Below are 111,046 nucleotides of genomic sequence, written 5' to 3' on the forward strand. Positions count from 1 at the left end.
AGAAATGGGCTTTTGTACACGCCCGATGTGGCCCACACTGAGTTTCAGGACTAGGTCCAGATTATTGTGGGCCCTTTGGGTGGCTCTGCTTCTTGCCAGACATGAGGCCACCAGAGGAACCCTAGCCTGCCCTGGCTTCTCATGGAGAAGACAGCCATGCTTCTCGCAGCTTCTGGACGCAGGAGTAAGCCGGTGGCCGAACGTGAGGGCAACTCTCCAGCGCCGCCGTGCCCTATGCCCAGCTGTCCCCTCTCCTGGGCCCTGTAGCCAAAACCCAGCTGCTCTCTCCACTCCACGAGCTCCTGGACAATGGTGAAGTTCTCTGTGAGCTTGATGGAGACCTTGAATGTGCTTGGTATCCTCCAGAGTCAAGAGTGAGGGCTCAGAGGTCAATGAGTAGACCACCTCCACCTCTATGTGTTGGGCAGATTCTTTAACATCTCTGTCCTTGGGTAGAATTGGAGTGGGGGTGTCGTGATACCCACTATAGGGAATTATCTGTGGCAACTGCATATAAACCATGGCAGTTGGTGTGTGGTGAAGGCCTGGTATGTGCGTGGATTTTGTAGTCCTAGTTTACTTGCAGTTGCCCTGACAGGTGTTATTTCTGACACTTTATAGATGAGAAATGGGCTCAGGGAGTTGGTTCAACAGACACTTGTTGGGGAATGCCAGCCACATGCTAGATCCTGGGACATGGGCATAACCTCTGCCCTCTAGAATTTATTTATTTATTTAAAGATTTATTTATTCATGAGAGAGGCAGAGACCTAGGCAGAGGGAGAAGCAGGCTCCCCACAAGGAGCCTGATGTGGGACTCGATCCTGGGTCCCCGTATGAGCTGAAGGCAGACAACCGCTGAGCCACTCTGGTGGCCCTGCCCTCTAGAATTCAAGTAGTCCCTCTTTATGTCTTGCGGAGAGCGCCAGCATGGGGTGAACAGTGCTGGTAGGTAGCAAGGGGGCTGTACTCTCTAAGGTGATATGATGTAAAGGGTCAGACTCTAAGCTGAAGGAAGTGGAATGAATAGGGAGGAAAAAGACTGAGGGAACAAGTTATGTGGGAGCCCCTGAGGCTGGAAAGAAGAGGCCGGTGTTTTCTATAAGCCAGACGTTGTGGCAGCAGGAGGATGGACGCTGAGCAAGGTAGTGACCACTCAGAGATCCAGGCAGGGGAGCGATGGGATCGGATTTATCTTAAAAAGATGACAGTGGCTGTTGCAGGGGGAACAGCATGAAGAGAAGCCGAGGGGATCGATGATGCAGGGGGCACAGCAACGCCGGGATGTCAGGACCTGGAGAGACAAGGGGACACAGGGGAGGGGTCGGGACCGGAGATGGAGAAAACTGGCTTAGAGAGAACCTTTGAGGTAGAAGCAGCAGCTTGGATACCTCAGGGGTGGGATGAGCCCAGGAGCCTGTGGCTGTGACGCCCCCACCCCCACCCTCACCCCTGTGTGAGTTCCAGGGGAGCAGACAAGGTCCAGGAGAGGTGAATGGAGCACTCCCACTGACCTGTATCTGCATCTCACATCTTTTGCCTCTTTTCTTTCCCTCCTCTATTGTCTCTACTTGTATTGTGGTTAAGACCATCTTTTCTTTTTTTTTAATCATTTCTTTATTTTATTTTAGAGTGTGGGGAGTGCTAGGGGAGGGACAGAGGGAGAGAGAATCTCAAGCAGATTCCCCACTGAGCACAGAGCCCAAGGTGCGTGGGGCTCGATCTTACCATCCTGAGATCATGACCTGAACCGAAATCAAGAGCTGGACGCTTAATCCACTAAGTCACCCAGGTGCCCCAAGACCATCTTTAATTAGCTCATATTTGCTTCCCTCTGAATCTTGATGTTGTTCCTTGATTTCACAAAAACACGCCTTTTCCCCTATCTTTTCATGGCTAAATGTGCCTCGCCGCAGCGCTAATCCTCTACAACTAGAACGCTGTCCGGAGCACCAGCTCAGTCCTCCGGCAACACACAGAGCCAGTGGAGCTCTGGAGAGTTCTCTGGCACAGGCCAGCCCAGGCCTGCACTCTCAGCTGTTGCAGAGACCAGCAGCAGGGGGAATCAGCTATTGGCCGCCACTGGATGCACTGTTACTAGGCAGGTCCTATATAGTGACAAAGCTCTGTCCTCAAGTCAGGAAATGTAGGCTCCAGTCAACCTCCTACATTCGATGCGAAGGATTCCCCTAGCTTCCCTGAGCCCCACTGTCCCCTCAACGTGAGACCAGGCCCCAGCAGGCCCAATACCACACAAACCACAGGGATTTATTATTAGGGACTGTGTCATGGCAGACAGCAGATGCTAAGGTCAGGAGGACCACTTGTCAGTCAACTCGAAATGCAGATAACATTAAACTTGAAGTCTTCCCAGGCTGCAATAATTGATCATGTGTTGCCTATCTTGTTTAAAGGCCACATGCTTATTTATATGTTGCTTATTTCTCTCTACATCTCTAGGGATGTCTCAACTAAGTAATGAACTTGAAGATGTCTCGACAAGTAATGAAAAGAGACTGTCTCTTCACTGCTAGAGGCCCTGTTCGAAAAAAAAAAAAAAGGCCAACAGATTCTTCCAGAGAATTTCATAGTTGGAGAAAAGAGGTCTACATCCCTCTGTCTGTTGCCTTGAGGATCAGAATATATATTAAGCTATTCTCTATGGTAGTTTTCAATTTCATCACCTAATTTGTAGCTTTTGAGGTACATGGAAACTTTTTCTTAAAAATGAACTCTTGGCATGATTATTTCATACATAGTTTATTGACTTTATTTTATAGTAATTATGGACTCACAAGAAGTTTCTTTTTCTTTTTTTAAAGATTTTATTTATTTATTCATGAGAGACACAGAGAGAGAGAGAGGCAGAGACACAGGCAGAGGGAGAAGCAGGCTCCCTGCAGGGAGCCCGATGTGAGACTCCATCCTGGGACCCTGGGATCATGATCTGAGCCAAAGGCAGACGCTCAACTGCTGAGCCACCCAGGCATCCCTCACAAGAAGTTTCAAACTAGTACAGAAAGATGCCCTGAGCCCATTACCCAGATTCCCCCAAAGATAGCATCTTACAAAATTATAGTCCAGTGTCAAAACCAGGAAATGGACATTGTCACAATACTCGTATTCAGTAGTTGGTTTAGAAAGAGTTCCTATCAGAAGGGACTTGGGTCCCACTTTTAAAAAGTAACTTAGAAATCAATTCTGGCATTCTGCTAGGCATTATGTGAAGAGCTAATAAAGCCTTAAAAATACATTGCCGTGTAAATATTTATCCATTATGCTCATGGTAATTGAGGAGCTAAAGCTGATGTGTGTTAACTTGGATCGGCCAAGATTTTCTGCAAGATTACTTTGCCTGAGCTCCAGTAAGCTACGATTTCCAACCTTGAGGATTCGCGAATGGTTTCCCAGAGCCTTGAGGTGCCACAACTTTGAAACGTTGTAAGCAAAGCAGGAGATGAACTGAATTTCCAAGGTGGTCCGAAAGCTTTGAGGTATCGTCTGGAGGAAGTAAGTCGGGCTCAGACTACGATGCAGAGACAAGTTTTCTCTGCAGACTAGACCATCTGACAAATGTTCCGGTCCTCTTCCCCCCACATGCGAATCCTACCCCTGTTAAGAGACGTTTTGGGGTCTTGTTTAGGGAAAAGGGGAGAGGGGAGGAGAACAGGGAAGAAGGCCCGAATGTGCCCGAACCTGATTAGCCTTGCCTTTTACTCCTCGTGGCGGAGTGAAGTGACCACATCTCGGCATGTCTAAGGCAACTGGAGGGTGTGAATTTTCGTGCTTGCTTTTCACTCGAATGTATCAAACTTCAAGAACATTCTGCCTAAGCCCCCGAGAATCTGTCCCTGGAGCGAGTCGAAGCAAGCTGGCCCCTGCTTTCATGTCACCTGCGCAGAAGTCAGAGTGGCAAACCTACGTGGCGTGTCTGACTCTAGTGTCCGGGGAAAGCCTTCCCAACAGAGCTGCCCTGTAAGCTGTCCCTCGGGGTCACCTGCCACCCGGATGGGGAGCGAGCAAAAGCTGGTCAGAAAGGACTCTTCGGGGCTCTACCTTCACCTGCTAGATCTAGGAGCGTGGCTATCAGGCTGCGGCGCTTACAGGTGCCTCTCCATGCTTCCAGAAAACTGCCCGGAACCCCCAGCTGGTAAACCTGCTTCAAGTTCACTAACACAGCGTCCGTGACCGTGCATAAATCTGTTTCTCCCCACTCCCCCTGGCCACGAAGTAAAAAGCACCCCCACCCCGCCCCCCAAGAGGAGGCAATTTGTCCTAACCAGGGGACCAGCCTTGGGGAGTGTTTGTGTGTCCCTTGACTTGACTTTGTGGCCTCCTGGAGAAAGGCAGCAACTTCATTCCTTGGAAATAACTCTGGATCCATGTCAAATAAACATCTTAATCACATGCTTCCTGCATATTTCTTCATTTTACAGTCATGAGGGCTTAGCCCGGTGCCTCCCCCCGGGACTGCCTGACTTTTGCACCCTCCCCTCTTGTGTAAGGCAGGAGGAGTCTGGCGTCCGGGCCTGGGCCGGGAGCCAGCGCTCCCGGGAAGCTGTGTTTGGGGCGTGTGTCTGGTCCGCAGGCGCCCCGGTGTCCTTGCCCAAGCTGGCGGCCTCGTACCCCACTTCCACGGAGGGATGGGTCAAAGTTCGGGGCTGAGCAGACGCTTGGACAGTTCCCGAGGCTCAGAGAGGCCCAGGCGCCGGCTCAGCAGCTCCGAGCTGCAGAGAGAACTCCCGCACCCACAGCGGCCCAGACACATGATAAGACTTGTCTGCGCATCATCCCGGCCCGGGAGCCTCTAATTACACGTCTGGGGCTTGCAGGAGCCCAGGTGGCCGGGCTCACATGATCCCAGAACTGTGAAGATAGCGCGGGCCGGGTTCTCACTGCCTGCGCAGCCAGGTGGGGGAGGCACCTCGGAGTCCCGTGCGTCATTTCAATACAAATTAGAATAACTGCATTCCAAAGACAACAAGAGTCCTTTTAACCGGGGCTGTTCCTTCTTCCCAAAGCATTGCCACAGTGTTTCCCCTCGACCTTTGCGGCTGTTCCGTCTGCCCCCTTCCTCCTGCTCCCTGACCCCGGGACAGCAGACAGCTGCCGGGCACTGCAGCAGAGCTGGGGTGCAGAAGGGCACAGTGTCGTGTCCCCGTGTCGCGTGCTTCCTCCACGCCACGGAGCTCTGGCCCCAGACTGCCTCGTGTGACAGCATTCGAGCCAGCGGAACATGCTCGCAGCTGTCCTTCACCGTATCAACAGCCCCTGGTTCTCAGACACCTGTCACCGCCCGGCGCTGCGCTGGGTGCACCGAGTGTGCAAGTTGCTCACATCGGAATCGGCCTTAGAACCAGGAGGCCTGGCTGGCAAGGAAACACACCTGTCCGGAGCCAAATGAGAAAGTCCCTGGGGTCGGGGCCAGTGAGTGGCCCACTGAGGAAAGCCTCGCTGTGGGAGCGTGTAACCCAACAGTTGTCGATCCTGTCGGTAATCAGCTGTGTAGGAGGATTCCGAGGACCGCAGCCAGAGATCTGTTTTTGTTTTTTGTTTTGGAAGACTCGTTTTGTTTTTTTTCCTTCCAGGCTCTGTGGATGCTGAATCAGTCCGATTGTTCCTTTTGCAAGAATCCACAAATTTTTAACAGTGATAGATAAACCGCCATGTGTCATCTGGTCATTGATAAGGATCCCATAAAGAAACGGATGTACTGAACTGAAATGCTTATTTAAAATGTTTTTCTCCAAAATCTTCCCTACCAGTCTGTAGGCAACTTCTCTCCATTTTTTTTTCTTAAATCATACTCCTCAGGATTCTGTGTATGCATGCATTAATTACAAAAAGTTTTCTGGATACTGAGTTTTCTCTGAACAGCCTTGGTATAGGAAAAAAAAAAAAAAAAGGAGGTGTTACCACCCACCAGCATGCATTATAATTCTGTCCTTGCTTGATCCCCACCCAAATGCCCATTTCCATGTATACAAACTCATATTATTCTTTCTGAATCATACCTAAGTGCCACACCCTGAGTTGCACATAAAACTTGGCCATATTATTTATACACCAGTGTGTACTCACACAGCTGTGGCTGACTTAGAAGTCCACTTATATTTCTCTCTGGGATTATTTATCACTTTACTTCTCCATTACTGATTCTACGTGGGAAATTCCCTGAAAGGTTTTCTTCTAAAATTTGGTAGCTTCATTTTAAGGACATATGTTCAACTCCTTTTCTGCTTACCAATCCTGACGTTGGCGGGTCTCTTTAAGTTTGAATCTCAACCAACACAAGCTGAACTAATTATTCAGAGTGGTGCAGCATCCTATTTTATAACTCACAGCCAGGAATGCACAGTAATAGAGTTATGGAGAGTCTGTCAATAGCCTAATATGTGGGGGCCTCTCCTGTTGCCCTCCTAAGCATCTCCTGAAACCTCCTGAAATAAAGGATCAATCTGTCTATTGGCATACCAGACCGTTTGTCTATTGGTATAAGTAAAACCCAAAATTGTCTATTGGCATATCAAACCATTTCAGGAATTCATGAAAGATACAGAGCAAGCAATTGTGATATGATGAAGAAATAGGATCAAAGGAAAAGAAAGGCTAAAATAGTCATAGGACATGACTTCTGTGACAGCCCCTCTGAAAATTCTGAGAAAACTCTGCCTTTACAGACATGGAACAGAAAGGAACACTGGGGCAGGCGTCAGGGTGATTATCTGGGGGAACCCCTTCCAGAGTACCGCCCAACTTCTTCCCCTCTCCCCTTGTGTGAAGCTGTGTCAGTGAGTGTGTGCCTACAAGCTGGATCATTGGTGACAGAGACATAGCAAGGCCCCAGGTAGCAAGAGATATCTAGGCAGGATGGGAAGCCCTCCCACTGGAGAGTGCCCATCCCAACACTGTCTAGAAGCATGGCCTTCCCACTTCCAAGCCCATGCAATCAGAAGGTGGACCTACAGACAGGAGAGTGGGGATTTTCAAACACAAATATGAGGATAAAATGAAAAATCACCAAGCACTTGGGGAAAATTAATGTCAAGAGAAGCACAATTCAATAAACAGAGACCAGCACACATGCAAACATTTCACAAAGCAAACAGATGTTAAAATAATCCTCAGCAATTAGAATATTATATCCACAAAAACAGGCTATGGTGAAAAAGAGCCCAAGGACAGAAAATAGGAGGAAAATTTAAGAGGCATTTAGTATCTGAAAAGACAAGAATAGAGAGTAGCAGAAAAGAAATACTTAAAACATGTATTTGTAATGTATATAATTGTCAGATCACTAAATGATTTTAGGTTTCATACTGAAACCCGAAACTGATATAACATTACATGAAATATAATATGTATATGTAATATATATTTTATAAATATAACATATTATGTCAACTATCCATCAATTAAAAATTTTAAAAATAATAATAAGAAAAAATTTCCCAGATCTGAAGACCCGGGTCTTCTTACAGAAAGGACTCTCAGATAACAAGTAATTTACTTGAAAATAAGACACACGCAGAAGCACCTGGGTGGCTCAGTAGGTTAAGCAGCTGCCTTTGGCTCAGTTCATGATCCCAGGGTCCTGGAATCAATCCCCATGTCAGGTTTCCTGCCCAGTGGGGAGCCTGCCTTCCCCTCTGCCTCACTCCCCCAAGCTTGTGCTCTCTCTTTCTCTCTCAAATAAATAAATAAAATATTTTTAAAAAAGGAAGGAAGGAAGGAAGGAAGGAAGGAAGGAAGGAAGGAAGGAAGGAAGGAAGGAAGGGAGGGAAGAAAGGAAGGAAGAGAAAAAAGAAAATAAGACACACCCAGATACATTTCCCAAACTGCAGAATATCAAGCTTGGGGCGCTGGGGGGGACTACCTTCCAAAGGGAAAAAACAAGCAGGAAGTTACCCACAAGGAACAAGAATTCTATGAGCCCCAGCAGCACAGGATGCTGGAAGAAAATGGAGCTGCATTATCAAGATTCTAAGAAACAGGGATTCTGAACCCACAGTCTTGTACTTAGCCAAGTTAGCATTCAAATGAAAGGTCAGAATGAAATATTCTGGGCATACAAACCTCAGAAAGTCTGTCATTCTCAGATGGGCTTTCTGAAAGCATTTCTCAAGGATTGCAACACAGAAAGATGAAAAGAATCTAAAGAGGAGGAAGATGTAACCAATGGGCAATGCCAAGTAGAAAAGCCATTATAACTTATAGTTGCCAAGTTTACATGATTTTTTATGCATGACTAAAGAATTAATACTAATGGAGAACTAAGATCCCAGGTTAATCCCAGGAGGAAGAGAATGAGGAGGAAAATGAAAACAGACTAAAGTTTTAGTCTTTGGAAGGAGAGGATACAATTGACTAATTCTGGTTATTGTTGTTATTATTATTAAATGTACATTTACAAATTAGAGAATAAATTCCACTTTAGGTAATAGCAGAAAAATTTGCATCATATTAACCATCTTGCCTGTGACAATTATAAAGTCAAGGTAAAATATTTTAAAAAACAACTATGTGAAGGTAGTAGAGAGCAAGAGTGCCCTGGGATAAAAGGAAACAAACTAGTGCAGATCCATGTATAACCAGCTTTCTCCCAAGACAGTTTCTTAATTCTCTCAGCATACAAGAAATAGAGTTCAAAGTGAAAGTGGCAGTTTTACTGGGCTGAAAAAACAGAAGTTAGAGTTCAGGGTTTCCTGCCAGAGTAGATGGAATTGAGGGAGGGTAGATCCTGGAAAGGAGGAAGCCCCAAAATCTGTGTACAAACATCCCCCCAAATCCTTGGTTGAATCCTGAACTATGCATGTGCAGGTCACATCTCCAAGGGATCAAGTGGAAAGCAGCAACCAGAAGGCCAAAGGAACTGAGCAGGAATTTCAACAGCTGTCCACCTATGGAGATAGAGTTTAGATATCATGTCCAGTCAAGTTCAAGGTGCTTGATAAACCCATTGGGCTTTCTACTAAAACCCCAGAAAGAACACATCCCAGACTGAGGGCAAAACTGAAATAAACACCCTAAGAAAGCCTATAAGCAAACAACCACAGGATCAAAGTTATCTGATGGTAATTTGTTTGCCACCTAAAACAAAATGTATCACTTTTTCAAAGGAAAATAACAGAAACCATTGTATATCATCCACAATGTTCAGTATATGATAAAAATACACAAGGCATGAAAAGAAGCAGGAGAATGCATCTTATAATTAAGAGGAAAAAGCAGTCAATAGAAGCAGACCCACAGATAACCTTATGCTTAATTAATAAAGATGCTAAAATAATTACCATAAATATAAAGATTTCAAGGAAAAGTGGATAGAATGGGTGAAGATATAGGGAATTTTTAGAAGTAACACAGAAAATATAACAAAGAACCAAATGGAAATCTTAGATCTGAAAAATGCTATATCAAAAAAAATTTTTATTGTTTTAGAGGATTAACAGCAGATTGGATAAAAAGAAAGAATCATAACATGAACATAAAGACATATGAATAGAAAGTATTCAACCTACAACACACAAAAAGAAAAAATGATCAGAAAATTGTCTCTGTTAGGATACTAGAAATTGGATGTACAACTTCTAAATCATTCAATGAAAAAGAAATTAAAACTTTAAAAAATGATGAATCCAACAAATGGAAAGAAAAAGGGGGAAATGTAACATTAAAAAATCATAGTAGGGGCATTTGCCTGTCTCAGTCAGTAGAGCATGTGACTCTTGATCTCAAGGTTGTGAGTTCAAGCCCCATATTGGGTATAGAGCTTACTTAAATATAAAATCTTTAAAAAAAAAAATCATGCCAAAAAGTATGCAAAGTAAGTTTACAGGAATAAATCAGAACAATTGGCAATCACAAAAGAAGAATGAATTAAATCCCCATTTTAAAATACAAAGACTTTTAGATTTATTTAACAACAACAACAACAAAATCTATACATTATTTACAGAAGACACATAAAGAGAAAGTTATGTATTGGTTAGAACACACTACCCAGGGAAGGATTCATATGGTGTTGTTTTGCATTTCCATCGTAACTTAAAGGGAAATGTTAACAATGTCCAGAGTCCTTGATGTTCTCCAAATGAAGGAGGAGGATGTCCTCAAATTCCGTGCAGCAGAAACCCACTTAGGTGGCACCAACGTTGACTTCCAAATGGAACATATACAAAAGGAAAAAATGATGGTATCTACATCATAAATCTGAAGAGAACCTGGGAGAAGCATCTACCAGCAGCTTGTGCCATTGTTGTCACTGAAAACCAAGCTGATGTTAGTGTCTTATCATCCAGAAATACTGGCCAGCAAGCTGTGCTGAAATTTGCTGCTGCTATTGGAGCCATTCCTATTGCCAGTCGCTTCACTTCTGGAACTTCCACTAACTAGATTCAAGGCAGCCTTCCAAAAGCCAAGGCTTCTGGTGGTTTCTGATGTCAGGGCTGACCACCAGCCTCTCATCTTATGTTAACCTGCCTACTATTGCTCTGTGTAACACACTCTCCTCTGTACGATGTGGACATTGTCATCCCTCCCAACAACAAGGGAGTTCACTGAGTGGGTCTGATGTGGTGGATGCTGGCCCGGGAAGTCCTGCTTAGCCTGAAGTTGCAGACTGGTCTGAAGGCATGCAGGTGCCCTCTGTGCCTATTCAGCTGTTCCCTACTGAAAACTGGATCACTCAGCAGACCACTGAAGACTGGTCTGCAGTTCCCACTGCTCAGGCCACTGAATGGATAGGAACAATCACTGAGTGGTCTTAAGCTGCTCTTCCACAAAGGCAAACAAAATGGAAATAAGGTTGATTGAAAATAAACAGTTTCTAAAAGTTGAAAATAAAAACTACTTTTGAGTATAAATAAAAGAAACACCACCTAACAATAGCTGACAAAGCAGGTTTATTTTTCTTGTAAATGAAAATGGAAATGAAGTCTGGGAGTATGTGGCTGCTGGTCTTTGTTCAGTAGTGTAGGGATGGTGTCTCAGCATTTCTCTTGACCTTCTCTTCATGGTCACAGAAGTGAAGGCTAGAAAAGAGCAATACTAGTCACATTGTTTCCTTTTTCAGGAAAAGCAAAAACCTTACCAGAATTCTCAACAGATTTCTGCTTGTGTTTCATTAATCAAACCACTTGCCACCTGACAAGAGAAGATAGTCATCCCTACACTTTATAGTGAAAGCATACAAGAGAGAACAGAATTAGAAAATAGTGCTCAGTGGCCAGTGAATAGTGTCCCCCATAGGTTCAAAATAGGGGGATGGAAAAGATACACTAGACACATGTTGACCCAAGGCTAACAAAACTGAGCTGTTACAGAAGCAATGAGAAGCTAAATGGTGGTTCTATACTGAATATGATCAGCAGGACTCAGTACACACTACTGTTCCTACATTGTAGAGGCTAGAAAGTAAAAATTTCATTTCTGAGGGGCTCTTGCCACTAGGCTGTCTGGCCAATTGCACAGACCTGTGTGAGATTTGGTAGATGGAACTGAGGCAGAGGCGGTCTTTCTGCTCACAGCTAAGGTCACGGAGGCAAGTGTGAAAGACAGTTGTGGCAGTGGCCAGCATTTTAGGGTTTTATCAGCAGCTTTCTGGGTAGATATGGTTGTTATGGTAACAGCTTCAGTAGCCTTAGTGGCTTCATAATCCTGGTTTCCTTATGCCTGAATCAAAACTATGGTGATATGGTCTTCAACTGAACAGTTCCAGGGAGGCCTCCTGATTATGACTCCTCTATTTTCCCAGGGATTGTATAAACATCTAATTTCTTGTTTGAAACTCCTTTCTGCATAAAATATACTGAGTGGTTTCTATGTTTTGCACTGAACTCCAAAACTAATACCAAGTGTGTACACATGCAACACACACACACACACACACACCCCACACACCACCCATGTTGGGATAATAGGGCCCTCAGATGAGTTGCAGAAGCAAATGCAAACCCTCTCTGGAAGAAGTTAACCTCAATCTAAACCTCAAAGAATTCCTATAGAATGAAAAATGAAATAGAGGAAAATGAACACTTCCCAAGCAAAAATCACAAGACACATAAGGAAACAAAGTGCCATAAAATAAGAACTGCAGAAACCACAGACAGCAGACACAATTACAACTTCCAATTTTAGAATTATCAGATACAGAACATAGAATACATGTATTTGGGATGTTTAAACAAATAAATATGTGCATAGAATAGATTTTAAAAAGAACAAAATAAAACATTTAAAAATAAACTTTATATGTAATGATTACAATTCATAATTCAGTGGATGCTCCAGTCACCAGATTGGACACAGATGAAGAATGAACTGGCTGATAGATTTGAAAAAAAAAAAAATCACAGAGAATGCAGCACCAAAAGACAGAGGGAAAGAAGACATGAAAGAGAAGTTGAAACAAAATATAGGATGAAAGGAAGTAAGTTATATTGTCTGGAAAGAGAGACCAGAGAGAATTAGAAAAAAAAAAAGCAATATTTGAAGAGACAATGGATAAGAATTTGCCAGAATTGTTCAAATATACCAAGGCTCAAATTCAAATATCTAATAAATCCCAACACATTAAAAGAAAGAAAAGAGAAAAAGAGAAAAGGAAGGAAGAAAGTAGATCCACAAATCATAGATTTGCACTGAGACTGAAAGATACCAAAGAAAAGAAAACATTTTGGAGGCAGCCAGAGCAGGGAGAAGAAACAAATCATCTACAAAGGAATAACAAGTAGATGACTAACTCCTCGACTACAACAAAGTCAAAAGGAAGATGCTAGTTAAGAGAAAACATTGTTGAGCCAGATTTAAAAAAATAATTCCTCTACATATTGTTTGCAAGACATCCTTCCAAAACATAAAGACACTAAAAAAATTTGAAAATACAGATAAAGATAAACTGGAAAAGAGTAGCCAAGAAAAGACTGCAATAGCTATCAAACGCCAGACAAAATAGATAAGAAAGCAAAAATTGTCACCTATGATAAAGAGGACTACATAATGACAAAAAATTCCAATTCACCAGGAAGAGATAATGATTCTAAACTTGTAAGCATCTAATAACACAGCCTCAAGACATATAAAGCAAACATTTGCAGATCTATGAAAAGAGACTGACGAATCTACTGTTATGGTGGGAAAGTTTAGCACAACTTTTCTTAGTTTGACAGATCAAGTGTGTAAAAAATAAGTAAGGATAGAGATTTGACCAGAACAATTAACAAGCTTGATTTAAAGAGATTGATTTTATTTTATTTTTAAATAATCTTTACACCCAATGTGGGGCTCGAACCCACAACCCAGAGATCAAGCATCACAGGCTCCACCAACTGAGCCAGCCAGGAACGTCTAACAAACTTGATTCAATGAATATATAAATATTGTACCTAGTAATTAAACACCACACATTCTTTTTTTTAACTGAAAATTTTAAAAGATTTATTTATTTGAAAGAGAGAGGGAGAGAGAGAATCCTCAAGCAAACTCCCCACTGAGCATGGAGCCTGATACAGGGTTCCATCCCAGGACCCCAAGATCATGACCTGAGCTGAAAACAAGAGTCCAACATTTAACAACTGAGCCATCGGGTCACCCTTAACTGAACTTTTTTATTGAACAATAACATATATACAGAAAAGTATGCAAATCAAAAATATATGACCTAATGAATTCCCATGAAGTTGACACACTAGAGACTCAAGACTTGGATTAGATCAGGAAATAGAACTTCATGGTACCCTCAAACCCTTTATCCTGCCACTGCTCCACCCCCAGTCATAGTACATGTTACAAGAAACCATCACCCTAACTTCAAATGTATAGATTAAATTTGCCTATATTTACTTAATATAAATGAAACCATAGAGTAGTATTCTTTTGTGTACCTTTTGCTCAATACTATGTTTGTGAGATTTATGTGTGTGGAAATATCTTTTTCATTCTCATTCCATTGTATGAATGAACTACATTTATCCGTTCTGTTGATGGACATTGAGATTGTTGCCTCTTTGCAGGTAGCATAAATGGTGCTGGGATGAACATTCTTTTGTTTTTTTTTTACCTTTATTATTATTTTTCTTTTAGTAATCTCTACACTCAATAAGGCATTTGAACTCGTGACCTTAAGGTCAAGAGTCATGTGCTGTACCAACTGAGCCAGCTGGTGGGTGTCCCGGGATGAACATTCTGGTAGATGTCTTCTGATCATGTGTGTATGTATTTCTGTTAGGTACGTTTAGCCTTTGCAGACATTACCCAAAAGGTTTCCAAATGGTTGTAGCAATTTATATTCCCACCAGCAGTATGTGAGCCTTCTAGTAGCTCATACCTCATCAATGCTTGGTAGTATTCCACTCTTCATTTAAGCCATTCTGGTGAATGTGAGAAGACCCATTCTTTTCAGTCACACTTGAAATATTTACAAAAGTTGACCAACTGTTAGGTTCCACATATTTCACAGGATTGGTACCACACAGACCAGGCTCTCTGACCACACTACAATTAAGTTAGAAATTAGTGGCAAAATACAGCTAAATTAAATTGGGATAAAATGCATACACTTGGGAGGAATCAGAACTGAACACTGACACAAACTGAAATCAATGTATAGAAACAGGGAGTCCCTGGGTGGCTCAGTGGTTTAGTGCCTACCCTGGCCCAGGTCGTTTTCCTGGAGCCCCTGGATCAAGTCCCGCATCAGGCTTCCTGCATGGAGCCTGCTTCTCCCTCTGACTGTGTCTCTGCCTCTCTCTCTGTGTCTCTCATGAATAAATAAATAAAATCTTTAAAAAAATGTATAGAAACAATGTTTAGTCCTGGATATGTAAGTTAGGAAAGAAGAAAATCTCAAAATAAATGAACTAAACATTCAATTTTAGAATTTAAAAATTCTGGAAAAGAAAGAACAAGAGTAGAAGTTTCTGAAAAGCAGGAAAAACATAAAATAGAAAGTATTATTGAGGTGCCTGGGTGGCTCAGTCAGTTAGGTATCCAACTCTTGACTTCGGCTCAGGTCATGATCTCAAGGTCCTAAGATTGAAACCCCGAGTTGGGCTCTATCGGTGCTGGGCATGGAGCCTGTTTAAGATTCTTTCTCTCTCTCTCTCTCTCTCTCTCTCTCTCTCTCTCTCTCTCGGGCAGCCCCGGTGGCGCAGTGGTTTAGCGCCGCCTGCAACCCCGGGGCGTGATCCTGGAGACCCTGGATCCAGTCCCACGTGGGGCTCTCAGCATGGAGCCTGCTTCTCCCTCTGCCTGTGTCTCTGCCTCTCTCTCTCTCTCTCTCTGTGTCTCTATGAATAAATAAATAAGATATTTTAAAAAATTCTCTCTATCCTTCTGCCCCTCCCTATCGCTCTATCCTATCTCTAAAAAACAAACCAAAAAAAAGTATTATCAAAGTTAATATCAACATTTTCGCCAATACATTTGAAAACTTAGATAAAGTAGTAGGTACTTTCCTAGAAAAAACACAACTTACTGAAACCATCTCAGGAAGAAATAAAAAACTTGAATAATTCTATTACCCAAAAGAATTTTTTTAAAAATATGGAACATTTCACGAATTTGTGTGTCACTTTGTGCAGGGGCCATGCTCATCTCTGTATCATTCCAATTTTAGTATGTGTGCTGCCAAAGCTATTTGAAAAGAATTTGAATGGTGGTTTCTTAAAAAGTTAAACATAGAATTACCATATGACCCAGCAATTCAACTCCTAGGTATGCGCACAAAAGAAATGGAAATAGGTACTCAAAACAAATGATTGTACATGAATATTCATAGCAGTACTATTCACAACTGCCAGAACGTGGAAACAACCCAAATGACTATCCATGGATGAAGAGATGAACGAAATATGTCAGGTCCATACAATAGAATATCATTCAGGCTTAAAAATGAAATTCTGACACATGCAACATTAACAAACTTGAAACATTCTGCTAAGTGAAAGAAGCCAGACTCAAAAGGTCACACACAACATAATCCCATTTATATGAAACATCCAAAATAGGTAAATCCATAGAGACAGAATGTGGAGGAGAGATTACTAGGGCCTGGGGGGCAGGGTTGGAATGACTGCTAATGGGGACACAGTCTCCTTTGGGAGCACTGAAATGTTTTGAAATTGGATAGAGGTGACGGTTGCACAACATTGTGAATGTTCTAAATGCCACTGAATTGTACGCTTTAAAGTGGGTAATTTTGTCAGGCTCCCTGCTCAGCAGGAAGTCTTCTTCTCCCTCTGCCCCTCCCCACCCTCATGTTCTCTTTCTCTCTCAAATAAATAAATAAAATCTCTTAATAAAAAAAGTAAATAAAGTGGATAATTTTATATTATATGAATTTTAGCTCAATTAAAACAAAAAGACCAGACCCAGATGGATTTAAAGGCAAATTGCACTGAATATTCAAATAAATGAACGTATATATATATGAATGATTAAAATTACATCCTTATGTACATGTATATATATGTACATGTATATATGCACATAATTTTAATCATTCACAAATGTTTATCTAGAAAAAAAAAAAAGAGGGCCCCTTCCTACTCAAGGTATGACCTTAGCATAACCTTGACACAAAAATCATACCAGAAAGAATACCAGATCAACCTTCCACATGAGATGCAAAAGATCCTAGATTAAATACTTACCAAACAGAAGTTAGTAATGTATAAAAAAGATAAAACATGATAACCAAGTTGGCTATCTCAAGCATGAAAGAGTAGTTCACTAGAAAATGTACTAATATAATTCATCACATTAACAGATTACAGAAGAAAAACCATATGATCTTAACTGAGAAACTTAGGACAGTCATTTAATAAATTTCAACATCTATTTATGACAAAAACTTAGCAATCAAAGAATGGAAGTGTATTTCCTTAACCTAATAAATGATATTATGGTAGATGTGAGACAGGGAAACTAAAGGAATCTCATGAAAAACTGCTTTTTTTTTTGTGTGTGCTCCTTTTCCTGCATCTGTTCTTGCTAGGACCTGCCCCCACCTTATACACGCCTTAGAGCATAGATAATGTATGTCCTCCGAGTAGAGGTCAAGGATTTAACAATTTCTTTGCAGGCTTCCAGCACAATAGATAACATCCAAGGAGTGACCAGGCAGGGTCGTCATGGGCGTTTCCTAGACCACAGGCTCACCCAGTCCCCAAGTGCCCTGGCTCCAGGGCATAAGTGACTTGTAGAGTACACCTAAACACTCACCTTTGTTTTAACGAGTTCCTGGGCACCTGAGAAAACACATTGCCAGATTACAATTCTCAATAAAAACCCCCAAACCCGAGCAATGATGAGACTCATTCTCCTTTTCTTTCCAAGTCTCCCGATTGCTCTGTCCATTATCTGCACTTTCTCTGTCTTCAATAAACTCTGCTGTGATTTCCTCTCGGGTCCCATTTGATTTCCATTCTGCGTGAGGCCAGGAACCCTCTTGACTGGTGTTTGTGGGACTCTCTCTTGGTCCTCGGACCCAGCCAGCCTACACTGGTTGGAATAATGCTGCCTGCAACCTGCCTCCCAAATATGTCCCATTCTTATCTCCAAAACCTATACATTACCATTCAGGACCTTGAAATGGGAGATTATTTTGGATTATCCAGGTGGTCCAATCTGATCATACCAATCCTTTAATGGGGAATACCTTTTCTGGCTGCAGTGGGTCAGACCAGAGGGACATGTGACCATGGAAGGATCAGAGATGCAGCATTCCTGATTTTGAAGTTGGAGGGTCGGGTCACAGCCAAGGAATGTAGGTGCCTCCAGAAAAAGTCAAAGAAATGGCTACTTCTCTAGTGTCTCCAGAAGGAAGCATAACCCTGTCCACACCTTGATTTTTGCCCAGTGAGACCCCTGTCAGATACCTACCCTCCAGAACTGTAAGATAATATATTGGTGTTGTTAAACCACTAAAATTGTAGTATTTTGTAACAATAACAATAAAGGTGGAATACAAGTATATGCCAAAAATGACAACTCTACAATAAATGTTATATTTAACTCCCTTTAAAATCCAATGTGACATATGTTGCCCATTTTGATCACTTGAATTTAGCATTGCACTGAAGATCCTAACCAGGATAGAACAGCAAGAAAGAGAAAACATTTAAGGATCGGAAAGAGAGAAATAAATTGTCATTCTTTGCTGATGATATGAATAGATATGTGAAAACTTTAAAATAATTTATGGCTACATTATCTTAAAATAGGAGAGTTTTTAAAGATTGGATACACAATCAATATATAAAAGTATATATCTGCATTTTTATATACCAGCAACAATGAGAAAACAATTTTTTAAAGGTCCTTACAATATCAGAAATAAAAAAGAAAGAAATGAAAGGTGAGAAGGAAGGAAGAACTAATAATAATTCTAACAAAAGATGTGTAAGCCTTTGCTAGAGAAATTAACAAAACTTCATTGAAAAGACATTACATGTTAAAGAAGATCTAGATGAATGAATGACTATATTCTTGGATAAGACTCAATAACAGAAGGATGTCAACTTTCCACAAATTGTACTACAAATTCAATGCAATCCCAGTAAGAATTCCATGAGTATTTTTTGTAAGATTTGGCAAGCTTATTCTAATATTTCTCTAGAAGAGCTGAAACTGTGAATAGCCAGGGTACGCCTGAAAGAAATGGAAGACTTGCCTCCATCAGGTAAAGAAATTTGGCTGTGGGGATGCCTGGGTGGCTTAGCGTTTGAGCTTCTGATTTGGGCTCAGGTCATGATCCTGGAGTCTAGGGATGGAGTCCCACATTGGGCTCCCCACAGGGAGCCTGCTTCTCCCTCTGCCTGTGTCTCTGCCTCTCTCTCTGTGTTTCTCATGAATAAATAAATAAAATCTTTAAAAAATAATAAAAAGAAAGAAATTTGGCTGTGTGGTATTGATGCCAGCAAGGAACAATAGATTGTTGAAACAGGGTAGAGCCCAGAAACAAAGATAAGCACTTAAGGAAGCTTGATTTTGGACAGAACTGGAACTGCAGATTAGTGGGGAATAAATAGATTCACCAACTGGTACGGGACAACTAATTAACCATGTGGGAAAATAATGAAATCAGATCCCTACCTCAACATACACAAAATTAATTCCAGGTGAATTGAAGACTTATATGTGAAATACAAACCTGTAAATAATTTAGAAAACAATAAAAGTGGAAGTCTGCATGATCTTAAGATAGAAAAGAATTTAGCACAAACTATAAAGACAAAACGTTGATAGATTCTACTATATTAAAATTAAGAATTTCTGTTTATCATGGATACCATAATAAGGACAAGCCATCATCCAGAAGAAGATACTTGCAATATATATAAATAACATGGGTTTTTTTTATTATTTATTTGAACAAAACTAAAAACACTTCATCCATTTCTCCCCATTTCTTCTCATATAAAGAATTCCTACAGGGGTGCCTGGGTGGCTCAGTGGGGTAAGTGTCTGGTTTTGGCTCAGGTCATGATCCTAGAGTCATGAGATTGAGCCCTGCATCTGGCTCCTTGCTCAGCAAGGAGCCTGCTTCTCCCTCTCCCTCTACCTGCTGCTCCCCCTGCTTGTGCTCTCTCTCTCTCTGTCAATAAATAAATAAAATCTTTTAAAAAATTGTTTTAGGACAGCCCCTGTGGCACAGCGGTTTAGTGCCACCTGCAGCCTGGGGTGTGATCCTGGAGACCCGGGATCGAGTCCCACGTCGGGCCCCCTGCATGGAGCCTGCTTCTCCCTCTGCCTGTGTCTCTGCCTCTCTCTCTCTCTCTCTCTCTCTCTGTGTCTCTATGAATAAATAAATAAAACCTTTAAAATAAAAATATTAAAAAAAAATTTTTAAAGAATTCTTACAAATCAGAAAGAAAAACCAAAAATCCAACAGAAAAATGAGCAAAAGACAGATATTACACAGAAGGAAAAAAACACATGGGGGATCCCTGGGTGGCGCAGAGGTTTGGCACCTGCCTTTGGCTCAGGGCGCGATCCTGGAGACCCAGGATCGAATCCCACATCAGGCTCCCGGTGCATGGAGCCTGTTTCTCCCTCTGCCTATGTCTCTGCCTCTCTCTCTCGATCTGTGACTATCATAAAAAAAAAAAAAAAAAAAAACACACATGGAAAGATGCTTCATGAATAATCAGGAAAATGCAAATCAAAGTCTCAAGAAGATACCATTTCACATACACCAAACTGGTACCATAGCTGGTGCTGTCACGAAATGAAACAGCAGTCAGTCAATTCACCATGCATGGAGTATAAAGCACCATAACCACTTGGGAGATGGGTTAGCATTTCTTAGTGAGAGGATTCTTAACCTGGGGTACGCAGATGGAACTTGGGGCTCTATGAACTTCAATGAGTAAAAAAAAGGAAAACTATGTATTTTTGCTAATTTGTAACTGAAATTTGTATTTTCTTCTATTAGGAACCAAACTAAAGTAGTATTAGTAGTAGCCTGTGACTTCCACCAAAAGAATATAGGTTATCACATTAAACTTGTTGCTGATATCTCAAAATATCATTTATGTTTATCATGATTTCAAAATTAGGGTAGGTATGGGGCACCTGGGTGGCTCAATTGGTTAAGTGTTTGACTCTTGATCTCAGCTCAGGTCTTGATCTCAGAGTTGTGAGTTCAAGCCCTGTGCTGGGTCCCATGCTGGATGTGGAACCTACTTAAAAAGAAAAAAGAAAAAAATTAGGGTAGGTGTGAGACTGATTACTAAATATTACCATTTAATTATAGGAGGACATGGATTTTATCACGAATTTGCTTTCTTAATATTTTGAAAACTATATTCCAATATAATTGGTTTTCTTTGTAATCGTATGTATTCTATTTTATATATTTTTAAATGTTTTTCTAGGAAAGTGTCCAATGGCTTTACTAGTGTGAGAAAAGGGCCCATGAAAAAAAAACCAGCTAAGAACCCATCACTCCTACAATAAAATATGAGTGGTTCACAGCAAAGTGTCTGCCCTGGAGAAGCTCCTGCACATGTACTTCAGGGGACATGTGCACAGCATTGGAAGTGACCCAAAAGTTCAGTGTACAATGGACAAATTGTGGGATATTCATGCAGTAAATTCATGAAAGTAGTTACCTTTGGGTATCAGGTTGGGGGCTATGACTGGGAAGAACCATCCAGTAAAACATTGGTAAAGTTCCTTTTCTTAATTTGGGTGGTGAGGAAACAACCATTCATTTAAAACTGCATTTTTCTTTTTTTATTACTTATTATTTATTTATTTTATTTTTTATTTATTTATGATAGTCACACAGAGAGAGAGAGAGGCAGAGACACAGGCAGAGGGAGAAGCAGGCTCCATGCACTGGGAGCCCGACGTGGGATTCGATCCAGGGTCTCCCGGATCGCGCCCTGGGCCAAAGGCAGGCGCCAAACTGTTGCGCGCCACCCAGGGATCCCTATTTTTTTTTTTTAATTAATTTTTTTTTTTAGAGAGAGAACATGCAAGTGGTGGTGGGGTTTGGAGGGGGAGGTGAGGGAAAGGGAGAGAGAGAGAGAGAGAGAGAGAGAGAGAGAACCCCAAGTAGGATTCATGCTCAATGCAGAGCCCAATGTGGGGCTTGATCCCAAGACCCTGAGATCATGACCTGAGATGAAATCAAGAGTGGGACAACCAACTGACAAGCCACCCACGCACCCCATGTACAGTTGCATCTTCATCCAATCTTAGTATGTAAGCTATTTCACAATGAATATTTGTAAATAAAAAGATGGATATGGAACCAACCCACATGTCCATCAATAGATGAATGGATAAAGAGGAAGTGGTATGCATATACAATGGAATATTACTCAGCCATAAAAAGAATGAAATATCGCCATTTGCAACAACATGGGTGGATCTATAATGCTAAGTGAAATAAGTCAGTCAGAGAAAGACAAATACCATATGATTTCACTGGTATGGAGAATTTAAGGAACAAAAATACAAGGTCACCCGGTTGGCTCAATCAATAGAGCCTATGACTCCTCATCTTGGGGTTGTGAGTTTAAGTCCTGTGTTAGGCATGGAACCTACTTAATTAAAAACAAACAAACAAAGAAATAAAGAGACAAACCAAGAAACAGACTCCTAACTATGGAGACCAAGCTGATGGTCACCAGAGAGGAGGTGGGTGAGGGGAATATATGAAGGGGATTCAAGACTACACTTGTCATGATGAGCACTAAGTGATATATAGAATGACTCACTATATTGTGCACCTGGAAGTAATGTAACACTGTATGTTAATATATGGATAATAATCAGAAAAGTGGATAGTAATCAGCATTGTTGAGGACAGAGGGAAGCAGGCAAATTGGAGAACAACTTGGCCATAGCTATCAAATTGATGTAAAAAACTTTCTAAAAATATTCATACTTGCACAAAGATATACACACAAATTTGTCCCCTAAAATATTTTCTTAAATATTGAGTAACTGTTTAAAAAACTTAAAAAGCAAAACAAAAAAAAAACAAAAAAACTTAAAAAGCATTTAATATCACCAACAAGAAAACTAAACAATCTGATTCAAAAATGGGCAAGACTACATAGACATTTCTCCAAAGCAGACATACAAACATCCAGTAAGCACATGAAAAGGTGCTCAACATCATTAATCATTAGGGAAATATAAATCAAAACCACAGTGAGCTATCACACCCATTAGGATGACTACTCTCCTTTTCTTTCTTTTTTTTTTCAAAGAAAAGCTTAAGCGTTGGGGAGGATGTAGAGAAACTGGAACCTTTGTGCACTGTTGGTGGAAATGTAAAACTGGTATAGCCACTGTGGAAAACAATTTAGTGGTTCCGCAAAAAATTAAAAATGGAATTACCATATGATCCAGCAATTCCACTTCTGGGTATATACCCAAAAGAATTGAAAGCAGCCTCTCAGAGAGGTATTTGTACACCCATGTTCACAGCAGCATTACTCACAGTTGATAAAATGTGAAAGCAGTCTGTCCATCAACAGACAGATGATGGATGAGTAAAATATAGTACATCCACACAATGGAATATTATTCAGCCTTGAAAAAGAAGGAAACTTTGACATGTGCTACAACCTGGGGAAACCTTGAGGACATTGAACTAAATGATATAAGGCAGTCACAGAAAGACAAATACTATATGATTCCACTCCTAACAAGTACCAAGGAAAGTCAAATTCATAGAAACAGAAAATGGAACCATGGTTGCCAGAGAGGGAGGAATGGGGAGTCAGTGTTTAATGGTGATGGAATTTCAGTTTGGCAAGAAGAAGAGTTCTGGAGATGGAAGTTTGCACAACAATGTGAATGTGCTAAATGTCATTCAATTGTCTATTTTTAAATGGCTTGTATGAGGGGCACATGGTTGGCTCAGTCAGTAGAACATGCAACTCTTAATCTCGGGGTTGTAAGTTCGAGCCCCATGTTGAGCATGGAGAGTACTTAAAAAAATAAAATCTTCAAAAAAAAAAAAAAAGAAAGAAAAGTTGCAGAACTTCCTTTGGCATTTGAAAGAATTATTTTTAAAATGTCTGAGATGACAAATTTCGTGTTATGTATATTTTATCACAATTCTGAAAATAGGAGGAAAAAAATCCATCCGTAGGGGAGTGGTTACAATACATCTGTGCTGTTCGATGGTCACATAGATAAGGTCAATCTGATACAGTCAGATCTCGAAGACATTCTAAGTTTTTAAAAATGAGAGACACACAGAGAGAGGCAGAGACACAGGCAGAGGGAGAAGCAGGCTCCATGCAGGGAGCCCGACGTGGGACTCGATCCTGGGTCTCCAGGATCACGCTCTGGGCTGCAGGCAGCACTAAACCGCTAAGCCACCCGGGCATCCAGAGTTTTAATTTTTAAAACTCTAACGTGCATATCTATGTGTGTGTGCAACCTAATACAATGTGTGTGGGTGTAAATGCATATTATCACACATTTGTAAGTTCATAGAAACCAGGCTGGAAGAGAGACCCGAGTGGGACTCTGGGGCAAGGCTGGGGTGAGGGAGGGCATGAGGGAGCACTTCCAGGTCCTGCTTCGTGCATTCATGTGTCATCTGAGTCTTTTCCAACGAGCAGGTATTGACGTATCCATGGTATAATTACATTTTTTAAAAAGCGTTTTAAGACTCAGGTGGCACTGAGCTAGATGGCTCATGGCATAATGACCTAGTATTATCCACGATCCAGAGGTAATTTGCTGGGCCCTAAGTGTGCTGAGTGGCTGTCATTCTTGGATAAGGGATGTGGAAGTATAACCAGGTATTAGAAAAGACGATGACCTCATTCCTACTCTCGAACCCGCACATTTTATTCTCTCACTGATTCGCAGCTTCAGTGCGAAGGAAGGGATGGTCTCAGGCCCCAAGGCTGGTGGACCATCTTCTACCTGCCTCCCACCTGGCGAGTCACCCTTCCCAAGGCTGCGTTCCCGGGGCGTTATTCGGCAACACGCAGGGGGACAATTCTGCTTTTTGTGAAATTGACCCGCAGGTGGTATTGGGGCCTGGGGCTCAGGACAGGCGGGGTCCAAGGCCTCCCCACAATAGCCGGCCTGGAAGGACAGACCCTCAGAACACAGGAAGTTAGAACAGACACCGGCTACATTCCATCTGGTTGTAAAAACAAAGCATGACTTTCTCTTGGGTAAACGTGGTGAAATGATTCTCCCTTTGAAAGAAGAAACCTCAGACAAGCATGCTTTTTATGGCATGCTCACCTTTATCTGGCTTAAAAAAAAAAAAAAAAAAAAAAAAAAACACTCACACAGAGATGTGGACCCAGTGAGGCCCAGCGCCCTGAGCCTGGTTGCTCTAGCTCCCCAGATCCTCTCATCCCCACCCAGGGGGCTGTGCCTGTGTGTGGCTCCTGCACTACCTACAACTTTGTTCTTGTCTTTGTTCTTTAAGACAATGAACTTTTCGTTTTGACTTTTTTTTTTAAGATTTTATTTATTTATTCATGAAAGACACACACAAACACAGAGAGAGAGAGAGAGAGAGAGAGAGAGAGGCAGAGACACAGGCAGAGGGAGAAGCAGGCCCCATGCAGGGAGCCCGATGCAGGACTCGATCTGGGGTCTCCAGGATCAGGCCCTGGGCTGAAGGCGGCGCTAAACCACTGGGCCACCCAGGCTGCCCACTATTTTTTTTTTTTTTTTAAGAATTTTATTTGTATTTTTTTAAAAAGTCATCTCTACCCCCAACATGGGGCTCAAACTCATGACCCTAAGATCAAGAGTACTGCGCTCCACTGACTTAGGCTGCCAGGTGCCCCTCTCATGTTCTTTTTAAGCCTAGTAAAAATTTCCAAGAGCAGACCAAAACTCAAAAACAGATTATGTTTTAAAAAGAGAAGACCCGAGGACGCAGAACTGAAAAAGCAAAATAAAGCAGCAGCCCATGAGGGCTGGCGGGGCAACCTCATCTGGCTCCTCGATCACTGCCGCCGGCAGTGGTTCGGGAACCTGGAGCAGCCCCTTCGGGCTGCAGGAAGCAGAGGGGGTGGTGATGATGAAGATGATAGCCATGGTGGAAATGGTGAGCACGTGAAGCCTTCCTCCAGGTCCCAGGGGAGCCCGGGGCCAGAACCGGGACAGTGCCAAGGGCCAGCTCCAGAAGGACCCCGCCCTAGGAGCAAACGCTAGGATTTCTTGCGCCTTCCTGCACCTCACAGCTGGCCTCATGAAGGAGGCTGAGGACTCGGCAGGCAGGCGGGACTTCGTAGAGTCCCCTAAGAGCAAAGATAGGAATTTCCTAAAAAAACCCAGATTATTCTGCAGGAAGAAAAATTTTTTAAGATTTTATTTATTCAGGGGGATCCCTGGGTGGCGCAGCGGTTTAGCGCCTGCCTTTGGCCCAGGGCGCAATCCTGGAGACCCGGGATCGAGTCCCACGTCGGGCTCCCCCGGTGCATGGAGCCTGCTTCTCCCTCTGCCTGTGTCTCTGCCTCTCTCTCTCTCTCTCTCTGTGACTATCATAAATAAAAAAAAATAAAAAATTAAAAAAAACTGCTTTAAAATATTTTACTTATTCATTTATGAGAGACACAGAGAGAGAGGCAGAGGGAGAAGCAGGCTGCATGCAGGGAGCCCGATGTGGGACTCGATCCCAGGACCCCGGGATACACCCTGAGCTGAAGGCAGACACTCAACCACTGAGCCACCCAGATGCCCTGCAGGAAAATTTAATGTTCACCTCATTCCTTGGGGAACAGACACTGTAGGATAGAAAAGATGTAACCAGATTCTAAAATGAGACAGTAAACATAACACTCTACATTTGAACGTTTCACAGTGTAAGAAATGTACTGCCCTTGTACTGTCGCCTTTGATCCTATAGAGCACAGGACAGACAGGGTCTTGACCTCTGAAGGGACGAGGTTTTTCTCCTTTCTTGGAGGGATGGCAACCTCGGTGGCGCGCTGTAGGGCTGCTGGCGCTGGAGATGCTGCTGAAGGGGGTAGCGTGCGAAACGTCTCCGTACTGCTAGACAACACTCTCTCTCCAACATAATCAGAGCCCAGGCAAGGGGCAGAATGAGGTGACACTCCTGCATAGTGTGAAAGAATTGAGTCACCCAGCTCAGTGACTGGTACACAGTAGACGCTCAGAAAGCTGTGGCTCCTTCCCTGTCCTGCTATTCAGCACCTGGGGACTCCATCAGAGCCTCTCACGTACCCTAAATCACACTGAGGGACAGTTACAGTCGTCCCCTTCAGAAGAGCCATGTGGCTGGTCACCTCCCATGGGCCCCAGGAACGTGTCCCGCCAGGATGTCTTCTCCTCTCTCAGGGGGACTGAGCTCCAGGCTGGAGCTGAAGTTCTGGAGCGGCTCTCCTCCATAACCATCAGGGTGACGCGGGGAGTCTGAGGGAGTGCTCAAAGCTGCGGCCAGTGTCCCTAAGGGAGAGCGCACCAAGTGGGGGCCAAAGTCCCATCACCTTTGACCTTCGGTGACCTCAAGCCTAGGCGGGGGTCATCCAGGCAGGCTGGACAGACCACACTCCTAAGCTCCAACACCAGGTATTTTCAAATGTCCCCAGGTTTTGTTGGTCCCCCTCTCCCCAGATTCCTAGGAGGAGGCAGGTGTGTTTAGCACAGAAAAGCAGTAGCTAGAGAGGGTGGAGGCTCTTATCAACGTGCCTAAAGCCAGTAATTCTCGACCCAGCCAGAAAGGGCCTAGGTTTAGATAAGGCAGCTGTGCTGCCCCTGCCCGAACATTGTCAGGGGAAAACCCTTCCCTACAACACCTGAGCCCTGATAAAGGATCCTCTTAGAAACGCTCCTTCACTGTCCCTTCTGCAACCACTTTTCCTGGCTGCCCTAAGGGCACAAAAATTCAAATCTTTACTTCGATGGTTCCCTTCCTGTAGATCCTTCCTGTAGATCTGGCTAAAATTCCAGGGAGCTTATTTGGAGCTCCAGGCAGCTGGTCAAACCCAAGTAATTCAGGAGTTTACAAAAGCTCACTGTTCTCAGGTTAGTAATTTGTGACTTTCTGGTTTCTCTTTCCTTAGTGAAAGTGTATTTTTTTTTTAAAGATTTTATTTATTCATGAGAGACACAGAGAGAGACAGAGAGAGGCAGAGACAGAGGCAGAGGGAGAAGCAGGCTCCATGCAGGGAGCCCGACATGGGACTCGATCCCAGGTCCCCAAGATCCCCAAGATCAGGCCCTGGGCTGAAGGTGGCGCTAAACCGCTGAGCCACCCTGGCTGCCCTCAAAGTATATTTTCTAGACACCTCAAGTTCGTTCAACACTGCTCTAAATTCACCCCGCCCACCACAAACCACCTCCTCCTGCTCCAGACACAGAGGCTCCACTTGACCGTGTTCAAGTAGGAGATGCAGCCACATGCCCCAGGTGCACGCCTCTTCCCCCGCGAGTGCACAGGCGCCCCACTGCTGCCTTCTGCACCATGCCTCAAGCCTCCCACCCAGGGACCCGCAGCAGCCCTTCTCAGCAGGGCCTTTGAGCCAAGTAGGACTGGGTTCCTCCTTGATGGCTCTGAGTCAGTTCCAAGCCTTGGCTCTGGCTGCCTCCCCAACTTCACCTCCTCGAGTTCCCCCCTCAACCAGCCCCCTTGCTGTCCCTCCACACCTCCTGTGCTCCTGCCTCAGGCCCTTTGCACTTCCGGCTTCTCCTTCCTGGAATGCTACCAAACCTGCCTCATTCACACCCAAGTCTCCAGAGCTTCCGAGGTCCCTTTCCAGAGAGGCCTCTTCTAACCAGCTGCAGAGAGTAACCCACCACTGCCTCCTTTACCCTACTTTCTTCTCAAAACGGTCTCTCCTGTTCTCTCTCCCTTAGCAGTCTCCATAGCTTCAATAGTTTATCATATGATAAACAGTTACAGGTCTGCATTAAAAAAAAATTATCTGCCTTGCCTCCCAGGCCAGGGGTCAGCAAAGCATGGCCTGAGGGCCAAATCCCCACAGCTGCCTGCTTTTGTAAATTTTGTTGGAACACAACCAGGATTATTGCCCAACGTGTCTTGTCTGCTGCTTTGGGGCTACAAGGCCCATCGAGTCGTTGTGAGAGACTGTATGGCCCACAGGTTTAAAATAGTCACCAGCTGGCCTTTCCAGAAAGCTTGCCGTCATTTGTTCTTTGCCAGAGGCGGGAAGGGGTAGAAGAAAGAGGAAGGAAGAGAAGGTATCTCCCGAAGAGGCTGTTCAGGTAAGAGTTGTACTTACCAGCTCCGTGGTCCGCAGCCTGAACCTCCCCCCTCCAGCCCTTTGGAGCTCGTCGTGAGACAGAAAAGCCAAGGGAATCTGATGGCTTCTGTGAACAACCCAAGAGCCGTTCTTGCTCGGCTTACAGCTGGCTCCCAGGTCAGGTACTGTTCTCAGCGTGTCTGGGCAGGCTCTCCTCAGTGACCCCAGGATGGCTGCCAGTGGGCCCAGGATGGAGTCCCACCAGCTGACGCGTCTCCCCAGGGTCCTGTGGACAGGGACAGAGGGGGCTCTGGCTGGTGGGCCCAGGCCACACACGTCAGCCCCTGGAGTCTGTTCCCTGAAAAAGGGAAAACAGACCTCGAAACGTTTTCACTTCCGAGGGCCCTTTCCACAACGGGAAAAGGAGGCGGTCGCAAAAATCCACTACGACTAACAACTTCACTGGTATTTTTAATAGCACATTAACAATATACAATTAACAAATGGGGGGAAAATCACAAGCTTCTTAAATCTTTGCTTTTATGCTTTTCCTCCTTGCCATGTCAAACATGTTCACTGCTCTTTTATCTCAGTCGCTGTATCAACACTTAACAGCTGCAAGTGACGCTGACAGTGAATTTGGTTTCACACACAAAAAGGAGGAATTGAGGGATAAATGGAGTAACAACCAGTAGTTTGCTAAATGCCATTTACTCTGCCATCAAGGCTCAGGACCATGAGGACCTGGGCGCAGGTGGGGAAGCTCGGTGAGGCTGCCACTTCGCAGCCAGACTGCGCGGGAACTGCCCATTTTGCTTAAAGTGAACACAGTGAGAAGGATGACAAACGGCACATTTCTCTACTTCATCATCGAAGATTTCTGCTTTAATCTTTAAGAACAAGCGGGGCCTTCACTTGGTCAGCCACATCCTTGCCGCTCAGCGCCTCGACAATTGCAAGCGCAAACTCAAAGCTGGTTCCAGGCCCACGGCTCGTGAGGATCAGGCCGTCCTTCTCCACACGGTTCTCAGAGTAGCTGTAATGACCTTCAAAGTAAGAACAAAAAAGGGTTACATCCTAACAGGCTCATATAAATTTCAAAAAACCAAAAGCCACCCTGTCGCCAGCCACAGGAGAAGCTTCGGGAGGCACTTGGAGCTCTGGCAAGGAGGTGCCGAGACTGAAGCAGCCGCCTGCCGCAGGGAGGCGAGGACAAACAGCTGTTGAAATGAAATAGATAAGGACACCCAGGTTAAAAGCAGTTGCGAAAGGCCTTGTACATGCGAGGGTGAGTAGGAGTGAAGGCCGATTATTCACGTTTCTATCATCAACAGATGCTCAGGGGTCCGCCCGAACACTGGCATGCCGGCAGGTAAGCAGCGCCTGCCACCTCAGAACGTGCTGTCTTGCCACCAAGCAGTAAATGTTTTGAGCTGAAGGCCCTTGCAAAACAGCACTCGTTGGGAGAGGCTTCCTCTGGAGCCCCCTCTACTGCCTGAAGACAGGTCCTCCTTGGCTGTCTCCCCTCAGGAGTCCATCAACTGGGGAGGAGGGACTCATGTCCTGGGAGAGGAGACCAGAAGTCCACGCCACACACAGGCTTTGTCACCAACAATCACACCTCCCATCTGTTCTCCCAAGGGCCCTTTCATCTTTCTTGAAAACCATTTATTCCCTCCTGAGAGGCCCACCTTCCTTTCCCCTTGTCAAGCAGGCTCCGTGTCACACATACTCCATGTAGGAGAGTGGACATGCCTGCCAAGCAGACTTCCTATTGTACAGACTCCGTGTCACACACTACCTATCATATAAACTGTTACACAGACTCCCTGTCACACCGATTCTCTATCATACTCTGTCATGCAGACTGTCACAGACCGCCTGTTACAGACTCCTGTCATACAGACTCTGTCACAGAAATGCCTGCCAAGCAGACTTCCTACCATACAGACCCTGTGTCACAAACTACCCATCACAGAGACTCCCTGTCACACAGACTGCCTGTCATACATACTACCTGTCACAGAATCCCTGGTACAGACTGCCTGTATCACACACACTCTGCTGTCTCAAAAACAACCAATGTTCTAAAAATTACATAGGACACGCAGGGAGGGGAGGAGGCGGATCACAGAGGGAGCAACCATTCATTTCTTGGGCACCCCCTTCCATGTTCCCCAACTGGCTTTTTGGAGACAAATATAATAAAACAAGAATGTGCTTCTCCTATATTTGAATTCGGTGAATGATGTGACATCTGGACAAATCACAGCCACAAAGCTGGGCTTCCTCAGCATCAGCTTCCCCAATGCCTTACCCTCTATAGAAGTCGTCAGCAAACCCACCCTGTGCATGGACTGACTAGGCCTGAACTCATGACCTGGCCCCCCTCCTTCCCCAACCTGTTCCCACTGGGCTCCCACCTGGCACTTCCTGGCCCCCCTGCTCCCACTGCCTGGAAAGCTCTCACCTCCTCCCACCACCCCTCAGAGGAAGCATATGTGATCACTCCCTCAATCGGGTCCCTCAGGTACCTCACAGCACTGACACGATATGAAAATAGTCCCCATTTGCTGTCTGCTCTTTAAAAGTCTGGGCCTTGGGACACCTGGGTGGCTCAGCTGTTGAGCATCTGCCTTTGGCTCAGGGTGTGACCCTGGGGTCCGGGGATCGAGTCTGCATCAAGCTCCTTGTGAGGAGCCTGCTTCTCCCTCTGCCTGTGTCTCTGTCTCTGTGTCTCTAATGAATAAATAAATAATCTTTAAAAAAAATAAAAGTAAAAAAAAAAGAAAAAGCTGGGCCTCCATCAGCCTCCTGTGGCCTAGAACACTAACAGTACCACGGAGATGCCCCTAAGTATCAGGCGAACCTATGAACATTCCTGTCTTCTCCTCTCTGCATCTGCTGCCTTCATGCAGGATCTCCGTGTTCCAGCCCTCTGATCCAGCTGCCCTTCTTTCCACTCCCTGCTCAGCCCATAAAAAATGTCACCTTTCCAAAGTTTACGTCAGAACATAGCCAGTTCTGTCCCCAGGAGAAGCCTCTGCCAACTTTCTCCAGCACCTAAAGGTGACTCTGTACTCCACATCCTGCTGGGCAGGCCCCCTCTGGGTCTGGCCTGCACAGAGACTGGACTGGAAGGAACCAAAGAAGACAGTAGGAGCTACTGGTGACCTGGGTATGGACAGTGGTGACAGGGAAGAAATGAAGGTTTGCGAAAACTCTGAGACAAAATGCCCACAGCTCAGCGCTGGACTGAACGTGGGAAGGTGGGGAGAATGACTCTAGCTGTCTGTCCTAGGTGATGGAGGGGGTGGCAGCGCCACACAGACACCACTCTTCTGCTGTTCACGCCCTTTCCCAGTGATCACAAACACCTAGAGTAGCTGCTATCTTACTAACCTCACCAGAGATCAAGTCACCCACTGAAAAACCCAAATACAGCACTTCACAAATGTACACTAGTTACACTACTGTAGAGAAGAGGACCTCTAGTTTGAAGGGAAAAGGCTTGCAAAATCTAATGTCATTTACTGATGGTTAAACCGGGCCAAGACCATTTTAGATGCTAAACCAGAAAACCGGCTGGGTCCAGTCTCCCAGAGCTATGAGATGGACTGCCCAGACTGCCGCGGTGTGAGGCAATTTTTAAATGGCTCACCGGACAATCTCTTCGTGGGCAAAATATTACAAACACAGCTTAGACTAGTTAAAGACATTTCAAGGTTCCACGGTTCAAAATTTCAACCAGGAAGAGCAAAAAGGTCTACACTTACCAACTACCTCCACCTAGTGGCAAGGACAGACAAAGACAACGCACACACACCAGGCCCACCAGCCCCGTGCATACACACAGCTGATTCAGACTGGGGAACTCTGCATACCTACACCCCACAGTCACTGGCATAAAGCATTAGTTATTAATTTCTTGTTAACTTTAAGCAAGCACCCCAAAGCCGGGAAGTCTCTTCAAAGAAACCCAACCGGGGACCCTAGACGTGAGGGGTCAGCACCAAACAGCTGCTTTTACCGGCACACAGGGCACCTACCAGGTCAGTGGCTCTGCAACAGCAGAGCACTTGCTATACAGACCTGAAGTCCCTGAGAGCCTGAAATATTTACCATCTAGCCCCTTAAGGAAGTCACTGACCTCTGAGCACAGCAGCTCTTGGTTCAACTCTGAGGGCTGATGTTTAGTAGGTGTCTGATCTCTTTGAGCCTCACTTTCCTCTTCTGTAAAATGAGGAGGATACCAACCTTCCAGGACTGCTATGGGAGTCCAGTCACATGGATACCAGGACCAAGTGGTAGTGTTATTACAACAGGGTACTCAGCCCAGAGCTGGGCATGGACCAGCTCCCCCTTTCCCTGTGCAGGCTCGTGCCAGGCAACATTCTGTGTGCATTACACACACAGTAACTCACAGGGCCTGTCAACAGTGCCATGTGGGGGGGGCCACTGGGATCCTTAGAGGACAGGTGAGAAACCGAGGCTGGGTGGGGGAAGGAGACAGCCCACAGCCAGGAGCCACACCCACAGGGCCTGGCCCAGGGGACGCAGCTCTTCACTGCTCAGCTACAGGATGGGGCCTTCAGATGCTTGCTAGAACAATGGACAGGTAGGAAATGAAAAGATTATCAAAGTCACTATTTCTTCATTTAAGAACTGAGAAACAGGAAGACCTTGTCCTTCAGATTGAATTGCTTATCTGAGCAAAAGTGTCACGCTGATCTAAGTACATGATGAGGACAAGGAGGAGGACCAGAGGAGACACCCAGGAGGTGACGACAGCTCCACTTCTCGGAGCGCTCTGAAGGGGCAGATGTTTCAAACATTTTTTTTTCCCCTCACAGTAGGATTTACTGGCTGAACTCAATACCTCGTAACTTAAACATGTGTGGGAGCCTCACTGGGACAGAGGCGGGGCCAGAGTTCCAGCCTGACTCTGGGCAAGTCGCCTGGCCTCTCAGAGCCGGTATCCTCATTTGTGAAGTCAATACCTGCCTTGCTAGGCACCAGTGGAGATAATGCTTGTGAATGTACTTTATAAACCTTGAGAGTTAACAATCTAATCTTCCTCTATTCCTAATCAACCTCAGTGTTCTTGAGGCATTACAGGGAAACAGACACAACAGATCCACCTTCAGATAAAGGAGGAACGTGGCCTACTATTCGACCCTTCCCCCCAAATGTTGTAACTACTAAAAAGGAAGCCTGATTCCAATCTGACTCTCCAGAACCTATTAGCTCCAAGTAAATTCTATTTCTACATTAAAAAATGCCCAGCAGCCAGGGCCTTTTAATTAAAAAAATAACTTTTCACACAGATGGTTTTATTGACAACTTAGTATCTCTCTAACAACTAAAATAAAGTTAGAGACTTTTAAGAAAATACTACTTTGGATCAAATTTAAGAATATTCACAATCTGGGGCACCTAGGTGGTTCAGTGGTTGTGTCTGCCTTTGGCTCAGGGTGTGCTCCTGGAGACCTGGGATTGAGTCCCACATCAGGCTTCCTGCATGGAGCCTGCTTCTCCCTCTGCCTATGACTCTGTGTCTATGTCTCTCATGAATAAATAAAATCCTTGGGAAAAAAAATATTCAGAACGTGCAACAGTTAGCACGAACACTTAGGTAAATGATGGACTCGGGGAGCTGACAACGCGTAAGGATAGGTTCATGTACTGTAACACAGGTACTGCTCTGGTATGGGAGAGGAAGGCAGGGAGACTGTGGGGGGGTGGGCAGGGCATGTGTGGGAACTCAGCATTTTCTGCTTAATTCTGCTGTGAACCTAACACTGCTCTAAAAAGCAAGGTCTGTTACTTAGAAGGAAAAAGCACTACAGTGAAAACGTACAACTTCACGTGGCTGTAGAGAGAGTGTAAGAGATGCTACGGCCCTCTTTGTTGTTTTAGTTCAGAACCAGCCTCCAGCAGGACTGAAAGAGGGGAGAAAATATATTTCTGGCACCGATGTTCCAAAGCAGTGCTGATGTTACTGTTTTGTCTTTTTGTTTATTCACTGAAATAAGGCTGGCTGATGTTTTACCTGGAGCCAGTCACAGTCTCCTTGCTGGCCAAATGCCAACTGAACCACTTTTGGCTTCTAACTGGAAATTTTAGATGTTCTTGCAATGACCCACACTAGTGTTAGTTTTCTTTCTCTGTGCAAGTTCCTGGGCCTCTGCCTCTGTTACAGACACTCAACGGACAGACGGCAGAGGAAAACACCACCTGTCTGACAAAAGACACTATTTGGTTGGTGTTCGGAATGTCACACTGAGAAGCGTTGGCTGTTATGAGGGAGGATCAGTCAGTACATAGTTGTACATTCAGATAGTTATACTGCTTTGCTGTGAATTATACATTGCTCTCTACTTAAAGAAATATTCAATAGATGACCCCCCCCACTGCCAAAAAGATACAATCTTAAGTTTAAAAAGCAAGCTGCAGAACAATACATTTAGCAGATCTCATTTGAGTAAAAATATTAAACTGCAGAGGATAAAGAGTATGTGCACAGAAAATCCTGGGGTTACACAGAGAACTTTCTAACAAAAGTTACCTCTGAAAAGCAAAAAAGGGGTGAGGAAGTAAGAAAAGGCATATGTATGTTTTTACTTCACCCCCTACCCATACCATCTGCACTCTACCTGGAATAAAAATTATACTTATAAAGATAAATTAATAAAAATTAGCTGTCTAGCTGGTATTTATGAAAGAAACAAGTTATCCAAGAGGGTGCCTGGCTGGTTCAGTCAGTTGAGCAACTGACTCTTGGCTTCAGCTCAGGTCACAATCTCAGGGTCCTGGGATCTAGCCCCCCATTGGGCTCCATGCTCAGCGGGGAAGTCTGCTTGTTCCCCTCCTTTTGCCCCTCCCCACCACTCACACTCTCTAAAAGTAAATAAATCTAAGGAAAAAAAAAAAAAACAATAAAAACAAAACCCTGTCACCCAAGGAAACAGACCTGCCACCCATGAAGAGAGTAATATTCACTTTACTTTGGACTGTGGGCAAAAGGGCATTTTCTGAAATTGCTGTCGAGGTTTAAAGTTTACCCTCAGGCTGCTGGCAGTGTTTAGTAAAAAAAATCCTAGTTAACCTGGCATTTCATAATCATTCCCATTGAGGACAATAGAGTCTCTGGCTGGCCTTTACTTAGTCCCTGAACCCCCATCAGGGCACAAACAGAGACAGGCACGCACCACCTCTGTCCCACTGCCTGTTCCCTCTCTAGGTGGAACACTTGAGAAGAAAGCAAGGAACACCCCACACCTGAACTCCTAGAGTCCCCCTACACAAGGTTATCCTGGGTGGGAAACAATACTAAATAGCAGCTGAGAAGGTCTTTCTGTATATTGAAAATAGAAGCATATACTTACTTCCATTCATCATTTTGTCTTTAGCAAGTGGGTGTGTTGTAACTTTGCTTCCAAAACCTATTTCATGAGCCAAAAGAGCTGTAGGACCTAAAAAGATTAATAAAAAAGACTTCAGTGTGGATACAAAAAAACCAATGGTTTAAAAATTGCAGCAGCAGAAGTATTCCTCAAAACCAGGAGGCTTTTTACCTAAAATATACTTATGATTTTGAAATTAAACACTTTTTCATATGAGGTAAAATATGTTTATAATAAACCATCTGCTCGGCACATCTGGCAAAAGCGTACAAACTCAAAACACAACAATACCTATTTAAATATAAATCCTACCAAGCAGCATCCAGATAAACAAGAGTGTGGCCCCCCTCAAGGAACTGCAGGCAAGGGTCCCAGGGGTCAGAGGGGAGGCCACCAAGGCCTTCCTCTTAGCAAATGATCTAGTCGCACATGAAAGGCAGCCAGTGCTCTCCGAACTTCTGGATTTGATTGCTATCTCAGACTACGGCTTTCTACTTGAAAATGAAAGATTAGCAGTCATCCCTCCACTTACCTACCCAAACATCCCAGGCGGTAGGATTATCACAACGAACAGGACATTGTCCAGCTCTGTGAACTGTCTAGAAGTCTGAGATGTAAGGGTACTAGCATTTCTTTATTAAAAACCACTTAAGACCATGCACAAATATCAGTAATGGTCCACAAATAAGGACTAGAACCAAAAATATTTTATAACATTGTTATGATGCCTTAAAACTTAAAAAAAGTAACTATTCTAACTTTTTTCTCTAAGCCTCATGTCACACCTAGAAAAATATGCTTCAGAACAGCAATGTGACCTTGAAAAATGGGTTAGGGTGCCATGGCTAAGACCCGAGGACAAAGCCTGTATGCTTTAGCTTCAGCCAACGCACACACCTGCTCTCACTGACCTTTCATTTATCAACACAGTTCCAAGGAAAAAGGAGTTGTAGACTATACCTACCGGCTAGATCACAGCTGCTGTTCACAGGAAGATCAACAAATAATACTTAATTACATGAGCCTTCCGCCTGACATCAGGCCAAGTCCCGATTTATATCTCCTAAATCAAAAGCCTCAAATAGATTTGATGTCTCTCTCTCCATCTTAATTTTATCCCACATACCAGACAGCCATGGTAGCAAATTTTAAGTCTGTAAAAACTGAATAATTATCACTCAATTTTTATTTGAATGGACTCATCAATTACCCTTCATTCTTCCTTTGTAAGATTTTAAAATATAAGAAATAATTCTCTACATGATTTTGGATTTAAAAGTGAATCTTGAGAAGCAACCATTCAGTGAAGAGAGAGCAATCGTAGTGAGTTAGGAATTTTTAGGCCGTTGCCTTCAGCAAATAAAACTGCTGCCTACAGTAACGTTAATAAATTTCTGTTTCGGTTGAATGTAGGACTTTAGTGACGCCTTACTCATCATGGTAAGCCCATAATTACTCCTTCTGGGGCTTAAAAATCCTATTTGGAGAATTCGAGAAGAGATATCTACCTGCCATTACTTGAGACCCTGGCGGATGAAAATGTTGCTGAGTCTGCAGCAGGGACCCAGCTGAGTGAGAGCAGAGGGCACCACAGACAGGAGCCTCTCGGCCGCCACTACACTGAAGCCAACAGCGCCACCACGCGGTGATTTATGGAGAGAACACAACGCAGTCAGCCCAGGCCCTCCAGGTCCCAGGGCTCAGCCAGCCAGGCACCTGACAACTCCTGGGCCCCTCACCTCCAGGCTCCTTTCCCTCCCTGACCCAGAGTGAGTATCATTTTATTTTCTGATCAAGACAGTCTCCCTTCCAGTCTCTGTTTCAGTCCCTCCACATCAGGGGCTAAGCAAACACTTTTTCAGCTCAGTACGCAGCTCCCAGCCCCTAACTGCAACACTTATGAATCGCCTCGTTTTTCATCACATCTCCTATTTTTGCTGTACCCAGAGGACAGTACAGGATATGCAACACAAACAGAAGGCTAGCGTGCTGTTTATGGCTAACATCGATTTAAACGATTATAAGGTCTAAGCTCCTTAGCATGGCCTTCCAGCTGCTTGAGCATGAAAACAGTGAGCCAGATGTAGCTAATAATTCTGCCCCCTTAGCGACATAGAAGGACCAACTGACATGTGGTTTTCACTTTCAGCAGAGCATGAGGGAACAAATCCAGCACAAACCCTTCCTTTCTTCCTTCCACTAGGGAAACTAAGGATGAGGCTGTGGCCAGGTGCTGGGGGCAATGAAACTAAGTCCTCACACACCTAACAGGACCTAAAACTTCCTACCCAGAGGGATGGAGCTGCATGGGCTGCAGTGACTGCAGTGTCCTTCAGCCAGAAAGCCCTGTGCCCTGAGGGTAGGTCAAGAGGCCAGTGCTGGCTGGAACCCAAGGACCGGGCCTGCCAGTACAGTCACTCTAAGGTCCTCAAACATCCAGGTCTTAGGACCCTTGAGCTCTTATGTGGGTTACAGCTATCAGCAACTGCCGTGTTAGAAATCAAAACGGAGATTTTTACAACAATACTTGAGCATACATGCCACACCCAAATGATGGCAGCATCCCACTGCCAGGTCACTCCTGTGAGAATGAGAGGGCAAAGAATGTCTTGTCTTAGTACCTGCTTTCACCTTATGATACCTTTGAAAGAACTCTGAGAATCTCTGCTGTAATTAATGCAAAGTCCCCAGGATCCCCGGCTTATACTTCTTTAACAAGTCCACTGTACTGAACAAAACATCATGTCATTTGATCGAACCATCCATTTATTCATTTTATTTGTTGTTTTGACAAACATTTCATAAAGACCTAGGCACTGGCTAAAATTACACTCTGGAAAAAATGCAAGATTGCAGAATATCACAATGCTGGAGCATTAAGACTTAATTTTACAACAGTATCAGAAATCAAATCATTACTAAGTTTAAAAGATGTGGGGACATCTCTGAAGCACCAACAACCTTCTTCTAAATTACGTGACAGATATCACGGTGCCTAAAATCTAACACTTAACACTAAGGATCAGATGGAAAGCACCCGAGGCCTCTGAATCTGTAGGGCAAGAACAGGACAGAGCTGTTATGTTTATGTCTGACCGATTCTTGCTGACTGGCTGCTGGCAGATACACTTTCTGGCACAGAGATTTGCTGGAACAAGCTGTTTACTGAATTCCAGAGGGCATTATTTTCCTCAGAGGTCAACCAAACATGGAAAACATTAAGTTTCACGGAACATAGACCAAAAGCACACAGAGGCAGAAAACAGAACTGTACTCGTTTCTGAAATGACACCAACTTCATGCTACCCAAATGAAACATGCCAAGACGGATACCCTTCATGCTTTGAAGGGAAAGAGGTATTTGGAACAAAACCTTCTAATTCGAGACTACCCCATCACATTTTTTTTTTTTTTTTTGAAGAAAACCAACAGCACATTTTATCCAGGACAGTTCTGCCCATTACCTGCACAGATGGCGGCTATGAGGCCCTTTCTGTTTTCTTGTTCCTTCAGTATCTCCTTCACGGCAGCAGACTATTCAAAGAAACCCCAAACACATCAAGTTATCATGAAGCCAATCTCCAGCTGGAAAGCTTAGGAGGATCTGCTTTTAATTTAAACTGCAAGACCTTCAGTCTGTTTTCTGACAATATTTCTAATTCATTAATAGAAAAATTAGCAAATTCATACTCTTTCTACATCATTAAACCTGATCAAGGCATTTATTGCAAGAGAAAGGCATAGTTTTTTTAAATTTTTTTTTTTTTTTAATATTTTTAAAGACGAGATGAGAAAAGCAACTTCCCTGGGGCAAACTGACCCTTGCCATCTTATGATCCTGGGAGAAAGGAGGAGAAGGGTGCGTGGTGTTTTCAGATGGCAGAGCAAGGAACAAGGTCCGGCAGAGTGCCAGGTATCTGACTAAACCTGCTTTGTAAACATCTATTGGCCGTGCCCCTTCTTCCTTTCCCGCTATTCCTGCAGGCAGACCCCTCACAGAAGACTTCAATGAAGAAGCAGTGGCCTCTTCTGATGCCATTTTTCACCTCTGCTGGCAGTTTCAGTCCCCTGCAGCTCCCTGCCCCCAGCCCCAGGGTCTTTTAGCTTTCTACTCTTAAACCTTCATGAAACACAAAATTAGATTCACAGAATATATTCATAAATAATAGTTCCACCAATTCCACTTACTTGTGTAGTAAATATCACTAGAGATGTTTTTAAGCTAGAACACCATTTTGTTTCACCTGCTCTTAGTTTATTCCCAGCCTCCTTCCCGAAATATTTTAGTAACAAAACCAACATAACACAGGCAGATACTGAAATACTTCCTTTATATGGTCTTTACCTCACATAAATTCTGTGCACCCAGATTACCTCCCGGCAGAATCACTACGTCATAAGGTCCCTGTAGTTAAGACCACAAAAAAAAAAAAAAAAAAAAAGAGTGAAAACATTTCATTTGAAAGGTGCACTATAGAGACAGTCCTAAATGTGGGTCAGAGCAAAGAACTGTTAACAGAAGAGCAGTTAAATAAATCAAAGTATATCCCTACAACACAATGTTGTAACTAGCAAAAAAATCAGAATATGGTAATGTGAAAGGATGTCCATGTTGCAGAATTACAGGTGTAGCATGATCTCACTCTTCTAAAAAGAAAAAAAGGGGCATGTGGCTGGCTCAGTCGGGGGAGCATGTGACTCAATGTCAGGGGCTGTGAGTTCAGGCCCCATGTTGAGTCTAGAGCTTACTTAAAAAAAAAAAAAAAGTATGCAGTTGGCAGTTGTGTGTATATGTCCCTGACATACATGTGTACAGTCTATAGATACTCACAGACAAAAGGCAGCCAGGTTCTAATAGGGTATGGTACAGGACAGGATGGTGGCGAGGGGACATAAGGAACATTTAACATTTGGACTTTCTGTAGGTCTACAGTGTATAGGAGTTATTTTTTCAACAAGAATGCACACAATCTTAGAAAGAATTAAAAGAAAAACAAATTTTAAGTGAAAGGCACAGACAAGTTTTTACCTCTGAGAAGTAGGACTTAGGGGAGAAGATGATGGCAGTATTTTATTGTCCTAAACACCCAACACCCCCAGAAACCTACTGAGGCCAAACTTGCTGAAATTATGAAATAGAAATTGGTTTAACAATATTTTAAGATGTGAAAAAAGATTTTTTAAAATTTAGTTATTTAGCAGATCACAAAGTGAAAATTTAGTACACACTTAGGGCAACACATACTGCTTAGAATTACTCTTAAAGACAATGAACATCCTCCTGTCGTTTTAAAACCAAGCAAAACTACAAACTACACAGAAAGTGTGAAGTGCAGAATTCTTTCACTCCTTTTAGAATCTGAATAAACAGACACAAAACGTAACCACTGTTCTAAAATACCCAGACACCACAAGATGAAAAAGAACAAAGAGGGAATATTTTCTTCTACTCAGCCACTTTTAACATGCTATTTAGAATGTTTCAATAATTTGTATGTAAATACCAATACTCCTATACTCCACAATCTGGCACTGAAATAACATGAATTTATTAGATAGGAATAAACTTTTCTCTGTGCATTTGAGGACAGCGAGCATAGGAATCATGCTCTGGGCTCCTTCACATGGCACAAATGGATCTGCATCCATGAGCTGGCTCTGCCTGTTTTCCTGTCATGTTGACACTCCCAGAGCATACAAGTCACACCCACTATCACAATGGCCATTAAGCAGTGAACTACATGAAAGGGTGTGCAAAAGTGCCTACGCACGTTTGGGTGGGCTCGCTCCTGAAGAAGGGACCTCAGCTCTTGATGGTGTCCCAAGTGTTAGTTGCCATCAAAGGTAATGGTCAAGATAAAGAAAAAGTAGCATAATTTAACTAGAATTCTTACTCCTCCTTTCATCCCACCACTAATCAACTACAAGCTGTTCCATGTAAAATAAATCACACAGCTATGTCTATATCACTGAAAATGGAAAGGTAAAAAGCAGCTTTCAAATAAAGAAACAGGAAATGTGGCAGTTGGTTCCTTGTATCAGGTAATGAAGTTATAACAGGAGGCAAAGGGGCCTTTGAGGCCAGATGAACACTGATGAAAGTGTCCCACCACCAAGCACAGGCAGCAGGAACTGCCAGCTTCCTTGAATACAGAGTCCTTGACTTCCCTGGGCTTATTATAGTGGGGAAGACATCCAAGGAAAGTAACTTCCTTAAAATAAGTCTGTGCTAATAGCCTGAAATATAATCAAAAGACATTTCAAGAACCTGATAGAGAAGCCATAGGAAGGAATAATTCCATGTATGGAGAACAAACCTCTTTTTTTGCATCTTCCAGACTGGCATCAGGACAAATGATGACGTCTCGGCTACACTGTACTGGGTCTTTCCCAGCCAGACCCGCAACGGTGACTTTAATCTAAGAGAAAGACGTCATCACATTTAACATTGAAACATAAATTTAGAGTAACATTTTCACAACTGCTGTTTTAAAATAACTTGGCAGGAAATACTGCAATGAAACCATGCTGACTTTATGCTACTAAGTTAGCTAAATATATTTAATAACTAGGTCTGTCCCAGTTTGTCTGGGACAGTCCTGATTTACAGATACTATCCTGGTCCCCTGCCTGGTTAGTGTCCTTTCTCCCACAAGCTTTCTGGTTTGGGCCAACATCCTGCTAATAATCCATCTTGCAAAGTTACTGTTGCTATTTAAATCTCATGGTATTTCCTTAAAATAGAAAGACAAGTTAGAACAATGAAATACTACTTTAGCTTGCAAAAAGTTAATAAAACCAAGAGCTAGTCCTGGAAAAATGGGGATTGTCCTACACTGCTGGTGGGCCCACACGCTGGTACTCTGGGGAGTCACTGGACAAAATCTGGTAATGCTAACTATGGGCTGTCCTTTGGCCAAGCAATTCCATTTTTGGGCATAAAAACCAGGAAAACCTCCCACACATTTGCATAAGGAAACCTGTACAAGAATATTAGAGTATTGCAATGTCCTGAAACACCCTAACAAAAGAATGGAGAGACAGCAGCATATTCATGCAACGTAACAATAAGCAGCAATTTTAAATTAAAAAACCAGATCTAGAGGTGTCTTCATTTATGAGAACCAGAGAGATGAAGGGCTAACAGACTCTGGGGCCAGACTGCTGGGGTCTAAGTACTGGCTCTTCTCCTCACTAAGACAACAACATGGACACTTCATGTAGTGTCCCTGTGCCTTAGTTTCTTCAACTGTACAACGAGGACGGTCAATAACTCATAAGGTTGTTATAGGACTTAAGCAAGTTCAGATGCTTAGATGAGCATCATCTAGCATCAGTCAATACTACTCGTGTTCACTAGGGATATATATGTACATATTAAATATATATATTATATATATATAGAGAAATAGATGTAACTGTAACTGTAAAATGTAATTGTAGTGTAACACTACTCTGAAGACATCCATGGGATGGATACACATTAATGAGAGAACAGAGTTATCCCTGCCGTTGAAGGGGAATAGTATCCAGGAAATTTACAGAGGGCTGTGCAATGCTTTATTTCTTTTTAAAGCATCTGTTCCTCAAGAAGAGGAATATTTACAAGAAATTTGGCAAAATGTTAACAAGTATTAAATGCGGACAATAGACAGGCATTTATTGTTATATAGTCTCTGCATTTTTGTGTTTGAAATATTTTATAAAGTACACTGAATATTATTAAAAATGCCTTCAAAACCCAAAAATGTTTGAGAAGGGGGAGGGCTGGAAAATGTTGGGAGGACTTACTCCAGCTCGTCTCATGACATCTACAGGAATGACTGTCTCCATCTCCTCTGCTCCTTTGGCCAGGATGACCAGAGCTCTTTTCGAAGCCATTTTTAAGTTGTATTTTTAAAAGACTTAATTGGGAGAAGAAAAAAAAAAAAAGATTTTCAAAACACTTGCATGGCAACCCTAAGATAGTCAAAAACCTCAAGTTTAAAAAAAATCTCAAGTTCAGGAACATTTTTAAGCAAAGTAACCAAGTGCCTCCTAAGGAAAAGATCCTGAGAGACAAAACAGTACGTGAAAAAAAGCATTTTAAGGTTAACAGTGGTTTACACAGAATTTCAACTGCTGTTATTTTTGAGATGAAAACACAGCAGGGTTGCTAACACGTGTCAGTACCGTTTGGATTTTCTCTGACCATGTTTTTTATTTTGCTTTGTTTTAACTCAATATACAAAACTTACTGCAACCAGTACTTTCTAAAACACACACACGTGGGTCTTGCATTTCACACGATGCGGGGAGATAAGCCTTATTCTCGGAAGCACTATTTTCAAAGAAACGTCCAAACTTAAATTTCATGGGCAAAAAGCTACACACAGTCTGCGATTTTTGGAGGGGATTTTCTTTGAAGTTCCAATAACTGCACAAAACCCTCTGGAAAGTTAACAGTGTTAAATATTTCACCATATATATTTTTTTAAATGATGTCGAAAGGTGGGAATTCCCCCAGTAAACTCAACGCAACGGGACCCTCTCATTGCTCTTGGCTCTTCGGTAAACGCCAGCTGCCAAGCGGGGCTCCAATAGTTTGCAGCCTGTTCTTTCTGGGGAGTCCGCTGTGCGCGCAACACAGACGCTAAGGAAACCCCGTCAGCAAACAGAGCCCTGACGAGTTACAAACTGGGGGGACGCCATGCACACAACCCCGGAGGGCCCGAGGCCGCCCGCCCGCAGGCGCGGCGTGACTGCGACCTGCGGCGCCCCCTTCCGAAGCCCGCTCCGGGCTGCTCGTGGCCCCCTCGCCGCCCGCAGCTCCCCCCGCAGCGCCGCCCGCAGCGACCCGAACCTCGCCTCTGCCCACAGCCCCGGCACCTCGGCCCCGTCGGCAGCAACTCCGCGCCGGAGACTACCGAACCCAAACCGGCCTAAACGGGGACGTACGTGTGTACGCACGCACGCACGCACGCACGCACGCCCCCCGAGCGCGAGCCCTCGGCGCCGCACTGCGCAGACGCACGCCGCCCGGCTTCTGGTTCGGCCCCGCCCCTCCCCTCCCCCGGTACTGCGCAGACGCCCGTCGCGCAGACCCCTCCTCGTTCTCCCTTCGTCCCCAGGCCCTGCACTGCGCAGACGCACATCGCCCGGCTTCTCTTTCTGCTCCTTCGTTCCCCTAACCACGCCCCCCTCGGTACTGCGCAGACGCACGCCGCCCAGGCCCCGCCTCCTCCCCAGCTGCGCACGGCGGAGGCTGGTGGCGCTCGCTCACGTGCGTCACGTCCTCCCGGACCCTCGTGGGTTAGCATCCTCCCTGGTCAGCTGGGGATGTTTCCATTTGGTGCACCCGGCACCACGAGAATCCCGCGTGTTCGCGCAGCCTCACGAACGCTCCCGTCCCCCGTCGGCGCGGTCCGGCCCGCCGCTGGCGCCCACGGGCGTTAACCCGCCTGTGACCGCAGCCTGCCCGCGCGCGGTCCCCTCGGGAGCTGCGGCGCTTTGCTGCCAACAGACGTTTCCGTGGAGTTGCACCTTCACGCTTCTCCCGCACTCCCGGCGTCCCTATCCGGGAGCGCCTTCTCGTTTCCCCCCGACCTGTTAGGACTTCAAGGTTTTCCCCATCCTGGGTCCCCACGGTGGGCGCCCGGGCCTCGGGATCCTGCGCGGCTCCCAGCACGGGTTTGCGTGCGGTGATTGCCCGTGTGATGGTTTCTCAAAGTTGTTTTTTTCCCTAACATCCCAGCGCTGCTGCTGCTGCTGCACCCACAGGCTTAGAGCACTGCTGAGCACCCGGACCTGATAAGTACTTGGTGACATTTAAGTCAGAATCCCACACTTTGTTCTTAAAAGTTTGCATTGAATATTGATACTTTTACCCATTTCAAAAACCAAAGTCGGGCATCCCGGGCGGCTCAGCGGTTCAGCGCCGCCTTCAGCCCAGGGCCTGATCCTGGAGGCCGGGGATCGAGTCCCACGTCGGGCTCCCTGCATGGAGCCTGCTTCTCCCTCTGCCTGTGTCTCTGCCTCTCTCTGTGTGTGTCTTTCAGGAATAAATAAATCTTAAAAAAACAAAAACAAACAAAAAAAAAACCAAAGTGCTGAAAGTTAACGTTGAACCGATGGACTCCTTCCTATCCTTGTCCCCACTCTCTTCCACAATCCCCGCTCCCTGACTCCCTGCGGGTAACTTTATAGTCGTTTCCGGAGCATCTTTCCAGGATTTCCTCACGCAAGCACCAGCAAATACTTTGTTTTACATCTTTTGTATAGAAATGTAGCAGACTGTATGCATTGTTCCGTCCTTCTCTCTCTGCTGCCACCTTAAGTGAATGTTGGAGATCTTTCCTTATAAAAAGGAACTTCCTTTTTTTTCTTTTTCTCAGACAGATAATATGCCATTGTGACATGTCCCGTAGTTTATTTTATCGGTGCCCTGCTGATAATACTTAGGTTATTTCCAGCCCTTTTTTTTTTTTTTTTTTTTTTGAAGTAGGCTCCACACCCAGCATGGAGCCCAACCCTTAGTTTGAACTCTTGACTCTGAGCTGAAATCATGTCAGATGCTTAACGGACTGAGCCACCCAGGCCCCCCTGTGGTCACTTTTTTTTTTCTTTTGTGTGGACAGCACTGCATTGCATACCCTTATTCATACGCCCTACTTGTGTAGGTATAACTGGAGGGTAAATTCCCAGAAGTGGTAAATGCACTGGAGCAGCTTCATACCACTTGAGTCACTTATCACTCTCGCCAGTAATATGTGAGGTTGAACAGTATTTTAAAGTATGTCAATGTTTTTGAAGTTTCAGTTTAGATATTAAAGACGCCCTTATTTTCAAGAAATAACTTAAAAGCACTTTAATGTTATTTCATAAGATCCTTACAATGGTGTTGAGAGTGGCTTTAACTTTAAGATTTGCAAACAGATTTTTACAAATTACAACACTGCATTGTGCAAAATTTTTAAGTGTCTTTAAATAATCATTTGGCATTTTAAGAAAACATTTTGGGAGTTCTGGAATATCTTCATCTCTGGTTATTTGCAAAGGAAGCAGGCAAAAGCCATCCCCTTTCAGTTTTGAAGTATGGTGGAAAATAGGCAAGTGGTCAGACGTGTGTTTTCAAAAATCAAGGAGGAATTTAGCTAGTTGAAGGAAAACCAAGAAAAGATGGGCTGTTGTGGTCCAGTGCCCTAGTAAACTCTTGTAAGGAGACAACCATGCTGGTGTCCTGCTGCAGGATGAGCTAGCCAGCACAGAACAAAAATGGCAAAACAGAAGTTCTTAGCAGCAGAAGGGAAAGAGAGAGAATGAACCTGACTTAAGATTCCTGAAACATCTGCATCACCATCTAGATCTGAAATGGACCTGGGTCATCATTGATTTTTATCAGATGAATAGCACACAGTGTTTACAACTCAAGTATTGCTTATGGTAGATTGGCTTATCTTTCAGAAATGTTCATTCTTTCCTCACCTGCATGAGTGGCAGATAATCCCTGCCCCTGGACTTTGGCCTTGTTTATTTTTTTTCTTAAGTTTTTTTTTTTTTTTTTTAATGTATTTGAGAGAGAGAGAATATGAGCAGGGGGGAGGGCAGAGAGAATGGGAGAAGCAGACGCCCAGCTGATGAGGGAACCTGATGCGGGGCTCATCCCAGGACCTGGGGATCATGATCTGAGCTAAAGGCAGACACTTAGCCAACTGAGCCACCCAAGTGCCCCAGGTTTGGCCTAATAGAATGTTAGCAGGTGAGGTACGATCAAAGCCTTGAAAAGCATTGACCTGATGATCAGGCTTGCTCTCTTGTACTTTTGCATTGTCATAGGAAGAGCCCCTGGGGCTGCTGCTGCTTCCCATTCAACCTGGGTTTCAATGAACACTTGTGGAACAGAGCTGCCCCGGTCAACCTGGACCTGTGCCCGAGGCAGTCAGCACAGCCAAATGACAGACTGTTGTCCTCAGATTCTGTTACACTTTGATAGCTCAGTGATACAGCTCTTAAGAGGCTCATAATGAAGAAGTCTTCTGATTTAGTTATTCTTGCTTTCCAGAGACAAATATTTTCAACTTTTTAAATTATTTCTTGTAATAAATAAATAAATAAATAAATAAATAAATAAATAAATAAATTCTTGTAATTATCTCAGTACACCATAGGCCTGAATTGCATGGGTCTGCTTATGTAGATTTTTTTTTTCGAAGAACACAGTTCAGTATTCTAAATATATTTTCTCTTATGATTTTCTTAACATTTTCTATTCTCTGACTTTATTATCAGAATACAGTGTATAGAAAATATAACAGAAAAAAATATATGTTTATTCACTTTGTGTTATTAGTAAGGTTTCTGGTCACCAGTGGGCTATTAATAGTTAAGTTCTGGGGGAGTCAAAAGTTATATGTGAATTTCAGATCACACAGGGTGAGGAGTGTTTGGTGGCCCTAACCCTTACAACAATATGCTCATACTGTTATTTTTCCTTATTGGTTTTAGACATTATATATTAACTTCCTGGAAAACATACTTTTCATTTCACAGTTGCAGAAGTTGGAGTCTGGAGGGCTAAAATGACTGTAAAAGGTCCTGTAGAGTCTTGGTCAAAATCAGGTGTTCTGAGACCAAAGTTCATACTCTACCCACCATAAACTCTATCAGTATTACTCAATAAGTCCACAACAATCATGACACTCTCCTAACTATCTAGTTCATACCTATTTCTTATCACACATTTGCAGAACAAAACAAAAAAATTAAACCATTCACCAAAAAATGTTGCTCTATTACTGGCAGTGAAGACACCTCATAATTCAGTCTCTGATTTCCAGGCACAAAAACCTCATCCTATTCACCACTTCTTTTATTCAGCACTTGACAAGTCTTTGTGCACTGTAGGAAGTGCCAACTAAAAGTCTGGCTATTTTCACTGATCTTAACATCTCCTTTTCTTGGGGCACTTGCAACATCTAATTGAAAGATACTGTTCTGCTTTGCTGAAACTCACAATCCAACTGCTGTTGATAATGTGAGTGAAGGAGTTCAAGACATGGTACCTTGGCATATCATTTGGAGTTAAAGGCATTTTTTAAACAACAGGCGCAAGAAAGGCACTCAGATTCCCAGTTTTTCATCCTGAACGCAGAAGATGAAACTCTCAGGTAAGAACTGCCCTCCCAGTGTCAAGAGGAAAGAAGCATCACCAGAGAGACACTTGAATCTGCACATGGAGAATGGAAGAATTTGCACATAAGAGACCTTGTTAAAATAACTCCTACCTTCCTTCAGTCTCCCTGGTTTACTATATCACCACTCTGTGTTCAACCCAATATGTAAACATTTAGCTTTTGCCACCTCTTTGGGTCCTCATTTTCTTACAAAGGCTCCTGGGTCCCGTCAGACTTACATTAAACTGTATGCTTTTGTTCTGTTAACCTTTTCATGTCCATTTAATTCTCGGGCCCTGCCTGCCAGAGACCCCAAGGAGGTGGAAGTAAAAAAAAAATTTTTGCCTGCCCTACATTAACAGCAGCCACCAGCGGCCATTCTGATCCTGGTTCCAAAAAACAACCCTTCCCCAAATTAGTCTGATCACGATAAATAGCAAAGAATCTGCAGCCGGAGTACTGTATTATTTATTCTTCCATGCATCACATTTTGCATCTCAGCTCACTACTCATTTTCTACGAATGTGAATGTATCTTGGATCTCGTCCATAGTATTTATCTGGCAGCTTGTCTTTGGTTTACTGTGTTTCCTTCTAACCCTGTGAACCCAGTAGGACCTTCCTGTCCGGTCGCTGCCAGAGCCCTGGCATCCGTCTGTTACAGTCCCTGGCACATGGCAGGTGCTCAGCAAATACTTGCTAAGCATGATCTTAGTCTCACCCTAAAGATGATGTTCCCTCCTTTGACTGTGGCCATTGATTAATGCTTTACATGCGTAGAGACACAGTTTACAATGGGGCCCCAACCGACGTCTCATGCCTATTTTAGTCTTTTCCAGGTTAAATTCATGTCGCCCGGCAGCGAACGGGAAATATTTTGTGCAGCGGCTCGGGTGACTTTATTTTCACCGTTTCCTGGGCTCACTAAAAAGGGCGAGGGGCTAAACTGCCGGTGTTGGGTTCAGGAAGGCATTTGCGGCCTTCACCATCCACCACCGGCTGCTCGGGGCAAACTCCCGAGAGGTCCGGCAGCTACGGCGAATTTCCCCCGCGAGCCCCCGAAAGGTTAGGTCGGCGAGACAGGAGCAGAGTGGGCGAGCCCTGACATTTGAGGCAGCGCTGGCGCCAGGGGGAAATTCTGACGCCGAGGTGCGCGAGGGGCCCGCGGGCACGCCTCGCCTCTGCTGCCGCCGGGTGTGAAAGCCCCCCCAGCGGGGGCCCCCGGCGCCACGCCCACCGCCCGCCCGGGGCCACCGGGCTGCCCGCGACCCGCAGGACGTCAGGCCCGCTTCCAGCCCCTGGGGCGGGCGGTCCCCGGCGGCGCTCGGGATTGGCCGAGCCGTGCCGCAGGGGGCGGGGCTGCGCGGGGGCGGGGCTGCGCGGGGGGCGGGGCTGCGCGCGGGGGCGGGGCTGCGCTCGACTCTGGGGCGGGGCCGCGGTGGGTCGGCGTCGCCTGTGGGCGGCCGGAGGGACCGGAGGACGTGCTGGCCGCGGTGGGGCCGCCGGGGCAGCGCGGTGACCCTGCGAACTTCTGGGGGAGTTTGCGGCCGGCGTAGGCGAGGCCGGAAGCCGACCCTTCCCACCTCCGCCTCCCAGGTTGGTTCCGGCGGCGGCGGCGGCTCCAGGACCAGCTGCGGGGCCCTGTGTCCCTGGCTTTGTGGAAGGCCCCGCCCGGCGCTGCTGCTCCTGCCATTTTGTGGCCAGCCCCGGGAGTAGGATCGGACGACGGTGTCCATCTGGGGTCATCAAAAGCGATCAAAACACCTTTCGTATGTGCAGCGGGGACAGCCAGGCCTGCCCGGAGCTTGCGGAGAGCCTAGAGGCTTGGAGATGCGGGGTCCCTTCCGGCGGCTTCCTGCCGGGGCCGCCTCGGTCCTCCGCCGTGTTTGCAGAGTGCACGACCTGGGTCGCCGCGTCGCGGTGATCAGCATCCCGGGCGGTGATCAGCATCCCGGCCGCAGCGCACACTGGGGTCCAGCCGGCGTTCTGGGTCCTTGCTCCCGCCCTTGGTGTCCTGTATCCCTTTGTTTTCTCAAGCCCACTTACTGCACGTGCCGTTGAGCTGGGGCTGCGTCCTCAGTGAAGCCCAGATACCGTGGCGACCTCTGGCGAGCCTGCAGAGGGCTTTGGCAGCGCGCTCCTACGGAGGGGTCACAATCACTAGAAGCCGTGCTTAGGGCGTTCGGGCCCCAACACTGTGCTTCCTTGTCTTCCACGTTCTTACCTCTTACTCTCCCTCACTCATTTTATTTTATTTTATTTTTTTGTTCGTTGAACACAACCTGCGCTTTGCTTTTTCCACGCTTCGGCATGAAGCAGTTCCCTCCAACTGGAGTGCCATCTGCTTCCCTACCCAGCAGCCTTTCGAGGTATTCATTTTGCAAAACCCATTTTTACGGCGCAAAAGCGCTCCAGGAGACCGTCTATTCCCACAGCGCTTTGTTCTCCTATCATAGAATCCGTATGGCTGTGTGGCCTTATCAAAGTTAACTTGTGTAAACTTCTTCCTTCCTTTCTAGGGTGTGAAGGCTGTTGGCATGGTGTCCTATCTAGAGATGCCGCACAAGGCACCCAAACTCATTCAAGAAGCGTTGAGGGCCTGTCATGTGCACAGCCCTGCTCCGGGTGCTCCCGGATACAGCAGTGAAAAAAAAAATCAGTGTTCCCTCTGATGGAGCTCATGTCCGTGAGAGTGGGAGAAGACAAACAATAAGCAATACATGCGAATGACTCTATGTGCCAGGGGGTAATATGTACCATACACGAAAGCAGAACGATGAGAGGAGATGGAGAATAACAGGGAGAGGAGAAAACCCGAGTGAGATGACGGGACAAGTCATCTAGAAAATGAGAGGACGAGATTTTAGATGAACAAGCCACAAAGAAGGCCCCTGAAGCAGGCATGTGTTTCCTCCATCAAAGTAACAGCAAGGAAGGCTGCCTTGAGGGGAGTAGAGTAGAAGGATGCAAAATGGGAGAAGTAATGGGTCAGATCATGTGCACACACGCATCAGACATTCAATAAATGCTCCTGAATCAAATTTATTGAATTGAAAAGGGACTGAGAATAATCTAATGATAGTAACAATCAAACCTGGAAATTGCTGGAGTGGGATAGACCTCAGGCATATATTAGATATTCGCAACTTACATGAGTATATATTGGAACTCTTATTTCGTGGGACGGCATTTAACCAAAAAAAATTTCAGTGAAAACCGATGGTGTATGCAGTGGTCTTCCATTATAATGGAAATCTGGAAGAAAGGCAGATTTTGTAGAGGATGAAATGGATTAGTGTGTGATTGGAATCATTTGGTAGATATTGATCAGAATTTAAAAGTCCAGAAGGAAATGAAATCCTCCTTCTGATGTTGTCTTTCTTTTGATTTAGAGGGAAAAATACTTGTACGTTAACCGACAAAAGTTGAGTTTGTGAAATAATTGGATAAATTTGTATATTTGTTCATGATAAAAGCACTATTTCTCCAGGGCTAAGGAGAATGCTAGGGACAGGGGCCACAGGCCGAAGCTGACTTTCAGCAGAAAGTCATAAGCTTCAAGACAACATTGCTTGTTGGGGTGAGTTTTATCTTTGATCACAGTTGTCACTTGCAGTCCAAAGAACATTCCCCCCAACTGACCTATGGCAACTCTCCAGTGGAATTTCAAAGTATAAAACACTTGTTTACTTAATAATTTTTGTTTACATGGCCTTAAATTTTAAAAAGTCCATCTAACTTCCTCCAAAAAGTGGCTACTATTGATTGCACTCTTCATCACATTTCTCAAAGTTGAGATTGACTGTCAGTTTATTGGCAATCATTCACATAGATGAGCTCAAATGTGGTTTCCGATTCAGCTCTCAAACCACTACTTCGGCAGTCTCAGGCTCCGCTGCTGAGTCAACAGATCTTTTTATTCATTCACAGGAATGAGTAGCTCCTGAGTTAGTCATCACTCTTGGCATGATGTTAAGGTAACCTTGGAGTGAGAACAGTAGGAGTCCGGCCCTGGCTTCTTTCCCTAACTGCAGCTGTCCATTGTGCTGAGAAAATACACTGTCTTGATTCCAGCCTGGCTGGGCTTAAGCCCAGCTCTGCCCCCATGTTAGCTAGATGATCCTGAGCAAATTAACTTGACGTTCATGCTTCAGGGGGCCCCTGTCTCTACAACAGGGATAACTTTGCAGGGTTATTCTGAGGTTTAAAGGAGTTAACAGAGATGAAGCTAGAATAGTGACCCATAGTAGACACTGATGCTGTCATTAACACTTGGCTTGGTCACTTGAATTCTCTCAGTTTCTGTTTATCATTAGAAGACTAAATGATACTTCTTGCCTTGTAGAATTGCTAAAAGGCTAAATATTTAGTGTGCTGAGTCCAACAAAATCTGCAATGCAGGAAGCAATCAGTAAGTATTAGCTGTTATTAAGTATTAGAAAACATTTGTCAATATCGCAATCTGTTTAAATTCATCAATGAAGAGCCCATAGGAGAGGAACATGGAAAGTGATAGACTGTAAAAAGTGTCTCATCTTGATGGGGATGATGAGGGATACAAATTGTATCGATAGAGCTTTTTTTTTTTTTTTAATTTATGATAGTCACACAACAGAGAGAGAGAGAGAGGCAGAGACACAGGCAGAGGGAGAAGCAGGCTCTATGCACCAGGAGCCCAACGTGGGATTCGATCCCGGGTCTCCAGGATCGCGCCCTGGGCCAAAGGCAGGCGCTAAACCGCTGCACCACCCAGGGATCCCTCGATAGAGCTTTTACCATAAAGTGCGGTGACAGGATCCACATAAGGATTCAAAAGAAGAAAGAATTGAAGATTAAGAGCAAATTCCCAGAGCTAAAACTAAGTAATGAGTCTATCTGTCTCAACACAAGACATGAAAGGCAGCAAGGAGGCTAGAGTACAGGGGTTGTGATCCTGGGGTCTGCAGAAGCCCAAGGGGCACAAATAAAAATCAGGGGTCTGTGAACCTGGTTGGGGAAAATGATATCTTTTATTTTCACTAACCTCTAGCAGACATCTAGTATCTCCTACAATCTTGAATTTAAAAACCCACAGTGCATAGCTAGAGACACAATACCTGTGATATCACACCAGTAGAAATCAGTTCACATTATAGTTATTGCAGGCATCCCAAAATACCATTTACACTCATGATTGATTTGAAATTATGACAGGTATGTGTTAATGATGAAGTCCATATATTACCACATTGCAAGATGGCTTTTTAAATATTTGGTGAGTAGATTTCAAAACAATTCATTTCCTCTGTAATCCTTTGTGTTGTATTTTACAAAACTACGAATATTATTCTTTGAGGAGTAAATATAGCATCTACAGGATGGAAGGGTATAGTGCACAGAAAGGTTAAGAGTCTTTGTCGAGAGCATGGGCTCCAGAGTCAACCAGCCAGGGGTGAACCCTTCCTCTGCTTCTGACCAGCCAGGTGATACTGGACAGGCTACTGGGTTCTCTGTGCCCCCGTTTTCTCATCTGTAAAGTAAGGATGAAGGCTGTTGGAAGGTATCATTGGGGAAACTATGGAAACACATAGAATAGTGCCTTGCAGGGAGTAAACCCTCAGTAAATGTTAGCCATCAACAGAAAACCATCTTCAGTGAGACTCAAGGAAGGAAATGATACAGCTTATTCGGGGGTACACACACCAGAATGATTTCCCAAGGGAGAGAGAGAGAGAAAGAAAAGGTTAGGTCATGAAGAGATAGGCAGACTAGGAGACTGGAGTTAACAAATTCATCCATTCATTTACTCATTCATTCATTCAATAAAGGTTTCTTGAGTGCCTGCTACGTGCCTCTCAACACTTGCACTAACTCTTGTGGGGTCTGGAACAGGTGTAGAAATGGAACTCACATACCATATGTCTAAATATTTAAAAGTGGCAAATCAAGCCAAAGATGTGTTAGATGTGTTCTATTTTTCTACTCCGACAGAGATGTGTTCAAAATAGCAAAATAAAAATATTGTTTTTATATCACAAAGTTCAGAAAATATCAATGATAACCAAATTTGATTATTGCAGATATCTGAATGTACTTTGATGGTCTTGAAATATTTAAATGGGTGGTAAAGACACATAATTCATAAAATACTATGTAATTACTCCATAAAATTTATTTTTTATGCCTTTATTTCATTTTTTGTAATTGAGAATTCACATAATTCGTGTTTTGTTGACAATGCTGATAAAGGAGTACAAAAACATAGATAATTATACTCAAAACATGCAGAATTTATATGCATGTAATGTAAAATGTAAATGTACATATGTATAATTTTTCAATTAAAATTATGTTTCATGTTTGCTTTTAAAAAGTTACTCTACTAAAAACTTTAAAATTTTCTATTAAGATAAAATTATAATTGGTAAATATCAAATATCTAAATTATCTCAGTATATCTGAGACTTTATTTTTGAAATGTAACTAAATTTCATTAACTTTTTTTTTTAGAGAAAATGTGGGAGTGGAGGGGGAATGGGTAGGGGCAGAGGGAGAGGGAGAGAAAATCTCAAGCAGGCTCCTAGCTCAGCACGGAGTCCAATGCAAGGCTCGTTCGTTCTCATGACCCTGAGATGGTGACCTGAGACGAAATCCAGAGTCAGATGTTCAGCCAACTGAGCAACCCAGGCACCCCTGTTTGTTTATTTATTTAAATAACCTCTACACCCAACGTGGGGCTCAAACTCACAACCCCAGGATCAAGAGGCGCATGCTCTACACTGAGCCAGTCAGGCACCCCCAACCTTGCAGTTCTTATGTTTCTTACTATGCATATGCATATTTTAAAGGAATATGAATTAATATTGCAAAGGGTTCCTCAGACTTAATGTATAACTGTTATGAATTCCATGCTAATTTGCAAGGACTTTCAGAACCACAAGCAAGAACGTAATTAGAATCAGGAAGATGGACACTTCGGTTAAGGGAGGTTAAGAAATCTGTTCAAATAATAGATTATATGAGAATCTATTACATCCCAGGTATTTGAGAAGGATTTGGCTAATTAGTCTTTCCCAGCCACAGTACTCTGGGGCTCGCACTGTGCCTGCCTCTCCGAGGGAGTAGCACAGCACAGAGACACTGCCACCATGTGTTTCCAGGCCGCAGACAAGAGGTGTGGGGAAGCGTTTACCTTTGGTTAGCTTGGATAGTACGTGCATCAGGTTAATGAAAGAATTTGCCTTAGCTTCCTGTGATGGTTTTATCAAACAAGAATGTGTCAAAAGAACAATATACAACTCCTTGAACACTTGAATGAGGCTATGCAGAGCCTTCAGTAGACTAATTGTCCGGCGGTTGACTTTGTGTAACATAGGCTGGTAAAACTAATCTTGAGAATCTCTCCTCTCAGTAAAGGCTTTTATGTCACTAGCCCACCTTGAAAAAGTGAGCTAATTACTGTGCTGGGAAATGAAAGACGTCATTTTCAGAGGAGGTAGTATCTCTGCCCACAGACTATCCAAAACGTAGATTAGTAAGTATCATTTAGTTAAACGAAAATGTAGTCCAGTTAAATGTCATGCTGCACTGTTAAGTAGAGTGTCACATGTAAATGAGGAGGCGACTTGGTTAGATCGGTGACTTTGATAATGTTAGGTGATCAGCAGTGTCATTTTTTATATGGTATGAAATTCCTGCATGGGGCCAACTCTGCTGAAGCCCGTGGAGGGGATCCCACAGTTATCACAGGTAAAGCAACTCTCCGAGAAATTTCAGAATTTGGGAATAAGTTCTGTGGACAGCCCATGCATTTTCCTTCTCTCTTGCTACTTGATCTAGTTGCTTTACTGATGACCTGCTTGGGAAGCTAGGGAAGGAAAATTTGAAACAATAAGTCTTGTAATAACAGTTGCTGTTTTTTTTTGAGGACTAAGTGCCAGGCATTGAGCTAAGTAGTTCATATTCATTGTTTCATTTAGTCCCCGCTAAATGAGGATAAAGCACAATATTACTGTATTTGTAAGACATGGGTGGAAAAATTGACTCAGGGAGGTTAAGAAATTTGTTCAAGATCAAATAGCAGAGCCTGGATTCAATCCAAGTCAGTTTTACAGCAAAGCTTGGGCTCTTGTGCATGTGCTATGCTCTATTGCTCCCAGCATATAGGAGCACGCAAGGAACATAATAAAATTAGGCTAAGGGTAGCAAATGAAAACCACAATGAAGTACACCTACCAGGATGACTATAATAAAAAGATTTTAAAATTAAAAATAAAATGAAGGGCAACCTGGGTGGCTCAGTGGTTTAGCGCTGCCTTCAGCCAAGGGCTTGATCCTGGAGACCTGGGATCGAGTCCCATATCGGGTTCCCTGCATGGAGCCTGCTTCTCCTTCTGCCTGTGTCTCTGCCTTTCTCTCTCTCTCTCTCTCTCTCTCTCTGTCTCTCATGAAAAAATAAATAAAATCTTTAAAAAATAATAAAATGGAAAAATAACAAGTGCTAGCATGGAAGTTGGAATCCTTATACATTGCTGGTGGGGATACAAGATGGTGCAGCTGCCATAGAAAATAGTCTGAACATTCCTCAAAGAGCAAAACAGATTACCATACAATGCAGCAATCTCACTCCAAGGTATACACTAAAGAGAACTGAAAACATGCTTACTCAAAAGTGTACACACAAATGTTCAAAGCAGCATTATTCATAGTAATCAAACACCAGAATAATTCATATGTCCATCACCCAATGAATGGATAGACAACACGAGGACATTCATGTGAAATTATTCTAAGTGAAAGAAGCCACTATGAGTCTATGGATATGGAATATCCAGAAGTGAGTCTATGGATATGGAATATCCAGAAGTGAGTCTATGGATATGGAATATCCAGAAGTGACAAATTCATAGAGATAGAAGGCAGATTAGTGGTTCTCCGGGGCTGAGTGGGGGTGCTCTGGGGAGGGACTGCTCATGGGTATCTTTTGGGAGTGATGAAAATGTTCTGGAATTCTGTACTAATGATAGTTTCACAACATAGTGAATATACTAAAATTCACTGAAATATATACTTTAAAATAGTGAAATTTATGTTATGTGAGGTATATGTTAATTTTTTCAAAGGCGACTTCAGGCCCCAGAGGTCCTTGAATACTAGGCTAAAGTATCTGGGTCTCCTTTAGAGACAACAGGGAGCTGCTGAAAGTTTCTTTCTTTTTTTTTTTTTTTTTTATTTAAGATTTTTTAAAGATTTATTTACTTGTGAGAGACACACAGAGAGAGGCAGAGACACAGGCAGAGGGAGAAGCAGGCTCCATGCACTGGGAGCCCGACATGGGATTCGATCCCGGGTCTCCAGAATCGCACCCTGGGCCAAAGGCAGGCGCTAAACCACTGCGCCACCCAGGGATCCCTATAGCAAGTGTTTAATAAACATTAGCTCCTTCCTCCCCTTTCTCCCTCCCTCAATTTGACACTAAGCCTCCATGTCTCCTGGAGGAAAATAGCTCTTTTTTGTTTGGATCCTAACAGAAAACCTTCTGTTTTAGTTGAAACCACTCTTGCTATAGTTCTCCTGGTTCACTTCCTGGGGGTTCCTAGCCTCTGGCTGCTGGACAGGTTTACCCTAGAGCATCTTCTTCCTCTTCCTCCCTCTTCCTCACTACATCTTCCTCCTCTCCTCCAGCACTTTCTCTTCTTCCTCTTTTTTTTTAATTTTTAGAAAAGTTTTTATTTATTTATTTAAGTAATCTCTACACCCAACATGGGGCTTGAACTCAGAACTCTTGAGATAAAGAGTCACATGCTCTTCTGGCTAAGCCAGCCAGGCACTCTTTCTTCCTTTAAAATTTTTTTTGAAAGAATGGTTTTCTAAAAAACTGTTATAGATTTTTAACTTCACCCAAAAATCATTCACCAGATAAGTTCTATACCTTCCTTATCTCCACTTTTCTTCATTTCTCCCTCCTTCTTCCCCCATCTCACCCATACAGCAAGGAACTCAGCAGAAAAAAATCAGGTTGCCCTGGTTTTTTTTTTTTTTTTTTTTAATTTATGATAGTCACACAGAGAGAGAGAGAGAGAGAGAGGCAGAGACACAGGCAGAGGGAGAAGCAGGTCCCATGCACTGGGAGCCCGATGTCGGATTCGATCCAGGGTCTCCAGGATCACGCCCTGGGCCAAAGGCAGGCGCCAAACCGCTGCGCCACCCAGGGATCCCTGCCCTGGGTTCTAATTCTGGCTCCCCATCCTGCTGATTATCTGGCTACACTCATAGGCTCAATGCTCTCATTTGCATAATGCTGTTCTAATAATAATGATTGTATCAACTCCTGGGGTTCTTTTGAGGATGGTATTCGTTAAAGAGCTTATGTGATGCCTGGTACATCCGCGCCCTCAGTGAATTATGGCTGGAGCATCACTTACTATACAGGTAGGGTGTCAGGCATGGCAAAAGTCCTGATATTTATTTAGAAATGGATATCATCCCTTGAATCTCTATGTGTAGGATGCATTAAAGGCTTTGACATGGAGGACTACTTTAAGTGACAACGCTCTTCCCAAAGTCCTAACAGTAGATAGCAGCTTCCAAGAAATGGTTTGAAGTGCCATTATCAAGGGGGGACGGGGGCTTTAGGGGATTTTAGGGTCAGCAAACATCAAATGAGTGAACTCACAGAGTTTGGCGGGGATTTCCCACGAGGCCCCGCCCCCGGCTGAGTCACCAAACCCCTGGGTTTGACCTGCAGCCCAGCTCAGCAGCAGAACCTCACTGCTCTTGAAGATCAAGGAGTGGAAAGTTCTTCACCAGCCCTGAGATCTTAAGGTTTGTTCCTCTGGGGCAGCTGGGGGGAATGGAGTTGGGGCGAGGATAGAAGCTTTATTCCCTTTCTCCATGTCTAGACTTTTTTGCCTTCCAATTTCTAATAACTTTTATTCCATAGCCTATTAAATAAAGCTCAAGTACCTGGTCAAAAAACATTTCTTACTTCTTAGTTTTGTTACTTTATGAGCTTTAAATCTCAAAATGGGCAAATGTATGTCTGTTAAGAAAATGTGATAATGTGTTGAGTAGAGCGGTGCTTCAACATTTTAGCAATTGGGTGTTGAAATTTTCACATATTGTTCCGACAAACGAGAAAGAGTGATAATGAGCTATTTCCCCACTGAGCTGAACTGCTGGATAAGGACGGACAGGTTGTCATTTTAACAACTCTATCTCAGAGGCAGGAAACAGCTGGCATTGTTGAAATCTGGATGCTGATGCTAAGTGTCTATGAAAGTCCCCAAAAATTCTTGTTATTGTTATTTCTGCATTTTGGCAAAACATGTTGGAAAGTGCACTCTTAGCCTTTGGCAAATCTGCACAAAACTATATGTGTAGTCATGCTTTACTATCATAGAAGTATCTCTGCATTTGCCACCTTTCCCATAATATTCCATCATTAATTGTTTCTGAAAAACCCTGAGTTATGGTCTTGTAGAATTGCATGGGCAGTGGTTGAAATATAGATAATCCTAAAAAGGAGAAACTATCTCATTCTTGGAAATTTTTACCTTTTGCAGAGTGGTATTTGTGAGACCAGCTACTTTGATTAAAACTCTTTTGGGATCTGCTTTGCACGTATCCTATTTATGCAAGATTTCACCATGGGCAATGGCTATTACAACATAGTGGCTACCGTGTTGTTGGTCATGAATTTTGAGAGGACAAGATCCATACAGGATTCCTGTAGTAAATGCCCAGCTGGTAAGAACCAAATTAACATGTGTGTTTCATTATGGTTCATTAGCTAGTAGCCAGGGTTAATGAGTTCTGTTTCAATGATCTTTTTATTCATTCATTTTGAAATATTTCTCAGATGCTACATCTTAACTGTATGAATGTAGCCATGTTTTCTTTCTATCAGTTTATTTGTTGTAATATCTATACTTTGTAATTCTGTGACTATGCTAAGGGCAGTTTTGCAAATGTATAATTTTAAAAAGTCAAACAAAATAAAATGTAAAATGTGCCACCTAGAAACTGAGCATTGTTTCATACTTTAGTTTTCGTGTGAACTTCATAATACCTGGGGTGATGACTGTGCATTGTCAACCACATACGCCTATTATCTACCTTCTTAGGTACTTTCTGTGGGAAAAACAAGAGTCAGATCTGCATTCCTTGTCCTCCAAATAGTTTCTCCAGCACCAGTGGACAAAAGGCCTGTGACATTTGCAGGCAGTGTGAAGGTATGCTTTAAAAGATGCATGTTGATCTGGACATATTGGGAAGACAGGTTTTTATTCCCTAGTGTATTGATCTTTGTGGAAAGTATTAAGTGTTAAATATGCTGTTTCCTCTGTCAAAAGGCAGGTCCAGTACAATAATTCGCTATAAAAGCAATAATTTGTAGATTGAGCTTTTAAATATCAGAGATATTTTGACGAGAGACAAGCTTTTAATTAGGAAAATGTAAAAACATCTTCTATAGAGATTTATTTATTTATTTTTAAAGATTTTATTGATTTATTCATGAGAGGAACACAGAGAGAGGCAAAGACACAGAGGGAGAAGCAGACTCCTCAAGGGGAGCCCAATATGGGACTCGATCCCAGGACCCCAGGATCATGACCTGAGCCCAAGGCAGATGCCCAACCACTGAGCCACCCAGGCGTCCTTTCTATAGAAATTTAAAAATAAGCTTTATACTTTTAAGGTGATTAGGAACATTATAAGAGTGCGCATGGTTTTCATGGGGTTTTTTAAATTATGATTTTTATTGCAGAATATAAACTTGCTTCCTGAATTCAGAGGTCAAGTGTAATATAACTTGGGGAATTTTGTAGGTGTTTTCAGGACCAAGAAGGTGTGTTCCCCCATCAGCAATGCAGAGTGTGAGTGCATCTCAGGATTCCACTGCTTGGGGGCAGGATGCACTATGTGTGAACAGGATTGTAAACAAGGTCAAGAATTAACCAAACAGGGTAGGTTTGTTCTTCTTCAATCCAGATCAAGTTTGTTTATCTAGACATATGCCATTAGTTTAAGTCTTGGTCCTTTGAATATAAAGTAAAATATAGATGGGTAGAACCTTAAAAATCACCACTGAGTCACATATATGATATTTACAAAATTATTTTTCAGTCAGTGGAAATAATTTGAAGTCACATTTGTTATTCACCAGGGTCATGCATTTGCATACATTACATATATATACATATATATATATAGTGCGTGTGTATATATATATATATATATATATATACACACACACACAATAGTCTATGTACAGTTAGAATAAAAATATTAGTTGTCTTGGGATTTTGTTTCAAGAAGCATTACTGAACAGTCTGTAGATTGTATTAACTTAATGACTATTTTTTTAATTTATTTTTTATTGGTGTTCAATTTACCAACATACAGAATAACCCCCAGTGGCCGTCACCCATTCACTCCCACCCCCCGCCCTCCTCCCCTTCTACCACCCCTAGTTCGTTTCCCAGAGTTAGCAGTCTTTACGTTCTGTCTCCCTTTCTGATATTTCCCACACATTTCTTCTCCCTTCCCTTATATTCCCTTTCACTATTATTTATATTCCCCACATGAATGAGAACATATAATGTTTGTCCTTCTCCGACTTCACTCAGCAGTTAATGACTATTATTAGGTAACTATGTTCATCTTAGGAAAACTTATGAAATCATGAAAATATTCCTTTTTTTCCCTTGATAACCATTATAGATTCTCTTTATAAATACCATTTATTTGCTATATGACATTCCACTTGGGTGACTAAGTCCTTCCCTTTAAAAATTTTTTTATTTAAATTCAATTAATTAACATATAATGTATTATTGGTTTCCGAGATAGAGTTCAGTGATTCATCAGTCTTATACAACATTACATCATCTGCCCTCCTTAATGTCCATCACCCAGTTACCTTGTCCCCACATTCACCTCCCCTCCAGCGACCCTCAGTTTATTTCCTATGATTAAGAGTCTCTTATGGTTTGTCTCCCTCCCTGATTTCGTCTTTATTTTTTCCTCTCTTCCCCTATGATCCTCTGTTTTGTTTCTTAAATTCCACATGTGACTGAGGTCTGATATGAGGATTGGCACCCGAGCTTTCTTTCAATGTCCATTAGCATGATAAATGGTTTTCCACCCCCTTACTTTCAGTCTGGAGGTGTCTTTGGGTCTAAAATGAGTCTCTTGCAGACAGCATATCTATGGGTCTTGCTTCTTTATCCAATCTGATACCTTGTGTCTTTCGATTGGAGCATTTAGACCACTTACATTCACAGTAGCTATTGAAAGATATGAATTAGTGCCATTGTATTACCTGTAAAGTTACTATAAAGTTACTGTTTCTGTATGTTGTCTCTGCTCCTTTCTGGTCTAAATATTCCCTTTTTAATTATTGCTTTAATTTTTATGCAGGTTGTAAAGACTGCCGCTTTGGGACATTTAATGATCAGAAACATGGCATCTGTCAACCCTGGACAAAGTATGTATAATTTCATTTTGCTTTCAAAATAAAGGATCTCAGTTAACCTTTTAAAACAAAGAATGTTATAATTGAAACTTAAAAAAAAAATCTATCAAGTATCCTGGGGAACCTGGCTGGTGCAGTTTTTGGAACGATCCAGGGTCTTGATCTCAGGATCATGAGTTCAAGCCCCACATGCACGTGCAGCCTACTTAAAAAGCCTATCAAGTATAGGCATAGAAGAGCATACAAATAGGCAGCATTACCTATAAATAGGTAATAATTATTTGATACACAAAGTAGGCATTTTCTACAGAAATAATGCCCAGAGCATTTAGCTCAGATGGCTGGAACTTTGTTACTGTCTGCCCCAGCTGTTCTGTTCTGTTTCCTTCCAATCTCTTTGCTGCCTCTTACCTTTCCTTACTGATCAATCAGCCCATCTTCAAGAGTGCAATGCCACAGCACTGAGAATGATACAAGAAGGGTAAAATATGTTTCCTACCCTCAAAAACATAACACCTACTTGGGCAAACAAGCCCATCACAGAAGTAAAATAGCCAACAGCATACATGGGAATTTGTTGACTTGTGTAATCAGGATCAGAGCTACTCAAAGTGTGGTCTGCAGATGGGTGCTAGCCCATGGACAGTTTGTGGTGTTCATAGCAAAAACACTACACACACTAAAAGTGAGTGTTTAGAATCGTTTAAGTCAATTGACAGTGGTGTGCCTGTCAACTCTAATAAAAATGGAGGTCTTGTATTTTGTATACCTTTGTTCTTTTTTTTTTCATTTGATTTTCTTACTAGAAAATCATTTTTATTATTATTTTACATTGACATTCTTAGGTTTTACAAAAATATTGGTTGGTACACATTGGTAAATTTTTTTAAGGTCTTTCAACACAAATAGTTTAGAGAAGTCAATGAGTCTGCATGGAAAGCGGGATTAAATTGGTTTTGGAAGAAGAGTGGGTTTGCATTAGATAAAGGGATGAAGGAAAAGATATAGGACAATGATGATGGTGATGATGATGATGATGATGATGATGATGATAGCTACCATTTATTGGAATGTATGTGTCTGGGTTCATAAAATCCAGCCCCTGCAAGTGTGTCTCTGGGATCATTCATCTGCTCTTCACAACAGTGCTGGCAGTATGTATACCTTATTTTACAGATGAGAAAATAGGCTTAGAGAGATTTTCTTAACTTTCCCATGGTCATTCTGCACAGGGACAGACCCAGGGCTCAAACCCTAGTATGTCTGAGGCCAACATGTCATAGGGTTAAGAACTCCTAACCCCTTATATATGCCAGAGATGGTCAAATATGCTTAAGAAATTAAGGGTGAGAGACTAACCAGGCAAAACAGTCTGGGGACAGTTGTGGGACAAGGCTCCCCAGCTGGGAAGAAAGAAGAACCCAGTTAGGTCAGTAGAACAGGGTGAATTATGGAGAACTGTGAACGCTGGAGGAAGCCAGCCAGTCAAGTGTATATTTTCCATAATATCTTTATGAACTCGGACCCACACATCTTTGTCACTAGGCTGCATTACTGGATGGAAAATGTCAATATTTTTTATTAGAATGATCTGTACCTAAATTAATTATTTGAATTCTTTTCCTTGGATTTTCTAAGCTGTTCTTTGGATGGCAAGTCTGTACTTGTGAATGGGACGAAGGAAAGTGATGCAGTATGTGGACCAGCCTCGGCTGGCTTCTCTCCAGGTACAGCCTCTGCCACCACGCCAGCCCCTGCAAGAGATCCAGGTAGCTGGTTCACTGCTATTAAATCAGAGTGGATGTATTGTGGCTATTCTGATTGGAATCTAATTTGCCTCAATACTGTGACATCTCACATCTCTGCCTAAAACAGGCACCTCCTGCATGCCTTCCTTCTTTTATCCTGGCATCAAGAAACCCATCAATATTTTCCAAATATTTGTCATGAAATCTGAGACATGCATTTGTAAGCAGAGCAAGGTGAGACTTGACCCAGATAAATACTATACCTTTGATAATGTGAAATAAAGGGGATTATAGAGTCCCAGATTTTCTATATTCTAGAGAGGTCAAGCCACTTAACTTTTGTGGATGTCTAGAAAAATTATTCTAAAAAGGTTTTCCTATATGCAGGCAAGTGTATTAAGTTAGCTGGTTGGAGATGACCAAGGCACTGATTCTCCTTGTGATCAGGGGTTTACCAATGTAACTATAAATATAAATATACTTGCAAAACTGAATATCTGCATGCATTTCTCCTTTTGCTCTTTTTTAAAGGTCATACCTCCCAGATCATCATCTTCTTTCTCGCACTGATGTCAGTTGCCGTGCTGTTCCTGGTGTTCTTTCTCATCCTCCGCTTCTCTGTCATTAAACATGGCAGAAAGAAACTCCTGTATTTATTCAAACAACGTAAGATCAATATAAACATATTTGATGCGAGCTCTTTTGAGGCAAGGCTTTTTACAGGACAAAGGAAAAGATTCTTTTTTTTTGGTTAGGATAGCACAGTGGTTATCAAGGAGGGGCAATTTTGCCCTGAAGCGGACATTTGGTAATGTCTGGAGACAGTTTTGGTGGTCACAACATTGGGGGTGTGGAAGGTATCTAGAAAAGAGTCAGAGATGCTGCTAAAATTCTATAATGCACAGGAAAACAATTATCCTCCCAAGCTCTCACAAAACCTCTGATTTAAAGAATTATACTTCCCACCTTCACCCCCACCTACAATGAAAATGCTTTGCAAGAGTAATGATGAGTAATTAGTGAGCTGCAATGAAAATGTAATCCATTTAAAAAATTTTTAGGCTATTTAAAAAAACTTTCTATTTTGAAATAATTATAGGTTTACAGGAAGTTGTAAAGACAGCACAGAAAAGTCTCATGTGTCGTTTATGGGGTTACATCTTCTACACAGTATGAAGACCAGGCAGTTGACATTGGCATGTTGTGTGTCTATAGCTGTATGTCATTTGATCGCATGTATAGATTGGTGTAACCTCCAGCACAACCAATACAGATGTATTCCCTCACCACCGGGATCGCACTCCTGCTGGTCCTTTGTGGTCACATCCACTCCCTCCCAGCAGCCACAAGTCTGTTTCCCACTTCTACGCTTCTGTCACTTCGAGGATGTTATATAGATAGAAGCATGCAATGTGTAAGAGGATTATACGGGTGTGACCTTTTCAGATTGTTTTTTTCATTGTCAGCTTAGTGCCACTGAGATCCATCCAAGGCATGATGTGCTTCAACAATGGGGTTTTTGTTTGTTTGTTTGTTTTTTAATTTTATTTATTCATGAGAGATACAGAAAGAGAGGGAGAGGCAGAGACACAGGCAGAAGGAGAAGCAGGCTCCATGCAGGGAGCCTGATGTGGGATTCGAGCCCGGAATTCCGGGATCACGCCCTGGGCTGAAGGCAGGTGCTAACCCACTGAGCAGGGATCCCTGTTTGTTTTTTTAATTGCTGACCAGCATCCGTGGCATCATTGAACCTCACTGTTCACCAAATAAGGGACATTTTGGTTGTTTCTAGTTTTTAACTATGAAGCCTTTGTGATTTTATTTATTTATTTGAGAGCGAGAAAGAGAGAGCATGCATGCACATGAGTGGAGGGAGGGCAGAGGGTGAAGGAGAGAGAATCTCAGGCAGACTGTACATTGAGCCCAGAGCTGGATGCAAGGCTTGATCTCGCAACCATGAGATAATGACCTGAGGTGAAACCAAGAGTCAGGTGCTTAACCAACTGACTCACTCAGGTGCCTACATTTTATATTTGAAGTGAATTTCTTATAGACAACATATAATGGTCACTCTACTAATCTCCACCTTTAATTGGTGTATTTATTTTTTTATTTTTATTTTTTTTTTAATTTTTTTTTTTATTTATTTATGATAGGCAAACAGTGAGAGAGAGAGAGAGGCAGAGACACAGGCAGAGGGAGAAGCAGGCTCCATGCACCGGGAGCCTGACGTGGGATTTGATCCTGGGTCTCCAGGATCGCGCCCTGGGCCAAAGGCAGGCGCTAAACCGCTGCGCCACACAGGGATCCCTAATTGGTGTATTTAAACCATGTATTATTTAATGTAATTATTTATATGTTAAGGCTTAAGATACTATTTTATTTTTTGCTTTCTGTTTGCTTTCTCTGGTTTTCATTTCTCTGCATTCCTAGGATTATTTGAACATTTTTTTAGAAATCCACTTTGACTTGACTATACTTTTTTTTTTAATGTAGCTCTTTGAATAGCTCTTGTAATGGCTGCTTTAGTTATTATAGATAATTTATCCATCTACTAGTATCAACATTATAACACTTTGAATAAGGTATGAAATATTACCTCCCTTTGCGTCCTTTAACTCCCCCTAATTTATAATACACATACCTTCAATATTACCACTACGTACTTTGAGAATCATATTAGACACTGTTATAATTTTTGCTTCACTGTCAAACATAATTTGGAAAACTCAAGGGAAGGAAAATTTACTGTATCTACCCATATATTTGTTCATTCCTTTTTTCTTTATTCCTTCTTGATGTTCCAAGATTCTTTCTTTTATCATTTCTCTTCTATATAGAGAATTTCCTTTAGCTATTGTTTTAGAATAGACCTCCTGGTCTCCTTCTGGTGACAATTCTCTTAGCTTTTCATCTGAGAATATCTTGATTTCCTCTTCATTCCTGAAAGATATTTTCACCAGGTATTGAATTTGGGCTTTCAGGAGTTGTCATCAAGCCTTCTGGTTAGATGGGGCTGGAAGACATTCTCCACATCAGGTGGAGTTGTAATTTAACTCTTTGCCTGGGCATGGGCAAATCAAGCTCTATAGCAGGCAAAACTCCTTGTTTGAGGATCTGAATCAGGCAGATTTCACCTCCTCAACTTCCCTGGTCAAGCTGAGCCTTCCACTTGGTTCTGTGGATAAACAAAGCTACTGGTTGGGATTGCTATTTGGACTCTGCAAATATGTACTCAGTCTGCCAATATCTGTGTGCTGGTTGCTGCAAACTCCTCTTGCTTCTCCACCACAGTTAGAATCCTGGTGGTGGGTCCTACAGATTCCCTTGCCATCCCTGTGATGTGAGATCAGAATAGGAGCCCCTGTAAGGTGACTCCAATACTGGGAGAAAGTGGTGGTTACCTTGAGGTTCTCTTTTCCCACTGGAGGAACCAGAGGCTTAGCGAGACCTATCGGTGTAGTGCTTGCTGGTCTGCAGCAGGGACAATGTGGTCAACATAACTGCTTCTCTTACCCTCCTAATACAATCTGTTGTGGTCTCTGTGCTGCAAAGGTAGGGATGCTGCAGTTTCATCCTCATGTTCTAGGATCTATCTGTGGAGTCTTGTTCTTAAATGGTTGTCAGTTGTTCTTCTTATGAAGGAGACCAGTCAGGAGCAAACTGTGTTGCCAACTTGTGATGTCACTCCCTTTGATTACTTTTTTTTTTTTTTTTTAATAGTAAGAAACATGTAATATCAAGGCAGGCCCTTTTGCTTTGTTGGGCTATTTTATAAAATCTGTTTAAGATGAAAAGTTGCTCAGGGTTGGGTGGCTCAGTTGGTTACGCATCTGACTCTTGTTTTTGGCTCAGGTCATGATCTCAGGGTGCTGGGATCGGGCCTGCATTGGGCTCCACAATTGTCCCTCTCCTTCTGCTCCCTCATCCATGGAGAGATGCATGGATGCTCTCTCTCTATTTCACATAAATAAATACAATCTTTAAAAAAAAGATGGAAAGTTGCTCAGCAGTAACATAAATACTTCACACTAACATGTAAAAGAAAACAAGGAAGCTAATGCACAAATCAGTTCTTTAATTGCTGGTCAATGGAAGTAGTGGGAGTATCTTTAATATCTTGGTGCCAGATGCATTTCATTTAAAAGAAACTGTCTGGTGTGTAATCTGAGTAACCCTCTAGACTAAAATATATACTGTTTAATTGAAACTATGGTTATGTTCGGGATATGACTAATTTTGTACTATGGTGATTCATGCTCAAGTTTTTAGCCATTGTAGAAAATAAAGAAAATCATTTTTCAGGACCAATAAGAGTCATTGGTAAGAAGAAATTGTAAATAATCCTGAGAAAAACCTCCTACTTGCTGTCATCTCTCTTACTGATGAACTTGTTCAAATTAGAGTTGAGCATGGTTGCTACTTAGAGATGTTCTGTGACTGTGATTTATGGAAAATGAATATTAAATGGTTAAAACAAACAATGAAAGATAAGTTGCTTTTAAATTATTTTTCAGCATTTATGAGACCAGTACAAACTGCCCAAGAGGAAGATGCCTGTAGTTGCCGATTTCCAGAAGAAGAAGAAGGAGAATGTGACCTGTAAAGCAGAAATCCAAAACTCCACTGGGACGGTCTTGAGAAGAATCAAGGGAGAAACTTGAGTGATCCCACCATAATATCTTTCTAAATTGAAAAACATCATCCTAGATAAGACTCAGGATTATCCCCAAGTTTTCTTGAAATGCTTATAGGTTGGCCTTTAAAAACATACCCCTTTTAGTGCATGAATGGGACAGAGCAGATGGGAAAGGGGCATTTTCCAGATAATGCTTAATAAGCTTCAGCAAATTTGCTTTTGAAATCCAAAGAAAATGATACTTAAAATTACATCATGTAGGCCAATGGTCCAGTTAAAATGATAATCAAAAATCAATTCTGTTTTTTTTGTGCGTATGCTAATTTAACATATAACAAAAAGCCATAAGATGCAGGAAATACTCTCAACGAAATTTTCCATTAGTTCAGATATTCAATACAATGAGCTCTATTGATGTGAGGGGTGGAGGAGTTATGACAGTGCCCAAATTTGAGGTCAAGGGAAAAATATCTCAGACCTTGAGGAAGAGTTTTGGAAAGCATTCCTGTGTCTTTGCACATTTTGTGGTCCCTCTATCTTTGTGTCTTCTACTTTTATGCTGCTCTTCTTAGAACCAGGGCTTATGTTTTGTTTTTTTGTTGTTGTTGTTTAAAATTTTATTTATTTATTATTGAAGTATAATTAGCACAAAGTGTTGTGTTAATTTCAGGTGTATAGCATAGTGGCCCCACAATTCTGTACATTACCCAGTGCTCACCATGATAAGTGTTGTCCCCATCTGTCACCATACAATATTATTACAGTACTATAGACTGTACTCCCAATATGATACTTTTCATCTCTGTGACTTATTTATTTTATAATTAGAAGTTTGTGTCTCTTAGTCCTCTTCATCTCTTTTGCCCATTAAAAAAATTGGCTTATGTGTTTTTAATTCTTAAGAACATTAAAAATAATCTCTGATAAATGGAACAGGTAGGAATGAACAATCCCATGAACCCATAGCCCATCCAGAGTACTAAAGCAGGAGTGCTTAAATTCCCATGGGCCAAATCTGAGGGGTCGTGTGCCTTTGTAGGGTTTATGAACTAAAAATTATTTTTACATGTTTAAATAATTAAAAACAAATGAAAATAAGAGTAATATCCCACGATTTGAAAAAGTATGCCAAATTCAAATTTCAGAGTCTGTAAATAAAGTTTTATTGGAACACACAGCCACAGTCAGGTGGTTTTGCATTATAACAGCAGAGTTGAGTAGAGACAAGAGACTGTATCTCTATCTCACAAAGCCTAAAATATTTCACATCTGAGCCTTTGTAGGGTCAGAGTCAAGGTCAGAGTGTCCATCTGTGTGTTACTTCCCTCCCTCATCTTCTGCCTAATTCCCCACCTTGCCCCCGGGCGCACCCTCTTTCAGGACCATCAATTCAATCCATTCCTTTGCTCAAAAAAAAAAAAAAAAAAAAAATCATTGCTGCTATATTTATGTATCCCAAAGCTATGTTAGTTTTGCTTGTTTTTGAGCTTTATAAAAATGATACTGTGCTGCATGTGACTTGCTTTGATCACTCAAAATCCTATTGATAAGACTTGTTCACGTTATTGTGAGTAACTAGAATGCATCCTTTTGATGATTGTATAATTTTGCAAATATACCACAATTTATCAATCCACTCTGAACGAAAGGACATTTGAGTTGTTTCCAGGTTTTTTTTACAGTTATAGACAATGTTGGTATGAAGGTTCTTTTGTGTATGTTCTGTGGAAGAGTGTCTCTAGGGAAATTTCCTTAGAGTGAAATTTCTGGATCTTAGGGCATATGAATGTTCAACCTTTTGATCTAAGTTATGCAGAAATAACAAACAATCGTCCTTACCCTCCTCACCTTCTCCACTCCCAAATCTTAATGGATCACAGCAAAACAGCAGAGATGCATTTCTTTTGGTCATCACAGGCTAATGGCAGGCTGGCCATGGCTTCACCCCACATTGTTTCACTCAGATATAGGTGGAGGGAGAAGCTTCTACTTGGAATATTGGTCATCTGATGGCAAAGAGGGTACTGGCCACTTTGCTCAGAGAGGATTGGTTAGGTTCTAGCCTTTAGAGCAAGTCATACAGCGAAGCTGTGCATCAACAGAGCAGAGGGGAAAAAAAAGAAACAGAGCAGAAGGCATAATCTTCACACAGGGAGGACCAGAAAATATGTCTGTACCATAAGAAGTCGGCTCTGGTGCTGAACTGCTTTTCAGAGCAGTGGTTCTAAGTCATGCTCCTATCAGCCTCACTGAATCCCATCCTTGCTACCCTCTGGGATTGTCAGACCCTTAATTTTGCCCATTTAGTGGGTATAAGAGGGTATCTCACTGTGGTTTCATTTTGCATTTCCTGAATTACTAATGAGCATCTTGTTACATGTTTTTTTTTTTTTAAGATTTTATTTATTTATTCATTATAGTCACACAGAGAGACAGAGAGGCAGAGACACAGGCAGAGGGAGAAGCAGGCTCCATGCACCGGGAGCCCGACGTGGGATTCGATCCGGGGTCTCCAGGATCGCGCCCTGGGCCAAAGGCAGGCGCCAAACCGCTGTGCCACCCAGGGATCCCTTGTTACATGTTTTTATATCATTTGTGTTTCTTTTTGTGAAATGCTTGCTCATGTTCTTGCTCATTAAAAAAAAAAAAATTTACTTATTTATTTGAAAGAAAGAAGGCATTCATGGAGGGGCAAAAGGGAGGGAAAGGAGAAAGAGAATCCTCAAGAAGACTCTCCACCAAGTACAGAGCCCATTCATCTCAAGACCACAAGATCATGACCTGAGCCGAAATCAAAAGCCAGACACTTAACCAAATGAGCTGCCCATGTGCTCCATTTTTTGCTCATTTTTAAAAACTTGGTTGTCTTTTCCTTATTGTTCATAGTTCTTCATATATTCTAGATAATAATCTTGGACACTTGTATGTATTATAAATATCTGCTTTGTTTGTAATTTTTCCCTCATTTACATTGTGGCTTTTCAGTCTTTCTAGTAATAAGCAAAAAAATAATCTTACTTTAAGTTTAAAGCTCATTTCTTTTTTTTTTTAAGATTTTATTTATTTATTCATGAGAGACACAGAGAGAGAGGCAGAAACATAGGCAGAGACAGAAGCAGGGACTTGATCCCAGGATCCTGGGATCACTGAGCCAAAAACAGACGCTAAACCACTGAGCCATCCAGGTGCCCCTACAGCTCATTTCTTTTTTCTTTCTTTTTTTTTTTTATGATAGTCACTCACAGAGAGAGGAGAGAGAGAGAGAGAGAGAGAGAGAGAGGCAGAGACATAGGCAGAGGGAGAAGCAGGCTCCATGCACAGGGAGCCGGACGTGGGATTCGATCCGGGGTCTCCAGGATCGCGCCCTGGGCCAAAGGCAGGCGCCAAACCGCTGCCCCACCCAGGGATCCCCCTACAGCTCATTTCTTATACAGTTAACACTTTTTTGTGTGCTGATTAAAGAAGCCCCTCTCTACCCCAGTATCATATACTTCCTTATCTTTTTTTTTTTTTTTCTGAAAGTTTTAAGAGTCTATATAAGTCTAAGCTATCAAGAACTGGTTATTGTGTATGTTGTGAGGTCATGTTCAACTTTGAGTTCTGTGCGTGGATCATCACTAGACCCAGTACCATTTATTCCATGGTCCATCTTTTCCCCAAGGGTCTGCACTACCACCTCTGCCCTTCACAGATTTTCCACATGTCTGAGCGTCTGTTCCTGGGTTCTCTACTCTGTTCAGTTGGTAAAGGAGTCTGCCTCCACGCAAATACCACACTTTGTTACTGTAGCTTTATAAAAGCTCTTGATACCTAATAGGACAAATATTTATTTATTTATTTATTTATTTATTTATTTATTTATTTATTTAGACAAGTATTTAATGTCCAACAAAGTTTTATAAAGTTTCTCCAGGCTTTGTTTTTACATCCTTTATCAGACTTATTTCTAGGTACCTTGCTTTGTGTTTGCTTCTTATTTTAGAATTTATTTATTTATTTATTTATTTTTTTAATGCAGGCTCCATGTTCAACGTGGGGCTTGAACTCACAACCCTGAGATCAAGAGTTGCTCACTCTATTGACTGAGCCAACCAACCAGGCCTTGCTTTTTAGGTGGTTTTGTTTGTTGTCAGAGTATAAAGATGTAGTTGATTTGCTTATATTAGTTTATAGCCAGCTTCCTTTCTAAACTTATTATTTCTGATAGTACATATGTAGATTCTTTTGGGTTTTCTGTACAGATAATCATGTTATTTGCAATAATAATTGTTTCTTCTTTTCCTAATCCTTTGTCTTTTATGTCTTTTCTGCTTGATTTAGTGCTGGATCTTGCAGTACAATGTACTAGTCTTTTCCATCTTATTTATGGGGGATATTTTCAGGACTTTTTTTGGTAAATATACTTGATCAAGTTAAGTTCCCTTCTGCTCTTGGCTTGTGAAGAGGGCTAGTTTTTATTTTTATTTTTATTTTATTTATTTATGTATTTATTTATTTATTTATTTTTTAGTTTTTATTTTTAAATCATGAATGTGTTTTGAATTTTACCAAATGATTTTTCTGAGAGAGAAAAGAATAATTTGCCGATGACTCAGCCAGTTGTCCTATCATCTTTGATTTGGATCTGAATTTCAGCCACATTCCAAGAAAATCACTACCTGAAAGAAATTTAATGTAATAATAGATATTTCTGTTTTTCCCCCTTCTTTAAAAGATGCATTTTTAAAAAATGCTTTGGTGCATGATGTAATTATATATGCTCAAAAAATTTGTTGTTTTATTTTAAATAGATAAAGTACCTTCATTTGTCTTTGAATCTTGAGGATTACCAGTGCCATTTCAGGAACAAGCCTGGAGTACAAATTCTAGAGTGGCATCCCCTCTCAGCTTTGGACACAGGGTGTATAACTCTCTGTTGTCCATTATCCACATACACAAAGGGATTGGTCAGGCTCTCCCATCTTGGGTCCCCCTCTATAACTCAACTAAACTTATCTGTCCCAGATTAGAAATACAGAAAATAAACAAATAGTTTATTGTGTTTATTACACAGCCTGTACGATACTTTTGTCATAGTATATTTTAGTATAATATGCAAAACTTAAAAGTGAAAACCACAGGAACTTAGGGTAGGAGTCATTTTCCCCCTAAATAACAGTTAACAAAGAAAGAAAATCAAGACAGAATATTATGATTCCCTTTGGGGGTTAATTTAGGAATCCAATAGTTAAATTTGATAGAAATGAGTGTACCTTTTTTACAAAAATAAATGAGCATATTTAGGGATGTGCATATTGGAAACATTTTTCTAAATGCTTAAAAACAAGCTTAAGTTACTTCTGAAACACGTTTTTATTTTCTTTTTGTTGGAAGGTATCATTCTGATGGAAACTTTTTTTTTTATTTTTTGATGGAAACTTTTGATATGAGGGGCACATGGCTGCTAAAGTGGGTGTCTTTCTTCTGTGCAGACCAGACCTTTCCATTTGTGGGTGAGAGGTACCCATGGACCTCAGCTTGGGTGCGTTATTTGTGGTCAGTGTGTGGTGGGGTGGGGAGACTGACTGGTCATTACTGATGTTTTTTGAAAAGCACTCTAGAATAAAACACAAAGCTATCATTTTCACAGAAAAAAAGAATAAGAAAAGCTTATTTTAAAAAAATGTCTTATTACTATTGCAACATCAAATTGTAAAGGCTAATAATGAAATAACATGCCATTCTTTGTAAACCAGGGAAGCAGGCTTTAGTGCCAGGGTATGTGACAGATTTAAAGTTTGGGATTTCTTAAAAAAATAAAATAAAATAAAGTGTGGGATTTCTTGCTCCCAACAATATTACCAATATTGATTCTGATGGCTGTGTTTCAAATTAATTATCATTGAAGCCTTTCAAATAGATCTTTTACAAATTTATTGAAGAGGCTGACTCTGACTCTGAAATACAGGCCATCCCTTCACTAAACTAGCATCTCTCCAGTGCTCTACACCAGGTACCATGTGAAGGCGTAGAGATAAAGGACCCAGTGGCCACCTGAGGGCTTTGAGTCCAGGGGACTAACCAGTACAACCAGAGAAGAGACACCAAGACCTACTGTGTGCCAGGAATACCACTGTGATAGAAGTTGGAAGGAGTGCTGCCTGACTGGTGCTCCAGCCTGGTAGGGAGACAACTGTTGTGATGGGGTAAGGGGGTAGGGCTCTGTGTGGTGGGAAGCTCACTCAAGAAGGGGTGGAGGGAAGGCTTCCGGGTGAGGAGGAGCTATCTACTTCCACTGTGCATTTCCCAGAAGGAGCAAAAGGCTCAAGAAATGGGAGGGAGGGCCAGGGCTGGGGACTGAGGGCAGATGAAGGCAGCTTCAAGGCCAGCAGGGACCAGATACCCAGATCTTACACGCTATGTTAGGAAGCTTGGATTTTAAACTGTAGACACTGACTTTGAAGCCAGGAAGGGATTTGATCAGATATGCACTTGGGAAAGATCTCCCTGATTACAGTAAGGAAATGGATCAAAGAGAGGCAAGACTAGACTCCAAGCCAGATGAGGGGGCTCCTGCAGGAGTCGGGGTGAGCCTGTTGGGATGAGGCACGAGGCCTGATTTCTGACCCAGGCAGCTGCGGGGAATGGTGCGTAGGCAGAGCCAAGGTCCTGCAGGAGGCGCTGTTGGAAGAAGGAGCTGGTCCAGTGTCAGCACAGACCGGGGGGTTGCCCGGCAAAGGGCTATGTTGATGGTGGGAGAGAGGGACAGGGGAAAGTGGCTTTCAGAGGCCAGGGCAGGGTCTCCAGAATCCAGTAGACAAGAGAAGAGTCAGGCTCACCAAAGGTCACCAAGATGCCAGGAGGTGACAATAAAACATACCTTACATTTAGCAACTTTGGAAGGCCTTTTGGGGGAATATTAACTGTGAAAGCCAAGCCCTGAGACTGAGAAAGGCATGGGAAGTGACAGTAAATGCATTCACACTTTTCAAGATTCAGACAGTGAAAGAAAGGAGATGATGTGAGACCTGAGGGCTGCCTGCGGCCTTGGGGTAGAACATCACATAAAACATGGGATACCCAGTTAAACCCGATCTTCACTTAAACTGCAATGACTTATGCTCAAGGCAACATTTGGGTCATGCTTTTACTAAAAATTATCTTAAATTCAAATTTATCTGGAGTTCTGTATTTCTATTTGCTGAATTTGGCAAACCTAGTAAAAGGGGACCTAGTTGGGGGTTTAGGGGGTGCCTACACCTCTGCCCCCACAGTTAAAAATCTGCCTATAACTTTGGACTTCCCCAAAACTTAACTACTAACAGCCTACTGTTGTCCAGAAGACTTAAGGCTAACAAAACAGCCAATTAACACATGTATGTGTAATGTGTATTACATGCTGTTTTCCTATAATAAAAACAGCCAGAGAAAATAAACTGTCAAGAAAATTACAAGGAATAGGCTTGCCTGGGTAGCTCAGCAGTTAAGTGCCTGCCTTCAGCCCAGGGCGTGATCCTGGAGTCCCGGGATCAAGTCCCACATCAGGTTCCCTGCATGGAGCCTGCTTCTCCCTCTGCCTGTGTCCCTGCCTCTCACTCTCTCTGTGTCTCTCATGAATAAATAAATAAAATCTTAAAAAAAAAGAAAATTACAAGGAAATATACATTTATAGTACTGTAAAAAAAATCCCTATATAAGTGGATCTATGGAGTTCTAACCCGTGATCTCTTTATCACTACATGTTACTAGTTTACTTACAATATATCTTGGTGTCACTGTGCTTTTGTTGATTTTGATGAGCCTTCTTTGTGCCTCCGGGATCTAGATGTTTGTTTCCTTCCCCAGATTACGGAAATTTTGAGCTGTAATTTCCTCAGATAAATTCTCTGTCCCCTTTCCCTCACTTCTTCTTCTGGGACTCCTATGACATGAATGTTATTACATTTGATGGAGTCACTGAGTTCCCTAAGTCTATTCTCATGATCCATGATTCTTCTCTCTCTGTTGTTGATCTTCCTTATTTTCCATTACTTTGTCTTCTGTGTCACAAGTTCATTCTTCTCCTTCTTCCAGCCTGCTGCTGTTCATTACTTCAAGCCTGTTTCCAATCTTGTTTATTGGGCTCTTCATCTCTGATTCTTTTTTAACTTTTTAAAAATCTGTGCAGAAGGGCTCCCTGATGTCTTCCACTATTTGCTGAAGCCCAGTGAGTATTCTTATGATTGCTGCTTTAAATTCTCCATCAGGTATGTTACTTATATCTGTTTCACTCAGATCTCTGGCCATAATCTTTTTTTTAAAATTTTTTTCTTTATTTATTTATGATAGTCACAGAGAGAGAGAGAGAGAGAGAGAGAGAGAGAGAGGCAGAGACACAGGCAGAGGGAGAAGCAGGCTCCATGCACCGGGAGCCCGACGTGGGATTCGATCCCGGGTCTCCAGGATCGCGCCCTGGGCCAAAGGCAGGCGCCAAACCGCTGCGCCACCCAGGGATCCCTCTGGCCATAATCTTATCTTGCTCTTTCATTTGGGATGAATTCCTTCATCTTGGCATTTTGTCCAAGTTTCTGCCTTCTTCCCCAGGTCAGAAAATGTCTACTTTTCTGTTATGTCTCCTGCTCCTAAAATAACAGTTATGTCTCCTGCTCCTGAAAATAATGGTTTTTTTGAAGAAGAGGTCATATGCTGTCCAGGGTCTGGTGCTTCATGGAGTGTCTCTGGTGTATGCTGCATGTGCTCTGTTACTGTGTTCTGGCTCCCCTATCCTTCAAGCTAGTCATCTGCAGAGGCTCTCTTTGCCTGCTATAGGCTGTGTTTGGTCCCTGGCCTGAGTGTGGTGAGTTTTAACGAGGTGGGCTCTGGTCTGCTTGTGAAATGAGACCTGACACCACCTCCACCAGAACTAAGGCCCTGCAGAACTCTCTGGGCAGGATACATGGTGTGGGCAGGGTTTTGTGCTGGTCTTCTGGAAAAAGGGCCTTCCTCGCTGGGACTGAGGTAAGCATGCCTGAGAAGCACAAACCGACCAGAGTACAGGGGTGTGGCACCGTATAAGCAAGTTAGGCAGCCAGTGTCCATGCTGCCTGCCTCCTGAAGGTGGCTCTGTGTTTATGCTGAGAGGTGGCAGGGGTGGGTGGGTAGGGGCAGTTATGAAATGGTGCCAGCCAGCTCCTTTGTTCCCAGAGAGGCATCTCACTGAAGGTTTGCCTCTCAGGGACGTGCTCTGAGAAGATTTTCAGATGGCTGTTTCTGTGCTGTATGCTCCCAGGTTGTTTGCCTGCCTTCTCTCCAAAAGCAACACAGTGCCCTTTGAGCTCTACCCCCATCAAGCCACTGACCTTTAAAACTCTAGGTTTTAAGCCCTGCTGGGGGGATCCCTGGGTGGCTCAGAGGTTTAGCGCCTGCCTTTGGCCCAGGGTGCGATTCTGGAGTTCTAGGATCGAGTCCCGCATCGGGCTCCCGGTATGGAGCCTGCTTCTCCCTCTGCCTATGTCTCTGCCTCTCTCTCTCTCTATGTCTATCATAAATAAAAAAAGCCCTCTTGGTTGCAGGAACTCACAAAATTCAGCCTCTCTCATTTTCAAGTCAGCAGCTTTGAGGAAACATTCTCCTGGTGCATTCCTTTGTGAGTTCCTTTCTCGTGTCCTTCTCTATGACCAGGGCCCCTTCCTCTCTACAGCAGCCATGATCTGTTTCTTCTCCAAATCACATCTCTGCACTTCCTACCTTCTTCAATATGGTCAATGTGGAGTTTTTTTCTGCCAGTCTTAAGGTTGATTTCTGGGGTATTTGAGAAGATTTGATAATTATCTAGTTGTGTTCATGGGACAAGACAAGCCTAGGGTCTTCCTACTCTCCTGCCATCTTCCTCCTCTTCTTCTAACCCACATTCTCTCCCTTCCCCCCACCTCTCTTTCTCTCCTAAGTAGGCTCCATGCCCAACATGGAGCTCAACACAGGGTTTGAACTCACAACCCTGATATCAAGACCTGACCTGAGATCAAGAGTCCAACGCTTAATGGACTGAGCCACCCAGGTGCCCTCTTGCATTCTCTTTTAATAAGAGAGACTCAAGGTGAGATGCAGATGCTTCAGAGAGTCTAGAATGGGGGTTGCAGCAGCTGGTGCCTAATGACCCAGAGTGCAGGGAACAGGGAGGATGGAAGATTCCGGCTTCATAGGAAGATGGGGGCCAGATGAATGCAGAGGCTGATAGTCTCCTGATCTTGATGGAGGAGAATAGAAAGGGTGCCTGCTAGAAAATTCTCTGGGGTCCTCTGTGGGTGTGGAGGATAATGCATGGGAGGCTGGAGGATGGGAGAACGGGACTTGTTTATGGGAGACTTGGATTGCTGCCAATCCAAGGCTCAGGAGAGGTGGAGCAAACTGCCCCCCAGGCCGAGGTTTTCCAGGGGGGGAGTGACAGAAGGTCAGAGGGACAACGAAGTTGAAGATACTGGCAAGAGAGTAGTAAAAGGATTCCACATTCAGATTTTACACATTAATTGTGTATTTGATATAAGGGCCATTTAAATTCCTTATTCAATCTTCCTGAAGACAGGTTAACAAAAACAAACACACAGGTTGATGATAGCAGCAGCGCCCTACAAAGCAGCCTCCTCTGGGAAATGGGGTGTGAGTGTTTCACAGGAACAGAGTTTCAGTTGTGAAAGATGAAAAAGCTGATGCGAACAGATGGTGGTGGTGACTGCACAGTATGAATGTGCTTCGTGTCCATAACCTGCACACCTAAAAATGGTTAAAATGGTAAATTTCATGTTATATATATTTTACCTCAATTTGAAAAAATAAATAATTCTTTAAAAACTACAACGAAGGCAGAGACAGGCTGTTTTATTGACTGCTCTGTCTCCCACACCGCCCACAGTGCCTGGCATGTAGGAGGTATTCAGTAAAGGCAAAATGAACAAGTAAATCAGCGAATGGCTGAATTCATCCAAGAGTCAGAGATGGCCAGAGGGTAAGTCAAGTCAACCGGCCACATATGCACACATAGTCTTTTGTTCTTGGGTTTCTTTCTTTCTACTTATGTGCTCAGGAGAGGTTTCTAAAAATTATCCAGCTTGGCAAAATACATCTTTTCTTCCTGACATATTACATCAAATACAAAGAAAAACACATGCCAGCTAAGAACTTGTCTGCTTTCACTTTGGGGGCCCCTTCCTCCTTCCTTTCTCCCCTGCCAGATATTTTCTCATCTTTCTGCACTTTCTGCAGCTGTTCTCCTGAAAGCTCCAGCTCAGCCCTCTGCTGGTCCAGACCTCAGGGCCACATTTCCGGGGATCTGCATCCAAAAAAATCCCCAGGATCATTCATGTAACTGTGCTTAGATATGCCACACCTTAAGATCATAGCTTTATTTTTATAACTTATAATTTTTTATTAGACAAATAACCTTTATAGATAATTAGGAAATACTGATAAGTTTAAAAAATAGTAAAACCACCATTTGCTCATATGGCTTTGTAATAGAGGAAGGGTCTGTTGAAGATGATCCACGTATGACACTGGGATGTGGATCAGGGAACCTTCCTGCCAGTGTTATTTTTTTTCTAGAATAATCTAAGTGTTGAATTAAAATTTCCTCCTGGTTCCAATCAAAGAAAGGGAAGCAAACAAGAGCTTCCCAGCATTCCCAGGGTGAAGTTCAAAATCTCAAGTCTGCATCCCAGCCAGCATGGAGCCAGTCTTCCACTGCGTATCACTTCTCCACACACACCATGCTGTTCCATGACTCTGGGTTTGACCATAGGTTTTCCCCTCTGCTTGAAATGCCCTTATCTGCCTGACAAAATCCTGCTCTTCTTTCAACATCTGCCAAAGCAGCCTCCTTCTGTGAGTCTGACCTCCCTCCATATAGCCCTCTCTCCCTCTTGGGTTCTCCCCTGCGCCTCCTATGTCACCCCATCCCTGTGCCTCTTGCAGTCTGCCCTGTGTCCATCTGTTGGTCTCCCTTACCTGGCTGTAAACCTCTTGAGAGCAGGAACTGTGGCTTACTCATCTCTGAATCCTCAATTCCTATGTAGTGTACTTTATGTGCTTAATAAATGCCTCCTAAATATATTGAGTGTCTCCTTTAAACCTGAATGGGGGACGGATGCCTGGGTGGCTCAGTTGGTTAAATGTCAGACTCTTGATATTGACTCAGGTCAGGGTTGTGAGATCGAGCCTTGCATCGGGCTTTGCGAGCTTAACATGTAGTCCGTTTGAGATTCTCTCTCTCTCTTCCTCTGCCCTGCCCCCTACTCACACTTTATAAACCAACCAACCAACCAACAAAATCTTAAATAAAGCAGAGGTGCAGGGAAACCTTACATATCACCTTAAGGAACACTGCAAGGAAAAGAGAGGCTTATCTGACTGACTAAACTTTTGGTGATTCTTGACAAATACCAGCAGTTTTCTCCTACGGAGTTCGTGAGTTCTTGACCACTTACACTAAAGAAAGAAGAAATGGTATGAAAATGGAGTAGTTTATATTTGAATTGTAATTGACCTAGGCAGGTGTTTGACTAAGGTTTTAAACTGATTGACTTTTGCATTTATACTCTTTTGTTATATAACATTCTCCATGGATACCCTCATGCAGCAAAAGATGGAAGGAAGGAGCAAGGCTCATCACCTGGGATTTTCAATCTGTCCCATATAATCCATGTATGGATTAGTTAGAGTTGGTACACAGGAAGTTTAAAAACCTTCCAGATTTAAACAGTATGGAGGTTCCTCAAAAAGTTAAACATAGAACTATCCTACAATCCAGTAATTGTGCTACTGGGTACTGACCCAAAGAATACCAAAACACTCATTCAAAAGGATACATGCACCCTTATGTTTACAGCAGCATTATTTGCAATAGCCTAACTATGGAAGCAGCTCAAATGTCCATCTGTAGATGAATCGATAAGGAAGAGGTCACACACACACACACACCCCACTGGAATATTATTCAGCCATAAAAAGAATGAAATCTTGCCATTTGCAACAACATGGATGAAGCCAGAGTGTATTAGTTTAAGTAAAATCAAGCAGAGCAAGACAAATACCATATGATTTCATTCATTTGTGGAATTTAAGAAATCAAACAGGGATCCCTGGGTGGCGCAGTGGTTTGGCGCCTGCCTTTGGCCTGGGGCGCGATCCTGGAGACCCGGGATCGAGTCCCACGTCGGGCTTCCGGTGCATGGAGCCTGCTTCTCCCTCTGCCTGTGTCTCTGCCTCTCTCTCTCTCTCTCTCTCTCTCTCTCTGTATGACTATCATAGATTAAAAAAAAAAAAGAAATCAAACAAATGAGCAAAGGGAAAAAAGAGAGAGAGAGAGACAAACCAAGAAAACTGTAGAGGACTCTTAACTGTAGAGGACACGCTGATGGTCACCAGATGGGTGAGATGAGGTGATGAGCACTGAGTAACCCATACAACTGTTGAATTGCTATTTAGTACACCTGGTCCTAACGTAACACTGGAATATGTAACTATATATAACTAATATAACTGTACTGGAATTAAAATGAAAACTTAATAAAAAAATTTAAAATAATCCTTCCAGATTTTACAACTATCTCAATCACAGTATTTCCAGCATAATTCGTAGAAGTTGATTTCAGAGGATTGCTTCCCTGGCCAAGGTCTGACTTGAATGAGACTGCTGAGTGGACACTGCTGACTTGACTCCAACCAAATACAGCCTAGGATGCTGTTCCTGGCCAACTGCAGGCTCATCCTTCTATCCTATGATGTCCTACATGAACTTCTCTTTTGTGCAGCCTGCTTTCCTGACAACCCAGGACAGTCAGAGCTCTGCTTCCTTTCACAGACTTCCATTCATTGTTTCAGTTTCATCCCCCAAAATGCTAACACTGGCTAACAGACATATTTATTTGACACATTCCTTAAAAACCAACGGTAAACACCAAATTTATATTAGAACCACACAAATTAAAATATACTGAAATTTACAATAAATAAATTCTAATACAATTTAGGAAAGCGTTTATTCTGAGATCTGAATTTTTGAAATCACAAAACCTAAAAATTCTAACTGCGGTAGTTGAGGGTCAAAAAATTCTTTCACCTAATTTTTATTGTGAAAAGTACATACTTTTCACAAAGTGATGAAACACATGAAGTTCATTTCCAAGATCCAAATTCAGAGTACTAGTCAAGGAGAAATAAGGTAACCATTTGTTTGGAGCCCTTTGGGTTCTCTCTCTCTCTTTTTTTTTTTTTGAAGCTCTATGATTTTGATTTTTTTAAAATTTTTATTTATTTATGATAGTCACACAGAGAGAGGGAGGGGGGGCAGAGACACAGGCAGAGGGAGAAGCAGGCTCCATGCACCGGGAGCCCGACGTGGGATTCGATCCTGTGTCTCCAGGATCGCGCCCCAGGCCAAAGGCAGGCGTCAAACCGCTGCGCCACCCAGGGTTCCCTGCCCTTTGGGTTCTTGCACAGAATCTAAAAGGTGGTGGCTTCGTTTTCTTTGCTTTTTCTTCCCTCCCTCCCTTCCTCCTCACTTCCCTTCTGCCCTTTCCTTTCCCTTGCTATCAGCAAGCATGACACTCAAATATAAACATAGTAACACATGTGTGTAGGCCTTTACTCTTGGAACATTTGATCTTTTAGATTCCAGTAGAAGCTTTTCAAGTCAATCACCTGGAAAGAACAGGAGCCTTCTGCCACAAGAGGGCAGTAAACACCACTCAGCAGAGGGCTGGCCAGGGATCAGAGGGAGGGAGAGCTGGCGGGAAAGGAGAGGCCATGGCATTCCTGCCTTTCCTATGGATGGAAAGAGGGAAGGTTGTAGAAGTTGGGAGGCTTGTCTGAGATGGTGGAGCTAGCTGCCAGAGTCTGCTATCCTCAAAGGTTAACATGCCCCCAAGTGAAAGAATGAAACAGGAGATGCCCAGTTAGGGATGCTGTTCCCCAAAAACTCAGCAGTCAGATGATGATGTACAACTCACCAGAAGAAAGAAAGTATAGGCTCTTGGACAGGGAATGAGAAACTCTTTCCTGCTTTAGGACATCTGAGCATTTGAACTTGCTGTTCCTTCTGCCTGAAATGCTTTCCCCCGACCTAGCTCCCAGGACTCAGTCTCATGCACTGAATTATCTGCTGCACGAGCCTGTGTGGACTCGCACAGACATCTCCAACTCAAGATGTTCCAAAGTGGTTAAGGGTTGTTGCTTGGGGTTCACCGACACTGAACCGACCCTCCTCACTGTGATGGTGACTGGTTACTTAACCTCTCTGGGTTTGTTTCCTCATTTATTAAATGAAGATAAGAACATCTGCATCACAAACTTTTCCTGAGGCTTTGGTGAGGCAACACATTCAATTAGATTGTATTTCTCATGTGGCATGGTATGTGATCTGTAGAACATCTTGATGAATAGCAGCTTCTTCCTCCATAAACCAGCCCTTCTCACTTCGTCTCCCAAGGCCAAAAACAGATTAGCATCCCTAGACCATCTCTTTTACCATCTGCAACTAACTAACCGACAAGTCTCAGTGTACATTTCTAGAATCCAGTCCCACCTTTCCATCCCACTGTCACCCTCCTAATTCATGCCTTCAGTACTTTCTGCCTGGACCACTGTGGCTGATACCCAGCAGCCTGCCCCCCTCCAGGTTCCACAGCAGGTAAAGTGGTCTAAGTAGGATGGAACTTCACCATGTAATAAGAGATTACCAGGAACAGTGAAGTCACATGGGTTTAGGGCTTAATTTGATCAAGATTTTAGCCTCTGTTTTGATTGATCCATTTGGAACTGGTTTTTATGTTTGGTGTGAGGTAGGGATTCCATTCCAATTCTTCTACATGGTCAACCAACCTGTCTCCTCTTCATCTGCAATGTCTCCATTGAAAACTCAAGTATGGGGGCACCTGGGTGGCTCAGTGGTTAAGCGTCTGCCTTTGGCTCAGGTCATGATCCTGGGGTCCTGGGATCAATTCCTGCATCAGGCTCCCTGCAAGGAGCCTGCTTCTCCCTCTGCCTCTCTCTTTATGTCTCTCAGGAATGGATAAATAAAATCTTTAAAAAAAAAAAGGAAAGAAAACTCAAGTATCTAATTATAGATGAAGTGAAGGCACAGCTTTTGGGCTTCATTCACACATTAAGGTTCAAATAAAGCCTAGGAAAAAATTCGACTCTGCACTTCACACATTTCCCTTAGAAAATGTTTTCAGAATGAGCTAAAATGGGGAAGTGGCACTCAGTCTCCCACACTCATTATCTTGTCTAGACGGCAAAAACACAGAAATTTTACTCAAACTCTGATTTAAACAAACAAGCAGACAAGGTTGCTTCTAAAATTTAGCCTATCAGTGACCTGAAAAATGGAGAGAACATCCCATAATGTACATTCAGGTCTTCTATTCCAGTTGTAATATGAAATTCTTTAACGAACTCTAACAATTCTTTTTTTTTTTTAAGATTTTATTTATTGATGAGAGAGACACACACACAGAGAAGCAGAGACACAGGCAGAGAGGAGGCAGGCTCCATGCAGGGAGCCCGACATGGGACCCGATCCCAGGACTCCAGGATCATGCCCCGGGTCGAAGACAGGCACTAAACTGCTGAGCCACCCAGGAATCCCCGAACTCTAACAATTCTTGATTGTTAGACTCTGACAAGTCTTGATGAGGACTGAACAATTCAACTTTTATTTGGCTTTCAGTATGAAGGACTATTTTTCAAATGATAGTTATCTTTACACAAATAATTGATGAATTATTGATTCTAAAAAAGTGATGTGAGGTGCACCTGGGTGGCTCAGTTGGTTAGGCATCTGCCTTCAGCTCAGAGCATGATCCCTGAGTCCTGAGACCGAGCCTTGCATCAGGCTCCTTGCTGATCAGGGAGTCTCCTTCTCCCTCTACTCCTCACCCTGCTCATGCTCTCTCTCTGTTTCAGATAAATAAAATCTTTAAAAAAAATAAAACTTCTCTGTGTTGTTTCTCACCTCCACTTTGCCACCAGCATCTATGCTGTGAATTTCCTGCACTGAACACCTAGCTCGGAGCCACTGTCTTCCTTAAGAGCAAAGGGAATGGCAGTAAGAGGACAATAGTCGGGTCAGACCTTCTAGGTAGGGCCAATTGGAACTGATGCAATGGATGAAATCTGGACATTTATAATGATATAAAAAAACCAGGAGACAAAAAAGTCAGTTAAAGATTAAAAATAATTTCTAGGTCTGAACAGTGGCTTGCTTTCTTCCCCTCTATTTCTCAGTGATCTGAAAAGCTCCTTGTTGTTGTAAACTTTCCACATATTCTATTGACTTTCTGGGTTTTTGTGTGATTTTTTTCCTCCAGTGAATGTGGCAAAGATCCCATAGAAGCATCTGGATCTGTTATGGTAAATTCCACTGTCAGATTGCAACTTGTGTGTGCCATGGATTCAAGGGCAATAAGGTCATTGTCCCAGACAACTCCCTGGGGCCAAGGGGCACAGGGTGAGGAGCAAATCCTGATAGCTTCCCTATCAGGAAGACTCGGAGAGAAGGTGTCAGGGGCACTGTCCGCACTCTGGTGTGTCTGAGGACCAGGAAGAGAGGATGCCGCTAGCAGCATGGCCTTCACCTACGACGCATACCACCAGCTCAGCTCTTCTGGGCATTGGGCTGCTTGATTCATTTTAAAGACAATGTTTCTCTTTCATCTCATCCTTACCTATGTCAGTTATTGATCAAACCAACATAATCTGTGTCTTTCTTCCCTTTTCTTTCCTTTCTTTTCACAGAAGGATCTCTATAAACCTCATGACCAGCACGCTCCCTCTCTGGTTTTGTAAGGCCCACCATTCCTTCAGGAGGATCCCTTAATACTTATCCACATAGTAGTCATCTAAACTGGCTGGATTCTGTCTGTACCTCAAGCCCCTTGAGCAGCCACCCTGCTTGTGTCTGAGGGAGCCCCAGCATCCAGCACAGTCCCTGGCACAGGGCAGGCGCCCCAGGTAAGGGCCACCTGTAGAGACAAGAGAGGATGTTCCAGCAAGATAAGCCTATCGAAGGGCCAGTGAGCTTCATCACTCACTAATCCTAATGAAGGCAGCAGAGTGAGGTATCACCGAAAGAAGATTTGCATCCAATCACACACATCCTTTTGGGAATGAGGAAGAAATGAAAGTTGGGATATACTTTTGTAGATGTGGTTAATGTTTGGAGAAAGCAATTACTGGTTTTTCATACATTAGTTGTTGAAGGTGGAACTTGGAAACTTTTCTTTCCAGCATTTTTGTTTCTTTCCGCTTTCTGGCTATTTTCTAAACAAATTTCAGAATTATTGAAAGTTTTTAGGAATCGATTTTAGAAAGGTTGTCAGAACAAAGGTAATTGTTAATTTGTAAGTCTCATCTTAGCTCTTTGCTTTGAGACCTATTTGCTCTTCAATCCTCACAGAATTTTTTTTAACTGCAAATGTTAGCTAAGTATTCTTTTATAATTTTCTGCAGGTGAGATCTTGTTGTAACACATTACCATGAAGAAGTTTAAGCAGAAAGTAAAGATTCATAAATCTCAGCCATAGCCCCACTTTCTGATAAAATCAATGGTTTTTAGGAACAGAAGAACCTGGGCAAGCTGCTAGTGTCCACTGAAATAGGATCTCACCTGTATTGTGGCTGATTCTGCTCTTAAATCACCACTTTCCCCATGGTGTCAGCTTCCTGCTTCCACGACCAGCCCGACTTGGGGTTCTCTCATGTGTATTCTTATCTCACAGAGAGGTAGGGCTTTGCTGGTACCATGCTCGCCCAGGAAGGACAAAACTGGGGGCATTGTTCACTGAACAATGGTCCCTTAGACACTTATTTCTGGACTCACACAGGAAGACTCAGCAAAATGGCACCAAACACCCAATTTTCCATGTTGGCACTCCGTGTTATGTTCTAAATGAGCTGTTTCCCATCAGTCTGGCCATCATCATTCCTAGAATCAGCATTTCAGGGGCCAGCAGAGCAGTGGGTCAAGAAAAAGTTTCTGAAGCCCGACTGCTTCATCCTTCCTGGGAAAACAAGGCTCCTCGCTTCACCTCACTATGGTCATGGCCTCACCCAGAAGGGCTCAGGGCCTGTCATGAGGAAGAATGAGTTGATGTTTGCAAGGGGTTCAGGACACAGTGAGAGCTAGGTTCGATGTTCATTAACCAAACACATAATTTTAACATTCTCAAAAGGTAAAAATAAAAGGATATGAACTCTACAAATCAAATCCATTCTCGGACAGTGGTCCTGAGGAGTCCTTGCACACTCTAGTCTTTCCTTTGTTAATAGTTTCAGATGAACACGTGCCTGCAAACTGCACGCTACTTGTCCTCTAGCACCCCGGCAGAAGGGCCAGCAGGCTGGTCTTACCCCTGGCCTTTGCACTGAGGCAGGTATATGCATAACTTCTTTTTTTTTTATTATTCATGAGAGACACACACAGAGAGAGGCAGAGACACAGGCAGAGGGAGAGGCAGGCTCCATGCAGGGAGCCCTACGTGGGACTTGATCCAGGACCCAGGATTATGCCTTGAGCCAAAGGCAGGCGTTTCAACCGCTAAGCCACCCATGCGTCCCTATGTGTAACTTCTTAAGGTATACATAATATGATTTTTAAAGATTTATTTATCTATTTATGTATGTATGTATGTATGTATCTATTTCAGTGAGAAAGAGAGCAGAGGGGAGGTATAGAGGAGAGGGAGAGAGAAACTCAAGCAGATGCAGGGCTTGGTCTACAACTCTGAGGTCACAACCTGAGTTGAAACCAAGAGGCGGATGCTTAAATGAGTGAGCCACCCATGCATCCCCATAATATGATTTTTTTTGACAATATATTGTGAGAGGTCTTTCGATGTCAATAGCTAACATGCCTCATCATTTGTATGCTGCTAGAAGCATCTTTGCAAGTAAACATTTGTGTATTTTCTGATAATCTCTTTGGGATGTATTTCCTTAAGTGGTGCTACTACATCAAACATGATCTACCTTTTCGAGATTTTTTTGAGCCATAGTCCCTGATTTGGGATGGAAAAGCCTTCTGCCTATGTGGCCCTTGGGGTGAGGGTAGACATTCAGATGTCCACTTGAAAAGGCTTTGAGGGAGAGGAAAACCCAGTTCTAGTTTGCTGGACTCAGTCAAGGCAGGAGAGTGAAAGGAGAGTGAAAATGATTTTCAAGCATTTTTCTAAAAAAAGATCGTCTTACATTTGGTTTTATTAGTATTTTTCTTGCAATCTTTTTTTTTAATATTTTGTTTATTTATTCATGAGAGACACAGAGAGAGAGAGGCAGAGACATAGGCAGAGGGAGAAGCAGGCTCCATGCGGGGAGCCTGATGCAGGACTCAATCCCAGAACCCTGGGATCATGATCTGAGCCAAAGGCAGACGTTCAACCACTGAACACCTAGGTGCCCCTTTTTTCTTGCACCTTAATGAAGTGCAGTCATGGGGAGGCTGGGGAGAGGGGCTTTGTTTATTTATTTATTTATTTGTTTATTTTAAAGATTTACTCATCCATTCACTTGAGAGAGAAAGAGAGAGAGAGCAGGAGGGGCAGAGAGAAAAAGAATCCCAAGCAGACTCCATGCTGAGCACAGAGTGCGACATGGGGCTCCATCTCATGACCATGAGATCATGACCTGATTGGAAACCAGGAGTCAGATGCTCAAATGACTGTGCCATCCAGCACCCCAGGGGCACTATTTTTAAAGGCTGTATTTAAAGGACTATCTTATATTGAATTGAAGTCTCTGTCCTATGTCTTCCACAAACTGGACCCCTTTGTGTTCTCTGAGGTCTCTTTAGGATGGAAAAGCCTATCATGCCTGCCATCATTATCATAACTAACATATGTTGAGCTCCTCGCCTTATTAGCATCTTTCACCCCCACACAGCCCCTGGAGGTGAACACTGTTCTTGTCCCCAGTCTGTAGGAGGAGAGAACTGAGAAGCAGAAGAATTTGGCCAAGGTCCCACAGCTGGCCTGAGGCAGGGAGAGGTTCCCACCCCGGAAGTCTGCCTAGAGCCTCCTGGGCCCAGCTGGCATCCATAGGACCTCCCTCACAATGTCAGCAAATGGTCCCTATGTCCCTCCAACCTGCACAGTTGCTTGACTTCTTCCTCAGTCCGAGGGATGGTTTCCAGACACCCAGCCACCGCCTGCACACAGTTGAGTTCATCAAACGTTAGGCCTGAATATTACGTTTTCCATGTGGTCTGACGAGGAAAGATGCCAGCACTTTAACCTCCTTTGTCTCAGACATCATGTCTTGGATGATATGACCAGGAATTTTCAGCAGCAGATGCCTGTGTGGGCTCTTGTAGACAACAGAAACCTTGAAGTAGACAGAGAGGAGATGATGAAGGGCACAAAAGAGGAATGCTACCTTGTAATGGAATGACCAGGGGCCATAAGGAGAACAGTGACTTGCAGATGATGCATCAGGAGTTGAGGCTGGTCCCCAGGGGCTGGAGGGGGGGTGAGTTAGACAGTGGTATTGGGACTAAGAAGGCTGAAGCTGCTGAGTGCTCTTTTGGAATCGTTACATTTCAGAGGAAAGTGTCACGTACGTGAAAATGAGTTGTGGGGAGTTTTCCAGTTGGAAACACAGTTTAGGTGAAAAAGGATCAGAGAGACAGATGTGAGTCATAAACACAGACACAAGGGTTAAAGGTGAACTGCAAGGGAGACCCAAAAAAGCAGAGCCTGGACACAGGATGTGGGGGTGTTTTTGTGTCTTCAGTTGATGGAGAGACACAAAGGTTTAACATCTTAACTCTTTTTTTTTTTTGACATTTTATTTTTAAGTAATCTCTACACCCAAAATGGGGCTTGAACGCACAACCCCAAGATCAAGAGTTGCATGCTCCCCTGACCGTGAGGCAGACATGTCTGATTTCATGTGCTTCTTTCCTTGAATGATTCCCCAGAATCTCAGCCTACTTCTGCCAGAACCAGGCAAGAAGGCTTAACATCTTCCATCGGTGCAGCTTAGGCTTTGGAAAGAGAACCCTGTGGGGTTCTGCTCCTATGGCAGATGGCTTTTGCCCTTTGAGCGTAGCTGAAAGTCAATGCTATAAAATATCAATCTTCATTTTTGAAGAATGATAACTCATGAATATCCCAAGTTCACTTCTAATCTGTTTTTATATTTTAGGTATTTTTTAAAAACAATGCATTCATCATTGCTGCAGGTAAAGATTTAAACTTGCTCTGTGTGTGATCACATTCATTACTCGAGAGAAGAATTCAGAGGCGCCAGGGTGGCTCAGTCAGTTAAGTGTCTGCCTTCGGCTCAGGCCATGATCTCGGGGTCCTGGGATTGAGCCCTGCTTCAGGCTCCCTACTCAGCGGGGAGTCTGCTTCTCCGTTTTCCTCTGCCTGTCCCCCCATTCATGCTCTCCCTCTCCAAATAAATGAATAATAGTGTTTAAGAAAAAAACAGTAATTTGGGGGGAAAAAAAAGAAAGCAAGAAGAATTCATCCTTCTGCTTCCTTGATTTTTGCCTTGGTCTTTGGATCACAAATGTGCCCGAGGCCAAAGGTGCCTTAGATGCTCCTCTGGATCCAGACACCCTGCCAGCGGGAGAGAAGGCACTAAGGGGTGCTGTCTGCAGGGAGAGGCCCTGCTAGAAAGGGCCAGTCCAGCTACTGCGTCCCATAATGGGACCTCTCAAGAACTGGGCAAAAGAAATTGTGCCAAAGGAGCAGATAAAGAGCTGGAGAGAATCTATAGGCAAAGGAAAGCTCTAGGAGCACAGCAGAGGCTGAGTCCATGTGAATTGAAAACTGACCCACGTTCCAGTTCTAATGCTGTGTAACAAACAGTCCCAAAATGGAGTGACATAAGACAATTATTTTAATATGTTCATGGATTGTGTGCATCAGGAATTCAGACAGGGAAGATATGTCTCTGCTCCACCAAGCCTGGGCCTTTAGCTAGGAGATTCCATGGCTGAAAGTGATAGGCTATCTGGGAGATGAGCTCATCTGGAGGCTTCTTCACTCACATGTCTGGTAGTTGACGCTAGCTGATAGTGGGAGTTCAGCTGGGCTGTGAGCCAGAACACCTACACATGGCCTCCCCTGTGCCCTAGGATTTTTCCTGACATGGTGACTTCAGGATGGTCAACTTCCTGCATAGTGACTCACACCTCTAAAGGTGAGTGTCTTAATGAACAATGAAGAAGCTGCATCACCTTTTATGACCCAGCCTCAAAAATCACGCAGTGCCACTTCCCTGCATCATATTTGCTGGAAGTCACAGGGTGTAGGACTTTTTTAAAAGGTCCACAAATCCTTTGATTCTGCCTTCCGAGGGTGCACCCAACTCTCCTACTCTGTACTTAGTGACTCTTGTGTCATGAATAGAATATGGCAGAAGTGACAGGAAACAACCTCCCGGACTAGGTAATAAAAGCCACTGCAGCTCCTTCTTTCCATGCCCACCCCCACCCTATTCTTGAAGCCAGCTACGATGTCGTGATGACCCTCAAACGGCCCTCCAAGGAGGTCCTGCCAATAGTCATGTGAGCCAGCTATTGTGGACATGGATTGTCTTTGTTTGTTTGGGCTGCTGAAGCAAAATACCCTGTACCAGGGGAGCTTAAACAACAAAAACTGATTTCCCACAGTTTGGGAGGATGGGAAGGCCAAGGTCAATGTGTTGACAGATTTGGTGCCTGGTGAACACTTACTGGCTTCTTCATAGATGGTCAACTTCTTGCTGTGTCTTCACCCAGCAGAAGGGTGAGAGAGGTTTCTGGGACTTTTTTTTTTTTATATTAAGGCACTAATCCCATTCATGGGGGGCTCTACCTTCATGACCGAATCACCTCCAGGCTCCACCTCTAAATACCATCATTTGGGATTAGGTTTCAACATGAGTTTTGGGAGGACACAAACATTCAGCCTATAGCCTGGATCGAGCCTTCAGCCAATATCTTGACTATAACTTGAAACCCTAAACCAGAACTATCCACTTAAGCCATTCCCAGATTCCTGTGCTCAGAGATGGAGATAATTAATATCTGTAGTGTTACGTTGCTAAGTGTTAGGATAACTTGCTATTCCACCATAAATGATTAATACACAGGGCTAAGACACATTTGAGGGAAGGTGACATACACTCCACTTGTTAATGGGGAAAGCATAAAGTAATATGTGGACATGTTTTAAAACTGCCTTAATTTATACAATAAAGAACTATTTTCTTCCCCATTCACCCACAAAAATAGCGAGTGTTCTGTGGAAGCTTCACCATAAGACCTGCTGTTATTATTTGTTCTTCTTAATGTCAAACGGTAACATGTATTAGGAATCCTGGGTACTTACTTGGTCAAAAAAGAGTTCTTGATGAAACTGGCCTTTCACCAATGGCTTTATTAAAAATATGATTCCTTTTTTCCAGAATTTCTCTCAAGGAGCTTCCCTGAACATATTATGCTTGATTTCACCTTTAATCACACTATTCTCATGCTGGTCCCTACTCTCCTCTCCAATTTCCATTAGTGGGAAATGAACTCCTATTCATCCGTTATGTCTCAAGCCAGGAATTCACCATATCTAAAAACACACTCACTGAGAGAAGGCTTCCTAGGAACCCACTGCTGCCTGGGACTCCCAGGGGCACTTCTCTCTTATCGTATTCACTATTCTGTATTATGAAGATCTGTTTGTGTGTCTGTCTTCCCCATCTGAATGTGCTGCATCAATTGTGTCTTATTTTTCACAGTAGTGCCAGCACCTAGCACATTGGGAGCACTGCCTGTCAGTAAACAGTGATGATGGTGTGATCTCCACACCTAAAGGACGACAGTAAGAGCTGATACCATACGCCATGATAAGCACATTTTCACACCCTCTCTTTTAATCCTCACAGTGAGAAGATTGACTGCAATTCCCCTTTGGCAAATGAGCAAACTGTAGCACAGAGAGATTGAGAAATTGTGTTACCCAGTTGGTGAGTGGGACCACCCACCCATTCACAAGAGTCATCTTGTTCACAGAGTCTGCACTACTGTCACTACTGCAATTCTACATTGAAGTCTAGATTCTCAGTCCGAGCAAAACCAGTTTCAACAGCTAGGAACCTTTAAATAAGTAATGCCTCTTAGATATTCTATAATTATATACCATGTGCCATACTATTAAGTGGTAAAAGAGAGGATGAAAGAGAATAAAGTATGACAGAGTCATTTTCATAACAAATTTAATGCATCTTAAATAAAGTGTGTGCACAAAAAAATGCAGGAATAGGTAAAGTTGGGAGACTGTAAGACCCACTCGCACTTAGAAACCTACAGGCTCAATGACCAGGAAAGAAACCATCGAATTCTTGAGCTGCATCCTGACATTTTTCATTTTGAAATCAGTGACTCCATTCTTCCCTCTAAAAACTTTGGCTCCCCCAAACAATTAACACAATCAGCCTGCATACAGGGAGAATGAAAGGAATGAGACTCCAACCCTAATCCACTGTAAAGACTAATAGAGACCTCACATAAACTTAGGAGTTGTATTTCCTGGAAGTGGGATCTCCTGCTGTAATGTAAGTATACTCCAATGCAGCCATTGTTCTCTAAAATGCATTTCAAAGCACACTGGTTAAGTTAGCTGCTCCATATACACAGGCTAACAAAATGGCGGTGGGGTGAGGTATACAGGATGCAGAATGAACATGAGATTGACCTTGCAAAGGTCAAAAGAACAGACGCATTCTCCAGGCTTTTAAAACACTAATCATGCAGGGAACATTTTTTTTTAATAATAAATTTATTTTTTATTGGTGTTCAATTTGCCAACATACAGAATAACACCCAGTGCTCATCCCATCAAGTGCCCCCCTCAGTGCCCGTCACCCACTCACCCCCACCCCCCGCCCTCCTCCCTTCCACCACCCCTAGTTCGTTTCCCAGAGTTAGGAGTCTTCATGTTCTGTCTCCCTTTCTGATATTTCCTACCCATTTCTTCTCCCTTCCCTTCTATTCCCTTTCACTATTATTTATATTCCCCAAATGAATGAGAACATATAATGTTTGTCCTTCTCCGACTGACTTACTTCACTCAGCATAATACCCTCCAGTTCCATCCACGTCTAAGCAAATGGTGGGTATTTGTAGTTTTTTTTTTTTTTTTTGTATTTGTCATTTCTAATGGCTGAGTAATATTCCATTGTATACATAAACCACATCTTCTTTATCCATTCATCTTTCGATGGACACCGAGGCTTCTTCCACAGTTTGGCTATTGTGGACATTGCTGCTAGAAACATCGGGGTGCAGGTGTCCTGGTGTTTCATTGCATCTGTATCTTTGGGGTAAATCCCTAGCAGTGCAATTGCTGGGTCGTAGGGCAGATCTATTTTTAACCCTTTGAGGAACCTCCACACAGTTTTCCAGAGTGGCTGCACCAGTTCACATTCCCACCAACAGTGCAAGAGGGTTCCCTTTTCTCCGCATCCTCTCCAACATTTGTGGTTTCCTGCCTTGTTAATTTTCCCCATTCTCACTGGTGTGAGGTGGTATCTCATTGTGGTTTTGATTTGTATTTCCCTGATGGCAAGTGATGCGGAGCATGTTTTTAGGAGCATCCCTGCTCAGAAGCTTACTGGTCTACAAACTGGGCAAACGAGGTGTGTATGTGTGCAGTTTATTCCTTTGTGTTCTGAATGCAAATGTTATTATTTGAGGATTTGCACAAAATGTGACATAGAGACATCATGAAGAAAAAACAAAGAGCAACTCTTTCATAATTGTGAAAGGTAAACAAGAAGGTAGACTGGTAGGGAAATCAAACCTGAAGATTTGGGAGGTAAGTGGAAAGTTTCTGATTGTTTCTCCTCTTTTCTTTCCTGTCTTTGAGTTTGGCTAAGGGCAACTCTGGTCATAGAACTGTGTAGCTCTGGGATTTGTTTATTTGTTTTGTCTTTGTTTTTTTTTTTTTTTTTGCCAGAGAATCAGGAAAAAGGGTCCTCACAAGAGAGTATGGAAGAATCCTTTCTTTCTTTCTTTCTTTCTTTCTTTCTTTCTTTCTTTCTTTCTTTCTTCTTTCTTTCTTTCTTCTTTCTTTCTTTCTTTCTTTCTTTCTTCTTTCTTTCTCTCTCTCTCTTTCTTTCTCTTCTTTCTTTCTTTCTTTCTTTCTTTCTTTCTTTCTTTCTTTCTTTCTTTCTTTCTTTCTTTCTTTCTTTCTTTCTTTCTTTCTTTCTTTCTTTCTTTCTTTCTCTCTTTTCTCTATTTTATCTCTCCAGGCCCTGACCTGACATCAACCCCAGTCTCTGATCTATAAGGTAGCAGAGAACATAGTGATAACTGAGAGAGAAAGTCTGGACTGCTGGCCACAGGACTGAGAAATGGGCCCCTGAGAGCGAGAGGGTGCTCAAGGGATTAGAGACAGGAGAGCTGGTGAAGGGGATCTCTTAATTCTATGTATCAATGGGCACATGTCCTCAGCTTGCCCTTGGGCTGTGCATATGCAGGAGAGACCCAGAGCAACACAGCAAAGACTTTGAGAACTGAACTGCAAACATAGCATCTGCCTGCACCCCAGGCCAACCTCCAAGTGCTACATGCATGAAACAGACACAAAAGAACACAACAAAGATTTGAAAAACTTAAGTGACATTGAAACCACCATTGACAGAAGGTAAAATAGACCTTCTGGTAGGAATGTAGCCAGGTAACTGCCCACTAAACAGCAAGTCAGTGTTCTCCAGAGGACTTTAGCAGGACACAGAGTCTCATAACAAAATCAAAATGTCAAACACTGGCACAGGAAAGGCCAGGAATATATAACCAACTATCAAGAGAAAAGAAAATCAACAGATACCAACCCTGAGTTCACCCCGATATTGGAATTAACCAGAGGCTTTAAGGTGGGTATTGTAACTGTGCTCCAGGGGGTAAAGGTAAATACACTTCAAATGAATGGAAAGATATAAGCCCTCAGCAGAAAAATAAAAAGCATAAAATAGAAATGGAAACTTTAGAACTGAAAAATACAATGCCTGGAAGAAAACAGAATGGAGTTGACAGAGGAAGGAGTTAGTAAATTCAAAGATAAATAAATGGAAATTATTTAATTTGAAAAATGAAGAGAATGATTAACTACAAACAATTGAACAGAGCAGAGACTCAGGGACCTCTGGAATAATAACAAAACATCTAATATTTGTGCCACTGAAGGTCCAGAAAGGGAAGAGAAAGAGACTGGTATGGAAAAATATTTGAAGAAATAATAACTAAAACTTCACAAATTTGGTGAAGGATATAAATCTATAGATCCAAGAAGTTCTGTGAACTATCAAACAGGATAAACTCAAGGAACATCAGGCTGAGATATATAATAAACTGGTGAAAACCAAAGATAAAGGAAAGATCTTGACAGCAGCCAGAGAAAAGTGACATCTTGTACAGGGAACAATTGGAATGACTGTAGATTCCTCACCAGATCTTACAGAAGACAAAAGGCAGCAAAGTATCATTCTATATTCAGTGCAGATACTCTCTAGGAATGACAGCAAAACAAAGACATTCTGAGATGAAGGAAGACTAAGAGAATCTGCTGCCAGTACACTTGCTTAAAAACAAATACTAAATGAGATTCTGTAGGCCAAGGGGAAGTGATACCATAGGGAAACTTGGTACTCAGGAATTCCTTTAGGAATGAAGGAAGAACAATAGAAGTGGTATATACCTGACTCAGTATAATGGACTATTTTCTTAATTTCTCTAAAATATGTATACTGCTGAAAGAAAAAATATAGTATTGTCTGGTAGAATTTTCAGTGAATATAAGTGTAATATGTAGAAACAATTATAATATAAGCAGAGAGTAGGGGCATCTGGGTGGCTCAGTTGGTTAAGTGTACAACTCTTGGTTTTGGCTCAGGTCATGATTTTAGGGTTGTGAGACCGAGCCCTGCAATGGATTCTGCACTTAGCGCAAGGTCTACTGGAGATTCTCTCCCTCTCCCTCCCCTCTACTCCTCCCAACTGATGCTTTCTAAATAAATAAATAAATAAAATCTTTTTTTAAAAAGGGAGGATAAAAGGACTTAGATGCTTATAAGATCTAAATAGACCGTGAAAGTTAGGTATGCGTATCATAATCCCTAGAGTAACCACTATAAAATAATATGAAGAGAAATGGGCAAACAAAATTGATAAATTAAAATGAAGTACTGAAAACATTCAAATAGGGACACTTGGGTTGCTCAGTGGTTAAGCATCTGCCTTCGGCTCAGGAGGTGATCCCAGAGTCCTGGGGTCGCATCCTACATCTGGCTCCCTGCGAGGACCCTGCCTCTCCCTCTGCCTATGTTTCTGCCTCTCTCTTTGTTTCTCTCATGAATAAATAAATAAATCTTTTTAAAAATAAAAACATTCAAATAATCAAAATAGTGTAGAAAATCGGGGACAGAGGAACAAAAAACATTGAGAGAAAAAAATACATTCTATAAAATGGTCAACATTTTATCAAGTCAGCAATATCAATAACTACATTACATGTAAATGGTCTACATTACATCAACTAAAAGAGTGATTGTCAGGATTGAAAACACAAGACCCAAATATATGCTATATTTAGAGAAATATAATGACAGGTTAAAAGCAAATGGATAAAAGAAGTATACTATGAAAATACTAGTCAAAAAAAAAAAAGAAAGAAAGAAAAAAAAAAAGAAAGAAAATACTAGTAAAAAAAAAAAAAACCCTGGAGCAGTTATATTAATATAGACAAAGTAGATTTCAAAAGAAAAATGATGAATAGGGGATCAAAAAGAACACTACATAATAGTAAAAAGACCACCAAGAAGGCACACCATTCCTAAATGTGCCTGCTCTAAATTCATGGAACAAATCATCATAGAATGAAAAAGAAAGTTCATAATTATTCCTGGAGATTTCAACAGTCTTCTCTCAATAATTAATAATGTTTAGTGCAGAAAATCAGCAAAATATACAAGACCTGAACTATAAATCAACTCAATCTAGATTTATAAAACATTCTATCCAAAAACAATAGGATACACATTCTTCTCAAGTGCACATGAGACATTCATCACAATAGGCCATATTTTGGGTCATAAAACAAACATTAACGAACTTGAAATAATTAAAATTTTGCAAAGTACATTTTCTGGTCATAATGAAATTAAACTAATAATCAATTACAGTAAGATATCTGGGAAACACCAAAACATTTTGAAATTACAAAGTACACTTCTAAGTAATCTATGAGTCATAGAAAAGTCACAAGAAAAAAATCAGAAAATATTTTAAACTGAATGAAAAAATATAACATCAGAGTTTGTGGATTCTAGCTAAAAGTTAGTGGTTAGAAGGAATCTACAAGGTAGTTCCTAGAACTACAAATTTAGCCAGATCACAGGATATGAAGTAATATACAAAAATAGAAAGTATTTTTAGATACTAGCTGTGAGCAATTAAAAATAGGAATTATACAGACAGGATCCTTCTAATAGCACCAAAAACCACAATGTTACTCCCAAGTGAAAAAAAATTGTAGAGTGATACAGAATCTGTATGCCAGCATGTATAGCAGTGTTATTCATAAGTGCCAGAGACTGCCCTTCAAATGGTGAATGGATAAATCACGGCACATCAAAATGGAATATAAAGTAATAAAAAGAACCGAAGTATTGATTCAGATGAAATTCAAATGCATTATGCTAAATGAAAGAGTGAGTCTCAAAAGGTTGTGTGCCGTAGGATGATTCATTGATAATGATATTCACACAAAGACAAAACTTTAGGGATAGAGGGGGCACTGTTATGGATGTGGGTAGGAGGAAGCACAGACCACAAAGGGTCAGCATGAGGGAACTCTGGGGGCAAATGGAACTATTCTGTATCTTGATTGTGGTGGTGGTTACATGATTATCAACTTGTCAGGTCTCAAAGAACTGTTTGGCAAAAAGGGTACATTTTACTGCATGATAACTTAAAATTAAATAAAAAATTTAAAAAAAACAACGAAATCCACACTCCTTAACTGAGTCAATCTGAACTAACAAATCCAGTTCAAACCGGTGTGGGATTGCAAAGCAGTGTTCTAAATCAAGGACATTAGAGGAAATCCATTTTTGTGAAATAAGGAAATACGGGAAATAAATGTGCTGTACCATGTTATAAAAATAATGATATGGCCAACAGCTGTCAATGGATTTTTTTTTTTAAGTCAGAGGATATTTCCCTTTAGAAGAAAAATACTGACATAGGGAAACCCTATTAGAACCAATTGCTTTTGTTTGGAGTATTCTAGTGAGTGACGGGACAGATCACATCCCTAAATCTGATCTACCTTGACTGATGTAGCATGGGTTTGCGTCCTATGGGTTAACATAAAAAATAATTTATTTTAGGGTCACCTGGGTAGCTCAGTGGTTGAGCGTCGGCCTTCCGCTCAGGTCGCGGTCTGGAGTCCCACATCCGGCTCCCTGCAGGGGAAGCCTCCTTCTCCATCTGCCTATGTCTTGCCTCTCATGAATAAATAAAGTCTGAAAAAAATAACTTCTTTTATATTTATTTAAAATCCACACGAGCTTGAACACTGTCTTAAGCATCCCTGTCTGAGCTGGATAGGACTCTCTGGCAATGCTAAAATGGATTCTCCGTGTCTGGAGATAAATAGTAACCATTTGCGTCGCTTGGGGCCAACTGTCATCTGTTGGTTTGGAGCGAGCCGTCGGCACTGCGGGAAAGGGCCAGAGCCCTGAAAGCCTCTGAGCCCCCAGACTCGGCCAGACCTTCCCCCGTGTTGTCAGGGAGACGGGTGGCACGCAGGTCCCCACGGAGACTTAAACCTGGACACCTGGAATGCCTTATAACTCGAACAGGTGCGGTGCAGGCGACTTCCAAGGGCCCGCGAGACCAGAGCCCTTGACTTTAGGGATGCAGCAAGAAACAGGGCCCGGGTTTCAAGCACAACTGTCCAAGTACCAACACCCCCCCTGCCAGAGCTGTGTCTCAGCAATCAGCCCGGGGCTCCAAATCCCTCCCACCTCCTGGGGCTCGGCCCCAGAAGCCCCTCCTTACCCGCCCCCCACCCACATTCCTGGGGGCCTCCCCGTCTCACTCACCAGGCTCCACCCGCGCAGTCCTGGGAGGCCTCGCCCAGTCTTGACCACAGGCCGCCCCGCCCCACCCGGCCCGGCCCCGTCCCCGGCCCGGCCCGGCCCCGCCCCCGCCCCCGTCCGGCCCCGCCCCGTCCGGCCCCGCCCCGTCCGGCCCCGCCCCCGTCCGGCCCGGCCCGGCCCCGCCCCAAGGCCCAGTCCCTCAGGGCGTTGGCCACGCCCCCTCCGCCAGGCCACGCCCCCTCGCTGCGGCCCGCCACGCTTTGCCCCACCTTACCCAGCCCCAGCTCCGCCCCATCACCCCTCCAGGCCCCGCCTGCCCGGTTCGCCCCGCCCCCGCCCCTTAGCCACGCCCAGGGCCCGCCTCCGCTCTGGCCGGCTGGGACGAGAGGCGGCGCCCCCGTGCGGATCCGCAGTCCCCCTCTCCCTGCGCCCTGTACCCCTGACCCCGGGTGGTCCTACGCGGGACTACTGCACTGCCAGGGCCAAGGCACTTCCTGACCTCGTGCTCAGGCCACCAGTGTTGCCTCCCAGACCCCCCGGCCCAGCCCAGATGTTAGCGAAGCACCTGATACAGCAGTCCTATGATTATAGACACATGGACACAGAAAAACAAGAAAGGAAAACTCTTTGGGAAACGTTCCAAAGATGTTCGCTTTCTGAATGAGACCTATGTATAAACCAATAAAAGCTGTAAGCGGGTGGATGGATGGTGGGTGGCAGGTGGATGGATGGGTGGATAATGGGTGGGTGGATGAGACTGCTGCTAATTATCTTTTAGAATAATGGCCCTGGAAATCAGCACATTGGGTAATTGTACTAGAAAAGCCCAGGTGTGATTTGGCCAGGCATGTATGTATCATACAGATAACACATTTTTTTTTCTTTAAAGACTTTGTTTGAGAGAAAGAGAGAGAGGGAGAACCACCATGTGGAAAGGGCAGAGGGAGAAGCAGCAGTCTCCGCTGAGCAGAGAGCCCAATCCTGATATCATGACCTGAGCCGAAGGCAACACTTAACCAGCTGAGCCACCCAGATGCCCCCAGATAACACATTCTTTAATTAAAGGTCAGCATCAACAAAATTTTAAGAACCTGCTATGTTCCAGGTCATGAGAATACAGCAGTGACCAGAGCAGAAGGCCCTGCCCTCATGGAACACAGAGACACTAGATAAACCCACTGCATGTCAGAGGCTGTGGAGAAAAGCCAGAGCAGGGTGAGGGGACATAGGAGGTGAGGGAGGATCGTAAGGCAGCATTTGATTAAATGAAATTTGTGCTCACAAATCACTGAGTGTCCATCACGGAGAAAGCTTACTGTGTTATGTATTTGAGAAATAAGCACACAGATGGATGGTAAGAGCTCCTGGCAGTGGGGCTGGCCCCCACAGCTGGTCCTGTTGAACACTGATTTCATGGAACCCCATCAGACAAGGTCACCCTGTGTCTGTCCTGGACCAAGACAAAACAACAGCGCCGGAAAGCAGGTCTGCTCAGACAAAAACAACTCATTGGAAACACAAAAATAATCCAACACCCCCTATTCTGGCTTACATGCGAGATGGCTGCTTCTCTTCCAATCAAAGCAGTAGCCTCAGATGGTTTGTCCTATTTTCTGGATTAGAATTATTGAGATATCCAAGCAAAGAATCACCTCTTCATCCAATCCAGAGCACAGCCCTGCTTCTTGGAGCCCCCACCCCGCCGTATCACCCACCCCAAATCCCGTAGGTCCTTTTCAATACCTCCTTACTGAGATACTGCATGGTTCCTCGTGATATATGGTTTTATGAAATGAGTCAAAAAACACAACTTTGTTTGGCTATCAGTGTGCGGTTTTTTTTTTTTTTTTAAGATTCTAAAAAATTTGTTGACTTGAGAGAGCCCACACAGAGGCTGGAGGAGGGGCAGAGGGAGAGGGAGAAGCAGACTCCCTGCTGAGCGGGGAGCCCAATGTGGTACTTGATCCCAGCTGGGCTCAGCGCCCATTCTCCTCATAGATCTACGGTTCTGTTGAACTCCACACCCAGACCTCAGACACAAGGAATATTCTCTGTAACTAAAAGCCTCCTGTGACATCAGAAATATGAAAAAATGTTGGCGGAAGCCTTTTGGGCCTCATTCAGGTGACATTTGAGTCATTCCCTTGAACATTGCCTAAAAGGGGCTCCTATGCAATTGGATGAATCAAATCAATAAAGAGAGTGGATATTTACCTGGCACCCTTCCTCTCCCGCCCTCATTCGCAATGCGTGACGCATCCCCCGGCGCATTAAGTCCAGACCCGGAGTGTCACAGCTTTGGCAGCTCATCCTTCTTTGGAAAGTGGCCTTCTAGGTCACAGGGATGGGGATGGACGTGTCGGCTAGAAAAATGATGCCTGAAAGTGAAGATGCAGCCCATCTGTGGCTGCCTACAAGGTCTCATGGAAATGTGACATTTTCAAGACAAATGGATGGACTTGTCTTTTAGTTTATAAGAATCTAGGCCCATCGAGTAGTGCTGTTATCACTAGACACGTTGTGGTCACTCCCTTTTCAGGGAGGGCTGGGCAGGGCCATACTCTTCCAGTTCCACAAAGTGGCTCCTCTCAGGCATCCCTGCAGTGGAAGGACCCCTGAGCACCCAGGGCTCCCCTTGAAAGCGCTTGGTCACAGAGCTCCCCCCTTCCAACAGTGTCAAGTACGGCGACACAAGCAGCCCGGCCAGACGTGGGGCCCTGTCGCAGGCCCAGCGCTCATAAGCTGCAGGAACTTGGCAGGCTTCTGGACCTTGTGCCACCTCCCTTCAGTCATCTGGAGAGCAGAGACGTTGCTGTAGCTCTGTCCCTCATCCTGGAGACTCTGGCACATGCTGCACGCACGGCGCAGAGCTGGGACACCTGCGTTGCCATCATTGTTACTATTCCACCGGAAGAGGAGGTGCTCAGCCTATGAGGCTTTTCCATGTTATTTCCTGAGCCCATTCTAATCAGTCTCTCAATGCTCGACGCCATCAAAATTGCTCTTGCCAAAGACTTGGTAGGTCTCCTGGGCCCTCATCTGCCCCTCCTGTCTGCCCTCACATTCTTGGGGACTCATGAGGCCCTTGTGGATTTACACACCTGCTGATCCAGGTATTATCTACGGTCCAGGTCCTCCTCCTGGACCCTGCACGCCTCCAGCTCCTTCTTGACCTCTGCCCAAGGTGAGGGGCTAGTAGGCACCCCAAACCAACATGTCCAAAGCACTCTTGACAATCCTGTGCAAACCTGCTCCACTCATGGCTGTCCACATTTTGTCTACAGGGGACACCGCCCTTCCAGGCTCTCAGGCCAAGAACACTGAGGTCATCCTTGATGTCTGTTTTTCTCTCGCACCTGATTCTCCAGCAAATCCTACTGGTTGGTCCTTCAAAGTAGCTATAGTCTGGCCATTCCCACCACCCCCAGTTCCAGCCTCCAGAGGGCGGTCTCTCCACTTCTGCCCTGCCCCCCTTGAGGACCTCCCCACACAGGGGCCTGGAATGAGTCTTTTAAAACATAATTCACGTATTGCCATCTTTCCTCCAAATGGGCTTCCTACTATACTACTCACCTTAAACTGCAAGTCCTTAAAATAGCCATCAGGAATCTGTATCTGTCCCTCTACCACCTTTCTGTTGGCAAAGCCTCACTGTTCTCCTCCTTGATCAACTCTATTGGAGCCACACTGACCTCCTGGGTGTTGCTCAAAGAAGGCATCACCCAGTCCTACCCCAGGGCCTTGGCAATCACTATTTCTTCTGCCTGGAATGCTTTTTTTTTTTTTTTTTTCCTCAGATAGCCACGTGGCACTCTCCTTTTGTTCCATATAGATCTCCTACCTAAAAGGGCCCCCCTGCATCCCAACACCCTCCTAAGCCTGGTGTTTTTTCATGGCATCTATCATCACCTGATAACCTGGATGAGAACGACATAACTCCCTCATTTAAAACCCTTTCTTGGGGCAGCCTGGGTGGCTCAGCGGTTTAGTGCCGCCTTCGGCCCAGGGCATGATCCTGGAGACCCAGGGTCAAGTCCCACATCAGGCTCCCTGTATGGAGCCTGCTTCTCCCTCTGCCTGTGTCTCTGCCTCTCTCTCTCTCTCAATCATGAATAAATAAAATCTTTAAAAAAAATAAAACCCTCCCTTGGGGGCACCTAGGTGGCTCAGTGGTTGAGCGTCTCCCTTTGGTTCAGGTCATGATCCCAGGGTCCTGGGACCAAGTCCCACAACAGACTCTCCACAGGGAGCCTGCTTCTCCCTCTGCCTATGTCTCTGCCTCTCTCTCTCTGTGTCTCTCATGAATAAGTAAAATCTTAAAAATAAATAAATAAAATCCTTCCTTGCCTCTCCTCTTCGCTATTGAAGGACAAAAATCCAAATTCCTCAACTTTGTGATGTGATCTAGTCCCATCTACCTCCCAAGTCTTAGCAAGCTGGGTCCAGCTTTCTGCAAACACACTAAGCACCTCCTCTGCGCCTTGGTTCAGGCTGTTTTTTCAGTCGATCCTCATTCACCTCTCCCACGAAGCTCCTGATACTCCTGGGGTGGTGCTGGGTGGCTGTGATTCCCAAGGGTTAGCGCTGTAGTGCAATCAACAAGGGAGGCATTCAATAGCCACTTACATGCGATGGTTATCTGAGATATAAATTAATATAAATTAAGCCTATAACGAATATAGATTAGGTTAAATATTTAATTAACATACATTAACTCTACATCTGTATAACCTATGATTTTACATGAATAGAAATGAGTGGATCCCCATGATGTCTGAAATGTCATCGGAATGTGTCAGGGACGAAGTTCTGCCTCCAGACTGGTGTCAGCGCTGCACTGTTGGTGCAACTGTGCAACTGTTTGTTCACTGTTTGTGTCACAGCGCAAATACGTTCCTGATAGATTGTCACTGAATTTTGATGGTCAGTGCTAAGAAAGTGCTGAAAAGGTTCAAAACACCTGGCAAAGTCACTCTTATCAACTTCTTTCTAGGGAGCTGTCATAACTGAGGACCATACGCAAAAAGTTATGCCCACAGGACACAAGGGTAGAGACGGCAGCAGAGATGGTGATCAGTTTCAAAACAGACCAAAAAGAGATTTTTGACTTTTATGTTACCCAATAGACTCTGGTGCTCCATGGGTACAAGTCACCCAAAACACATCATATTAACTGTTTGCTTCTTCAAGACACAAAAGATATCTCTCTGGTTTAAAAAGGTAATTTACAGGGTGCCTGGGTGGCTCAGTCCATTAAACATCCGCCTTCGGCTCGGGTCATGATCCCAGGGTCTTGGGATCAAGTCTCACATCAGGCTCCCTACTCAGTGGGAAGTCTGCTCCTCTCTCTGCCCCTCCCGCACCCTCTGCTTGTTCTCTTTCTCTCAAATAAGTAAAGTCTCTGAAAAAAAAAAAAAGTTAATTTGCAACAAATAAAAGGGACTCCATCTCTTCCAAAAGGTGGTCATCGTCCACACCTGTTCTGCCATAAACACAAAGCTGCGTTGCTTAACGCAAGGACTGTTAGGACCGAATGATGTGCCAGTGCATTTCTGGGACAAGGTGACATTGTCATTGATGGTCTGTTGAAGGAAAAGAAGCTAATTTTCTTTTGAGCTTAAGTCTTTAGTAGTAACTTAATTAGGCCATCCTGTAAAATCATCACTAATAACTGTCAGAGGAACCCCTGAGTCACCAGAGGATGACGAAGCTTGGCAGAGAGCCTCTTCCAGAGAGAAGAGGCGTCTAAAGTTCACCGCACCTCTCTCAGAATTGTCCTCAAGGGACACCAACAACCCCCACACTTCAGTCTGCCTGCTTCCCGACCTCACTGCAGGACTTTGCTTCATGGGTGTCATAATATCACACACGTGTAATACATACATACATACATACATACATATATGTAATATATAGGTACATATATGCAATATATACAATAAAATAGTATTTTAATGGAACAGCCCTTTACCCTAACACAGCTTTTTTACTTTTGAAATATTACATGCTAGTTCTTGTCCATAGTCCTTTTTTTTTTTTTTTTTTTACATAGGGTCAATCTCCTTGTATCCTACTTCTTTAACATTATTCTGTTTTCCAAGTTTCCTTTTTAAAATTTTTTTTATTTTTTTATTGGAGAGAGAGAGAGAACACAAGCAGAGGGGAGCAGCAGAGAGAGAGAGAGAGAAGAAGAAGACTCCTCGCTGAGCAGGGACCCCGATGTGGGACTCAATCCCAGAACACCGGGATCATGACCTGAGCCCAAGGCCTGAGCTACCCAGGCACTCTGCCTCCCCCAAGTCTCTTTTCTTTTTTAAAAAATTTATATTTAGGGCAGCCCCGGTGGTGCAGCCGTTTAGTGTCACCTGCAGCCCGGGGTGTGATCCTGGAGACCCAGGATCGAGTCCCACATCAGGCTCCCTGCATGGAGCCTGCTTCTCCCTCTGCCTGTGTCTCTGCCTCTCTCTCTCTCTCTCTCTCTGTGTGTGTCTCTCATGAATAAATAAATAAAATCTTTAAAAAATATATCTATTTATGAGAGAGAGAGAGAGAGAGAAACATGTAGTGGGAAGAGGCAATCTCAAGCAGACTCTGAGCTGAGCATGAAGCTGTATGTGGGGCTCCATCCCACGACCCCGAGATCACAACCTGAACTGAAACCAAGCGTCAGAAGCTCAACTGATTGAGCCTCTCAGGCGCCCATGTTTTCCAAGTTTCTATAATCAGTTATTATTTGAATGATCACTAAAACTAAGTGTTGCTAAGCTCCATGATCTTCTAACTTATACATTTATTTTGGGCATTTAGGGCTGAACCAGGTGCCTGTGGGTGTGTACTATTTGACAGAAATAGTGGACTTACAGAACTTTTTATCATTCTTGTTTTTTTCTTAATTTTATGTTTATTTATTTAGTTAGAGTGCACGGCATGGGGAAGGACAGAGGGAGAGGGAGAATCACAAGCAGACTACCTGCTGAATGCAGAGCCCCGATGCAGGGCTCCATCCTTGAGATCAAGACCTGAGCAGAAATCAAGAGTTGGATGCTTAACTGACTGAGCCACCCAAGGACTCTTGTTATTCTTGTTTTTTAATTAGTTGCCAAGAGAAATCATGAATAGCCCTTAAAATTCAGATTTCTAATATTGAGATTTGGCAACCAGCAGTAGGAGTCCACCCTCAGAGAGAACATAAACTTTCCACTTTGCCACACTCCCCACCACTCACTATTGTCATTCATAAAGCCAGCTTTGCTCATTTACATGATCACTTCTTGAGTCCTGTATGCAGTTCAGTCTGCATCCTTTGACTCAATGTTTTGGACTCCACAGATAAGGCTGTAGAGGATGCCTTCAGATAATGTTTTGCTTCTGCTGTATTATTTCCTTAGGGTATATTTCTGAAAGCAGGATTACTGGGTGTACTTCTTCTCCTGCTATATGGTATTCCATTTGGATGTCTGTTGGGTCCACGGTCCTCTCTTGGGCAATAGCTGCCCCCAGGCACCCTCCCTGCGGGCGTTCAGCAAAAGCTGGGCCAGTTTAATGCTTTATCCCAGGAATCTGCAAACTGGATTTAAAGATAAGATGTAGGAGCTGATCTTCTTAAACTGAAGAAGGCCAATTTTGGGCAGTGGGGTGTATGTTTGGTCAAATACATGTGGGAAAGAAAAGAAAGCCAGTTCTGCAAAGAGCAAAAAGATGAGCTAAAAGGCAAGGAAATTTGGAGCCAGAGAGAGGGAGTCTCCTGGTCCAAGGCTGTGTCCACCACCTGGCAGTGGAAGAGTGCTATAGGTGCTCAGGTGTCCACTGAATGCATAGACGAATCCACCCTCCATCCCACTAGACCTGTGAACCTGTGAAATTTCCCTGACATCGTCACTGTCCCTGTCCAGGAATTGACAATCCCTTGCTGCCCATCCCAGGGATCTGGACCATTCCTGCCCATTAGCAGCATGCCCCTCCTTCCTCACCAGTAATAGGACGCTCAGGCCATTCCCCTATTTCCTCTGGGAGATCCCCCAAAGTATGGCTCCCCAACTCCACCTGGGTCTCTGCTCACATTTCCCCTTCCCAGAGGCTACTTGACAGGCCCTCTGACCGTCTACCTCACTGTGCACCGTCTCTTCCCTCTGCTTTATTCCTCCTTATAGCAATAAAAAACTATCATAGCAAATACTTATTTTGTTGGCTATTGCCTCCAGTGAGACAGTTCATGAGAGGAGAAAACTTACTTTGTTCACCATTCTGTCCCTGAAACAAGGCCCGACACATGGTTGACACCTCATTCATTGGTTAAACATATTTACTGAGTGCCTATTACATACAATGACCTGAAATATGTAACCATGCTGGAAGGTGCTTAGTACAATGGGATAAATTGAGAGAGGCAAGAGTATGAGTAATGCTGGGGATAGGTTTGTTGCAATTTTTAAAAAAGGTTTTATTTATTCATGAGAGACACACACAGAGAGAGGCAGAGACACAGGCAGAGGGAGAAGCAGCTCCCTGCGGGGAGCCTGATGCAGGACTTGATCCCAGGATCCTGGGATCACAACCTGAGCTGAAGGCAGACACTCAACCACTGAGCCACCCAGGCGCCCCATTTGTTGCAATTTTTAAGTAGTCAGCTCAGGGAAGGCCTCATGTAGGAAGCAGCATTCTGGCAAACACTCAAAGAAGGCAAGGAAGAGAGCCAGGCACACATCTGAGCAAAGAACATTTCAGGTGGGGAGCAGCCACTACAAAGATCTTGAGGCAGTAATGTGTTCAGGAAGCCGTCGAGTTAAGCTCTAAGGGGAGAGCATCATTGAAGAAGTGAAACATGAAATAGGAGGGCAGCCCCGGTGGCGCAGCGGTTTAGCGCCGCCTGCAGCCT

At 43.3% G+C, this 111,046-nt stretch overlaps 2 protein-coding genes, 2 long non-coding RNA genes and 1 pseudogene across 7 annotated transcripts; 2 read left to right on the forward strand and 3 right to left on the reverse strand.

The window, feature by feature from the left end:
• Nucleotides 1–15,537: 15,537 nt before the first annotated feature.
• On the reverse strand, nucleotides 15,538–15,636 carry LOC144311681 (U6 spliceosomal RNA; annotated as a pseudogene).
• A 13,491-nt stretch (nucleotides 15,637–29,127) lies between these two features.
• PARK7 (Parkinsonism associated deglycase) lies at nucleotides 29,128–45,100 on the reverse strand. 2 transcript variants are annotated; one of them, XM_077891356.1, is made up of 7 exons: nucleotides 44,951–45,100; nucleotides 43,874–43,986; nucleotides 42,400–42,501; nucleotides 40,428–40,487; nucleotides 39,547–39,616; nucleotides 36,065–36,151; nucleotides 29,128–29,722 (listed from the first exon to the last, which is right to left on the reverse strand). In XM_077891356.1, the coding sequence occupies exons 2-7, from the start codon at nucleotides 43,961–43,963 to the stop codon at nucleotides 29,562–29,564; spliced, it is 570 nt and encodes a 189-aa protein (XP_077747482.1). In that variant the 5' UTR covers nucleotides 43,964–43,986; nucleotides 44,951–45,100; the 3' UTR covers nucleotides 29,128–29,561. The 2 variants fall into 2 exon arrangements, with proteins under 2 accessions (XP_077747482.1, XP_077747481.1); XM_077891355.1 differs by having other exon boundaries at nucleotides 44,925–45,065.
• A 5,564-nt stretch (nucleotides 45,101–50,664) lies between these two features.
• Nucleotides 50,665–55,250, forward strand: LOC144310427 (uncharacterized). Its single transcript, XR_013376157.1, has 2 exons — nucleotides 50,665–51,601; nucleotides 51,752–55,250. It is a non-coding gene; the product is annotated as an uncharacterized LOC144310427 (long non-coding RNA).
• Nucleotides 55,251–59,318: 4,068 nt separating this feature from the next.
• TNFRSF9 (TNF receptor superfamily member 9) lies at nucleotides 59,319–71,725 on the forward strand. 2 transcript variants are annotated; one of them, XM_077891358.1, is made up of 8 exons: nucleotides 59,319–60,035; nucleotides 60,776–60,959; nucleotides 61,337–61,444; nucleotides 62,042–62,179; nucleotides 63,636–63,702; nucleotides 65,329–65,459; nucleotides 65,970–66,104; nucleotides 69,956–71,725. In XM_077891358.1, the coding sequence occupies exons 2-8, from the start codon at nucleotides 60,845–60,847 to the stop codon at nucleotides 70,042–70,044; spliced, it is 783 nt and encodes a 260-aa protein (XP_077747484.1). In that variant the 5' UTR covers nucleotides 59,319–60,035; nucleotides 60,776–60,844; the 3' UTR covers nucleotides 70,045–71,725. The 2 variants fall into 2 exon arrangements, with proteins under 2 accessions (XP_077747484.1, XP_077747483.1); XM_077891357.1 differs by having other exon boundaries at nucleotides 59,324–60,035; nucleotides 65,329–65,417.
• On the reverse strand, nucleotides 65,252–102,246 carry LOC144310426 (uncharacterized). Of its 2 annotated transcripts, XR_013376155.1 has the most exons (4): nucleotides 102,175–102,246; nucleotides 91,170–91,407; nucleotides 65,977–66,056; nucleotides 65,252–65,444 (listed from the first exon to the last, which is right to left on the reverse strand). It is a non-coding gene; the product is annotated as an uncharacterized LOC144310426 (long non-coding RNA). The 2 variants fall into 2 exon arrangements; XR_013376154.1 differs by lacking the exons at nucleotides 65,252–65,444; nucleotides 65,977–66,056 and adding an exon at nucleotides 80,140–80,805.
• Nucleotides 102,247–111,046: the final 8,800 nt, after the last annotated feature.

Source organism: Canis aureus, chromosome 3 (genome assembly GCF_053574225.1).
Source record: "Canis aureus isolate CA01 chromosome 3, VMU_Caureus_v.1.0, whole genome shotgun sequence".
NCBI classification, from domain to species: domain Eukaryota; kingdom Metazoa; phylum Chordata; class Mammalia; order Carnivora; family Canidae; genus Canis; species Canis aureus.

Bases quoted from the DNA above. Each gene is read 5' to 3' on its own strand.
- PARK7 (XM_077891356.1), bottom strand. From the start codon at position 43,963: ATGGCTTCGAAAAGAGCTCTGGTCATCCTGGCCAAAGGAGCAGAGGAG. The intron at 39,617-40,427 runs GTAAAGACCATA...TTCTTTGAATAG, and splicing joins GTGCACAGAATTTATGTGAG to TCTGCTGCCGTGAAGGAGAT. The intron at 29,723-36,064 runs GTAAGTATATGC...CTTACTTTGAAG, and splicing joins AGACAAAATGATGAATGGAA to GTCATTACAGCTACTCTGAG.
- TNFRSF9 (XM_077891358.1), top strand. From the start codon at position 60,845: ATGCAAGATTTCACCATGGGCAATGGCTATTACAACATAGTGGCTACC. The intron at 60,960-61,336 runs GTAAGAACCAAA...CTACCTTCTTAG, and splicing joins CTGTAGTAAATGCCCAGCTG to GTACTTTCTGTGGGAAAAAC. The intron at 65,460-65,969 runs GTAGCTGGTTCA...TCTTTTTTAAAG, and splicing joins AGCCCCTGCAAGAGATCCAG to GTCATACCTCCCAGATCATC.